Source organism: Phaethon aethereus, assembly GCF_964289735.1.
Source record: "Phaethon aethereus genome assembly, chromosome: 1".
NCBI lineage: Eukaryota > Metazoa > Chordata > Aves > Phaethontiformes > Phaethontidae > Phaethon > Phaethon aethereus.
The window spans coordinates 122,124,247-122,257,811 of record NC_138575.1 but is presented as its reverse complement, the minus strand read 5'-3'; the positions used below and the strand labels follow the sequence as shown (position 1 = coordinate 122,257,811).

The window sequence follows — 133,565 nt, the reverse complement described above, 5'->3', positions numbered from 1 at the left end:
AAAAAAACCCTCTCCTTTGGCCAACCTGAAATTAATTTTTTTCACTTGAGACGTATAAATAAAAAGGCAATTTCCATAAAGATATAGAGAGGCATAAAAACAAATGCCTAAGTTTGTTGTTTGAGAAAGCAAAAATGTTTTCTGAGAGGTGACATGCTTTTACACGCTAACCCATCCTGCAGCAGGAAGCAATCACTGTGCAGAGGTGGGGATGCGGCACAACTCTTCTTGTAGGGGCTGTGTCACTGGCAAGATTCGCTGAAGTCTGTAAATGCAAATTCAAGAACTGTATATTAACCTAAATAACAAATAGATCTGGCTTGTCCCATTTTTTGACTGTCTTCAACATCCAAACAAAGGAGATTGAAATCTTATATTCTAAGTGCTGCACTGTAAATCTTGATGGTTTTGGTGACAAACTTAGTTTGGTCCCTGGAAGGTACACAGTCTCCAGTGTCTCTGTGAGTGTAGTACCATTTTAAGATGCGCAGATCAAACTTCTTTTCTTCAACAAAAAGCCCTGTGTGAAGCAGTACCACACTTGCAGGCTGCAGGAGCCTGAGATTACATAAAGCACGGTGAGAAGCGAGTTTAACTTTAGGGAAGGTACAAGGGAGTGTTTCTTATCGGAACTGAAAGAGCACACTCGACCATTGCCTTTAATCTCTGTTTCTATGTATTTTACGCAAACAGAGGCTTCTCTGTTCTGTTGCTCTTGTCATACATTTTCTTGCTGGTGGAGATCCTGCTCTAGTAGAGGACAGCAGGTTGTGTCCCCAGCATTGACACTGGCTGGACAGGTAGGGTTTTGAACAGTTTGCTTCAAGATTTGGTGGGGGAGAGGTAAAAATACAGCCTTGTGGATGGCACAGAATGGTCAGACCAATTTTTCCCTGATTAAAAAAAAATTGACTCCATTACTGACTTGTTTTCCTGAAGAGCACCTTGCCGGTCTGAGCAACACGAATGTTAAAAGTGCAGTGGGCAGGAGGAAAAAAAATTAATGACCCCCCATCTCCTAATGCTGGAGTGCGTTTACGCAAGGTAAAATGCAGGTGCACGACTGGCAGCCTCGCCTCGGAGCCCGTCCTCACCTCGGGCACCCACGTTAGACCTCCGCTCTGAGGTTGCCAGCACGCATCGATGTGTCCCCAGAGCCAGGGCTGGGCACGGCCACACGGTGAAAACAAGCTTGGCAAAATGCAGCCTTAGAAGATAAGGCCAAAGCAACTGTTTTAATCCTTTAGCAGAGGACTAAATACATGGAAATCCGCATCAGCAGGTGGGATGCTGCCCTGTGAGCCCATTTTTCAAGGACTGTTCCCTGCTGAGCCTGGTGCAGGGCAGATTGGTGGGGCTCCAGTGGCTGGGTGACCGCCTGTGGTTTTCCCAAGAAAGGATTCGCTTAATTCTTGATGAATTAAAGTGGCTCCCAAGGGCAGTAGTGGGAATGAGGCCTTCTCCTCTGACATCTGATCTTAAAATAAATGTGGTCCTCCTGAAGCTTTCAGATGAGAAAGGGAGGGCAGTGAGGGAGTAAAAAATGAGAAGGGAAAAATAAAGAATAAGACTGTCTTGAAGCACCACAGCATAAAGCGCTTGAGGAGGAAATCATTTGCACTTAAACATAAAATTAGTGTTAAATTCTAATTCCTTTCTACATATCTCCCACTTTTTGAAGTATGTTTTGCATAGAGGGTCAAAGGGAAGGGAGTTTTATATCCTTTTTTAACAACTAGTGTGACTGCATTTATCATTTATTTGGGCACCCTTACCCTCAGCAGCATTACCTCTATCAGTAACGAATTTGAAATGCTTATGACAATATTAAGGCCACAGCAGATGGCAGCATACATCAAAATTTTGCCTACATCCTCCATTTCAAAAAAAAAGCGACAACAGACTACTGAAACAGTTCATGCCTCCACCACCAGAAGTCGGTAATGTGAACACAGTTATGGTCCCCACCACACTTTTGGTTATTTGAGGAGAGGTTACTCCAGCAGAGGAGAGGTCTTGCAGGCACCTGGGAGCGTGGTCAGAGCATCCACAAGGCTGCCCAGGTCTCTGGTGGGTGCTGGCTGTGGCTCCCCAAAGCGTGTGGCTGTGCTGTGTGCTAATGCTGCTGGCTTCTCACGGTACGGGGTGCCCTGGAAATCACAGTCTCAGGCTTTCTCATGCTGTGATACATTTAAAAGTGATAGATTTGATATATTTAAAACATTAAAGAATTACAGCAGAATAGCAGTATGATGTCACTGCTGTTTTTAATCCAGAGAGATCCGCTGAGCAGTGTATTATCCACATCTCCAACTACCTGGTTAAACTATTCCCACCTGAGAATGAAACTATAATTAGACAATAGCAGGGAAAAAGAACCTTTTTCCTATAAATCATTTTGCAGAAAGAAAAAAGTTTATGTAGAGATTTAGCAATCTTCCTTTTTACTAGCACTTTTACTAGGACTAGGATGGTATCACAACTTACAGGCCTCACAGCAAAAATATAGCTGCCACATAAAAATATTTCTGTACATCTACCCAGTGCTAGACACTTACAGCAATGTGTAGATAACCCATTAGATAGCTTAATTTTAAGAAAACCTTAAAGGTGGTAGGAAAATGGAAGCTAAGCTTCTCCAGAAACCAATGACTCCATCGCACTGTGGCTGCAGCGAGAGTGAAGGGAAAGATGGTCACCTGTTTAAGGTTTCCTTCACCAGGAATGAGGCACGACTGTGCCAGGCTCTGCATCCCCATGTCCACCCACACCACGATAATCCCTGCTTTTTATAGTGCCTCCTCTGCAATGCCCCTAGCTCCTCTCCACCTCTCAAGACCTCTTCCTTGCCTCACAAGCCCTTTGCTTTCTCTACCCCTCGTACTCCTAAATACCCATCTTCCCTCCCCTAGTGCCGCCGGCTGCCCCTCGCCTCCCCATCCCGTGGCATTTGGCTGGGCAGGAGGCAGGCCAAGCACCGGCCAGCCGGTCAGCCCCGTGGCTGATCTGCTGATGCCAAACCAAAGCCTGGAAGCTCCCTGCCCTTCCTTCAGTGGGAACAGGCATTCAGATCTCTTTCTTCCTCCCAGCTGCAAATTGGCACAAAGCTTGTCAGAAGTTGGTACGACTGTTTCAATAGTTTATCCTCCAGTTTCTCTCTCAAACTTGTTTTAAAATGTCCAACGGGCTGAGGAGCCATTAGGGGACATGGAAGACAGGCAGGGGAAGGCAGAGGTGCAGCCTGCTTGCAAAAAACAGGCAAAGCCCCACAGGTCTCCCCAAGGCATGGGAGAGCTTCAAGCCTTTGTTCCCTCCCAAAGGTAGCAGCCTCTCCCCCTCCTCAACTGCTCACCCCCTGGGGCAAAGCCTCTCCTTCCATCCCCACACAGGGACCACTCGGAGTCCCCTGCTCCAGGGAGCAGGGGCCACACGCAGCCCTCCACAGTGGCCACGGCATCCAGGCACCATGTACTCCTCCTTACCAGGGCAACCACAGCCCTGCTGGCTGTCTCGTCCTTCAGCCTCGGGGAACTGAGCCTTCAGGTCTTTGTCTTCTTGGGTGAAGCAGAGAAAAGAATGAAGCCTCAAAAAGGCAGGTAGGCTTGAAAATAAACATAAGCCAGCAAACCAACAAAACAAAACAAAGCCTTGGAGAAGTTAAAGAGCTTTATGTCTGTGGTTCATTTCCAGCACCCCTCCAGGACCTTGCTCCTCCCCGCATTTCACGGCCACCCTCAGCCCCGGAGCACGCCAAAGGGTGTGTTTGATGGCGGTTGCACTCCACAAGGACAATCAAGCCCAGGTCAGTGGCTACAGAGGCAGAGCACATCTCACTGCCTCAGGTGGCCGTGAGGATCCCTGTGGTGGAGCCCCTGCCTCTGTCAGAGGGACTCAGAGATGTTGCCTTCCCTGCCAGCAGCAAGCAGAGCAAACTGGGAGCATCCCAGTTTACATAGAGTTATAGAATCATTAAGGTAGGAAAAGACCTTTCAGACCATCAAGTCCAACCATCAACCCAACACCACTATGCCCACTAAACCTTGTCCTGAAGTGCCATGTCTACATGTTTTTTGAACACTTCCAGTGATGGTGACTCCACCACCTCCCTGGGCAGCCTGTTCCAACGCTTGACCACTCTCTCCCTAAAGAAATTTTTCCTAATATCCAATCTAAACCTCCCCTGGTGCAACTTGAGGCCATTTCCTCTTGTCCTATCACTAGTTACTTGGGAGAAGAGACCAACACCCTCATCGCCACAACCCCCTCTCAGGTAGTTGTAGAGAGCGATAAGGCCTCCCCTCAGCCTCCTCTTCTCCAGACTAAACAACCCCAATTCCCTCAGCTGCTCCTCATAAGACTTGTGCTCCAGACCCCTCACCAGCTTCGTTGTCCTTCTCTGGACACGCTCAACCACCTCAATGTCCTTCTTGTAGACAGGGGCCCAAAACTGAACACAGGATTCGAGGTGCGGCCTCACCAGTGCCGAGTACAGGGGCACCATCACTTCCCTACTCCTGCTGACCACACTATTGCTGACACAGGCCAAATGCAAGGTCTTTTTCGCTGGCAGCTCTGCCTGCTGTGTGCTGACAGATACACCGCATGTGTGCTACACTGGGATCAGCATTTCCACCTTTCTGAATCTGAGGGTCACAGAGTAATTTTAAACAAAGCTAGGGGCCATCTTGCTCCATGCAGCCAAAATGATTTTTTGTTTACAAGTAGACACGCTTCTTTATTTATGCTAGTTTCCTTTTTCTGTTCACCCACTTGTATGCAGGGAGAGGTGTTCATATTTATAAAGGCATTTTTTCCCTTTTTTTTCTTTTTTTTTGGCAGCTGCTGTGCAGATCACCCTCTGGTCTCTAACAGACCTGCACCAGAGGCTCAGAAATGTTGCTCCAGATGATGAATTACCTGCCCTTCACGTTGCGGTGGGACAGTAAGCGAATGCTGACTACCGACTCCTCCGGGACCCGAAGCTGCTCAGCCCTGCCTGAGGCATAGCTGAGCTGGAGGGGAGAGCGGCGACTGCTGCTGCCGGCAGCCCTCCGAGTGCTGCCATCATCCCTCCATCAGGCACCAGGGGCATCACTGTGAGGCCTGCGTGTCACCAGGGTTATGTCACTCGCTAGAATCGCATCAATCGCACACGCGCCCTTGAAGCGGGAAGGCTGCGGCAGAGCAGAGACAGACCCCGGGCGTCCCAGGGGAAGGCCAGCTCCCACCTAGAGCCAGGGGAGAGCCCCCAGCTCCCACCGCCAGCTTCCCTCTGGGAGCGGCTCCTACACCCCTGCCTGCACCCGAGGGCTGCCTGCATGCAAGGGCTGCCTGCACCTGGCTTGCAGCCGGCAGGCAACAGGGTCACCCCTTTTACCGCAGCGACGTCACCAGCTATGCGATGTTGACTGAGCCTTTATCAGTCCTTACAGATAGTGCCTGCAACTGCAATGAGCCTAATATTTTAAACGCTTTTCTTCAGGCCCTGTTGAAGTTCCTGGGAAGCAATGGAAACCGCAGTCACAGGCGGGAACCTGGCTCCTTTCTGGACTGTTTTGCTGATGCTGTTTTTGCAGCATGAAGGAGAGAAGTGCAGCTCCACTTGACCCATAGTCCCAATTTTCCCCAGTGCTACAGACAACCTATGAATGTTATCCAGCAAGGTGGCAAGAGGGGCTGCATGACTGCTCCCCTGCCATTTACCTGGAGTACGTACCTACCAGACACTGTTAAAAGAAAGGAGGGGTAATAACAAGCCCCTCTGCAAATCCATCTGTGTTTGGCTCTGTGCGTATGTGCCTCACTAAAGAAGAAACTCCATTTCTGGCTTTTTCCCAAGCGCTTGCAGCCCCTATTCATTTTGTCCCTGGACTGAGCATTATTTGAAGGCTCCCCATCACCTGCATAATTTAAGGGGTAAATACAAAATATTGCTGTACACACACGTAAAAGCATTGGCTCGGTGGTTCACTGTGTTGAAAATAACTTATTTAGCAACTGGCAGAACACAGACCCAGGGGTAAACGAGAGCTGGGCCAGCTCCGGCGAGAATGACTGGTTTGACGGGCGAAGCTCCCTGCCACGCAGGCCTGACGCCGGATCGGGTGTCTCTGCCAGCCGTTGCCCAGGAGCAGCCGCCTGCCTGGTTATGGGACACCACAAGTGCTAACAATATGTTAAGTGAGTGACTAAAAAAACAATAAAATGGCCAAAAATCTCTTCCTTGGGCAAATGTAAATCGGAGTATTTGGACAAAGACAACCAACATAAAACAAAAGCCTCAAAAGTGACTTCGGTCTGTGGACTCACGGCCTGCCTAAAGTCTGCAGACGGGGGACGTGCGCAGCTATGAGGACGACATGGCTGCTGCTTCTCGCCGCCTCACTGGCTGTGGGGCTCAGCGTCGCCTCAGAGAGTGGGTTTGTGTATCAGCGTCCAGCAACTGTAAAATCAAGCTTGTAAATCAATCCGGCTTGTAAAATCCAGCCATCTGAAATGAGTCTGTGCTAATTAGGGGTGCTGCTACGTAACGTTTTTCATAGGGAGTTTGCTTCATTATGAAGAAACACTAAACATGAAGGGAATACTATCCTCGTAGTTGTAAAGCTATGTGCAGAAGTAAAGCATAATTCGGTCCGGGGTCGTGAGAGACATGATGGACACAGCAAATTAAGACACTCTCAAGTGTGTTCCTGTCAGGAGGAGGGAGGGGAGAGATCGGGACACCAATAATTTGTGTTTCTCTTAGCCGTGGTAGCGCAGTCACAGTCAGGTTTGCTTTCCCAGCAGCACGGCTCAAAATTAACATTTTTCTGAATCTGATAGGGAATTACTGCAGATTTATTTTCTTTCTTGAGTTGGTGAAAATCAGATTTAATTTTGGATTTAAACCATTCAGCAGCTCACAGGGAGCAGCCCCATTCTGCTAGCAGAGACTCAGGGAGTGAAGCTATGTAGCTGCTCTCAGACTGTGTATAGGTGCCCCTCATTCTGTTATGTATCTGACATCAGGAAAAATAAAGTGGCGTTGGGAACATCCTTAAAGGTTTACATTACAAAGAGTCTAATGAATTTTCATTCTCCAGGTGAAATGAACTACAAAAATAAGCCAATATTCAGAAGTAAAGGAGATTTTCTAAATGTTTAGTTAATTTAGTTTTCATAATATAAGTAAGATTTATTTAAATAAGTTTCTACAGCATTATCCTGTATAAATCCTGGCTGTACAGAGCTCAGAAATGTCCTTTATGCGGGTGCCTTCATCTCCCCTGGCAGAGGAATGCAAGAGCCACAGGGTCAGGCAGAGGGTCTCTCCGGTTGTTGCAGTCCAATGTGAACAGGCAATACTCTACAAAATCCGAAAAAAGGATTCCTGCTGGGGCGGGTTGTGCCCAGGCAGGGTGCGACAGGCGGTCAGGATTCAGACCTCCATCCAGACGGCACAGGTAGCTCCGGCTCGACCTCTGGTCCCTGGGGCACCCTCAGCGAGGCGGTGGCGGCAGCAGAGCGCTTCCGGCGGGTGCGGGGGAGAAGGCCAGGCTTTGCCTGAGAGGGGGATGAAGGCAGGCAGCCCGCTGAGCGAGCCCACTGCCACCGGCGCATGGCCCCGCCTTCGCTTCTCGCGCAGGCTTGTCCCTGACACGTTGCCCACAGTTTCGGTGGCACCGCTCTCACGTTACGGCTAAGTCATACCCCGCTTTGCGTTTACACCTAACCAGCTTTTAACGCCTGGTACTGACACCCTGCCACCACTGCCAGCAGGCTGTTTCCACAGGGAAGCAGTGTCAGCCCCTCGGGGGCTGCTCGGGGTGACGTTCAGAGGCACGTCCGTCTGCACAGCAGCGCTGTGGCCGTACGCACGGGTAGGTGCTAGGGACTAATGTGAAGAGAGAGAAGCTATTAAGCTGGGAAGATTAGCATATTCCGCTGCTGATAGCAGGCCAAGACTACAACTTACTTCACTAAGTAGCCCTTTGCTTAAGGGATTAACCTGGACCTATTGACAGTGGAAGGCAATACACCCCTAAGTTCACAGCTATTTTTGATATTTAACCAAGCAGGTCAAATATCAAATGCAACCTTGGAGTGGCTGCACTGATTAGTTAGGAAAAATATTTATGTATCATTATATTTTTATGTATTTTTATATAAATGTATGTATGCATGTCTGTCTCTGTATGCATATGTTTGCGTGGCATACACACACACACACACATATTGTTTACCTTATGCTTTCCTTTAGGTAGGTAGACTGTAACTAATGTGATGTGCACCCAAAAGCAAGGGAAAACCTCAGGTGGGTTTCTAGGCATAATAGAGTGATCACAATGTTTACAACAGGTGTGTTGCTTTGACCCAACCATCCCAGATGTGCCCTGGTTCTTCAGACCTGTCTCCAGGTGGTGAGCATCCACCAGAAGCACTGCCAGTTCTCCTCAGTTTTTACTGACAGACCTTTCTGCCCGTGACTTTCTCCCAGACCTGCACTGTGCTGAGGGCTCAGCACTGGTGCATCTGCACTTTAAGATCCATGCTGGACCTTGCAGAATGGATCCCGGAGTCAACTAAACGTCATATCACCTGCAGCTCTATTGCTTTCTGGTCGATAGCACAACACCACGGGTTGAAGGAAAGCAGTATATGGTATACAGATACGTGCCTGGCTGCCTGCCGATGGGCACAGCAGTGAAGGAAGGTATGGCCCTGAGGTGAGCGGGTGTCCAAGGAGAGGCTGCTTCTTCTCCTCCCTTCTGCTGACGCTGGATCCCTGCGAGATGCAACCTTCAGGTCCCACCAAGGAGACAGGCTGTGGTGTGGTACAACCTCAGTGCCTGACCTACCAGGGCCTTGGCATGGGAGGAGGCACTTGGGAATACCAGGGAGACAAACACCGCTGTGTGCCGATGGCAGAGATCTCCTCCTCTGAGCGAGCACAGCTGGGGGGCAAGAAGTGCTGGGAACTTGGGGTTATCCACACACGGGACTCAGCCGAAGGGAAACAATTCTGTCTTGAGGCCGTTAAGTACATGAACCAACTAGAAACAACCGATTTCTTTCTCCCTGCAGCAAGCTGGAGTGCTGTGGGGCGGGTGAGGCCCGGGTCTGCTCAGCTGGTGGTGGAGGGAGGGAGGGGAAGGCGGAAAGAGGAGGGTGATTCTTTAGGACCCAGGGTGCCTGGATTTCGGGAACTGTTTAAACAAGCAGCACTGGGTTGCCTCTGCGCAGGAACCGTGACAGGGAAGAGAGGCTGAGGGCTGGATTTGGCACTGATATGGGTGCCCCACAGCAAGCCCCCCAGGTCCTGTGCGATACCAACCAGCACCCAGGAGTGTCACAGACGCCATGGGGTAGTGCAGCTGGCGCCAGGGGAGCAAACAACCAAATCAAGCCCTGATGCAAAGCTCACAGGGACTCTGGCATGCCCAAACCCACAAGCAAGAACCATCAGGATCATTTCCTCGGCGCAACGCACAGCATGGGTTTTTTTCTTAAGGAGACCTTCCCACCGAGGCAGCTGGGACAGAGGGCTCCTGTCAAAAGAGGGGCAAGTGGTTTCCTTTGCAGAGAGGAGCTGAAGTCCCTCCGGGTGGGTGAGGATGGCCAGGGAGAGCTGGGCTGGCAGCACCGCTGGCAGCAGGGCACAGAGGGGCTCAGAGCAGGCAGGGCCTCCATTGCCAGCACCTGCAAGCAGCTAGCAGCCCTTCTGCAGGGGACCACCACCATCATCCCTCCTCTTCCTCCTCCTGCACACCCAGTCTATAAGCCAGAAAAGGGAGTGCAAAGCCCACTCCCAAAGCAGGGTGCAGTACTTTGGATGACCAGTGCTTCCCAGGCTCAAACATGCTCAATTTATAAAGAAAAAATAAAGACCTCTGTCTCTGGTAATTAGTCCCTTCATATTTCCTGTCCCAATATTGCCAAAGAAGAAAAAAGCAGGAGGAAAACAGGGGGTTTGCGATTATCAGCCCTTCCCATGCAACCCTGGAGGCTGGCAGGGCAGGAGTGGCTCTCCGGAGCTGCAGCAGCTCTCCCGGGTCAGGGACGGCCCCAGGTCCAGGGCTGGGACAGGCAGCGAGGGCCCAGCCATGGCTGCTGCAGCTGCTGCCCTCCTCTGGGACTCAGTTAAAGCCGAACTTCTCCTCCTTTACCCATGGACACTTGTGTTTTTGTGGGAAATGGGGGAAAAAAGTCTCAGACAGCACAAGGAGCAAATGGACAGCCCCGGGCGTCGGGGGCCCACGGGCCCGCCGTGCTCTCTCGCAGGCAGCAAGGCGCTGGTGCAGGCAAGGGCATGGGCAGCGGAGCTGTGTGCTGGGCGCAGGGTCACATCTGCCAAACACAAACACTGCGACCCATCTCTCCCCATCTCCTGCAAGGATCTTGCATGGCAGAGGGGGTTTGCTCCCATGGCTTCAACTCTGAATAATTAACCCTACCCTGCGGCCTGCGGAAGAGGACTTCAAAAACAGTTTTGCTAACCTTTTTTTATGGAGGACCAGAGAGGAAAGACATCTAAGCTTAGCTGAATGGGAAGGGTGTGAGGCAAAGGGCCTGCTGAAATACATTTTCCTCCTGCTCCTTTCTTGCAGAGGGGGCTTGCTGCCTATGTCTTCTGGGGCTTGCTGCCTATGTCTTCTGAGCAAACCGAACTGGGCAAGACCTCGGGGAAAAGGCTGACACCCAAAGCCTGGGGCAGAGGGCTGATCCAGCATGGGTGACCTTGCCTCTTCGGGAATGAGCACTGACCCAGTGTGAACGGGGGGTCAAGACACCCCTGCCACCTCCTGGTTTGTGAAGGCAGGCGAAAAGGTGACTCACCCTCTAAGTCTGGGGCTGCTGTCGCGTTTCTCTGGACACTAGTCCAGGGAATGATCTAACCAAAGTTTGTATAAAGCTACACTTAGGAATGGCAAACAAAACATTTACTAAATAATAATTACTCTGAATAGATCTCAACACAAACATCAGGGGCTGTATAGGTGGCAACAAATAATTTGAATTAAATTACTGGCAGAACTTTTTCTTACTACTAATGTAATTTCACTAAGTAAAAGTATTTTTAAGGGGCAAAGGGCCTGAGCCAGGGATCTACCTCCAGTCCAGGCTAGAGGAGAGAATGAGGGGAAAAACCCCAACCTTGAAATCTTCAGGTGAGGGCACCTGGCCAGGGTTCCCAACTTCTGAGGCTGCGTTCTGAATAGTGCCCTTCTCAGTTTCTCTCCTTGCAGGTGGCCCTCCTTGCAAACAATTAAATGCACATTAGGTGAAAGTGGCTGATCCTATTGCCTAATGAGAAGGACACTTGGCAGGAAGGTAAGAGTTCCTGGCTTGTTGTTCAGAAATCATGAGGCCCCTTTCTTATAGGGGCCTCATTCTCCACATTTAGAACTTTCTAAAGTTCTAAATTCTAAACATTTTGTTATCAAGGAGATGAATAAAGAAGTTTTGAACCGCTGCAAAGAAGCCCAACCAGCCCGAGACTAAAACCCAGGCACAATGTTTGTAGAACAGAGTAACAGTGGGTTCCAGCAACCAGAAACTCATCGTTCAGTTTGTATGTAATTAAACCTTGCTGGCCCTCCCATCAGCAACAGGTGCTGCCATTGCAAAGCCCTCAGCTGCAAAGTGCTGTGCACCTCTGCTCTGCACCAGGATCAGGATGCGACACAGCGGGTCTCTAAAGGTGTCTCTCTAAGGGAGACATTTGCCACCAAGGAAGTGTTTTCAGTGGGGCAGGACTGGTGAGAGGGCTGGGCTGTTTTCCATTACCTGCCTGGCAGGAACATGCCTGTCACGACTGGGCAAGAGCCTGTTCCTGCTTTGGGAAAACTGGTTTTGCTTTGAGAGAAAAGCGGTCTTTGAAGTGAGAAACACCATGGACTCAACCTGAAATCTGTTGGGTTTGCATGAAGTTTATCAATGGCAAAGCCTGCCCTCAGCACACATGTTGCTTCACAGATGTTGTTGCCAAAAAAGGCCATCCGGAAGCCTCGATGGCTGTTACAACAGTCACTGAATCCAACCAGCACTTCTTCTCTAGCCTGGATGCAGTTAATGTGCCTTTGCCTATGAACAAGGTGCAGGTGAGAGCCATAATGCAGATACCACAGGTTTTGGAGACCAGCAGGAGAAAGTCGGGGATGGATGGGGATCCCAGCAGCATTGTCTGCACCACCTACAATGGTGTCCTTCAGCCCAGGGTGCAGGTCACCCCCAGCATCCATATCTCATGGTGTAGTCCCAGGGAAGCAGCAGCCCCTGAACTCCCCGAATGCCTTCTATGGAGTTAGAGCCGAGCCGGGATGCGGCATGGGCTGTCGGGAAACAGCTACCTGTTGGGTGACTGCCAGGGCGGCCAAATGTCACTGGAGGTGACAGAGTGTCCAGGATGGTCTGGTGCTGTGTCTCAGTATTTACTGTCGCCATTCGAGAGGGTCTGTGGTGCTACAGGACAGTGATTCCTGGTGGGATGGTTTGGTTAACCAAAGCCACAGATGCAGCTCCTTCCTTTAGAAAAGGTAAAAGCGCACAGGGCATCTCTGATTCTCCCACCAAAACCTCTCCTGGAGCGACATTTGTTGGCGCTGACACCAGCATACCCCAGCGCTCTCCCTTCCTCGGCCTCCCCGCACACCAGCATCCAGCTGTCTGAAACAGCACCCAGCATACTGCCTATTTCCTTTTTCTCCCTCTGTTCTTATTTGTAGTCCCTTCGTCATTAGTTCCCACAGGACTATCAATGGCATATTTGTCTGACACAGGCAGTTTCACTGCTATAAATTCTCCACACCCATTGAATAGAGACTTTTTAATTAGGTTTAAGAATTTTTCCGTTAGTGGAGAGACATTGAGAATTCAGGTATCACTTCTGAACAGCAAAATATGATAGAGAGGAAAGCTGCTGGATTTACTGCAATATTAACCTTTTCCTCCCTGTATTTATGGGCATCAATCAATTGCTGTTTTTCTACTGTGGACAGAAATGTGTTTGACAATTTACTTTATTGTGCTACAAAAGAGAAGTTTAATCCAATGATCCAATGTGAGAGCCCTTCTGGGCTACCGTATAGTCTGTGTGACATATACAGAAAAAGTGAACAATATCCCTTATCATCAAACTTTGACTGCTTTCCTATTTGCACCAAAGCAGCCTAAGTTCTTACTATTAAAGGGTTTTTCTGGCTTTAGCTCTCACTTGGCCTCGCAGACCTGAGATAGGGCCTTATATGAAAGGGGAAAAGATTGAGCTGGTGCCACCTGAAGGCTGTGTTGCCTTCAGCCCTAGACACCAGCCGCCATTGTCACAAGAAGCCAAGCAGTGGCTTCTAGTACACGCCCAGCTGCTGGGTGCTCCAGACTCGGGGAATTCATGAACCAGCTGTGATTTTTTTTTTTTTTTTTTTTAAATCCCAGATGGATTTTTCCTTCCAGGAACTGTTGCAGATGGCTTTTTGTTGAGCTGACAGAGAGCTCCCTTGCTTGCTGTCTGTCCCAGCCCAAAACACTTTCAGATCAGGAAGAACTGTCACGGCGGTGTTTTGCCAGTACAATCCTTGCACGCGTCAAGTTTCCATTTCAATCTACTCATCCTGACAAAATTTTATGTTGAAAAAAAATCCCAGCCAATGCTAATGAGCAATGTACCCAGCTCCTGCTGGGTACATTTGATCTAGTTCTTGCACTTCAGCTATAGTCCAGTGTGTTGCATCATCTTCTGTCGGGTTACACTGGGTAAACAGGACGCAGCGAGGGCAGCCTCAGGTGCCATTTCACCTGCTGCGGCATCCTTCATCCCAGCTGGAGTCGGCCAACATGCTCATCTAGGCCTGAGCTAAAGACCTTTGTGGCTTCTGCAATGCTCTCGTCTGCAGTAACATATTATAAAAAACACAGTAAAGAAAAATGTTCTTATTAAGATTTTATAGTTTCCAGAGGAGGAAAATATATTTTTTTCCTTTTCTGATTTTTGCCAGAACTTTACAGTTCACTTCATAAGCTCATTGTCTTTAAAATCCTTAAAAGGAAGGCTTCGAAGAAATTTTACAGGTAGCCTTCTTTTTTCTTTGGAAATTTCTACTTTTTTTCTTTCTACTTTTTTTCTTTCATTATTTTATTAACTCCTTTGAAGAATTTAACTATAGAGAGAGATGGTTTTCCCCTGAAGTAGCTCTCCCATTAATCCTCATATACTCTTTGCTAACATTAGAGCTTAATTTTTCTCTCTCTATTTTTAACCACATTTAATTGGTGCAGAAGAGACACTTCCTGGCCAGTATTTCCTCCACTCACTGTCATCAATGAAAAGAGCAATAACTGAAATTTGCTAAAAGCAGCAATTGTCTTGACTCCAACCTGCCACTTCTGTAGGTCACTTTTTCTAGCAGCTCAGCCAAGCCAGTCCAGGTCACTTTCTGCCCCCTAATTTTTTTACAGACCCTGCCACAATGTACCTCCCTCTGAGCCTTCTCCAGGCCTCACATTATTTGCAGGCAGCAGTTCAGACAGTATCTTTTTGCCTCCCGCTTTTGAAACGTCTAGGGCAAAACCTGAAATGACCTTTTCCTCCCACATGATGCCTTAGGCTCATTTATTATTTCCTAGGTTTCCTGCTTCTCCAACTTCAAGAATTTCTCATTTGTATTTATCTCTTTACATATTTGTGCCAGAAATAACCTTACAGCCCTTTGCCTGTGTCACCCAGTTTTCGAAGTTTTGATCACCCACTGTTCCCATAGTAGCAGATAAGAATTACAGATTTTTATTTTTCTCTTATGTCCTGAATAATATTCAGTCCTTGTCATGTAAGGTCAAAACCAGAGTTCACGATCTGCTCTAAGATGCTGCAAGAAAACTAAAAGGGGAACACTTACCTTTAGCTTGCAGGATTAATAGCTACTAACCCCTGCCTGCTCCTACTTACATTACCGCTTGCTCTGACATTATTGAATGAATTATGCTAAAATGATACAATATGGGCAATATTTATCAGCTGTTCCATTCCATTCCCCTCAGCATGTCAGTGTTTGGAGCTGCTGACCCATCTTGGTGCCTCCCCATTCCCTGTCCCGGGCGCAGGTGAGAGGTGTTGGCTTGCTCGTACCCCTTGCTGGCTGCACCGCAGGTGATGCAATGTCTCTGCACCTGCGAGCATCCCTCCCTCCCTCCCGCCAGTCACTGTGGGAGGGAACCGACCCAGAAACCCTCCCCACTTCACTAGCGGTGCTGGATTTGGGTCTGTCTTCTGGCCATCACAACCGATCTGCAGGGGTCAGTTTACTTTGGGTTTTGGTGAGTTTCAGAAGCGTCTGTGAAACTCCACCCATCACAGTATTTTCTATTCTCCAAACTGGAACATTTTTACCAGATTCAGTATTAACAACAAAGTATATTATCTTGGTCTTGAGCTCAAAACTTTCACCAGATGATTAAACTCATCAATTCAGGAGAGTTTGAAAAGATGCTCCCAAAAAATGATGAGAATCAAAAGACGTAATAATAAAATCATAGCGTCGGCCACAGTAAGCTAAATCCATCCCTAGCCCAGTTCCCCATGCCATGCATGACCAGTTACAGGTGCTTACAGGAAAACTTCAAGAAGGAGTAGAGAGAATAGAGTCATGCAACATATTCTTCTCATTTACAACCCCTGCCTCATCATTTTATTGAATGCCTTCTAGTTGCTGTATTCTGAGAAATGATGAGTAACATTAGCTAAAGTCCAGCCAGCCACGGGCAGGGATACTTTCACAGAATGCTCTTCCAACCTCTAGTGATTTGCAGCTTAGACATTTCCTAAGACAGATGTATAGTTTGGGGATTTAATACCCCCCAAACAGATCTTCTTTGATGAGTTAATCCAATTGCTTTTCAGACCTGTGTCAAGTTTTAGCATCCACAACATCCTGCAGAAGGGAGCTCCACAGCTGAACTGCATCGTACCCAGGAGCTCGGTGAAGGACAGTCTTCCTTCACATGCTTCAAACCTGCCACTCAGACTTTTATATTTGATGAGGCAATGCGCTCTGCCTCCTGTGACCTGTATGGAGCTCACAGTCTGGAGAGACCTAGTGTACGTGGTCATTCCTGGTGTGGATGCTGTCCCACACCGCCATCCCTGTCACGGGACCTTTTACAGGCTGGAGATTGAGAACACAGCATGAAAAAGTGGACGTGCTGTGGGTTTATAAGATGGCATAACAGTGTGAATCTGTGTGATTCTCTATCCCTTGCCTAATAATTGTTAACCTGACATTTGCTTTTTGCATGGTTGCTAAGCACTGAGCTGGTGTTTTCATAAAACTGTCATCCTCCACATGTCATACTTACATCGCACTCATGCGTACCTGAGTGATCATAATCAGCTCAGGGCCCATCGTTTTATTTGAAAAGGTAGGATTGCTCCTTTCCCAGGTGTGCATCACTTCATATTTATGGACATTAAGCCTCACCTTATTCATTCAATTTTGCACAATCCACCTGATCAATTGGCTTATATCTTTACTATCACAGACATGTTGTGTCATCAACAAATTTTACCCTCTCGCCTCCTCTTCCAGGTGGTTTATGAGTTTGTTAAGCTGCACAGGTGCCAGCATAACCCTCTGCAGGAGCCTCCTCATGACCCCTCCCCACAGTGAAAGCCGTCCGCTGGCTCCTGCTCTCTACTTACTACCCCGTTACTTACCCAGGAGAAAACCTCCCCGTCTGTCCTGTGACAACTTCATTTCTAAGATCCTTACACTCTTCAAAATCTTTCTTCATAGTTCGTTCCTCCCATAAGCCAGAGAGCTTTTCTCAGCATCAACTCAAACTACACATCCTCCTTTTTAACTTGGGGCAATCAGAACATCACAAAGTGATGCAGGTGTGGGAGCAGCAGGGTTTGCGGCGGTATCAAAATTATGTTTGCCGCTTTGTACTCAGTCCCTTTCCTAATAACCACTAAACTTTGCCTTTTTGACACTTTGACAATTCAATTGACACATCCACAGTGACTCAAAGCTATGTGAGTGACAATAGCTAATTTGCAGCCCATCTTTGTGTTTATATAACCAGATTACTCTTCCTCCATGCACTTTACTTTGCCCTTACCCACTCGGCCTTTCATTTACCATTTATCACCCAGTCAGTCCTGTAACATATTTCCGCAACTGTTCAGTTACCTGCGCTTTTGAAAAATCTGAAAAATAATTCTGAATCATCAGCATATTCATCGCCTCATTATTCACCAAGCTTTCCTGATCATTTATGAGTTTGTTGAACAACAAAAATCCTCTTCTCTCCCTTGTGATTGCTGACCTTTGTCTCCTATCTTAAAAGAAGTTATTTGTTTATGTGTTTATGATTTTACTTTCCTGTGGTCAGGTGGGGGTTTTTTTCTGTTTTCTTTATTTGGCTTTGCAAAAAAGTATTTTTTCTTCTAGTTGCTTCCTTTAGTCTGCCATTTAATTATTCTGGATCTATATGTGTGTCTGAGGACATCCTTTTCATATTTTTTGTTTGATGGTAAATATTTACTCAGAGTCTTTCATATTGTGTCTTTAAATAGCACCCTGCTATTTGTGAACATTAAGTTCCATTTAATAAGTCTCCTTGTTTTATATGTTTTAATTTTAGAAGGTAATAGGTGAGGATTTGGGCTTTTTTATTGCTTGGGGCATGGCATGCATCACAACTGCTATCATAGAGACCTTTCAATGGCCACGTCTTGAACCAGATCTTCCACATTTATCAGAGTGTCTTCCCCTCGCTGGGTCATGAAAAACTGATGGGGTCTAGAAAAGAAACTAAATGCATCTTTCCCTGCCTTGCTGGTTACAGCCAGTGTGTCCTTTTCTCCACAGGCTGGTCCCCACCTCATCTCAGGACCAATAGGCATTTTCTGATGCTGCTCTGGTGCTCACAAAGAAAAGGCAAATGCTGGCAATGCAGATATCATGGGCTGCTTGGAGAACTCAGAAGCATTAGGAAAAATAATAGACCTGGATCTGTATTTCTAAATTGGCACTGAGCTTTGCAGTTGTAACCAAAACTTTTGGCAATGTACTGAATGTTGAAATTCAAGCTTTTAGATCTGACTCAGCTCTGAGTTATATACTTGATTAACTTCAGGTAATTATTTTTTTCATTTAACCTTGTGCAAGGGTGTTGGCCACAGAAATGTGACAAAAGCACTCCTCCAGCACTGTCTATGGTTTGTAGAAATGATGTGTTCTTTTACAAAATTCCCCTGAAGGAGTCTGTACACACCAGGTTAAAGTTGGTCTTGACACCTGCATTACTATATCTCAGGTAGGTATGGTTATCAAATCGGTGGATCTCAATGATTACTTTGAACTGTCCATTTCCCAAATCACAGCATAGGGTTTTCTCTGTTTATTTTTTGAACCCAGTGTTATTTGGTAGATAGGCAGATAACATCCTGATTTGAGGTCCTTTGTGTGCTAACTCATCTAGTTAAAATATGTGGGAGGCTAACATCCCTCTCCTTCATTTACACCAGAAATCCAGGATTGGCTCACTGCTCCCAAGCATGGATCAACACGTCTTACAGAACAGGTCGTCAGAGACTGTGTAGTATTTCTGACCCCTACTACTTTCTCCTCTCCTCTCCTCTCCTCTCCTCTCCTCTCCTCTCCTCTCCTCTCCTCTCCTCTCCTCTCCTCTCCTCTCCTCTCCTCTCCTCTCCTCTCCTCTCCTCTCCTCTCCTCTTCTCTCCTCTCCTCTCCTCTCCTCTCCTCTCCTCTCCTCTCGTCTCGTCTCGTCATTGTTTCTCTTTTCTTTTCTTTTCTTTTCTTTTCTTTTCTTTTCTTTTCTTTTCTTTTCTTTTCTTTTCTTTTCTTTTCTTTTCTTTTCTTTTCTTTTCTTTTCTTTTCTTTTCTTTTCTTTTCTTTTCTTTTCTTTTCTTTTCTTTTCTTTTCTTTTCTTTTCTTTTCTTTTCTTTTCTTTTCTTTTCTTTTCTTTTCTTTTCTTTTCTTTTCTTTTCTTTTCTTTTCTTTTCTTTTCTTTTCTTTTCTTTTCTTTTCTTTTCCAGCTCAGTGCTTCTTTCTTTCTGTATTTCTTTCTCCAGACTGGTTCAGATTCTGGTCCCACTGAGGGTGAGTTTAGCAGCTTGGGCAGACAAGTAGTGCAGTGGGACACTGCCTGCTGCAGTAACCTACCTTCAAACTTAGGTGCACGTGAGGGTCACAGAGTTCCTTTCTACCCCCGATTTCCCACGACTCAGTGCCTCCCCTGTTTTCCCTAGTGACACATATCTGCCCCTCTTCTGATGGCCGACATTTTTATGCATCAGATTTCTCCATAGCGTGGCTTGCAAAAGTAAGCCAGGCAGCAACCATGCAACTGCAGCATTGCAAAACCTTTGGCTGGACTCCAGGGGCTTACATATATAAATAAGTGTTTAACTTTTCCCAAAAATCTCACCTCTCCCATATTTCAGCCTGTATTTAACAACATGCCCAATTTCAAGCTTTAGAGTCCCACGTGGTATAGCTAGGTCTGGCTGTGTTTTCCCAGATGTGGTATTTTTAAGCTTCCCTGTGAAGCTTTGCTTGGCCAATTGCTTCTGAAATGGAGGTCACCCTTAAAGAAAAAGGGAAAGCCAGCCCCAGTCCATGCCCAAGAGGGGTGACTCTGCATGGACACCTCCAAGATGCAGCACAGCTCCTGCTTTGTGGGAAACAAAATTTATGAGCATGTTTTACAGCAGACCTATGTCTAAAAATAACATGGCTAGACACCTCCCACACACACTCCAAATATTGACTTTTAAACTTCAAAAACACAGGGATTTCCTATGTGGGCTAGAGAATAACCTCTGCTAGAGAAGCCCAATACAAATCTGAGACCATGATGCTTGTTACAGGCGCTGAGCTGCGAATCTTACTGGGAAGCTCTTCCTGGTATTCTTGCTTTTGTTCAAATGTACACTCCTGCACAATCCCAACAACCTTGCTGGCCCCTTGAAATTCCCATTCCAGGATGTGTTTGGCACAGAAATAAATGAGTACAGGCTCAGAACAGGAAGGAACATTAGGAATTGACTGTAACACATAGTTCAAAGATCCTATTACAAGTTTTTCAGCCTCCAGGTAACTCTCATTTACACCAGCTATTAGGGAGGACTGGAATGATTCCTGCCATTAGCCCAGGGTCCCCGCTGCGTGCAGAAACCTGCAGCTGCAAATCCAGCCCCCAACTTTATTTATCTTTCTTTAATTTCCCCTAGGTTTTAACAGGAGCAGCAAGAAAACTCATCGCTCTACCATGGGACAGCGAGGACAAGTGGCACATGGGAATATGCCTGTTGAAAACTCAAGGGCCCACAGGAGAGTAGCTGGAAGAGACCCACATGCCTAATTCCAGCCACAGCATCTCGTCCAGAGATGCACACGGAGATGAACGTCCCCGCGTCGGAAGCCTGGACCCTGCCTTCAGATGCAGCCTGGGTACCCTGCCGGCTGTGTGGGTACCCTGTGTACGCACACAGACCGTTTGTGTGGGTGCCAGACGAAGCAAACCGCCCATATAGCTCGTCATGGTAGAGCAGCCCCACAACACGGTCCTACGGGCCCTGAAAAATACACCCTCTAAAGGTTGTGGTCATACCGTGGGGGAAAGCAGGCACCTGCCTGTTCCCCACTCCCCCCGCCACGTACATCCAAAAGGGATGGAGGAAGGGAGGTATAGCAGGCCACCAGTGGCCATCGTGAAGCAAGGCAAGCAGTAAGCCTAATGATAAGGGAGGATGCTACTACTCATTGCCTTGGTTTCTAGAAACACTGTCATAAAAACCAGTATTGCAGTGAATGAGTGGCATGTAGTGATGCTCACTTAAGTGGTGTTGTCAGGCTATCCCTGCTCCTGAGTCTCTCCTCCTGCTGAACTCCCCTCGCACAGCTGGAAGGAGCAAAATTGTTGAAGAGTCGCTCCACCTTTGTGTCTGATTTTTTCCTCTTTTATGATGATTTATTTTAGGGACCACTCAAAACTTGGGATTTATTTTGTGGGCCCATATGCAGTGGTCTTGGCCCAGTGACAGATTCCTCATGTCAGCACTCACACTAACGCAGTCACCACAAAAAGAAATTCCCTTTAGGACAAAAAACTCCCTTTAGGATGAGAAAATAAGTTGCACTGTTGGTTGCTGGTTCTTTGTTTTTGAGTGAAAAGAAAAAGTAAAAAATACCCACATCCTTTAAAAGTTCTGCAATATCAGAATGAAAAGTTGCAGCCTGTTACTGACCCGCAGCAAGAAGGTCCGTACCAGCCATGGCGATTTCTTATTTCCTTGTGGGGAAGGAAGTGAGAGCACCACAGTTCAGCCAAAAGCCCTGTGAGACCAGAGGAGGGTGGTGAGGGAGGGCACGGAGGCTGGAGAGGAGGAAGGAGCCTTCCAAGCCCCTTCTGGCCGTGGGCACTCGCAAGAGCCTGGGCACCCTACGCTGAGCTACTGAAAGTCCTAGGTAGGTGCCGGCCCCAGGGAAGGAAACACATTTACAGTGAAATAATTTTCAAGGCATTGCTATATAAACATATTAAAGATCTTAAAGTAATCCACTGGCAGCAAGAAAGAAGCTTATTTCTTTTGGTGTGTTTGTTTTAAGATGCCAATCAAATGCTCTTTCTGCAGCAAAAACTGAGCAGTAGATTTGCCTTTGTGCACGCAGTTGGGATCAGGCCCAAGAGGAGACAGCTGACAGATAAAGGCTTAATTAATGTCCAGTAAGAAGCAGAAGGGGTGAATGTTATCGGTAGTTTCACCTGACGCATGTGGTGGGCTGATAATGTACTGAGAACTGCATGGAGATCTGAAAGCAGCGGGTCCCCGCTCGGGACGGCTGCTTTCCTCTCGTGTGCGGGTAACGTTTCAGTCGGTCTCACCCCCTGCACCGAGAGAAGAAAGCTGATGGAAAAACTACTAATGACTTCGCTGGACCAGGCGTCACCCTGGGCCTTTGGGAGCACTGTCAATGTTGCACGTAAGGAAAAAAAATGGATTTTTAAGTTTTAAGTCTGATGTTTTCTCCCAATGATGGAGGTAAAAGGCGTGGTATGTGCTGCTGAGTGCTGGAACGCAATCCTCCTCTGCCTGCGGCTTGGTGTCTTGTGAAATGGAGGATACACAAAATGTCTGGTTAAAAATCATGACTTTCAGTGAGAAGTGCCATCAATACATTAGATAGGAATGGACATAAATGAAGTCCATAAAGTATTAAACAAGTTAAACAGCAGGCAAATGAGCTCTATTATTTTTTCCCTTGTAGACCAAAATCCCTCCCACGGGGTTCAAAATACTTTTCAACAAATAAATTATCTTCAAAACACAACTGTAGAAGTTAGTTAAAAGTTCTTGCTTTGAACTTTGTCAAGGAAAGAGGCACAAAACAAGCTCATATATAATAACCAAAGGCATGAAGACAGAATTCTGTCAAAGATCAAAAAAAATGCATTGAATCCCCTTTTCTGGTCAGGAACAGGAAGAATTCCCCAGTGGTTTTCCCATGGGAAAAGGGATGCTTCAGAGCACCAAGGGGGGCTGCTGCCAGCCCTACCCACTCTGTGGGTCCCTCCTTTGGGGAGGGTGCAGAGCTGGTCCCACCACCCTGCTGCTTGTCTCCCCCTCCCTGGCAGTGCTCTGCTTGCGTTCAAGCGTTGCGAAGTTGCCATAAGTTAAGAAATGTTACAGTAAATGGTAGAAAAAGGGAGATTAAAGCCTGACTGGGCAGTCCAAGCCACAATAGTTGTTGCCCTGACACAGCCCAAAGGCTACGTTAGAGGTCACCTTTGAAACCAGGAGAAAATCAATCAGGAAATGAACAGGTCAAACCTGGTGCTTCGGAAGTTTGTTTTTGGCAAATCACACGCCTGTGGTGTTGGACGGGTTGCAAATCAATACTCTGCTGTGGGGACCTGGCAAAGGGGGCGGGGGCAGCCCCCACGGTGGCACCCCTGGGGCAGGACCTGCAGGTTGGGTGGGGGGTCTGATCCAGGAGCACGGCCTTCCTCCTTGTGCAGGACAGCAACTCCAAAATATCGTCTGGGGTGCGCGGGTCTGACCCCTGGACAAGCACAGTGCCTGTGGGTCAGGCTGAGGTCATGTATGAACTCTCCCTTCTCTCCTGAGTCTCTTTATGGTGTTGTCCCTCTTGGGTTTTTTTGTTTGTTGTTTTTTTTCTTCCCTGATCTTACCTTCTTTTCCTATTTCAAATTGATGTAAATTGCCTCATGTGTGGAAACAAACTGTGGCCTCATCCGGGCTCAGTATTTCAGAGTCACACCTTCCACTTTTTGTGTTTACGTATTTCTTCAGGTCTGTCGCCGCGGTTCTCAGTTCCCTAGCACGGTTTGCTCTGTGGTCTCCTGAAGCTCGGAGGTGTTATACCTGCAGCCCTCCTGTCTTGCCTCTTTTCAGGGTAAGCATAACCAAAACCGGGCCTTAGCCAGGGAAAAATTCCAGGTAGAGGAGATGATACACTTGGATAGGAAATATATGTATATATTTTTCAGTAGTGGCAAACATTTAAAGCTGCCCAGAGGTCTGAAATATTCTAATGGTAATGAAATCAGCTGGAGCTGCCAGAAGCAGTCAGCAGCATCCAAATAACAGATTATGGGGTCACATAATAGATATGTATCTATAGGTACGTAATAGATATGTGATCAGTAGATCATGGGAGCCTAGAAATTTATCTCAAGGATATCAAAATAGGCATGGCAACATTTCCTAATTAAACAAAAGAAAACTCAACCTCTGGTGTGAACAATGTTATCAGACCTTGCCGGGCAAACACAAGGAGTATATAAAACAAGCTGCTCCAAGGGAAAGCGGCACTTCTCCTCCACCCGCCTTCCAAGAGCAATGGATCCCAAAGTGATCTGTGCGCTCTCTGTCATCCTCATTGCCGCCCTCAGCACCTTGGCAGAGGGAAAGAAATTACCAAGTAAGTACATTCATCTGCTGTTGCCTTCACAGGTATGTATACGGGCCTGACCCTACTGATTGTAACTGCAGCAAGAGCATGTCTCCAGTTTACGTATCAGACGATAAATGTCTTGCTCTGGTACTATTACCAAAGTTGGAGTCTACTGTTTAATTTTTTTCAGAGAAATCTATGGTAAAATAAAGAAGACTGCAGATGAACTCTTGTGTTGGTGAAATAACTAGGAATCTGCTGCAAAGGTTGGGGGACAAGACATGCCCAGGAGCTCGCTAGAACAGGACCAGGATAGAAACAGAAGCTAGCTTTGTCTAAACAGTCTTCTGACATTTATTTTGTGCTACTTTGCCATGTGAATATAGTATCAAAGAAGTCTCTTTGCCTTCTCAGTAAAAAACAAGTCATTTAAGAAGTGGAAAGCAAGTAACTCAATCACAGGCACCTAGGGATATCTCCAGAATTTCTTGGTTGTGGGTGACTGTGCAGTAGACTTAAAATGTTGAAGATATAGCCACAACTATTTGCACGTAATCCTGTGTTTTTATAGTCACCTGATGATAATGCAAAGATTTTGTATCTTAACACCTGTTTGAATATCCACTGGTCTGTCTTGGGAACAGACTTTTTAGCAGGGCCTGTAGCAATACGACAAGGGGTGATGGTTTTAAACTAAAAGAGGGGAGATTTAGACTAGATCTAAGGAAGGCATTTTTGACAATGAGGTTGGTGAAACACGGGCACAGGTTGCCCAGAGAGGTGGTAGCTGCCCCATCCCTGGAAACGTTCAAGGCCAGGTTGGACGGGGCTGTGAGCAACCTGATCTGGTTGAAGATGTCCCTGCTCATTGCAGGGGGGTTGGACTAGATGGCCTTTAAAGGTCCCTTCCAACCCAAACTATTCTATGATTCTATGACCCTTAACTCTTTCTTCGCATGAGACGGGCAAAGCAACAAATGTTTACTGGCATAATGTTTGAAGTTACAGGTTTTTACTGTTTGATGTGGTCTGTTTGAAGTCTAGAGACCCCACTGTGCTGGGCTGGCTGCAAGTGAGACAGCAGATTCTCAAAGGGTGGAGTACAACTTCTACTGAAATTGGTGGGAGTTTAAAAGCAGCTTTTAAACCACATGAGTTCTGGTCCTAGCAAGGAACAGAAAAGGTACACTTGCAAAGACGGGCAGAGTCTAGGGAAAGATCATTGTTCCCAGTGGACATCTGGTACGTGCATCTCTGCTAACGAGTGTGCAAACTGACACACAGAAACTTGCTCCTTCTGTCCTGAACAGCAAGATGTCAGTGTAAAATGGCCCTCAGGGAGCGGAGGAACTGTGGCTACCCAGGAATCTCAGCAGTGGAGTGCAGGAAAGCTGGGTGCTGCTTCAACGATTCAGTCCCTGGCGTTCCCTGGTGCTTTTCTCCTAAGGAAAAGAAAGGTAATATCTCTGCCAGAAACACTGATTTACCTAATGTTTGATTATGCAGAAATGTGTACAACTGGGGAGCAGCTCTGCTTTTCTTCTTAGGCCAATGAAGGGGGCACAAATCTCTATTAGAAGACCACTGGTAGTAAAATGCAAAGTTAAGCCTTGCTTACCCATCAGTCTTTTGTCTCATCCTCTTCACACAATAGATTTCCTCCAGGCTTCTAGTTATGAAATAATCTGTGCTAATTATTTAAAATCATTTCCCTGCCATTTGTGCTCTTGTTCATCAGCAGAGCAAGGGATCCTCTGCTCTTATTGAAATGGGTTTTCTATGTGGCTGAGAACTTTAGCTCTGCATGTCAAAGTCCTGAGTAGATGAGTTCCTCTGTAGTTGTTTGACACCTGTACAAAAGACCACAGGCATCCTGTAACTTCTAGTTTTTTTGCTCTTTACTCCAGCCTGTTTTGATAATTGCTACTTCTTTCCTCTCCTGCCTGTTTTGCAGCATAATTCCACTTGGTGGTTCTTTTTTCTCCACCATTTTTGCTCCCAGTCTTCATTCAATGACATTTCCAAAATATCCTAAGGGAAACCCTTTTCTCCATTAGAGTCTTCCTTCTAAAGCTTCTAAACTTTTGCTTCCATATTTTGCTTTTTTTTTCTCAGAGAGGGTAAGAGCTGCTGGGTGTATATTTTACATAACTGCTGAATGTAAGCTACATTTGCTGGGCTGACTGCGCAACTCCTTAGGAGAACTTCAGGTCAATCTCAGCAGTTGCACAGGTGAAATGAAAGGAAGTGAGGGTGCAACAGGAAAGTTACCCAATAAAAGAACTTGATATGAAAACAACATTGGTCAACAGGACTCAGAATTGTTGGAGGAAAAAAATAATTTTGCTTTTGAACACTGTTTGCATTTCATGAAAATCTTGAAAAACGAATGGCAGCACCTTACAGTGTCATTTTCATAAAATTGTTTTTCTGAGCAGAATTGTTTCAGGAGAGGAAAACTGAACTATTCAGGTTGGGTGGTATAACCTCTTTACCTGTGATTTTACTTTTAATTTCCTGGATGAGCTGTGATTTCCTCCTAAATGACCTACGCCCTGTCCATAACTCAAGTCGGTGTGCAGAAGAGGCTGGGTTTTCCTCTCCCCGCAGTACCCAGGCTGCTCTGGGGTAGCGTTTGGTCAGGTCATAAATATAACCTGGTCTGAGCCTACTGTCTGTGGTACCATTACAGGAGATATATGGCTTTTCACCCCGTTGCTGGACCTGGGAAAGGTAAAGCTGGGTTGCTGGCTGCCATGCATTTCTAGGGGAGATTTTTGCCCCCTCTGGCCCCTGGTGCACAGCAGCAATTCCTCACCCCTTGGTATTTAGCATTGCCTAAAAGGCATGGTAAGGATTTGGGTGAACCTGCTGCCTGAAATTGTTGTCGAGAAAGTCATCATGGCTGTCAATGTCTGCTCACGGACCTCACCTTGGTCATGGTCATGGTCTTGGTTTTATTTTTGAATTATGCTGCCAGGTATTTACCATAAAGTAACATGGCCTCCTTCCTTCCTTCGTCTTTGCTTTACGCAGTTAGGAAAGTATGTCCCAATGATCCTCACACCAGGATAAACTGTGGCTTCCCCAGCATCACGGCTAAGGAGTGTGAGAGGAAGGGGTGCTGCTTCAAGGCACATCCTGTTGGTGTCCCCTGGTGCTTCTACCACCACGTGGTGGAGGAAGGTAACGTCTGGCACGAGACATTGTCCCCCGCGTGCCCATGGGCACACCACGGCTCCTGGCAGGGTCCGTGCTGTGCCCTGGCTTGGCGTGCTCTGCCAGCCCGGCGTGGTGGGAGGCCACGCTCAAGGGAGGGAGCAGGACAGGGTCTCCTCGCCTTGCCAGTGTGGGTGCAGAGCTTCCTCACCCAGGGGGTGAGCGGGGAAGAGGTGACTAAACTGGTCATTGACTCGGTTGATTCCAACCCACCCCACAGTGCATTTTGTGCTGGAAACAATTCATCATAACTCAGCTTTACTGGTCTGAATCACAGTTGGGAAACACATATTCAGCTGGGGGTGGGGGAAGCAATTGTGAAAAAATTGCCTTTTCGATGTCCTGCATCTAGGCAAACACTTCCTAGCACCTTGTGTAAAAAGATTAATGGAAAAAACCTATCCCTTAACCTGCTTCTCCTCTTTCCCTCCCCAGCTTGTTAAAGGAGAAACTTTCATCAAGAACCTTGTGATCTTTCGACCTACTCCAATGGGAAACAACAGCCATAGGTTCCAGCTCAGACTTTATAGTTTGCAACAGCTATGCTTTCTAGGTCATTTTTACCTTGGATTGACTCCTTTCTGATGAAAAGTTACTTGCAGCTTTTGTTCTTTCAGTAGGCTAGTACCATGCAAGTTTTCACTGTAATAAAAGAACTAAGACCCAGTTCGTGAGTTCTCTGCTATCTTTATTTTAAAGCTGTGTATTTCTCTGTTTCCCAGGAAATTTGGCATCTCAGCAACCCACCGATGAGGGAGTATTCACTAACATTTCTGAAAGGAACATGGCACTCAGCTTTTCATGTTAGTTACGCTTCACACTTGCATGGGACTGATTGCATTTGTTAGCTGGTTCGTGGCTTCACAGAGTCCACTTGCTCTTCTGAATACTGGAAATATTCAGTGTTTCCCTTTATATAGCTGCAGCTGTGGGTTTGGGTTATTTTTTCTCCCCTCAAGACATAGGGAAGAGCACCTTTGTTAGCTGACCACCGAGCTGGTCTGACTCTGACACCTCCTGCTCTCTGCCATCACCATGTCCCTGGTGCTGCCAGTCCCTTGGTGCTGCTACCAGCGGGGCGTGGAGTAGCTCAGGTACCCACCTGAGAAACTCCTGCTCTGTGAGTGGGACTGCTCTCTCCTGAATGTCTTTAATGCTTGGCACCACAGCTCAAATGCACACCAGAGCAGAGTAAGAGCACGGTAAAGAGCCTCTAAGAGCACCGCTGGGAACAAAATGGGTAATTGCCTGACAAAATGGGCAAGCCATGCTCAGGGCTTAGCAGGAAAGAACAGTTGTGCAGGGTTGTGCTGCAAGGAGAGAGAAAATGGTGGAGACACACAGAATCATTAAGGTCGGAAAAGGCCTCGAAGATCATTAAGTCCAACCGTCAACCCAACACCACCATGTGCACTAAACCATGTCCCAAAGTGCCACATCTACATGTTTTTTGAACGCTTCCAGTGATGGTGGCTCCACCACTTTGAGATTTCTCCAAGTACATTCTTGTAATGAGTAAGTTTATCCAAGCAGGTAAAAATTAGTCATTCATAAAACTTCGTTATCTCGCAGTTACAATAGGCTTAATAATATGATTTGAATATGGTAGGATATTGGTTGTAATATGAGCAATGGACTGACAAGTCTACCGAAGGTCTTCGAAGATCTTTGCTGAGGAAGGTTTGGCACTGTAGCCCAGGTGAATTTGGAAGGCCTACACACAGTGTAATCATGATAACACTGCACTGCAAAATCTGGTGCAACAACTGGTGCATTCACCAGGTAATGGGGCCTTCATAGGAGTCTCGTCGCGAGAAAGAATGAAAACGCAGCCACACGGAAAAGGGTAACCCTAATTAGTGCTGTGCAAAATCATCTGTGGGGACTGAAATGAGGCTGCCAGAGGCAGTGCTCTTCCAGGGCAGAGCTCTCACTGAGCCACACGCACTCACCAACGCGCTTCTCCTTCTGCAGAGGCACGTGCCGACGCGTGCGACACCGCGTACGGGGGCATGCGGGTATTTCAGAGGGACAGACTCAGGCGGGTAACTGCTTACTGCTCTTGCCTCACCCTCCCAGACCTCTCTGTGGGGCTGTGCCAGCGAGGCAGGCGCAGGTCTGTGCTCCCGCTGACCTTCCCCCGTGACAGCATACTGGGGCTCTATTTGGCTTTGCAAGAACAATTACGAACAGAAAGGTCTTAGTAAGGGGGCTGGTGGTACTGCAGGGTCCTCTGCTGCAAAACCTGATTAGGAAACTCCGCCTGGCAAAGCACAGCAGCTGAAACTCCTGGCAGCTGCTCGAGCCCCTCTCTTGAAACGGTCTGCACGTTGGCATGGAGAAGAACAGCGGTGATGGTGTGGGAATGCCACGCTGACAGCAGTCTAACCCCAAAGGGATGAAGCACGAACTCGCTCACTTGCTGCCCTGGGCATGGAAAGACCGCGGGTAGAGTGTTCCCTGAAAAACCATTAACTGCCGTGTGCTGACCAGCAAATCATTCCCAACAGCATGCTAAGCCAAGGCACTGCAGTTGCTCTGGACATTCGAGGTTACAAATCAGAGTTAGTTGTTCCTTGCACAGAGAATTATGACCTAGGGATTGGTCATCTTCAGTAAGCCCTAAGGGAAGACGGCTATTCTGGGAATTTACATTAAGTAAATGCCTGAAGTCTCCGTATATAGACTGTTATCCACACCCACCCAAAGGCACTTGAAAAAAATGTTTAGAATTCTTAAAACTAGCATTTTTAATGACAAAACAAGCTGGCAAAACCAGAATAAATGGTGCAGCCATTTATTGGTTGCATGCCTCTACCAGTGAGGTCCCAAAGCCAGAAGGCAGGTGAGGGGAAAAGCACACCAAAGAAGGGGGGGGGTACAGGACCTGCAGAGACGTGGCTACAGGAGGTGGGACCTTCCTCTCCTCACCTTCAGGGATGCTCTGCAGGCTCCCCACACCTCAGCCAGTCACCGTAGGCCCTGTTCACAGCCCTCAGAGAGAAAAAGACAGCTCTGGGCTGGAAATCATCTGGCTGGTTCAGAAGTCCCCAGTAGGGTGAACTGACCTGCCCAGAAAGGCCTCTTTCCTGCCCAGCTCCAAGGAGACAAGACTAGACAACTCTAGACAAGACAAGCAGCTGTATCTACCTGCTCTCCTTCCTTGGCTTTTCTCATCGATGCCTCTTGATGTCGGAGAGAGCTGCTCAAGGGACGTGAGAGAGAGAGATGGGGAACACCGCTGCCCTGGCACAGATTCCTGACTTCATGCTAGGTTTCCTAGCTGAGCTGGTGGCAGAAGCCCAAGACAGACACATCACTGCGTGGGAACAGAGGGTTCCTGGCTGCTGGCAATTGATTACCTTTTGGAGCTCGTGGTCTGGCCAGCAGATAGACACAAGTAGATACGTGCAGTTCGTTCATTTATTTTGTGTCAATAGATCAACAAGCTTCACTAGCTAACATGATTGAAATAGCTTCACATTATTGGTCTGTGTAAACTCTGTCCTTTTCTGTCCCTTCGTCATCTTTTTTTTCCATTCTTCTTGCTTGTATGTAGCTCTATCCAGCACCAGGAAGAGAAATTAAAACAGAAACTTTAAAACCATTTTTAGTATTTCATGCTGGTTACTTTACCCAATTAATCTGTGTAATGAAAAGAAATACAAGTGCACCCACAATGCCTCGAGACTGATGGGTGGCCACACCGGGTCATCTCAGTTGTTCATCTAGCCCTCTGTCCTTCAGTGACCAAAAGGGCTGTCCAGGGAAAGGTACAGAATGAGCATACAACGAGGCTTCTCACCTAACAAAATGCAGGAGTCCTCTGTTACAAATGTGAATCAATTTCAGCGAGCAAATATGAGAAGCCCAAATGAAGATTTTGCCCTTTGTATCCCTGCAACTCTGCTTGCACATACACATCACTGTACAGCGAGTGTGAATAGGTAACAAAGTTCTGAATATTTTTCTGGGGGGGGGAAAGCGTAGGTCAGCTAAATGATTTTCGTCAGCAACAGTTCTCGCGTAACAGGAATCAATTCTCTGTGACAGAAAGCATTTGTGCTGATGAGGCTATTACGCAGATAGTGAATGACGTTTAAAACCACGAATGCCTGGTAGTCCTATAAACTGCCTGTAATCATGACAGCTGTGTGCAACCACAACCTGTAATAAGGCTGAATAGAAAATGTTTGACATTGCAGATTGATTGCCTGTGTGGTCCTCCAGCGAGGGAGGATATTTTACTGTTTTTTTTAAAAAAGCAGTTGTACCCAAGGAAAAGGTCTCTGAAATAATTCATTTTGAAGCAATGCAGGAAAGCTGTCTTTGGCTGACATGGAGAATTAACAGGAGAAAACTAGGACAGAAAAGGAGCTCAGAGCAGATGGGTACTAGCAACAAAGAACAAACCTGTAGCAATCAGAAAAAGGGTTATAACTGAAAACACCTCAAAAACTGTGTATTTTAATGTGCCCACTTGCTTCAGGTCATGTTCCCAAATGTCTCTGGAAAGGGTATGCTTCCTGCTAGAGCTAGTATCACACACCTCCTCTGGCAAAGCTCCCGTTAGAAAGGAAGGTTTCAGAGAATGTGCTAAGCCAAAGCAAAAAAGAATACAGGAACCGAAATCTTCCTCTCTTGAGAGCAGCTAAATCACACGGTGCCACCACAAGTCTCTAACGAGCTACTGGTTTTACTAAAGCTTGAAAACTTGACCATGATGCCATTAAACAGCTTGGAAAGCAGAAGGTTTCCAAGAACCAAATCTGTTTCCCTGTGTTAAAATCAGGCAGAACCATGATCCCAAGACCCAGATCCAGTTTCCAGGAGGTTGCCCTCGCTGCCAGGCTGACTCCAAAATGGGGCAGTCACTGCTCTAAAGGTTGCCAGAAACAGAAGTCCTCTTCGGGCAGAATAGTCCATTATTACTATCTAGACTTCTTTTGCCCCCTCTGAACCTTCTTCTAAAGCATTTGAAAGCTGCCAGTGTCAGTACACAGACCAGGGAGCTGCCCAACTACCTAAGACAGCGTGCATGGTCCCTGTCCCAGTACACTCCACCAGCTACACAATGGGAGGATGAGACTACAAATGTGTCCCAGTACTAGAAGACAATGGCCAAACAGATAGACCGTGCTTTAAAAGACGTGTGCTGCAATGCATAATACACTCAAGTGCTAGAACTACCTAGTAGCGCCCGCAGGTGCTGTGGAAGAGGATGCTGTTTCTTTCAAGTGTTTGCAGTCACTTGGTGCTACTCCCCCTGCTCGTGAATGGTCTGTGTGCCTATCGGAGGTGAGCAGGGTAAGAAAGCACAGTACTTTTCTGCTGGAGACTAGTGCATCTATTCATCTAACTATAATAACTTCCTGTGCTTTGCAAGCACCCCTCGCATAGCCATTGCAGTACCCAGAAATTCCCCTCAGAGAAGGTACTGGACAAAGACAGGCTCTTTTTCAGGGTCTTGCTCCCACCTGTCTCCGAGTTAGATCTCTCAGGCTTCCTTCAACGTGCACTTCCATCTCTGAGCGTATCAAAAGGTTTTGGAAAACAGAAGTTTTGAGGGATTTAATACTGAAAACACCACAACTGAAATGAAACTCTGGAAGTCTTGAATCAAAACATTTCACTGCCGCTGAACCAAACACCTTCACTGCTGAACTTGTTGCAGAAACTCTAGGAAATTGCCAGGGTTCAAAGCCCAGGAAGGTTAGTTGGGTCTGACTAAACACAGGAGTGGGCTGATAGTTGTTTGAAAGCAGGTGTCACCAGTTTGCTGATTTTGATCTAGTGGCATTTCCAGGAAACTTCTTCATGAAAGGTAAACCTGGCAAGTAAAACCTGGCCAGGACACATGCTCCTTCCTGCCACGAAGTAGGATTTCCCCTGGCTGTCACCTTTTTCAGACTTGGCATTATGTTCCATCCACGGGATGCTTCACCAAGACTTAGGACATGGGTTTCAACAAACAAGAAGGAGCAAAATCGAAAGCTTTACTGTAGCTTTCTTTTCTCCTCTAACTACTTGGGGGCTACTTTCTGATTTTCACACAGGAGAAAGATAAAAAGCACCTGTAAGACTCTTGATAAAGCCATGAAATCTACTTAATATTTGACTCTACAGATGCAGGTGGGGATGAGCAAGGAGGTCCTAAGAACAGGTGGAGCTTTATTCAACCTGCCCAGCAGAGCAGACAAGCTGGCAGTGGGACAAGAGATTGACTATGTGCTTAGAAAGAAGTGGGGGCGAAGTAGTGCAACTCTGAGGGGCGTTTTCGCAGTCAGAGGCTGACAATGGATCAGCTTCATGTTTTGATAATATTTTCCACCTGTGGAAACTGTTTTGTCAATAGCCAACTATTGACTTCCTTCTCAGCCTTCCTACGGGTGTGTGGGCACAGGCTCAAAACTGGAATGTCAGGTATGCAGTAATGCCATTGAACAAAGTTAACATTGCATTAAAAATTCACAGATGTTGAAAAAATCTTCAAGGCACAGAAAAAAATGAAATAAACCAAATGAGGCTATGAAATTTAAAATAAAATAAAAAAAGAAATTGATGCAGTTAGTGCCAATTTTGTTAATTGAGCCCGTGACAGCTTTTCTGCCCTAAATAGAACTTGCAATATATGCTTCCCTGCCAAGGTTCTCCCAAGGTCAGATGTCAGTGCTAGTGACTGACAGCATGACAGTTGCTCATCGCTCACCTGAGCACAGCACAGATCCTTGTATCCTCCCATGTTGAAAGAGGTGATCATTCTTACCAGAGCAGCTTTATGAATCCATTTGGAGTACACAGTGGATGGTAATTGTATATGAGGTATATTAACTTTTGCAGCATTGCTAATAGAAGTTTATGGTTGGCTTATTTCATAGCATTAACTGTAATATAAAGCATTATTTACGTTGCCATACAGGCCACGAAGGACTCTTTGTTTCCTGATCTATGGACAGTTGGCATGGGGAGGCATCTAGTTTTTGGGACCGTAATTCCTTCAATCTAGTATTATTTGCAGGTCTATAAAACAGAACATAAAGTATGAGCTTTGTTACCATTAGAAAATTGTCTGGCTGCTAGTTTTGAAAATGCAATCCTTAGGGTAATTTACCCTTTAAGCATCACTGCTCATGTTACCTAGGATTGGACACTTAACTGACTCGTAGAAGTTATGGCTGTTATCCTTGAACTCTGGTGACCAATGCAGGTAATTTTGTTGCTGTGGTGGCCAGGAAGGGTGGCACAAGGACAGCAATGTTGTCTAGGCTTGACGTTAAGTTCAATACACAAAGAGACAGCTTAAGAGCATGAAAAGCCACCCAGCCAAACAAAGTATATGGCAAAGTAAGGGATACCTACGCTGAAATCCTTCTGACACAGCTGCTCTTGGGGCCTTGCACAGGTCGAGTTTTCTGCCCAAGAGTTTCCTTGCCAGTGTAATAGGAAGCAGCAGTCCTAATGCCTCTTGGACTGTATTTTGGGAGACTGTTCAGAATGGCAGAAACAGTAAGCATGCAATTTCTTGGACTATGTGGATCTTCAGAGGATACACAAGGGGAAAAATACTGGTTTTTTAAACTAGTTGAAGAGACTTTCCACAATGTACAGCATGACAGAAATGCACAGAAGCCTGCAGAGGAACATAGCATGGGTGTTGTGGCTGAACGAGGGAGAACGGTGTTTTGTAAAATGGGGAATGGACAGGTGTGACTGGCAGAATAAAACATGGTTTCTCTTTGGCTGGGAATCAAGGCGAAGGAAATCTATACACTCCAGAGTGCTGAGCAGAAGGTAAAGACAGTATGATCCCTTACTGCCTCCTGTAATGCAAGAACATGGGGAACCTCTGCTGACACTTGCAGGTAGCATGGTCAAGATGAACAGCAGGTAAGTCTGTGGAAGAAAGATCCATCAAAGGCAAGAAAATACAAAGATATTCTTCCACCGGCTCGGGAAGTCCTCGAATTGTGTAGGGTTTGTCAGGGAAGCACTGTCTGATGCTTGCCCTGCTCTTAACACTCTTCCCTGTCCGGTGCTGTTGTTCACTGTCAGGTACTGGGCAATACAGACTTTTGCCCTGAGCCAATATGACTGCACTTAATGTTTTTAAGAATTTTTACTGCATATTTCTGTAACCTACCTGTACTGGGAGTTACCTGAAACCACCACAAAGTACATCTGAAACAGGCAATTCCATGTCCTTGCTGTCAGGCAATGAAAACACATCACTACCAATGCACATGCCACTTCCCTTTGAGAGAGAACAGGGACAAAGGCATCTGTCTGAAAATAATAACACTTTATTTGATTTTTTTTTTTTGTTACATTATCATAAATGTTCTCTATTCTCAGAAAACAAAGCCCTAGTTTGGAAAATAATGCACATACAAATCTCTTCTTATGGGTATTAAGTATACAGAAATATACAAAGATTTCTCTATTATTGTAATGTATCATTAGAATGCCCCACATCCCACATTTTTACTCAGGTCCACTGTACCAGTAAGCGTAAACTACAAAGGTAACAAGCAGCCTGAAAAAGACATGGTTTACATAATATATGTGTGTGTGTATATATATATCTACAACAGTGCAAATATATCACAGCGTGCAGGCAGCAATAGTCTCTAGAGAAGCATAATAAAATTGATTCATAGTAATGCAAATGCATTACAGAAACAAGAGACAACAATGACATATTAGATATACAGAATATGCACACTTTAGCACGCTGATTTAAAATGATACCTTGCATTGACTCTTGCTTTAAAAACAAAAGAACAAATGTTAAATAATTCAGTAACAGTATCAAGGGCAGTATCTCACAATAAGGTCAACTGACTCAGATAAGGTATTTCACAAATTTTTACTGACACAGGTAAAGGCTTGGCTATACCGCAGGACTTACTTTCTTTTTAGATATATCAATGTAATCTTTTTCTTAAATTTCATTTAACTGCAAGACTTATTTTCTTTTTAGTTATATCAATGTAACCTTTTCCTTAAATTTCATTTACTTTTACTGTAATTTAAGAGCATTTTTTCAGCATTTTTAAAAATTCCTCAACAACTAATTCACATGTGTAAAGGTTCATACAATTATCATTAAGACCAGGAAAGCTATTTTTCGGAAGTAACAGAGAGGAGCTGGCATGATTACCCTAAATGGTCTATTAAAATAAGCTACAAAGGTGCCAGAAAAAAGATGCCACAGATGCCAGTGAAGTAAAAAACCCCATGAACTTTAAAAGTGAAGACTTCCATGTTGCCTTGCAATCTGCTTGGAGAGACATTTTAGATTTTCTTCTTCTTGCAAGAGTGGAGAGAAGCCCACCCATAGATCCAGAACATTAGGTATTTGGTGGCTCAAGTAAGTCTAAAAAGTCATCCCTCCACCCCTAACTACCTCGCACTGTACCCAAGCAGCTCATTCTTACACCCCACGTGGACAGCAACCACAAATATCTAGCAATAAGGACACAAGCAATCGGTAAGCATGGGCTGAGTTGCATGGATGCTCCCAGGAAACAAATGGATCAACAAAACCTTGATGTATCTTGAAGGCATGAACAATGCTGAGAATGCAGGCTGGCAGGCTGAGCCATGGGGATTTCTTGTGCCAAAGGATATGTATTTTGACCGGTCACCCTTTGTTTTACTGTGCTGGCAATGAGTCTCAACAGAAATCTAAATCTCTTAATAGATTCTACAGCTGACAACTGCATAAAGTTATGGTTCATTGTAAGATTTCAAAATAATAAAACATTGAAGCTAGAGTTCACGCTTTGAAGTACTATTACTCCTTCACAAACTCTATGTGAAATGTGTACAGAAACAGAAATACACTAACACACGCACAGAATTAAAAGCAAACTTGTTAAGCCTGCAGGCTCAAGCTGCAACTTTTGGACATGTTAATATGCAAAGTGATATCCATGGTTATAAAAACCACTCAGTGGGATCCATTACAACAATCTCTTTATATATTATGAAAACAGGTATTTAAGAACAGGACAGTAGGAGTTGATCCCTGAAGATGCTACTGCTCCTGTCCATGAAGAGCAGAGCTCATAATTAACTTCCGTGACACTCAGCACTTAATTTATGCACTCACTAGTGTTGTGTGGCAGGATTAACAGGACCTGTGTCACAGTCACAGCAATGATCAGCCTGTCACAAACTGTTAGAGAGGACATGACATGGTGTCATTTTCTGCCTACTTCTAGTTCCCAATGGCTTTTCAAAATGCCTTTGTTATTATCCTACTTTACAAATGGCTTTCCATACATTCCTGAGCAATTGCACCCTATAGGGTTGTTCTCATAGGAAAATGGATACACACGAGAAGATCATTTCCTCAAAGAAAAAAGACCACCACGTGGGGCAGTATCTCTGCAGCTACCACTGAGATCCCCTCTGCAGAAATACAGAACGATTGTCTACCACAGCCAGCCCGCTCTGGGGGAGCCTAAAGCTAGCCACTGCCAAAACCAACCGCGATGTTTCCTAACATCCCTGCTTTTGGCAGGGATCTTTCCTGCCCTGTGTGAATGTTAAAGGGAACAACCACCCTAACAGTCAGAGTTCAGGGCAAAGTCTGGACCATTTCTAATTTACAGTAGGGCTAAGAAACAAGGTTAACTTAAAACACTACATCTACTCCTTAAGTGTGCTGTGGTACCCACAATGCAAGACCAGTTTTAGCAGGTTTCCATTTTAGCAACAATTGCTGGACCTTCCCACTCCAAAGCTCTGAGTTCCAAAGCTTTAAGCTCTGAAGTTTCAACGTACAGGGGCTCGTCTCCTCTAACTTGAGGTGTCCAGAGCAGGCAGGCAAACTATCTAAGGTAGTGATACTACATAACTCAGTGCAAGAGTTATGTACCTCCCTGAGGACAAATCATACTTTTTTGTCACATCACCTAATTTCACATCTTCTGCCAGTGTTCAAAACACATGCCTAGGAGAGACCACAAGGGAGATGCTAAGTTCAGTGTGAGGAATTGCCTTCCGTAGCTGCCTATATCATCCCATTAACTAGTGAGGGATCTTGGGAAACCAGAAGAAACGGGTAAACTATGGGCTCAGTTAAGTCCAGGAAGCTGAATTACACTGCTAACGTTTCAATTTATCCACTTTAGGTCTGAACAGAATAGCTGTTGCAAAAACTGGAACCACACTGGCAAAATGAGGATCCAGTCCTGCTCCAGCTGACCCTGCCCTGAACCACCCTGGAAGCAGGTGTGACTTCAAATGCGGCAAACTGTTACAATAAAACTCACCGTATGGGCCAGAATTCAACTAACTAGGAAAATACCTACCTCAGGGAATCATGGAAGTACCTTGGGTCTATTTGTCCTGGAGATGGCCATTTCTTTCCTTTTATTACAAAGAAAAGTAGATGATTAACTTAGACTGGGCCTCTCATTTTTAGACACTTATGTTTCCATGAGATAAACCATCTTCAAAACCACTATCTAGCTGATGAAAATGAAAACGAATTTAATTTCATTGGCCAAATCATGGTATCCATAGTCCAAAGCAGCATGCATGCCTTTTCCTCTTACTCCACACCGGGATCCTAACAAGCGGGCCAACGCTGTGGCTGGCTGCCTGCACCCTGAGCTCTACCCACGCATTCAGAAGGAAGCTCTGCCTTGCTGCTACTTCTACAGCTGATGTGCTTTTTAAATGTGTTCACACTAACTCACAAAGCTTGGCCCAAAAGAAATACAGGTCAAGAAAAGTGTCCTGTTTGGGAAAGCATTCGAACATGCACTTAAATCCCACTCAGCCCAAGACAACTGATGTGCTTCAAAATCCTCCATGAATGAGGATACACCAGAGTAGAGCCAGTGCCAGCCTGCTAAAGCAGTGCTCAAGCTCCATGAAGAAGACTCCAAGACAGCTTCTGCTGCACTAATATCAAGGAGCATCAGTGCATATCCCATAGGTACCAAATACTCCCCACAGAATTCACTTGACCCCGATGAAGGAGCTGGCAACAAACCCTGTGGCGGCTGGGGGCTCTCCTGCATTATGCAGGACAAACACGCATGATCATCTCTTCCACACAGCCACCAAATGAGACTGGATGTGAAGTTCAGTGGGCAAAGGCAACGTGGAAGAAGGTGCAGCAGGCTGCAGAAAGAGGTACACATGTCATTCACACCCTCCGCACACAGGTTTTCTGAGGAGCTCTATTTGGAAACATCATCACTGGACCTTAAGTCTCTCCCTCTGCCCTTTGTTATCATTCCTGAATATGAACATCACAAAGCAGGAGACGGAAAAAAAATCAAATTCCAGTAAAGTTAACACTGAAAAATAATTAACCGTAAATTCATTCGAATGTAAAGCCATCCTGGATTGGTATTTCTGGTACACAAAGAAAAAAAAATAATAGAAAGTTCATTTTTCCTTACCAAAACTATGCAGATAACAAAAGCAATTATACAAAGCAACAGTAAATATACAGAAAAATATACACTCATCTCCACACTTGATTTTCATTCTCCTTTTCCCTTCAGAAGTATTCTGTGATTCAAAAAAATAATTCAAGATCACTGTAAAGCTGTAATCTCCTACAGACTAACCCAAAGCAAAGAGACTTCTCACTAGTCTCTGAGTCTGTTCAGCCAGCCAACATCTCAGGCCTTCCTGGGCAATTCAGCCCTCACCCAGCAAAGCACTTAAGCCTGGACTTTATTTTAAAGACATTAGTTGTTCCTTTGATTCACATGAGACAATGCAGATATGAGAAGTTATTAAGATACTTAAGCACTTTGTTGGAACAGGGCTTTGAAGGATTCCATTAAAGTTGAAAACATCCATCTAGTGTTGAGTAAATAGGACAGATAGGAGCTCCTCTGTGAGGATCACTGGGGTGGCACAGGTCAGTATGTACACACTCCCACAAACGTTTAATGAAACATTCATTTCTGTTGACAACATATACTTTGACACAAAAGAGTAGATCGAAATGCCAGTCACCCAATACATCCAGTACTTGGACTCAAGTGTTCATTATCTCACACTTACATAACCAGCTCTCCCTATTATGTATAGATATATTCCTCTCCTTTAATGAAAAGAAAAGATATTTTGGGCCCCAAATATTAAGAAGTGAACAGGATTTCAGCACCAGATATTCTTCTGTTACTCCCTTTGATCCATAAAGATGAAATTTTCTCAATTCCATATGTGAGCAGAACCTGTTTTACAAATCTTATTTTGTATGAGAGAGTAATTTTTTAAATTCTTTTTAAAAACTTTCAGGGTTTTTCAGATTAAATGCGAGTTTCCACAAAGAAAAACAACAAAAAAACATTTGAAGCACATGACGTCTTAACTGATGCACACAGCAACTGAAGCAACATGCACAAAACAAGTCAAAATAAAACAAGGTGGCCAACACAACACTGAAGTCTTCCTGCAGTCCCAACAGAAATCATACATTCAGTCTTCAAGTGACCTTTAAAAAGTCTTTAACCTCTTATGCAGCTTTAAGCCAGATTGTGACTGGTTCAAGTGGTAATAATGGTGTTGATTTTAACCAGTATATGGCTATATAAATTGAGTATATGAAGTCTTTAGAATTATGCTGGCCTCACTATTCTTCTGCATGATGCCTCTACAGCTTGGCAATGTGCTTGCTTAACAACAGCACATGCATGCTCAGTCCGTTAACCTGGGAATATGTTTTATACCAGCCTGTTGGCATTTAGTTCCACATAAATGAAAAAAGCCAAGTTGAGTCTATGTTAGAAAAACTTTGCAGTATATAAAAATATAATTGGGATGGTCTTGAAATACTTGTTGCACAGTACTGGCAAAAGACATATCGTTAGTTAATTTTAGAGCCAAGGAGGGAAAGAATGATTATTTCATTTTGTGTAAAATGGAGTTTCAACAGAATTCATTTATTTCTTTACTGGGATACTACAGTCTGAAAGTGTTCCTTCGAATAGTAACTTTCAGCTAAATGCTGCCAGCGGATGGCTGGGGAAAAAGTATATCTAAAAGAAAAAGGAGAGAGAAAAAGTTTTCCAAAGCACACATTTTCCTAGGAACACCCATGGAGGACCAGACTTTTGTCTACCATAATGCTACATAAAGTTACAGTACAGGAGGGACATGTTGCAGACTAAAGAGGTAAAGTAAGAAAGTCTACACACACAGGAATAGGCACAGGTAACATGAGTATCCAAGGAACTCATACTGCTAAATAGGTCTAGATTGGAAAAGACAGCATTGCCATCATGTAAGTTAACAGTGTTGAAATATCAGCAAAGTTACTTCATTTGGTAAATTGCAAGTGATTTTCAATGCGGTATTTGGTAAATGGCATTGGTAAACACAAAACATGAACCCTGAAGTTATTTAATGCCATGGACATCACACTCTTTCATATTCAGCTACGCCTACAGATGGACCAGCAGTGTGCAACAAAAGAGTAACTTGACTAATGTAGTCTTTTGTCTGCTTGCAAACAGCATTTGAACCACCTGTAATAGTCACAAATATTTTGAAAGTCTTGAAATAATCAAGGCATGTTGTGCCAAGGGATTTCAGTTTGTGTTTAAAAACTGTTCAGTTATGAATATTATTTAGAATAGCCAAAATTCTTAATTTTTCATATCTGACAGCCATACAGGCCCATATCTGCTTGTGATTATTCCTCAAGAAGCTGCAGAGCTTTATAAAAGCTCTACTAGCTCCAGGGCATTTTGTTGAAAACTAGCAAGAAAACTATGCAAAGAGGTTGTGTATGGATTTTTTTTTTTCTACAGTAAAGAGTGACCTTGCTTTCACAGGTCAATCTTATTTTCAGAGAAAGTTCAATGTGACTTGACTTAAGAGCCAGAACACAGGTTTAATTCAAGCACTCCGAGTTTAACAGGTACACGCAGTCTATGTCTATATTGGTAAATTAAACAGAGCCTGGGCAAGGGCCAGGAAAACTGGGAAACAATTGTCTTCACTGCTAAATGGCAGAGCTGAAGCCCAGCACAGCCAGAACTTTTCCAGACAGTGTCTGGGCTCTGTTTAGGAGTTAGTACAGTACAGGGACCATTCCTATTAGCCCCAGTTGTCTGAGAACTAACAGAGCTGGCTGTGGTATTATTTAGTTTACCAGTATAGACGTAGCCATGGGGTCTTCAAAAAGGCTGTGAATGGTGACTGCTGGTGGCCAGATGTGCAAGGTCTCTCTTCATCTACTCTGCTGCCATGAGCTGCTGAGCTCCTGAATGGTTTGCTGACATTGAACTGCTTCCAATCTACAAGACTTCAGCATCCTGATAGGAATAATGCATTTACAGAATTTGTAGATCTGCCTCGGACGTCTGTGACACTAAGGTAAACACACAGTAATGGCAGAAGGTAGTGGAATTTGTACAGTCTGCCAGGGTGTCCAACATGGGTATGGGCCCCACAATTTCATTTTGGGTTGAAAATCCAAATCCATGAAAATCAGTGACAAAATTCACATCAACTTGGAACCAGAATTCCCCCTGCCAAGTTTACAAAGGTGAGGTATACAAAACAAATGCATGCTTCTTTTAACCATTTCATTGGTGCTTAGATCAATTAGCTATGAATTCCCATGTTGCTCATGTAGACTTTGGGATGAGAACAAAACTGCTTGGCATAATTAGACCTGCAGTATTACAAGGTCATTTGTGTATTTTGAGGAGAGTTCTACACGTACTGTGTTGCAGATATAACAAACACAGACATCTGAGGCAGTCACAAGTGTTTTATCACAATACCCCAAGCTTTGAGCTGTGGATACCTCTTGCATCCCATGAGGCTTTAACAATCGCTCAGGCTTTAGGGGTAGATTCTGCTTTCACAAATTGAGAAAAAATAAGCCTTGGAGCACTTTGATTTTTTCATTTGCAGGAGGTAGATCAAACAGATAATGAGCAAAGTTAGTATTTTAAATATCACAAATATCGAGGATTTAAAAGACATTGCAAAAGAATGTTTTTCAATCATTCAGCGACAGCTTAAACATGTCTGACTGCCTGTGTTATCTATTGATGCTTCCAAATATGGACCACAGGTTTAGTGCAGACTCAGAATCTGCCTTTTCCTCCTATCATTACCATTTTCAGATATGAGACCAGCTCGACAAGTAAAGCACCAGTATTCTAAATTTAGACAGAAACAAAAATAATGACTTGAATCACTTTAGGTTTGTTTTAAAAAAAGTATCCATATTCAAAAGATCTCTTTACCTTATTAATTAATATGTTTACAGACTTCTGGACAGAAGGCTTAAGTCTGTGGAAAAGAACTGCAAAATAATATATAGAATACCGCAAAGATGGAACTCCAAATTTAAAAAAATGAGAGAATCCAATTTTTTTGCATTCCCCATTTCGCATCTCATTACCTTGTCAACTATAGATGACATTTCACTATTCTGGCTACCAGGACTAGTATTCTGGGGACCTTATCACAAAATTGGTTTTTCATAAGGAGAGTTCCTGCAGCCAGGTTTTTTATTACAGTTATGCTGTCTCGGTATTGATGTTCTGTGGTGTAAAATTCCCTTCTATTTCTTCTTCCTAGTTAAAGCTAGAAAGTGTAATGAAAACATGACCCAACCCAACTGGACTGATTGGCTTAGCACTATATGTCCACTATCCCATTGTGGTTCTCTATGGGCTAGGTCATAACAGCATCTAGCTGGGCACTGGTGACCGGCCTGCCACAGTGAGACAATGTCAAGTGCCCTCTATTGCATGTCTAAAGATCTTCCTACTGCATCGTTTTAGCTATTTTTCCTTTACCTCTCAGCTCGGATTTTGTATCTGAGAACAAAATAGGCAATTAGGCGCAGAGAGAAGAAGAAAATTCCAAGAACAATGAAGTCCAGGTAAAGTTTGGCATTTTCTACATCCAGTTCTCTCAGAATGGCCTCTGATTTTTGAAAATGGCAAGTGTCATCTTTGTCACAATGCAGATCTTCTCGATTCAGTCCATAGATGGAGAGAATAACTCCTTCAAACCCATATCTGGAAAGAAGAAGGATGGATTACACAGAAAAGTCCTGACAATCTGTTTAGAGTACTTCACCAGCAATACAACCCCTAGGAGAACTCAGCTGAAACACTGAGAGGTTCAGTATCGTTCCGACACACGTGTCTGAGGGCAAGTTCTCTCCCTGTTACAATCAAGCAAATGACATGTCACTGGCATTTTACATAAGATTCTTCTTCTTTACATAAGAACAAGGACAGAAGTTTTGCCTTTAACTGCTTCCAGTTAACGTATGATGTAATTTCTCCAAAGAAAAGTGTTAAAACAGAAAGCAGACTAATTTCAGCTCATATTCAGAAATTCCCCTTTTAAAAGTGATGTCATTAATTCAATTTTTTAAAAATAAGCAATGGGGATACTATTATAGTTTGAAGTCAGAAATATATTAGAACTGGCATCAACCTAGAATGTCCCTTCTCTTTCCTTCCATGTGCTATAGTTTCACTAGCAATGCACAGTTCCCACGTCTCCCCTGGCATTGGGTGCACTTAGCATTTGACTTTGTGCAGAGATGTACCATCAGGGATCCCATGCATATGATAGCTCCCTCCAGCTTCAGGAGAACCCACACAGGCTAGACAACGGGTTAAGGCCTCATCTTGAATTCTAGCTACTAATTCAGGGGGTGCAGTCTCTTAATCTTTGATAGGTCTCTGTGTAAGACCTTGCTTGCCAAATGAGAGGATATTTTAGCTTGGGTTTTCTCAGTAATAGTGCAGCTTGGGCAGGGTGGGGAAAAGGGGGATGGAAAAATTCACCTCACCTAATTTCAGCTATAAACATTTAAGTGTCTAGTCTAAAGGCACTAAAGTCTAAAGTCTAAACCTCCGAGCTAGCCTCTGGAGGTTTCCTGATGGCAGTCATCCCACCTTAAGATAGCTGACTCGGACAGCGAGAGTGTCAGACATAGATAGGATATACAGTGCCTATGGTTCTTAAAACACTAGTTTACATTAGAGATGAAAAATCCCATGCCTCTTGTGGCAGTGCTACTGCAAAACTTAAACCCAGGTCTTTATCCAACAAGTCCACCTAGGATACAGCAGTGATTTATACAACACTTTCTTCCAAAATGAGGTGCTGGCATCAATTTCTCAGTTGGGCATACCGTCCCTATTATTTCAGAAATACACTACTGCAATATCCAGGAAGATATTCGTGCTGTGGAATCCCACTGAATTCAAGCGGACTGCCATGGACTTGTGGCTGATAATCCGTACTGAATGCTCCTATTTTATTTCACATCATATACAACATAAAACGCAGTGAGATAATGTGGTATACATTATATGTATGTTTATCTAAAAGAATGTGCTGTGAACATACTCTCTTTGGCACCCAAAATAACCAACCAAACAAGCAAAGGCAAAAAAACAAAACAAACAGCATTTCCAGATGGGAGGTTAATGGCCTCCCTAGCAGTACCTGACATAGGAAATGTAGGACATCCACTGGAGGTATGTTGGGATGGTATCAAAGCTGACAAAAAACCCAGAGAACAGAAGCACCGGGATGGCAGTAACTGGGCCCACAAAAGTGGCCACCTGTGAAAAGAAGGAATAGACAGTCTCTTGTCAGCCAGCCAGAGAAAAAAATTAAAATTAACTTGCTCTTTCATCTGATGTCTTGATCTCCAGTGAGAAAACCAGCCTTTAAAAGAGCAGACTCTCCTTATGGCAAATCCTCTGTTCTGTGCCAAACCCAAACAGGCAGTGCAAACTTACTCTTTAGGCAGTGGGGAGTGATGCCGTTCAAGTCCTTCTTACAATGTACTCCCCAAAATTATCACAGTTCCAAATACTAGGAAATTACTCATTTTTTTAAAATGAGATTTCTGGTGAGGGGGAGGTTAGATGCTGTTAGTAGAGGAAAAGGGTTCCCTCTCCTCTTCCTAAACCCCTCTGCTAGTTGATGACACTACTGTGTTGGGAACTGTCCTTTGAAGGACTTGAACCCATGAAGAAGTTTACAGAGAAAGATGGGCACTGTGATTCCCTTGCTTCTCTGGGTATGGAGACCCCTCTTTCTAAATAATATCCTTTCTCACTCACTCCTCACTGAGAACACACAGACCTCCCTCCTCATTAACCCCACATGAACAGTAGCTTCAACGGGTCCTGAAATGTTCTGAGGAGGATAAGCTGGGTGGCTTTGGTGGGGAAGATAGATCTTGACCCAACTCCAGCCTGTCCTCTCTACATCCTCTCCAGGGCAAAGGGCCATGTAGATATCTCTGGGGAGAGCAGAAGCACAGCGATCACACAACAGGGCTATGCTGGTCTCCACAGGGTGGCACAGCGAGGGAATCAAAGTCTTCTACTGCATAAATCTTGATAGCATCAGTGCATATTAATGTCAGTATCATATGTTATCACAAGCACCACAAAACAGTTCTGCTGTGGAATGGTCACCTCAGTACATCTCCTGCCAGGAAGCAGAATGGAGTTAAACAGCCAGCTTCCAGTGTGACAGTCATGTCAACAGCTGCTTCTCTCCCTCCCTCTGCAGAAGGTTAGTTTCTGGGCAAGCCTTTTCCTACCTTGCCTCCTGCAATCTTTTTGTATGCATATGGAAGAACCGTCTCCTGAGTTACTGATCCTCATGGCCTATCTCCACTTTGTAGATGCATAGAAATGCATCAGTCCTGCAGTTTCTAGGACCTGCTCACCTGGGGATGAATAGCAAGTGACACCCCACTCAAGCAGGGGCAGGCACAGCCCCGCTCAGATGCAGAAGGAACAGAGCCTCACATCCAGTGCGTGTATATGCTGTTTAAGTTGATGCTAGTGGGAAGCATCAAGTAGCTGTATCAGACCAGTACAACTTTTTGCCTGTCATCTCTCAACAAATGTCTTGGGGACACAGCAACAGTCACAGTAAGCACTCAGCGTTAGGAAACAGCAGGGTTCCTGTGAGACCACAAAACATCATCAGTACCTGGAGGGATGTAGAGGCTGCACCTATGAGAAGACCCAGTGACTGAGCCACCAGGGATGTCATGGTTCCCAAGGCTGCAAAGAGGACAAATCGGAGTGCATCAGATGGCTGTGAAGTCATCCAGTACACAATGCTGCAGTAAGCCACAGGAAACATGATCTGCAAGGAAATACACTTGGAGTTAGTCCATTAAAGTCGAACATTCACTGTTACTCTGAATAAGATAAAAACATGGGGAGTTCTAGTTAATCCACAGTGCTCAGCCTTTCCATTACATGACAGGCATGGCTGAAGAGAATTAATACATCTGACACAGACTGTGGCATCTATCTTACTACTTGGGCATTAGAAAACAGATCCCACTCTTACACTCCTTTTCAATTCCCTTCTGCAAAAAAACAAGGATCAGTCATCTGTTTATTAAACAAATATTGGGTCAGGTCTTGGCTTTGGTGAAGTCCTGCTGTTTACTCTTAGGGTGCTTCTGATTTGGACCTGTAGCTTCAGCATACACATATGGACAGTTTCTCCACCATTCAGATGGATAAAATAGCAGTACTAGTCTTTCTGGCAAGTGGACTTGCCATGAACTTAAATGGTTCTTGTTTTATTGAAGAATAGAGGATATACCTGAAAAGGAACATCAGCCATGGTTTTGGCGAGATAGTAGGCTTTCAGGCTGTACCAGTAGTTCAGATGCTCTCTAAGAAACACTCCCATCTCAAGAGGAACTACAGAGAACACAAATTAGTAAGTTGGGTTGTCAGTGTGCAATACTGCTGCACATAATAACACAGTTTATCCATATCTAATCCTGTACTGCTGCAGTCCCACTGGAACTCTGAGGTCTTTGACAGACCAGCAATAGTTTCAATGATTTGTAATGAAATATAAGAGGTCAGCCCTGAGCTGCTCACTGTTTTGACTATGTACCAGTCTACTGAGATGACCTGATGCCCCTGAAAGAGGCTTTTTGAATTAAAAGTGGTGTCAAAACTTAAGGAACCTGGTTATTCCTTTTGGTCCAACAGGGAATCCAAAGTAAGAGCACTCCCAGAGGAAGTATGGAACACTCCATACTGCAGGAGTTGCTTCTGACACCACATGAATACGCTGCTCTAATGCAGGAGTCATGACTTAGAAGTCCTAGGGAAATTACTACATCTTCCCTAAGACCAACCACAAGCTCATGATATAGTTGAGATGCCCTGGCACAAGGGGATATTCCAAGCCAGGACTGTAATTGTGAACTGTCTGGATTCCAGCTTACTGCGATCTCCTTGTCCATTGATGTAACAGTATGACTTGTACTCACATGTAAGGACAGTTGGCATGAGTGCAGCAAACATAAGAAACAACATGGAAAAAAAGAGGAAGCCAGAGTTGCTGAGGACTTTCTTAGCTTCATTGCCAATGCCTAAGTAGAGCAAGCCGATGAGCAGTCCAATGCCAATGTGTGAGGTGATACGCAAGTGTGTCAGGACCTACAAACAAGGAAAGAGCAGTATTTCTGATCAGAAAGTCTGTGCTCAAAAACAATGGCAATATGACTGAAATCAGATATACAGATTGCAGAAAGGAAGTACTTATGTCCAGAAGAACTTACATAAAAATGTTCATTTCCTATTGGCAAACTGGGCTTCAGCTAAGGAAAACTTACTGTTATGAGCTTCCCAGTGTCAGTCAGACACACAGCTATTACAGTACAGAAAATTTCTTCCTGTAAAGACAGGCAGAAACTGCAAATGCTGCAACTTGAAATCTTACTGTTTGACAATGTCATGGAGCCATTGGACCTCATTCACCAGGAGAAGGAGACTTTTCCTTTGACTAAAAGATAAATTTCCCAGAGCAGAAAAGAGGCAGAAAAGGTACTGCAGGCTTGTGTAGACCAAAATAACTTAAATCAGGCGTAAATTAGCCTTCTGTGCCTTCTCTGCAATACAGTATTCACAGAATCACAGAATCATTAAGGTTGGAAAACACCTTTAAGATCATGAAGTCCAACCGTCAACCCAACACCACCATGCCCACTCAACCATGTCCTGAAGTGCCACGTCTACACGTTTTTTGAACTCTTCCAGTGATGGTGACTCCACCACCTCCCTGGGAAGCCTGTTCCAATGTTTGACCACTCTCTCAGTAAATAAATTTTTCCTGATATCTAGTCTAAACCTCCCCTGGTGCAAAGTGAGGACATTTCCTCTCATTCTATCGCTAGTTACTTGGGAGAAGAGACCCAGGACAGGTGCGCATGCAAGGTCTAGTTGAGGAAGCTCATCTCAACTCACACCTGGTAGTGAAGGGACAATCCTATCTAGAGGACATTTCAAAGCATCAATCAGGCAACGTAAATAGTCCTGTCTCTTAAATTCACAAACAACTCAGCTACTTAGAGATAAGAAAAACTTTACTGAGTAAAAAAAAAAAGTCTCATTGCATTTTGTTAATGCAAACTAGGCACCTAAAACATTTAATGAACATACGTGAAAACTGCAGGGTTTGTGATTTTGAAGGGGGTTGTTTATTTTTAAGAAAAAAGGTGAAAGTTCTTTTTTTTTTATTAGGAATTAAGAGTTTCATTACGATACTTACTTCATCTTGATACTAAATGTATGAAAACAGAGATGTTCCCTTTTCAGAGAAGCAAAATTTTTATTTACCAATTTTCTGTTTCAAAGATAAAGACTTTTAGTATTAACCTTACATCACATTGTAATTATTATCTCTGCCACCCTGAATTTTCTGGAAACAATATTTTTTTAGTTTTTTAATTTAATTGTGACATTATATTTAATTGTGACACACCAGTACAACTTCTCACTCACATTTCAGTAGGACAAATAACTGTATAAGGGACCTGTCAGCACAGCTTTAGTTTTTTAGGCCAGATGCTCTGAGTTCCTCTGAAGAAAACTGTTGTTCTCATTCAAGACGGTACAGTTAACAGCAAGAATGAAAGATCAGTCTCTTTCCTTTGAAATTCTGTGATGATCTTTGTGCATGGGCTGTTGGACAGGATCTTTAAGGCATATTACACTACCTCACAACCAACTGAATAGACCGTTTGGCTACAGAAGTTACTATAAAGGCAGTCTTACCGAATCCCTCATGATGGTTAGAAAAGTTCTTTTGAAGAGGATACAAAACTGGGTTAGGCAGCTGGCAGAGAAGCTGTGGCAGCCCTCTGTGGAGGAAGAATCCTGTGGAAACACAAACAAGAATAAACTTCTTTCTTTGCAGTATCTTGTTTAGTTTTCATTCACAAAACCCCACTCCGATCAGCTGAATGTGCCCAGAAACCTCTTCCATTGACTGAGGATTTAAAGTCTCTTCTTCCCCCTCCAGCCTCAAGCCATGCCCACTAGTTGTGATATACAAAATACCTCTTCAGAAGGCCGGTGCCAGAGGAAGGGATTCAACTCATTCTCACCACCAACATCTCTCTTGTAGTCTGTGTCACATATCTTCTCCCGTACTGCCCTTACCAGCCGACAATTCTGGTCTCCATATTCACCAGATGCTACTTCCATAACTACAAAAACCAGAAGGTAAGTTCACACTACTGCTTAGTTACAAGCTTTATTAGATCCCCTTGATTCTGTAGCACTGACAGAAACAGGAGGTTTGTCTAGAACAGGCTCTGAAATGCTACATGTAAATTCATATGTATACACACATAATTTAAATGTATCTTTCTATAAATCTTCAGAGAGTTTTCTTCACCCTGGAAATTAAATGAACCATTTTTGAGGAAAGGCAGTGAATATGGCATAGTCTTGGTAAAAAAAAAGACAAGTCTATTTTTGTGCTCCTTACTGCTTCTTTGGAATTAAGAAACAACAATGAAAAAACCCTCAATACTATTAGGTGTACAATACCACAGTGGTATTGTTCAAGACAGAAAAAACAGAATACTGGAGCCACTTTGAACAGCCACCAAATTAATTACTATGAAACACTCAAGTATGTTTTACCTTTCATTTCCTGGACCTGGACTTCCACCAGCAAGAAATATTCACTAAATTTTACCACTAGAGGGCATTCAAATTACTTAGGAAAAATATGAATAATTTTATTTTTAATTTTGCTACATATATATACACATGCACATAAGTATGTATATACAAAAGTATAAACCACACCATGGTCCCCATTACCCTGGAGGTGCTAATCAAATACAGAATAAATTAAATAAACTATTCAAATTTTCCTTACCAAAATCTGCTGGATTGTGGTAGGTTGGGCAATTTAAACCCAGATCTCTCAAGTAAGGGACTAGATTTAATACCTTCCCACGGTAAATGCATTGACCTTGACTTAAAACATAGAGCTGGAAAACAAGGCAAAGAAAAGAAAAAGAAAAAAAAAAAGTCAAATTTTATTAAAATATTTGAACCTGCTATTTGTACGACAGTAATCCATGAACCTAATGACCTCTTCTTGTCCCGGTGGGAATAAGACCTTGGGAAGATTTGTCACCACTTGGAACTACCTTTGCATGGAATTACAACTAATGGGAAATGAAACGCTTAAGGTTTGAATTCTGCAAACATTCCCTCCAGGACTTAACGCACATTAACACAGAAACAGACTAATTCCAGCCTTAGACACATGCTGAAAACACCCAAGAAACTGTAGAGCTGAGCCATCTAATCTCCATGTATTATGGATATTTTGGGCTGGGAGACAAGGCTGGTGAATGCAGGAATGGAAGGAGAGGTAGAACAGCACAGCAGTGGGAAACAGCTTGATTATTCTTACTTTTAGCTACACTACTGACATTAAATAAACTTCTTTGCCAGACTGGCAATCTGCAAGAGCTTGTTCATCTATAGTGTAGAAGGTTTTCCTTAGCTCTCACAGATCTAATTTCAATCTCCTAACAAGATTAAAGTAAATTTAAATCTCACCTAAACACGCATGGTCCACATCCTGTTGTTAGGTTGGAGAAAAGATCTCCAACTGACTTCATTTCAGTTATTATTATTTCACATGAATACATTCTTCTGAATTTACACCTGTGTAGCTAGGATGAGAACGTGTACTAGCAACGTTGCAGACACTGGCACTCAAGCTCTCTTCTCTTAAATTACTCTAATTTACTTTACTGACAGCCCTGTGCCCAGAAGCAGTGGTGGGTGAAGGCATGAAAATCACAAGTGCGTTAATCATGACTTCACAAACATACTAGCCAGATTCTTTAAAGTCATTACATGTAAATAATAGAAATGGGCAGCGAAGAAGAAAAAAAACATAATAAAAATTATATTTCTTTCTTATTTATTTAATTTCTTTATTTGATTTGGAACCACAGAGTACAATTAGTCACGTTTTTACTTACAGAGTGTAGTCTTGAAAGTATAACCTACCTAAACCGCACATAAAGAGAAAGAGTTTGAGAATACTACCTGATCAAACAACTCAAACAGTTTTGCACTGGGCTGGTGGATCGTGCAGATGATGGACCTGCCACCCTGGGCTAAAGCCTTCATCAGAGAGACAACCTGAAAACATGATGCACTATCCAAGCCGCTGAATAAAAAGAAAGAAGATTGTTATCCATGGGTCCATAGGCACCACTCAAAACTAGCACACGTTATTTGCTACTTTGGTCTCCCACTATTATCCTTTATAAATTTCTCTGTAGCAGTTTAATTTTATCATATGCCAACCTTATGCTTGTATTTCTCCATCAGTCTTTTAATTAAGTTGGAAGCATGCCTGAGAATGAAAAATAGAGTATTCTCAAAGCTGCCTTAAGGGACTTCTACACTTTAGGACTGCAGATTTAAATGCTCCCAGCTTTAATGAATAGATACATATTCATAGCTCTCCCAGCCTCCTTCTAGACTGATCACAAAATTTGATTCTAAATATGCTACATTCATTATTAAAAGTCACACGTTAAAATGCTTATATTCAAGATATCTTTGCTTGAAAAAGAAAACTCATGCCACAATCTGAAAATATTTTCCTCTCTCCCTTCCTGTTTCAGTTTGTGTCTCCCTTAAAAATTATTTATAGTCCCATGGCCCAGCAGTTACAGCAGTGACCTTAGTACCCAAACCAAATGACTAAGTACCAAAATCAAATTATTTCTTGTGGCCTTATTCAGTACTTACAGGCAACACAAAATGAGCCTTTTCCAAGGACTTAGAGGTGAATAACCTTTCTGCAGCACTGTTCTACTACATAAAGCAATATTTGTCTCTCTTTAATTTTGGCCTTTAAGTACCTGGTTGGTTCATCAAAAAACATGACAGGAGGATTGTTCACCAGCTCTAAAGCAATGGCAAGACGCTTTCTCTGGCCTCCAGAAAGACTCCCAGTCCTCGTATTGGCACATGTCAGCAAACCGAGGGCTGTCAGTATTTCCTTTACCTAGAGGAAACACAACAATGCATCATTTACATTTGTTAGCACAAAAGAAAAGCCTCTTTACTGATTTTCATGGAGAATGCAAACTATCTTATGACTTTTGTTTCACCATCCATACACCGAAGCCTTATTCCATCTCATGTAGCATTTATTACATTCAGTGGGGCTTAATAAGCTACCATTTACTATTTTGACCCAAAGTCTACTTGTCTGTCCTACATGACGTCTCAGTAAGGAAGCCTTGCCTGTGAAAATGGAATGGGAATCAGTCCTTCTATAGCACCCCTTGGATATGGCACCAGTATCAAAAGAGCTTTGCAGCATTTGAGGAGTTATTACACAGTGAAATCAAGAAGCTTCTTTCAATAGAACTTCTAGCCTTTATTTACAAGGGACTGGAGAACTGTTTAACAGAAATCAGTGGTTTCTACAGAGCAGTAACCTGCTCTTATTTCATCTGTCCTTCACAGTTTACTCTTTAAAGTGTGGCCATTGATTTTAAGTGTTTTCATTCTCTTCAGATCCAATTCAGTTGTCACATGTACTCTCAAATGTTTGGGATTTCCTCAAGGCACAGCCTCAGGAAGGGCACACCTTGTCCCAGGGTCTTTGGAACAAAAGGAGAATAATCCCGGCTGCTATGATTTTTTCTGTTTCAGTGATTGTAGGTCTGGCCTGGTAGCCCTGTATGAGGAAAATAGCTCTTTGGCATCAGTAAAAATATGGACATAAAAATGAGTGAATCCAAGCTACATTGTTCATGCAATTCAAAAATCTACCACTTAAAAGAGAGATAGAAAGCCTAGATATTTAATACTTCACTCAAGTATAGAAAAAGAAGCCCGCCATATTTTAAAGTAATAGTTGCTTGGATGGATGTTTTCCAGAAAGGGTGGCTAACATGGTCAAATTGTTTAGACGAACCACAGCCTGACCCTTCACTTGTCCTGATTTTGATTTCCAGGATCTACATCTCTCAGTGAGAAGGGGGTGAAAAAAGAACAAACCCCACTAACCCTTGTTCTCAGAGAGAAGAGCCCAACTATCTCCTTCCCTTTATCTCTAGGAAGGGTGTTACAGGACATAGGCAGCACAAGCTAGGTCAACTAGAAAACTGTGGTTCACTGGAGGATTTTTTGCTTGTCCCTGTCTTAAACAAGCATCTGTAATCTCACTAACACAAGTGCATAAATTCATAAAATTTATCTATGCTAAACATTTACCTTACAATTTACAGCAATAAAAGGAACGATCTAGTCCAGCACAGCCCAGTAACACTAACCAGAAAATGACTGCCCATCTAATACGTGTTGAATAAATGCATACAGCACAGGTTTTTCCTCAAAGAGTTGTTTGCAATTACAGTGACAGTGTGAATAAGTGAATTAACTTGCTTGGCCTTATTTACTAAAGTGTAAATGAATTAAGACTTTCGAAGTACAAACAAAATTAACAGCTGTTTCTAAACAAATTTATTTTCCCATTAAAAAAATCTGTGTTTAGATTATTTAAAAAAAAAAAAAGTATTTGAGAGAATAAAAGCAACCTTTAGCTATTAAACATGGTGATTCCTGAAAGTTGCCCTCTCTGGAGCTCTTTCTGATTTTCAGGGATTCTCTGAGATTTTAAGAAATGACAAATGTTCCAATTTGGAAATAACTACAGATCAAAGACAGTCACAAAAATAGCTGCTCTACCCTTGAAGTTGCCATAGTTTTCACATTTCAGGCAAAGGGTATACTTTTCACCAGGTGGGTCAGAAGCAGTTTCACTTTCTGCTTTATAAACCTCTGCTTAAGAATCACATGCCAGCTACTGTTAAAGGCCACTTTTACTAGAATAAGAGACTCCTCTGAAATTGTTAAGTCCAACAAATCAAGTTCAGGCCTCCATCAGATAAAAAAATGAATTAAACTGGCATCTAGGGAAGAGCAGGAAGCCTCTCATGCTCCTGAGACAGCAGGCCACAACTTTCTCATGTCCATACTCCACTCCCACTCCTGTGTCCCCTCATCTCCTCCTTCCTCCTGCACAACATGGCTTCAGTTGAGTCCTGCAAGGTGGCTTCTTCCAGTCACCTGCATGATTTCCTAATTTGCCCCTGAAGTGTGTCCTCTGTGCATGACTTTGGAAGCACAAAATGCACCAAAATGAAAATCTCAGCCTTCTATTTATGAAAAAGAACACTGAAAAATCATGGAAAGCCCAAAACTGGAATTTTACAGGAGTAAAATTTACATGTCCTTAACAAAGGCAGAAGGAACAGCCAGCTTTCTTGGAAGGTAAATCTCAGTATTAGCAATGGGGCCATGTTATCACATGAGCCCCATTAGCCCTCAGCATAACCCCCACATAACAGAGGTCTCCTCCTCGAGGAGGCACTGTATGAGAGATCATACTGTCTCCTTGTTGGTGCTGTCTTCTCGCTGGACTGAAACATAGCTTGAGGCCAGCCAAAACATCTCCAAACACTTTCAGAGCTCCTGTTTCACTTTTCACGGCACTCTCTACAACCTGAACCATGTCTGCTTTCACTAAGTGCTGTGATTTTTGTTTCATGTTTAGCTCCAGACATTACCCTCCCTGGGCATACATAGTTTTGAAGCACGCTGTGCAGCACCAAACTGTTCCTCTCCTAGGCTTCACCATGCTCTGGTAACTCCACAGGAGCACAGACACCTGAGCTCTGATTGTCCTTAGGAATATACAGGCCCAAACATTTTAAGTGCAGAATAAAAGTGTAGAAAGGGCACATTTACAGCCCTTTAAAGGACAACTGAGGTAATCAAATTCAGCTGAGAAAGCAGTCTCATACACCAGCTAACATATCAGAAGTCATTTTGTCTGGTCACACACCTCCAAGGTATTTTCTTTAAAAGGACAGTCCTGTATCAGAACAAATGACGGGGACGAATCATGGCAATCAGATGGGTTAAAGAAGCACACTTCCTTATGTACGTCCAGCTGGGTCATAGGTCTCCATGGGCAAAAACACACTAGGACTTCTCTCCCACTAAGGAAAGTCCTATGTCAGCCACAGGCAGAGAGTAAATTGTGCAACTCATTCACAGTGTTTTAGAAAAGATATATGCATGTTTCAGCCTCGTTTCCTACTTGTCCAAACCTCAGTCACCCAACACTGCTTCAAAATACATTAGTCTGTATCTAAACTGCAACTGCATTAACTTGTCCAGTGCAACAATATGCCCACCAGCATAGCCATAAAATGCTTTCAAATACGAGCACAGAAATTTCTGCAGCAGTTACAAGAACACCTGAGTTTTTCATTCATCATTGGAAAAACTAAGGCCATTGCCAGACATGTCTGATTTATTTCGCCACACATGAGATGCCTGAGCCCTCAGGCATGCATGTAAGAGAATCTAAGGTGCTAAGGTACATTAAAATGAATCCTACAAAACCTGATCTTTTACAATTATCTACTCTCATACTGAAAGCAACTTTCATAGAGACTGTAGTAAACATTCCCTCACAATGATACCTGTCAACTTTGAGGTTATGATTTATTCTATCATTACAAGTCCAGTGCAATTCAATGTTAGATAAAGATGTCTGCTTTAGAGAGCTCACTTCATGGACCTCTTTGGCATCCCCAAAAATTGTCAGTTTGATGGACAGTATACATACCATTTCTCTCCTGCCCTCATCTTTCTCTTGAAGTTTCAGATGAGCAGATACCTGGAATGTAATACAACAGAATTTGGTTTTGAACTGGTCTGAAGCATAACAACCAATTACAGTGGATGTCTCAGGCACAATATCCCAACATACCATTTAAACAAGTTCTTTCAACACAGTCAGGGAGGTTTAAGTTGAACTATAATGTTCAAATCACAAGCATCACATATGCCTGTGCAGTAAGTAACTGAGTATAATCTGACAAGCAATCACTAAAGCATCTCACAAAAAGCGTATTAGAAACAAAGGCCATTCTGCAAGTCAAAAAGCTTCAGAGGAAAATTGGAGAGTCATGTCTTTTGCTACTAACTTCCCAGGCAATGCTAGAATCACAGTTTATTTGTGCTTCATACATATTGTACGGACAACCAAAAAACTCTGCCATTCTCCAGGATGTGAACACATGAGTACAGAAATAAATAATCTTGTGAAAGGTGTCATCTGCTGTCCTAAGTGGCAGCTCCACAAAACATTATGATTAACCCTTATTAGAAGCAATTAAACTGTTAGAGTAATTATTTTTGTCAGAGCCTTGACTGATGAATTTAGACAGCAAGTATCATCTGGGCCCAATTCTACAAAAGTGTTCCTATGGGATTTTGACTACCATGTTCAAGTAAACAAAAGAGAAGAAAAACTTCCTCACAGAGAAGAGCCTTTGCAGAAAATCAGCCACATAAAAACTACAGTCATTTCTTCTGGCCTTAAAATTTGTGAATTGACCCTTGCCTACAGTATGAACAACCTTATTTTGAGAACATCCTCTGAGAAAAACTGTCTCGTTTCTCAAATTAAGCAACAGGCACTTCTAGGCTGATTGGACAAGCTAGCAATTAGTAAACTTCTTGATGCTATGAAAAACAGTAAGAAGAATTTACTTTGACTCTAAGTCGTGGGATTATTCAGTTCCTGTTGTTTTCCTGTGAAGAACTGGAAAAGATTTTATACAATATCTTTATTAAAGAAAAGGCACAAAATAGTACAAGGAGCAGAGAGACCATATGCTCAAGTCAAAACAGCACTTTGCAGTCAGAACATGGAAGATGGGGAGAAAGCGAGAGACAAGGTTACTCATCCACCACCCAAGAAAAGAGATAGTCCCTACAAAGGCTCATTCTGTGCAGAATTTCAGGTTTCATTCTCTAGAAGATCTAAGAAGAAGAGCCTTAGATCTTCTTCCAAATCATAATGCTGGTCACAAATTGAAAACGATAAAGCTAAAGAAGCACAGACAACCCCTAGAAGGATGAACCTGAAATGGAATTCAAAGAATGATCAAAGTCCAAGCACTTTCGTTGAGTAGGATCAAATAGAGGTAATGGCTCGTGGCATTACCAGGAGTAAGAACATGTACACAATACGCAGAGATTTTCCATTTTCCCCTGCCCCAACACATTAGAACAAGAAACAAAGCTCACCATCATAGCTTCTTGGACAGTCAGATGAGGAAGGAGCATATCATCTTGCATGATGTAGCAGGAGACTTTGCGAAAAGAGCGCAGGTCACGAGGCTGCCCATTGATGAGAATTTCTCCTTTCATTCCTGTCTCCCTGAAATAAACCAAGAAAATAACCAGGAGTGAATCTTGCCTTCACTTGTGCTCCCACAGGCCTCAGTATGTGTAAGTCTTACGTAATTATTGTCCACTATGGAATAAAAATTTATTTCATGATCACACTCTCTTTCCTAAGAGGCTTCATGCAATGTTGCTGAAAATTTTACTTGAAGTTACTACAAAATGTGTGCTGTCTTACATGAATGTCTGAAAGAATATCAAGCCATTCAAGTAACTTTTTAGGTTTCTCTATGCTGTTCCTTATGCCCTAATAACAACAACACAGAGACACTTTGTATTTGACTGTACAACAGGGGATTCAGGAAGATGAACCACAGTCACTTCACACGTTGCAGTTTGGTCAAGAAGACATCAACATTGTGAAAGTGGAGACTAAAAAGGGTCATTTTTTTCAAGTGTTTATAAAGTGTGATTTAAAAAATATGACAAACATAAGACACTGAGTCAGATTTGTTACACAGCTAGAAAGAAGAAATTCTTTGGTGTTTTTGGACTTTTAAATTACTCCCTATTTTTGGATCAGACTTGTTAACAGATAAATCCTAAGTGACCAGAACAGAACAAACAGAAAAAATATAAGCAATAAGAATCTAATACAAAATCTGTGAAACAGCTATTTCCTACAAACACTCATGTAAGATTTCTTCTGTTGTTGCTGCCTCCAAGGAGCCATCAGGCTAGGTGATCTTACCTTACTTGGGATTTTCATTGTTACTGACCTGTATCCTGCCAGAATGTTCATGAGTGTTGACTTCCCAGCTCCTGAAGGACCCATAATTGCAACAAGTTCTCCACTGCTAAACTTCCCTGAAATACCTTTTAAAAGGGTCTTATAACCTGAAAGAAGAAAGAAAAGTTCACTGAACCCTTCACAATCACATCTGGGGGGCAATGAAGGTTCATTTCCACTAAACAATGATGACAAATAGGCATTAGCAGGTACCTACTGAAAGGCTGATGCTGATCAGCACACTTCAGTAACTACCAAAAGCCAAATTCTGAGTGGCAGCAGCAGCCTCCTCCCACTACACAAGTAATATGGTGGGATTACAGGATCACACACTCTTGATTCACTCAGAAAAATTTTCAAACAGGGCTAAGAAGCCTTGCTGCCATTTTTAAAGTGTCTTCTCAGAGTATTTTACTAGGATGCTGGTGTCTCCATTAAAATAGCTAATAATCCACAGCTAATGTAACTCCACAGCTTTGAAGCAGACTGCCCTCCAATCACTGCAGCTTCAATGTCAAGACTCTGCCCTCTCACCAAAACAAAAACTTCTTGGAGAGTAATAGCCATGATCTCAACGGCAAAGCCCTATGCTTTTGTTCATTCCCCCCTAAAGAAGTATGACAAGAAACACAGCAAAAGGAGACATACAGAAAAAGACAACCCTGCTTCATTCTCTTACCATAAGGACTCTCTTATCGTAAGAACCGTAAAGGCTTGTCTAGACAGGGAGACTGACCGCAGTAACTCTGTAAAAATAATTCCTAGGGAAATACTTACTTCAGATAAAGAACATGCAGGTTTTCTTCCTCATTTAGATTAATCCACTTCAGAAGACCATGCCACAATAATTACATCCTTAGGCAAAGCTGTTCTAGAATAACCACAACATCAACTTTGAGTATTTCACCTTATTCCTGAGTAAATTACCTTTGTTGATAAACCTTAATTTAAACCTCAAATGCCATGTTACTTAGGTGTAAGCAAACCGGAGTCCAACAAGAACTCCAGATTTGGACTTAGTTGCATCCATGTTGTCCTACATGATTCCCATTTTGACACTTAAGGACTGGGTGGGGAGGGTGGAGAGAGCCCTGACTGGCAGGGATCTCTCTCCCTTTTGTATTTTATTTTATTTGCTTACTTTATTTTAATTACCAGTGCTTTTAGTTAGAACTTGTAATAGTAAAAACCATGCTCAGTAAGGTGTCAAAAAACAATCTCATATATTGAAAATGTTTTCATAATTAAATTAAAACCAAAACAGAAGAGTGGAAGATCCATTTACAGGTAGTGTTGTGGTCTGGCAATCCATTTTGCCGTATTAGTGCATATGCAGGCAGAATTCACATTCCACATGTAAACTACCCCTGTGCTGTAATTATCATCACCATAGGTTGCAGTTGGAATGTTGAAATGCTGTAAAAATCATGTTGTCAGCAAGCTCCTAAAAAATGAATGGTGGATTATCTTCTACCCATTTCTTTCTTCCTAACTCCATAATTTCTTGTTTTCCTTTCATCCCTGCTTAGTATTCTCTTTAAATTTTCATCTTTCCTCTTGTCTCCGTTCACACTCTTTCAATGCCACAGAGAGCAAACTTTTGTACCAAAAACATTAATGCCATGCTGCCATGGTGTCTCCCAAATCCACAGCAAATACTCTTCTCTGAGCATTCCTCAGCCCAGGAGGAAAGCCACAAAAATTCTCTCTAGAAATATTTGATCCTACTGTTTTCACGGCAAATGTCCTAGAAAATGTAACTGACCAAATGTATTCAAATAATAGTTTTCCCGAGTGCCTCTTTTTAAACAGGCCAGTAATTTTTCACTCTAAAGTCTTGTTCTGGACCTGAATGAAACAACTTTTTTGGAAGCTATGCGATATCATGGGTATGAAAACAGCAGTGTATTCACGCTGCCTGTTTATGGCACAAGCCCTAAGAAAAAAAGCAAAGACAGTATCAAAAGGAACAGCTATTTTGAAGAGAGAAGTCCATGGCACCCCAACGAGGTCAACAAGCTTGTCCCTCATGACAATGTCACCATCCAAATCAACATTTGAAGGAAAAGTGCAAGAAAGGATCAGACCTTCCAAACATGACAATATTTACTAAATGTGATCTATAGAGACAAAGTCCTTCATACTATCCCTTAAGTGTAATGAGAACCAGCTACCTCACAAGTCTGTTAAATTTATAAGGGACTCAAACATTAGACTTTACCATTATTTACACACACACCCACCACACACACAAGTTATACACAGCTGGGAGCTCTTTCTCACCCTGCTCAATAGCTGGCCAAGTTGGCCTGTCACTAACTTCCACTGGGATAGGCTTTTTTTCACTGGGTCCCACCATGCGGTGCACAGAGCAAAGTACTCATTGCTGTCTGTCTCTATTCCCTGCCTGCCCTGCAAAGCAGTTCAACATGACAGAACATCACATGGCAACTCCATTACAACAATTTCTATTGTATGGGCTTGTTCGGATGCAGATTTCTGGGGTAAAGGGTTCTTGTCAGAGTTTTGTAATAGTCAGCTCATCATGAGTTTCAAGATCAGGACAGTAAATATTGTAGAAACTTATAGGGGAGCATAAAGAATGTGTACTGCTATGAATACTGAGGGAGGTACAACCTAAAATAAACAGCAACCATCCAAAAATATCTATCAACATACATACTATTACCTAAAACTGAAGCCCTTCCTTTCACTACATATGAGCGTGAGATTTAACATTACATCCATTAATGTAAAACATAATTTTTACATTTAAAATGTAAACAAACATAATTTCACAAATGATAATCAGTTTACCTTTAATTGCAGTATCTTCCCCTTCATTACCTGCACTTGTTTCTACCCCACTGATGGAGATTTCCATTTGAAGTATCCTGCACACAATGTTAAATCAGAGCAGGACACATTTCTGCAACTCATTTGCAAAACTGTGGAGGAACACGAGTTAAGAAGAACTAGAATTATGAATTTTAGACCAGGATCCCAATCACTGGCACTTTAAGTTGCTACAAACTCAAAACCATCTCTTCTTTTGACTGAAAGCACATAAGAAGCCTTTCTATTATAAAGGTTAATTTAGCAAACCCACAAAAAGATTGGACACTGTAGCAGTAGCATGGTGCCCAGTATAATCCTTTATGAGGAATTAAAGTCCGTAAGTAACTACTGTCTTCTCTTCCAGAATATTGAGGCTAATCTTTAACTGAATCAGTTGACCTAAAACTTCTATACTGGGACTGCCGTGGTTTAGCCTCAGCCAGCAACTAAGCACCACACAGCTGCTCGCTTTCACGAGAAACAGATTATTCACTTGGACGAGATTGTATTCTTACAGTACAGGGACTGTTTCACATCCATCTGCTGTATAAAACCAAGGGATCAGGCCCAGCCAGCATGGGTTCATGAAAGGCAGGTCCTGCTTGACCAACCTGATCTCCTTCTATGACCAGGTGACCCGCCTAGTGGATGAGGGAAAGACTGTGGACGTTGTCTACCTGGACTTTAGTAAAGCCTTTGACAGCGTTTCCCACAGCATTCTCCTGGAGAAACTGGCGGCTCGTACCTTAGACAGGTTTACTCTTTGCTGAGTAAAGAACTGGCTGGATAGCCAGCCCAGAGAGTTGTGGTGAATGGTGTTAAATCCTTCTGGTGGCCGGTCACAAGTGATGTTCCCCAGGGCTCAGTTCTGGTGACGGTCTTGTTCATTATCTTCATCGATGGATGAGGGGATCGAGTGCTCCCTCAGTAAGCTTGCAGATGACACCAAGTTGGGTGGGAGTGTTGATCTGCTGGAGGGTAGGAGGGCTCTGCAGAGGGATCTGGACAGGCTGGATCGATGGGCAGAGGCCAACTGTATGAGGTTTAATAAGGCCAAGCGCAGGGTCCTGCACTTTGGCCACAACAACCCCATGCAATGCTACAGGCTTGGGAAGGAGTGGCTGGAGAGCTGCCCGGCGGAAAGGGACCTGGGGGTGCTGGCTGACAGCTGGCTGAACATGAGTCAGCAGTGTGCCCACGTGAAGGCCAACAGCATCCTGGCCTGTATCAGAAATAGTGTGGCCAGCAGGAGTAGGGAAGTGATTGTGCCTCTGTACTTGGCTCTGGTGAGGTTGCACCTTGAATTCTGTGTTCGGTTTTGAGCCTCTGTCTACAAGAAGGACGTTGAGGTGCTGGAGCGTGTCCAGAGAAGGGCAACGAAGCCGGTGAGGGGTCTGGAGAACAAGTCTTATGAGGAGCGGCTGAGGGAACTGGGGTTGTTCAGTCTGGAGAATAGGATGCTGAGGGTAGACCTTATCGCTCTCTACAGCTACCTGAGAAGGGGTTGTGGTGAGGTGGGTGTTGGTCTCTTCTCCCAAGTAACTAGCGATAGAACGAGAGAAAATGGCCTCAAATTGCACCAGGGGATGTTTAGACTAGATATCAGGAAAAATTTCTTTAGTGAGAGAGTGGTCAAGCATTGGAACAGGCTGCCCAGCGAGGTGGTAGAGTCACCATCACTGGAAGTATTCAAAAAATGTGTAGACATGGCACTTCAGGATATTGAGTGAGCATGGTAGTGCTGGGCTGGTGGTTGGACTTGATGATCTAAAGGTCTTTTCCAACCTTAATGATTCTGTGATTCTGTATTAGGAATTCCTGACCACCTTGAATCCCAGTTTACCTGGCCTGCGTTGTCTTCCTTAGGCCACTGGTTCATCATCTGTGCAGCAAGGAGTTTCGGTACCCTAGAATTTAATGGAAGGCTGAACCTCAAAGGAAACTCACCCCAAAATGGATGCATATGATAGGCCATTCAGTTCAAGCACCACAGCAGCTGTCTCCTTTTGGACTAGATTTACATCAAGACCAAGTTTAGTATCATGACTTTCAGTTATTTCTCTTAAAACTGTTTTGATTTCCAAAGGAAAATAGCTTGGATCCTTTCAGTTTTCCAGTGTCCCCTCCTGGAGTTACTGCGACTTAATTGTTACTTCTGAGTAACAAATGAGTATATTGCTGGCAATGAAATACAAATGAATGAAGCATTTTAGTCAAAAACCTAGAGACAGTATTTACCTGAGGAAATCCACTGTAAGGGTAGGAGGTTTAGTTATAAATATATATTAAAAATATATTTAGGGGCTGATGCCCATGGGAATCGAAATGCTAGTTTTCAAGAACTACTCAAAATAAAAATTTGTCAACAGGACATTAATACACCATCATCAACCAGAACAAGCACTCAGCAACTTTCTCAGTCCTACCCACTAAAAATAGAATACAAAAAGAAATCAAAACTGAAACAGAAAATGCAAGTGATGCAAACTTTTTTGGTCTTAATTTCACCTCACAGTACATTCCACAGTTCAATTGCTTCTCCTGAGAAGCAAAATGTGTTTCATTTCCCCATGTAAGAATTTCCCATGGAAAGCAAACTTCAGGCAGTGTGATATTAGACCAGATTTGCAGCCAGAAACACAGGACTGGCCTGAACAGACCCCTATTCAAGAGGCGGATTTCCCTCACTGCCTGGCTGCAGCACAAGGCCCACAGCAGACCCTTGTTTAATGTACTGATCGAGGGTGACCTCTTGTATTGATGAAGATACTAGAGGAGCTCTTGTTGAAGTCACCAAAATTTTGTTAATGGATTCAGCAAAGGAGAAACAAGTTGATGGCTTTATCTGCTTCCTCATGGATTCTGGGGAAATTTGATTTCATCATTCTCACAAGAATTACAAATAATCTGGAAAGAAGCAAGCAAACCCCTCCTCATACTTAGGGTAGGAACACATGTTTCAGAATGTGTCTGAATCAGCACCAAAAAAATCATAACTAAACCTCCTACCCTTACAGTGAATTTCCTCAGGTAAATACTGTCTCTAGGTTTTTGACTAAAATGCTTCATTAATTTGCATTTCATTGCCAGCAATATACTCATTTGTTACTCAGAGAAATGTCACACAGACTCCTAGAAGTTTCTAGGCATTGTAGCCTAATTCTGCATCCATCAATAGGCACCAAGAGCCTGTCTCGGATCCCAGGTGAGCACAGCAGGCTTTCCCTGCATGCTGCAATTAGAGCAGGATTTGCCCTTCCCAATATATCTGAACTGTTTCTCTTTCATCCAAGCTCTTCTGAAGGCAGGAAATAGCTGTCGGTGCCCTGCAAGTACCACTGGCCTGAAATTGCTTGAAGGTTTCTCAGAAAATTCACTATAGCAAATAGGTAACATAGGAAATTTCAACTAAACAGCTCAAGTTTGGCAAAACTGTAAACAACTGAAAACTGAGCCACAAAATAGGCAGCATTTGGCACTTAAATGTCAAAACGAAAGTCATCATAACCTGTTCTTTCCACACTCCCTACCTGCAGCCAGGTAGAAGTGCATGATTTCTTTATTAAAAAGGACTATATTTCTATGTCTTTTTGTGGTGCTTTTTTAGATGGGATGTGATGTACTCCTGCTCAGAAACATCCAGCTGGAAATTCAGAAGACACCTCTGGCAAGTACTGTATTACTAACCTGCCATACTTTAATACCTTCGACAAGCAACATACTTTTTAAATAGCAATTTAAATTTAAATACACAAATTTGTTCATTTACAGTACCATCAGTCAAATTGTTTGTTAAATCATGAGGAGAAACCACAGTAATTTCTTGGCACTGTATACTGACCCGGTTCCATTAAAGAAACTCCACTGCATTTTCTTATGCTGAAGTTTATAGGCTTAATCCTCATCTCATTTCCCCTTCTTTCAATCAGAAGAACTATGCTAAAGTCCAAGGAATTCTCCAACACAAAACACAAATAAGGGAAATGGAATCAAGACACCACATCCACCCCTCTCCCCTTGCGGCAGGAATAGGGAGCCCTCCTATTATGAAAAAAGTGCTCCTAGCAAATCCATGGCTTTGCTGCTGCCCCCCAGATCTACCATATTCACACCTCGACAGGTAAAGACCGTTCCCTGGACTACCTATTGTACAGCAATGCAAGTAAGGGAAAAACAGACTAAATGGGTCACATATCCTATTACATGGAAAGTTAGTGATGTATGGATGAGAGAAAGAGCTTGCAGAAATCCATCCAGACATGGAAAACATCCTCATGATATCTAGCAGACATTTCATTTGTAGACTCTTTAGATTCATATCAGAAAACTGAACAGCTGGGGAATGCTGGCAGAAACTCTACAGAGAAGCACATGATGAGAAACACACACAGACACAGATAACAGCCCAAGACCAGATTTACACTAGAAACGTTTGTAGATGTAGTAAAACATTAGCTAGGAAATATATTACTTTATAATTTTTACACGAGCAAAAAGTCCTCTAACCCAATCTTTCTCAAACTATTACACACTTTTTGCATCTCAATCCTTGTTCTCACCCCTGAGAAGAAGCCACTGTCATAACAAAACATCCACATGTTTACTGGTAGAGACTATGCCAGTCTGCTTCACCTAACAGAGTTTTATCCCTGTAGGACAGGGGTAAGCAAGGAGTGGCAGCACAGAGATTTAGGTGAAGTTCCTGAAGAAAGCTACCCCATATCGCTGTCCCATGGAGTCTTTCTCAGTCTCCTCATGCTTTTACAAGCTGTCCACCGCTGCACGGAGTGAGCACCTTCCTAAACCCCAGAAGTAACTATGCACTTACAGAAGACCAGCAGGTGAGTGCTGCAGAGCATTGAGGGCAGTAACAGTAAATATCTTGCATTTATTGCGCTACTTTCTGGAGCACAGAGTCATGCACATGAAAAGAGGTAAATAACATAAATAACATAACTGTGCATGTAAATGAGTTCCACATGATTTACAGTTCCATTTTACAAATTGGCAGTCACACAGTTTGTGCATGTAAACATGATAGCCGTACATATACCAGGAGATGTGGACTGAGAACAGTCCTGAGGAGAAGGACTTGGGGGTGTTGCTTGATAAGAAGCTCAACATGACCCAGCAATGTGTGCTCGCAGCCTGGAAGGCCAACCGTATCCTGGGCCGCATCCAAAGCAGCATGGCCAGCAGGTCCAGAGAGGTCATTCTGCCCCTTCACTCTGCTCTTGTGAGACCCCACCTGGAGTCCTGTGTCCAGCTCTGGGGCCCCCAACAGAAGAAGGACATGGACCTGTTGAAGTGGGTCCAGAGGATGGCCACGAAGATCATCAGAGGTCTGCAGTACCTCTCCTATGAGAACAGGCTGAGAGAGTTGGGGTTGTTCAGCCTGGAGAAGAGAAGGCTCTGGGGAGACCTTACAACAGCTTTCTAGTACCTATCGGGGGCCTACAAGGAAGCTGGAGAGGGACTTTTACAAGGGCATGCCATGATAGGTCACGGGGTAATGGCTTTAAACTGAAAGAGGATAGATTTAGATTAGATATATAAGAAATTCTTCACTATGAGGGTGGTGAGGCACTGGAACAGGTTGCCCTGAGAAGCTGTGCATGTCCCATCCCTGGAAGCATTCAAGGGCAGGTTGGATGGGCTTTGAGCAACCTGGTCTAGTGGAAGGTGTCCCTGCCCATGGCAGGGACGTTGGAACTAGATGATCTTTAAGGTCCCTGCCAACCCAAACCATTGTATGACTCTATGTCTGGAGTGACTAGCAGATTTTGCAACATGGTGGCCCAGTTTGTGAGTCTGGGGCTCTTTGGAGCATATAGTTTCAGAAGCAGCTTATAGCTATAGAAGATGATGTTGTTACTGAAGTGGGCAGTATCCTTCTGCCCTCTCTCTCCAGCACACCTTCCCATCACTTTCCCTGAAACGGCTTTCAAGTGCACCTACACAACCAGTGAAGACAGCAAGCCCATCCACCTGGAAACCATTCCTGGGAAATTAAGAACAAAGCAGGTTTGTTGTCAGCTGCATGGAGTGCAGGACTGTCAGTGCCAGGACAAGATGAACAGTTCACAAGCAGGGCAGTGAGGTGGGACAGCCCTTTCAGCAGCTGGGGACCTTCCAGCAGTTTGTGCCACCCAGGAATCCATCTCTTGAGATTCCTTTTCTTTTCCATTCTGAAACACAAATAGGGTTTACAATTAAATGAAATTACCCCTTAGGCACATTTCATGCTGAGCCATCCAAACCATTTCATTTCAAACTGGATTGCTTGTCTGCTTTATTTTAGCATAAAACAAAAATTAAATCACTTCCTAATGATAGGATAAAGATACTTGGGGTTCTTCCCCTAAATCAAAGCTAGTTCAAAGCAAGGGTTTCCATAAATTGGCATATCATCAGGGAGGTATTTTCCTTATATTTCTGGTTCTGCCATTAGCCAGCCAGGGCACCGTGTTCCCCACTCACTACATGAGTACAGAATGCTTTCCTCTCAGTGGTATGGGCAGGGTTTGTTAACATTTAAGTAAGAGTTTGCAAATTCTGAGATGAGAGGGATTATCTGTATCAGTCGATAATTATTTAAGTAATTTGAATTTTAAACAAACTCTTGATGGGGATTATTTAAATGGACTTTTCTTTCCCAAGCTCCCCATTGAGTTCAGACAGGCTTAAGTTAAAGTGAATTACAAGTATGGATACTTGGGAAGAAAAAGATGTATCTTTTAACTTCCAGAAAATATGCGGGAGAGAAATAGCTTTCCTGAAAAACATACTGAAAAAAATATATTGCTTTAATAATAGGAACTTTCTTAATTGTATACTGGCCTGAACTGTACCTCTATAAAGCCTAGGTGGACAAAGTCACAGTAGAAATAATAAACACGTTTAAGGTAACTGTCTACCAAATAAAACCTATATGTAAAATCACAGGTCATTGGTTCATGGTTTCCACCATCGTTTGTGTATGACAGGTGAATAAACCATTTATGAATAATTTTTCCACTTTAGCTTTAGAATCCACACATCCATATATTTCTACTCTATTCACATGTCTCTCAGGGACCTAGAACAATAGGATTTTCCATTATCTAAGCTATGAGCCCTGCTTTAGGACAATTAAGGGAATTTGCAATTGTAATGTATTCTTGTACCTTGCCTCAGAGAAACGACCTTCATTATGTAAATGTCTATAAAACAGCATGCCAGGCACCAAAACATCAGGACAGAGAGGGCAGAAAAGCTAAGTGAGTGCCTGATGTAGCCAAATGAAGTTCCTTTGCCTCAAAGTCCTTTCCAACTCAGAAATGAAGAATCCATTCCTCTCAACCTAAAAATATAATGTCTTTCATGCTTTAAAAAAAAAAAAAAAAAAAAGAAAGAAAAAATCCCCCTGGGCAGCACAGCTCGCTCTTTGTGGTAGACTAAACTGCATTTCTTAATATAGCCCACAACCAGGCCTTCTTAAATATATTGCTCTTGATCCACAGATGATTTCTCACCTAGTGATCATGGTATGGATTATTCATAACTCAGATGGAGAGCTTAGCCCATGCTCACAGTGAGTCTTGTAGTGTTCAACCAACCTAAATTTATACATCTAAAAATTTTGACATTATTTCATAGTTTAGGACCCATTTACTAACAACAGAGAGAAAGAGGCACACCTTACAGGTAATTAATTCTACCTACTTTGCATTTCTACTATGGGAAGGTATAAATAACCCTCTGGGAGTGCATCTTTCTTTTCACTATAGTGAGAACTCAAGACAACTAGCTTAGACTAGACACCAAATCTCTAAATGCTGTAAAAAATCTCATCCTTTGCCAAAAAAATCATGGCTGATTTCAGTATCAGCCACAAATAAAAGGGATATCAAGACATTTTCTATGTTTTTTTAAATGTCAATTTGATCATGGTCCCTCATTTTCTTGCACAATTGCAGTAATTAAGCACACAAATCCCACATTCAGAATCTTCAAGTTGGATTGGCACTCCACATATTCAGATGCTTCCTACAAACATAACAAGAAGGCCATCCTGTCCATGCCCTGAGCAACCTGATCTAGTTGAAGATGTCCCTGCTCATTGCAGGGGGGTTGGACTAGATGATCTTAAAAGGTCCCTTCCAACACAAACTATTTTATGATTCTATGACTCTATGTTGAGGATGTACAAGTGTATCAGTTACTTTATCATTAGTACTTAGCACTTACTTCGCACTCTGGTAACTGTTCAATGTTCAGTGACAGTTCAAAACTCTAGAAACTTCTGCTTCAAGCTATCTACTAGCTCAAGAACACAGCACTGTATTGGTAGCACTTCGTTCAAACTTAACCAGAACATTTCAAAGCCTGAAAAATCCAAATACTTTGGAAGATTAGATATTAATCAAACCCTAATGTTTGAGAACAAACTTTAAAGCAGTTTTTGAGTTTTGTTTGTGTGGGTGCCTAGGATTTCACTTCTATCAGCTAACTTCCTTCTGTGGCAAGTCAGTAAAACATACAGTAAACTGGAGCCTAAACAGAGATCATGAGCCCCCAAGCCAAGATTTATGACATGAAATCCCTAGTTATTGTAGGCCATGTTGTATAATAAAAGAGAATGCATTGACAGGAAGATGGCAATCCAGAGGAGAAAATGAGCTTTAGCAGAGGGAGAATCTTAAACTAAACTGTAGATTATAAAGATTCTGTAAAGTCCCTTTAATTTCATTGCTCTCTCAGATCCCTGGACTACATAAAACACTTATGCAAGCCAATGGATCTGACAGTCCACATTGTGCAGTCAAACAAAAAAAGCCCTATGTAAAGATTTCACTCTTTTGAAACTTTGAAGTAAGAGTTGTGTGCACCATGCTCTTTATCATGCAGGCCGCTCACTGCGTTGTTTTAGTATCTGAATGCTGCTTTTCTTCAGAATAACTAATGAGACAACCCCCAAATTTTGAGTTTGAAGGTTTAATCCTCACTCACCTTGTCTGGCTGTATCACATCTCCTGGCCAGGCAATGTTTCTCTATAAACAAGATGGATTTTAATGTATGCAGAACCCATACCACCAAGCAACAGCAGACTGAAGTGCTTGCAGGTAGACAGAGAATCTACAGACTTTCTTGAAACATGCATTCCTCCAACAGTACGGAGCAGCAGAGCAGGAGTCGGTAGCATCATGGGCACACCTCCTTGCTCCTGCAACTATTGATTACACCTCCTCACCATGCTGTGAGATGAATGGGTTTTGTGCTAGCTCCCTTTAAGCCTATGCTCTTTGCAGCTATGACCAGGCAGAGCTGAAGTATGTAAGTAATCTGTCGATGCAACCTGAGCCAGTAACAAGCCCAGGCAGCTACTAAACACCCTTCTTGTTAAAGAAGTATCTCATATTGGTTGACACTAGTACCACTGGAACAACTGCTCTGAGCCTTTCCTTGTATTTGCCTTTTCTGTATAGCTTCCTTTATCCAGTCCTACAGCAAGGTTACAGCCTTCTACTGAGGTTTACAGGATGATTATGATTATAAACGGGTCCTGCCTATTAATTTTAATCTGATATGTACAGAGCAAGATTCAGTTTTTGTCGGTTTCTCTGGTGAATGTTTCTGCCTGATGGAGTTTAAAGCTGTTCATCTTCCATACGCATGCTCATGAAGCCATATGCCTGCAACTGAGGATAGAGAATGACAATTAAATGGGTCAGTGAACGAAAGTAACCTTCAAACGTGAATGCAAATAAATCTGTACTTGCAGCAAGACCCGATGGCTTCAGAAGCAGTATTTACATGTTGAAGCATTTGGGGATCTGGGGCATAGCTTGTACTTCGCCTGCACAGAAAATAGCTACCCTAATTTATCATCAACCCTTAGGAAACATGAAAGGGAAAAAAAAAAAGTATGAATGACGCACAGCTTCATCTTTCTTCTGCATCTAGTGGAAAGGTCTTTTCAAAGCAATATCCATAGCCTAATCCTTGTTTGATAATTGCTTTTTGCTGCTTTTTTTTTAATTGCCTTTGTTTCTGTTACTTAAGCACACTAGAAAGGTCTTTCCTGACAAAAAAGAGCCAACACAATTTGAAATGAAAGGCTGACACATTCCCTTAAATGACAAACTGAAGTCACGAGCCTGATACATACACTTAGAGATGAAAGCTGTTTATGTATGCCAGTCAGGCAGAAAGCAATTTCTCATAATTGCAGTACCTTTATACCTCAAAGTACAAATAGTATTACTCACAGTCTTACAAACAGATAAAACCAGAACCCTTCCCAACATCCCTTCCCTTTCGAAAAAAGTCTTCCAGTAGGAGATATTCCAAAATAGCCCAGCAGCTGCAACGAACCAAACTGCCCCATCTGCCTTCATTTTGAAGTGCAGATCCAGCTGGGTCACTCCACAACAAGGGAAACAGAAACCCTTTCTCCCTCAGAGAAGACTACTTTGGGTCTCCTGTGTTGATGTTCAGAGTCACATTTTTTGCTGTTGCTCTCTCCCTTTCTCCCTTCCCAGCCTCTCCCACCCACATGCACGCACAGAGCAAGAAAGCAGGAAGGGAAAAAAGCAGAAGTAAATCTTTGTCTCTCCCCTCCTACCTACCTGTGTAGGCTAGAGAGGAAGGCCCTGGGGCTTTCTGGAGTTACAGCTGAAGTTCTGTAGCACCTCCTTCTCCCAAGCTGGGACTGATGGCAATGTCTAGTTTGAAGAGCTTGGTGTGTAAAGAAAAGCTTTCCCTAATACTTCTGTGTACATCTTTATCACAAACTCTAGGTTAGACTAGAATGTGATGAAATGTCTCCTGAAAACTGCACAGGGAAAAAACACATACCTTTTCCTACACTATCAGAAACAAGAGTTGTTGTTTAAAACACAGACTTCTGCAATGCTTTACATGCTCACAAGACAACATTTTGTCCCTAGCCCTTACAGACATGGGGAGCCACATTTCTTGGATTTTGAAAAATGTTTTCAGTCCCGGTCACTGCAATTTCAAAGCTGTCACAGTGTTTGACCTTTAAAAAAAAAATCACAGTTCCAAGTCAGCTTCAGTAACTCAAAATATTACACTGACTCCAAACAAAAAGCAGTTTTTCACAGCAGTCTTACTCAACTGCAATAGTGATGACAGTTTGTTGCAGGAATTTTCTCTGAAGAACACCCAACTGCTGAGCATCTCAGCCATCTGACCTTCTGAACGACTCCTGCACATCCTTCTCCTGCCTCTTCCCACCCTCTCAAACCAATTCTGCACTTCCACCTCCTCACATTCCCACTGCTCCCATCCCATTCTTTCCCACAAGCAGGCTGAGGAATGCTTGGTGCCAGGAGGACCCTTTGAAACACAGAGGCAAGTATCAGAGGTGTTTTAAATTAAATGTAAATTTCAAATTCATTCACGTCTTTAATTCTACTGTATACACCCAGGAGCAGAGACACAGATAGAAACGTCAGCAGTTGACCTCCAAAACTGGAAGAGCTCAGTGCATGAGAACAGGAGTCACATTCAGAAGAACCACTGAGGCTGCAGAAGCTCCTGCGGCAGCGGGACATCCCTGTGGCCAGCCATATGGCCAGCATGTGTCCTGGGAAACTTTTCTTCTCAGAAATAGCCATACTGATTCTGCCCATTTCTCCTCAACACTCTCAAGACTTCAATGAAATAGAAACACAGGATAATATATTTACTTTATTCTAGCACTAACCTAGTAACAGTTATAACCTATGATCCTGAATGTAAAAATAAAGGAAAACCTGAAGTGTGTGTGGAAATAAACCCTGGATTACCTCCAGTTCTCGCATTTTACTTAGAACAACTGTGTTTTTCTCTCTCTTCTTGAATATTTACACTAATGAAGTTGCCCAAATTAAAATACTTTTCTTTGTCAGCAAACTAAATATAAAATCCTCTAAACACCACTGAACTAATTATCATCTTCTGTAGCATGTCAGTGCTGAATATGTTACAAACAAAACCCACTGCACAGGGCCTTGCTGCTCCTGGAATGAAAATGAGTTAGAATGAACGCCTTTCAGCAGTCTAATTTCTGCTTTTTTTGCAGTTCAGAACTGGAGAAGTTGGCAGCCTTGCAGGGACATACATCCATTGAACTATCATAAACTACTACATTTCCATCTGTTTTAAAAAGCTCCAGCTGACCTACATTTTATATTACGGATTAGCTGAAGCTTATAGAGTAGCACAAACAAAGCTTGACTCTTGCTGCTAACAATATATCCTAAGCAATTGAATCTTTTATCAATAATACGTCCCATGTAAAGATGAGAGTTTTCAAGAGGAAAACTCTTTGACATTTCATGCACAAAACAGAAATAATCATTTGACAGATGCACTTTAGATTGCAGTGTAAGCATCATCAAATTGATTAACTTTTATTTCACATACTAAAAAAAAATCAAAGGTACACATTAGAATTATTTGAGTTTTAAAAAAAGGCCAGTGAACTTTAATTCACAATTTCAGGACATGCTAAAATAAGGCATCAGAATCATTCAGCATGTTGGAAATCCTGCCTTTTCTAAATTACCTACAAAATGATTAGCAATGCAAGCTGGAAGCAATAACTCATGTCACAAAAACATGATTTCCACCTCAAGTTCCTATTTCGTTCTTATTCTAAGGCAGAATGAAAACTCAATTTTGAGTTTTGGTGGCGGATTTTTTGCTTGGTTGTATTTTTTACAAACCAATAACAAGTCATTCCAGAGGCCAGTGGAATACACTGAGGTAAGGGTGAACCAAGTCTAAATCCCTGAGTCAGATCAAGAACTCCAGCTTGGGTCTCTTACATTTTGAAGTTCCCTGGTCATCAGCTCTATTGGGTTTCTCTCTTCCTAACTACAAAGTCCTTGACCTAACAAATGTCCATGAAAACGTAGTCAGAAAAATACAGTGAAGAAACAACATATTTCTACTCTGATGCACTACCATTTTCCAACAAAAAGAAGATATTGATAATTTCCAGAGGGATTTTCATTATAGGCTTACCAGCAGACCCTCTGTGTTAACATTTATACTTTACCTCTGCATTCATTCATTTCCCACTAACACGTGTAACTTAATTTGACACTTTTTGTTCATTTTTACAATTAGATTATTCAACTGTTCAATGAAAAGGCAAGGGATAAGATATGGACAGACAAGCTGGATGTTGGCTGATGCAACTGCTCTAATGGGACACAAAAAATTTGGCTGTGAAAGCAATTGCTCCCTCCACAAACTAGAAGTCCATCAAAAGAAATTAGCTATGTTAATGGCTTGAAGACTCATGTATATCACTAGTAAGAGAGACTCACATGAAGTGTGTTGGTCTTCTCATATCCTTCTAATCAGATGTCCCTGTAAACCGTATTCCAAAATACATCTGTTTTCCAAAGTCAAGACAACATGCTTCCATTTTTTCCTGACCACCAACTTAACTGACAACGACATTTCAAAAAAAGGTCGGTTGGATACATTACCAGAAATTTAAATTTGACTTGTCTCTTAAGGTTTCTTTATTCTCTTACTGTATGACTTCTATATGACTGGTCTACCCACAGTTAACATACCTCTGGAAGTCATTTATCTATGCTACCTATTAACACAGTACACACAGGAAAGAAAAAGGAGATAAGAGTCCAGGCTGTTTACATAGTTTTCCTCACAAATACTGTAACTTTAAATGAAATAATGAAGAGACACAGAACAATATCCATTTCACCTCAAAACACATACTTTGATCCAAAAAACCACAGCCACCCTCCAGGCACTCTCCAGACTCAGTTCCTGTAAAACAACATGGCACCACTAAAATCAATACAGCAGCACAGGTTTATGCTAGTTCAGTAGCTGATACAAGCTAGAGAATCAAAAGCAGGGATTCATGACAACCTAGACAGACGGCAATATTGTAAAATTCAAAGACTGGAAGGTGGAAACTTTCCACGTAGGAATATTGATGTATCAAGAACTCAAAATCTCAAGATTTGATTTATTTTAACCAGTTGAGAACATCTACAATGTCAAGAGCTGCATGTGAGCTATTCTACTGGGTCTGGCTGGGATGGAGTTAAATTTTCTTCAGAGCAGCCTCTATGGTGCTGTGTTTTGGATTTTTGACTAAAACAATGTTGATAACACACTGTGTTTTGGCTGTTTCTGGGCAGCGCTTGCACAAAGTCAAGGTTTTCTTTTTTTAGAATAGGCTGGGGTGCGCAAGAAGCTGGAAGGGGACATAGCCGGGACAGATGACCAAAGGGATATTCCATACCATACGGCATTGTGCTCAGCAATAAAAGCTGGGGAGAAGGGGGGGGAGGGGTTGAGGCTACAGCATCTGTCTTCCCAAGTGACCCTTCCACACGCCGAGGCCCTGCTTTTCAGGAAGTGGCTGAACATCTGCCTGCGGATGGGCAGCAGTGAATAAACTCATTTCGGTCTGCTTGTGTGCACAGCTTTGCTTCACTTATTAAACTGCCCTGATCTCAACCCCCAAGTTTTCAGCTTTTGCTCTTCTGACTCTCTCTCCTATTCTGGGGGAAGAGGGAGGAGCAGAGGGAGCGGCTGTGTGGGTGCTCAGCAGCTGGCCGGCGCCACCCCACCACAGCTATTCCTCCTAGTAAATGTGGAGAGTCACCGGTTCGGCTCATTTTGGATTAAATGAATAGTAACCTACACTCCACTGACCATCAGTGAAATCTTTTGTCTATAAAGAGAGCCTAGGTTGCTGTCTAACTTGGACACAGCCTCTTACACAGTAGCACACCTACATGGACTCAGATGAATCTGAGTGTCAAGTCTGTCTCTCACTGCTATGAAACACCAAAGGAAAAATGTGGTCTCCTATCTATGAGGTATAACAGTTCATACAATCCATTTTTTAAAAAATATCTAATATACCTAAGTAGAATTTAAAATCTCATTGTGAGATGAGCAGCTTCATTACACAGAGTGATAAAGCAATTGCAGTCTGCTGGGCTACAGACAGTCCTACGGGCAGCGCGTTCAGTGCCGTATGGGAGATGCACAAATTTAAAGTTTTCATGCAATTTTTTCTAGAAGTATGTGACAGAACAAGGGAAAGTAATGACAGCTGTAGCCTGTGTGCAAATGGAAAAATAAGCACATCTCTAATACTGTTAGTTTTCATTTCAGTGCTAGCTAAATGCTTTTGATCATTATATGCAAGTGGTGAACGCAGCGCCTGTGTCTTTTTGTCTTTGTGCCAACAGGTGAGATTACATTATGCTGACAGGGGCTGCAACAGTCCAGCTAATGGCACAAGTACAGAACTTGTACAGAACTGCTCTGTCATCAGATCACAACATTTTCAAAATATTACTATTTTTTTCAAATTTCCGCATATGTATGTGTTAAAACTGAGTCACCACTCCACTTCCAATGAACACCCGAGTGAAATCCAACAAACTGCTTTTAAGCTCTGCTACCTGCCCCCAACAGATGAGTTTCCACTTCTGTATTTGTAATACTTGTAAGAGTTCTTGTGTATTTTACAGTTGATATTACTGTTAGCACAGTAGCCTCCACATGCCCTGGTCAGACTCATGGTCCCATGTTCTTAAACAACTGACAACAAATATTAAGACCAAGATCTTGGAGCAAGAACAGAATCTGATCTATTCTTCTCTCACACACTCTCCATTTATTTGCTGATGATAAATTGTCCCAATACAATGAAAGAGTTTGCTGCAGTTTTCCTACAGGAAGCCAAAGCACTGCTCTAAGGCCCTTATACGTCAGTAAAGCGAAGGTCACACCAGGATTAGTTTCATATAGAGTGGTAAATTAAAAACTTAATCAAACTCACAGTTTGGCTTTGCCCACAAAAATCCCACCATCTGTCATGTTAGAAGAATGCTTGGGGAAACTGCATAAGACATGCTCTTCTAGAGGGATGTTTGCTGAACCTAAACCAGAAAGTCATTTCGGAACTGATGCAGAACCAAAATCAGAGCATCAGGCATGAGTCCCAACGTATCTAAACCCGAAGAATAGGACCTATGAATTGTGTAGCAACAGCCCCAGCTGAAGTATCGGCATATACTTAAATGATCTTGGCCATTTTCTGCAGTAAGGCAGAGCAACTACTGCATGACAAGAGTCCTTGTTCAGGTAAAGGACCTCTCCAGGTAACTGGGAAGAATTCCCCGCTCCCTCCCATTCCCTCTCCATAAAGCTTATCTGAAGCACGGCTCCAATTCCCTGATAAAGGCTACCTGTGCCTTTAACAAAATAGCATGGGTGATTCAAAACCCGCAGACCCTCCCCACAGGGTCTAACCCACTGAATTCCAGCTGAGCTGTTCTGGCTCTGCCCCAGCAGCCCAGGGACAGCAAAGGCAAGGGGCACCCACAGGGATCATCCAAGAGTCAGTGGTTCAGGGGGGCAGAAGCCTCTTTAAAGGCAGTGTGCATAAGGAGAACATGCAATTGCCTCTGGGGAGGTTTAAATCTGTCACTTTTTCCATCTTGCAAAGCTGCAAAGAAAATGGTGTAGGTGGACGGCTGAAGATTGCTCTTCTCAAAGGTTTGCTCCTGAAATGGGTGCCTACGCTCTGACTAAGCCACGGGGCTTTGCTTCTTATCTAATTAGATAATGATACTGCAATACAAAAGGAGAGGTTAATCTTGACTATATCTTCAATCTCCTTTCCTTGTGTACAGTTGTAAACACCCTGGAAGCATTCGGAGCCACTTCTTCCTATGCGCTTTAGTGTCTCTGCACAGAATGGCTACAAGTGGGTATGATTAGGGGAGCTGGAGAAGAGGAGACAGGAGAGACATCTTTTAAAACGCACTGGGCAATTTGCACAAATCCTGAGGTGCATTAGTGCCAGTGTAGCTAGCAAAAAAGAGGACGACAACAACACAGCTCTTGACAGCCCTATTCCAGTTCCCTCCAGCCTTTGAAGAAGAGACCATGGAGCACTCCTGCTCACGCCTCTGAGCTATGTCAAGTCTAAGGGGTACACAGTATGGATCTTCTCGAGGCTGACCACAAGCAGACAATATCCTCATCAGCCCTTTTCCTTGCCCACGTCAGAGGTGCTCAGGGAAGGCAAATGCAGACACACGGGAACGTGGATACCCACCATGTGCACAGAGCTTTTATTTGCCTTTCCTGGTGCCAAGGCACATTTCTAGCCTGCAGGAAAATCAGCCAGAAGAACATCTCCACCATATTCCTGTTCTTTGCACCACTCCCTCAGTGTCTCTTGGAAATCAAAGCACATGTTCCCATTAGTTTACATAAAACCTTAGTATTTTCCTTCTGCACCCCAAGATACACCCTCCTTCCAGTTTTCTGTTACCAGCCAACCAGTATTCAAAGAAACAGAAGTAGCACACATTTAGCAGGTGTATAATCATATCCTCCTTTACAACCAGCAGGAAAGTGAGTTGCAATAACACTCGGCTGATAAAGAAAGAAATTCAGACAACAATGTCGGCAGTTATAAACAGGCAAAATTGCCCAAACACGTGTGAATTGGACCCACCATTGATACACATGAAAGCACCAACCCATTCTTTCTTTCAACTTCTAAGGAAAACAAGAACAAAGCACAAGCAATCTGATTACGAGAGAAATGACTGAGCAGAAAATTACTCAACTTATGTAATGCATTAAGTCCCTATTGAAAAGCATCAGCAAAATGCTGTCTTTTCTTTATATCATTCTTTACACCACTGGCATTCAGGTGGATAAAACAGCTTCCATTTTACAGTCATTTTCCCTGCTATTTTAGCTTGTTATGCTGTTAATTCAGTAGCAACAGACTTGAACCACTTCTAAGCAACCGATATTCTCTTGCTTTTCATTAAAAAAAAAAAACAGGTTGTTACTGCTTTTCTATATATCATCTTGTCACTACAAAGGAGGAGGAATATACAACTCTATAAAATATTATCTTCAAAATATTTGTTATAGCGATACACAGCCAGTTTTTTTACATAAATAAATATACCTGAGTGCATGGGCATATGTGCATATATACACACATATATATCCAAAACCAGAGGTAATATGTACGTGTAGATATACTCACACACTTGTATTTACAGATGCCTAAATATATATTAGATGTATCTACATATAGACATTATATTGATGTATTTATCTATATATATAAAGACAATGTACATACAATATACTCCTAGATTACTAAAAAGAAAATTTAGAGATCTGGGTAAGAAGCAATACATTACTCTGCACTCTGAAAGGGAGGCTCCGGATGCTTTGAGACATGCCTATATTGGATGATGTTGTCTGCTGACACATTTCCACCACTGTATAAACATTGCTTTGCATGCTCTCATTTGTAATGCTGAATATCTGGACAGGAGTTGGAATCCAAGTCAATAGAAGTTTTCTCAGGTTAAAACTGTGGGTGATGGGAAGGAGTGGGAAAAAGATGGCCTTTGCTTTATTACCCTGGTAGTCCAAAGCCTAGTTTGGTCCGAACAGCATACTGGTAACCAGACGTTCAGCATGAACATTTCCCATGAACTGCACTAGCTTCTGTGCTTTTTAGAATGCAGTTTTAGCAGTAAACCATACAAATGAGTGAAACAGCATCTTTTAGGTATTAGGCCATACTCTTCCTTCAGCAAGCTTTATTCAGTTCAGTAAATTTATATCAGGGATGAATTTGGTCCAAAATGGTCTATCAGAAGACAACACTCCTGGCAGGCTGTTGATACCTGTTCCTTGGATAAACTCTATCCATTATGCTATTGTGGTGATTCCACGGTTCATTTGGCCCTGTAATTTTAAAGCAGTATAGTATGAATGTCTGAGATGAGTTGTAGGTTAGCTTTGAAGTTTTATTTATTACTATTGTTTTATTTATTGCAGAATGTGTGTCACTTTTTGTCCCACTTTTTGTCACTTTGCTTGGGGAGTTTATTTTTACTACTTGTCAATAAGAATCAAATGCCGAGTGTTAAAATGCCGCAGCCCTGCCCTGTATGGGAAGGCCTGCTTTCTTTTTATTTTTTTGTTTGGTTTTATAATGTGTACATGGCCTATTTAGAGTATACGGGACTCAGGAAACTGATGCTAATACTTCTGTTTGGAGGCTGAAGAGTAAATGTGTTAGGTGTTATTATGCATATTCTGAATTTTCACCTTTCTTTTGGTGTCCCCAGGTCTCATACTATTACTGGACAAGACACAATCATCATCTATGAACACCTAGTCTTAACAGTAATCCCAGGGTTCATGGACTTGTGACTACTTCAGGCAATGTATTTCTCCTTGAGGTTTACATCGTCTTTCTCCCGGAAAAGAAATCAAATAGTCAACCTTCTTCAGGCATATCTGTCAAGCTCCTCTGACTATTTTTGATATAGCAGCTCACACACATAGTCATAATTCAGCCTTTAAGACAGCAGAACCTGATTTATTATAATCACAAGTGGCAGCAACTCGATTCCCGTTTGCAGTTACTCACAACTTTCCAGAACTTTCACATGTAAGGGTAAAAACCTGCCAGTGTGAGTTCCACTTCAATGATGATTTACATCATGGGCAAACTTTCCATGGGCTTAAACAAGTGACTGGCCAGCCACATTATTTAATTTCTTTGTAAATAGAAAGCTTAGAAAAATCAAATCAGCCAAGGTGGTCTAAAAATGGTCTTTGCTTAATTACACGACAAAAGGCCAGTCACACTGAGCCGAGACAGAGTCGAGGCTCAGAGGCCCAATACTACCAACCTACCCACTGCAAATGGCAGCTCCCTGCATCAGCCACTCTGAAGATGCTCAAAGGAAAAGGACAGGACCACTATTCCTGGAGCAAAGCCTACCAAGATGTGTCAACAGGGAAACTCTCTCACTGGAATGCCGTGCGAGAGGGGGTGATGGCCTGCTGGGGAACAGGACTTGAATTTTCAAAGACTGAGGAGGAACAAGCCTAAGAAAACAGATGGAAAAGGGTATTAAAGGGGCCAGACGCATGTGAACAGGCAGCTGGTCAGTACACCTGTCTGACCGAGCCCTGCCCCTGATCACCGCAGTCCAGCCTAAACAGTCCTACTTCCCAACTATCTACCGTATGAGTGCACTCTCTACTGTGAGCCTGTGTGCATGAATGCTAGCAAATATGACAATGGACTCACTGGTGAATAGCCAGAGCTTGCGTGTTGGCCACTGGAGTAAGAGGTTGCAAACCTGAGAGCTTGTAGGTCCAGGTACCAACAACTGGAGGAGACCAGAGTCTGGGCCAGTGACTGGACTGACTGAGTGTCCAAAACCCACCAGTGGAGAGACCTGCCTTGTCTGTGTGTGCAAGCCAGCACGCAGGAAGGGCAGTGAGCCATCAGTGGTGACCAGGTTTGCACAAATTTCCCTCAGTAAGTTTGCAGATGAGGGGTGCTGGTGAGGGGTCTGGAGCACAAGTCTTATGGGGAGCAGCTGAGGGAACTGGGGTTGTTCAGTCTGGAGAAGAGGAAGCTGAGGGGAGACCTCATCACTCTCTACAACTACCTGAAAGGGGGTTGTGGCGAGGTGGGTGTTGGTCTCTTCTCCCAAGTAACAAGCAATAGGACAAGAGCAAATGGCCTCAAGTTGTGCCAGGGGAGGTTTAGATTGGATATTAGGAAAAATTTCTTTAGTGAGAGAGTGGTCAAGCATTGGAACAGGCTGCCCAGGGAGGTGGTGGAGTCGCCATCTCTGGAAGTGTTCAAAAAACGTGTGGATGTGGCACCTCAGGACATGGTTTAGTGGGCATGGTGGTGTTGGGTTGACGGTTGGACTTGATGATCTTAGAGATCTTTTCCAACCTTAATGATTCTGTGAAGTGTGTTTAGGTGGGTGCCATAAAGGCACTCCTGTCCTCGTGCTGGTCCATATGGCTGGCTGAGTGTATTGCATGCATGGAGATGTGTGTGTGCCTATTGAGAATATGTGCCCTGCTTCATTACTAACTGGACCTGTAAATACAGAACTGAGGCTGCCACATACCAAATGGGCTGGGGCAGGAGGAATCCCCTCAGGTCCTGAAGCCCCACCGGATTTGGCTACTGCAAACTGTCTTCTTGTACAATCACCAAAATTAGAAACTCTTGCAAACGTCTTGTGAAGAATTTGTAGTTCTGATTACAAAATGGTCTGACAACTAGTTTTCAGAAAGGTCTCTGATCCAGCATCTGCATTCTTAATAGTTATTTACTGTCAATTTGCTCTTCTGGGGAAATTTTTCCTTCAGGTAATTCTCTAAGACTGAGGGTCAAAACCAAAACCCAAGAGAGTAACTTTTCATGGCCAGCTGTGCACAGATGCACCCTTCTGCATTTTTCCTTGTCTTTCTGACTCTCACATTTCTCTGGTGGCAGCATATGACCTTCACATCTCCAAGTGGAAAAGGAAGAAGGACTCAGGCCCAGACAGCCACCCACAGGCTTCAGCTTTATGAGCCTCAAATAGTTATTTTAGACAGTCAGGCCTCAATATTCATATTCAATAAGCTGGTGGAAGTTAGTGGCTTTTTGACCCAGAAAAAATAAGTGCAAGTATTTACCTTCAAACCCCTTCCTTTTAATTGTGTACTCATTTACCAATTCTAACCCCGTCATGCTGGTGCTATTACAGTGTTTAATTTGCAAAGCACTTGAGGTAATAACTAGATCATGACTAAAAAAATTATACTAGCCATGTTCTGTTGGTGCAGCCTCATGCACTTGACTGCTTCCACAAGCACAAAACATATGCAACAGGGCAGAATTTAACTCCATTGCTTAACAAGAGTATTAAAGCCTTCAGATTTTTTTTTTCTTCAAATTTCCTGTTAACTAGGTGCATCACTTCATTTGAAATTCCCTTCTTCTCTTGTCTGGCATAAAAGCCAACCCTCTGAAGATCATCAAGAGACAGAGCAGAGGTCTCATTCTCATTTACCCATGAACCTGAACAGTGCATGATCCATCTTCTCTTCTTTCCTGTAGTAGATGTATTGCAATTATAAACAACATTTGTTATTATTCTAAACATGCAAAGCAGGAAGAAATATGATTCTTACACAAAAGATGTACGCTGTACATACTAAATGAGAGGCAGATGGTAAATTATCTTGTAAAGCAAAGGTCTCTGCCATTTATTTTTCCTTGGAACAGATACAGAACAAAAAAACGATCAAGTGTTTAACTCAGTTTGACTATTACGTAATTCCATGTACTTCTTTCTGATAAGAATTTGGATGGTTTCATCCCTATCCCCTCTGAAGAGAATTAAGTCTTTAGAGTGCATCTGTTTCTCCCCCTGAAATCAGCACAGTCTAAATGAACTGTAAATAAGAATACAAGCCTAACAGCGATGAGAAAGTCCAAACGGGAAATGCAGTTATAAAGGTTCCCGCAGTGTGACTCAAGACATATTGCAGCATGCATCTCTAGCCACACCATTTCCTAGACAGAATTATTTTATCCTCATTCCAGAGACACTTACACAGCACTAGTCCTTCCATATTTTATCCTATCACTTACATTCTGTATCAAATATTCATTCCAAACTCTTCTTTTTTAAGAGATGAAGTATCCAAAGGCCAAATTAAACTCAAACATCTGCACTAAAACACATAATTCACAAGGGAGCCATTTTCAAATATCTGAATCATCACCAATGGGATATTTCAACAGGCCTCCTGATAATTATTTCAGGAACAAATAACATATAAGAACATCTACTTGTAGGAAGCTGTTGAGATTCAAATAGTTACTGAAAACAACCAAAATTGCTTGGCCTTTTATGTATGTGCTGTGACCCACATGTTGTTTTGGGGACAAACAAGCTAAAGAATTGCTTGAAAAAGGCAGTAATTCTTCCATACATATTTTACTATACCATAACTTTTTAAAATGTATTTGAAAGTTGGTGAAAAAGTGACTACATTTGGGCAGATCTGGGGACCCTTAGTCTTTCCATTTCCTAATTAACATAGGCTTTGATATCAAGAAGATATCTGCTACAGCTTGGTCCTGGGCTTCATGCGGAGGACTCTGCCAGTCCTAGGCACTAAAGCTGTGCTTGTAAATTGCCTTCATGCTAGAGAAATAAATTTTCCATAAGGTATAGTCTAAGTAAGGGTTGGTGGTTTTGCCATCCTCTGGACCAATGGTGTTAAACAAAAACTGCTGGCTTCTAGGTTCAAAGCCAGCACAGTGAGCAGGCAATCTGAACCAGTAACACCTCAGCTTGTTACTGTCCCAACACTTTTGATAGACGAAAAAAGACAGATCTTGTGCAGAAGTCTCTAATACAAGATCTGGTAATATAAATTGCATGTGATGTCTTTTGTCATCTTACGTGGATGTCATGTTTCAACAAGGTCTTTTATTAAAGTTCTTAAATAAATGAATCTAACAAGAAGGTAGATGGCTGGTTCTCAAATGAATGAGAAAGCAGATAAAGCAACAGGAAACAAAAGAATAGGAGTCAGTGGTCAGTCAGTGAAGAAAACTTACCCCTGAGTCTCAGAGAATCTTTATTGGGCTATGTGCTGTCTGCCTTACCCCTGAATGGTTTGAAAAAGGAGGCAAATAGTGAGATGACAGCATGAACACCAAAAGTCCACTTAGGTTCAGAGAGAAAGTGAATGATTTTACAAAAGAAAAATCCATCGAGAGCTAGTAAACACAAAGGTACTACACCTACTCAGGAAACCTGAGCTGCAAGCTGTGAGAACCCAGGGAAACACTAGTACACACTTGCCTGCACTTGAACTCTTCCCCAAGCATTCAGCTCTACCTGCTGTCAGAGAAGGAACATTGGGCCAGGTGGACCTTCTCTGACTTTGTGCAATGGCAAGCTGATCTAAATTCCCAGCTTATTTTTGCCAAAAACTCAGTCTTACGTTGGACATACGTCCTTACGACCTCAAGAGTGTGCAAGTCACAGAGGTTCTGGGGATAAAGCACGGCCTTTTTGGCTAATGCATTTAGGTTTTGCCTCAGTGACCTTCATCTTGAGACTGAACACCCACCCTTCAGTTTGCAACGCTTTTATTTTAAATCCAAATCAGTTCATCCCTGTATGCTAAACTATCATGTAAATTTTGCTGGGATTCTCCTTGCCGGTTGTTTGGAGTAAGTCTTGAGATGTTAATTTTAATAGTAAGACCAAACACTGTTTTCTAATAGAGGACAAAGGTAGCCATCAGTTTAACGGCTACAGTTGTGAACTATAATGCAGTTGAGTATTCCTTGCAAGGTTCTGACACATTTTTGAGTAGTATCATGTTCCCTGAACTCTTGTCTTCCCAAAGCCAGCCAGTTTACCTACAAGAACAATGCTACAGGGAAGTGTGAAGCAACTAATTTCTTAGAGAACCCAGAGCTGAACTCTGAGATATTAAATTCCCTGAGAACAAAAGACCTGCCTTAGTAAGCAGGTAAGTTTAGACCCTACGGGCTTCCAGAAGGCACTTACCAAAATGGCATGCAAATACACAAATAAAAATGGACTCTAACAGCATTTTTGCTCTTGAGCTAGTTTCTATTCTTGGTTGCTTTTGTGAGTTCTGTTTCCTTTTGCTAAGGTTATGGAGAACCCTGATCAACCACCTGATGGTTGACACCTTCAACTGCAAAATGACTCTTGCTTCATCTTCCTTCAGCCTTCAGATGTATCTTCAGACTATGTACTGCGTTCTACCTTGAAATGTGAAAAAAGTACACCCATATGACAGTGCATGCTGTCTCTACCTCCTCAACACCTCAAGCCAAGACAGGACTGCATATGGGCAGAGGACAGCAAAGCATTTCATCAAATCCCACTCAGTGTACAGAACATTGTAGTGAAAGGGTATCAGGATGAGTTACAGCCAGCCCCCAACACATGCTTACTGCGAGATGGAAACAGTGGAGACCATAGCTCAAACTCCTGACAACTCATCATCACAAGTGCCATCACCACACCCCGGCATATAAATTCTGAAATGTTTTAATTTCTATCTCTCTAACACTTCCTTCCCCAGCCACAAGTTTTCACAACAGCAACTAATAAAATTTATTGTACTAAAACATCAGCTAGAATGACAAACAGTCAGGTCATTCTAGTGTTTAGTTTTAATAAACAATACAGCAAAGAGAAAGAAGAAAAATATGCTCTACTGACACAAAGAGTCAGTAACCAAAACTCACTAAGTCAAACTCAGGCACATTTCCAAAAAAAACTCCAGGTAAAAAAAAAAAAAACCAACCCCCACAAAAAATCCAAACCAAAATCAGAAAAACCAAACCAGCACAACAATAACAATGGGTTCGACATGGAGGAAAATAAGTAATGCTGAAGTAAGGTCACACTCAGCAGGGAAACAGTAGAAGGATGAAAGGGGCTGACCAAGACTTGTCCCCAGTAACCTCTATTTTATACAACACATGCAAAAGGATGCTAGTGTTGAAGGTATGCAAGGAATTAAGCTGGGGGTATTGTTTAGTCTCTGTGAGCAGTTAACAAGGTGCAACCTTGAGGGAAAGAACAAGATAATCACAAAAGGAACACCACTACTGAACCTTGAGTGAACTATCCTAATTAACATATAATTGGCATAATAGAAACCTGCCCCTAGGCGGGAGAAACCCCCTACTCACAAAAGCCCCTTCCTCACTGAGCATGCGCAGTAAAAAAGAACGATACAGTAGAAGGATCAGACAAAGGGGCTGACCAAGACTTGTCCCCAATAACCTCTATTTTATACAACACATGTGAGAAGATGCTAGGAAGAGTTATATATCACTTAATAAAATGCTGTGAACTATTCCAGTAACAGTGACTAGTCAGCATATTTTTACCATCTTGAGACAGCTTAAGTGTTAAAAGAAAAACTGCATGGATCTTATCAAGGTTGAAACATGCATCTAGAAATCCTCTGCTAAAAATGATGTTTCATTTTCATTCATTTCACTAACATGTTAAGTCACTGAGAAAGAATCCACAAAATATTTGCTTAAAGAGCTTTTTACTAGTACCACAGTTCATTTCAACCAGCTTAACTTGTTTATTCCTTCTAACATATGGATCTTAATTTGCATACATCCTGCTCCCCGAGATGAAAACACGTTCTCCGACATAATGGACAAAAACAATACAACCCATCTGTCAGAGAAAGGCGGGGGGGGGGGAGGGACCAAAAAAGAAACCAAAAAACCCCAAACCCTCTCTCGGAAAGTGGGTTTTGTTCTTTACTGTTCTGCATCTTTTCCTCCTGTCCTAGCAACAGCGCCTGGAGCAGCCAACCAGGGCCCAGGCGGCAAGGCGCGAGCATCACCGCCGGGTTACTGCCGTGCGTTGCCCGCCAGTAACCGCGGCGGCAAGACCCAGGGCGAGCGTGGGCACCTCTACTGCACTGCACCTGCTGGGGATGAGGACAGGCTTTTTCTGACTCCTCCAGCGAGGATTAGCAAACAATTTAGGGCAAATCCTCCCCTCCCTGCCCCCCCCCCCTTTTCATTTGGGTCTTTGCATATCTCTGGGGTGGTGAAATCTTTCACATGAAGGCACAGAAAGGATGCAGCAAAAAAAGCCTAACTAAATAAAAAGAAACGGGTCTGCCCAAGTGCACCTACCAGAACTAATTTGTAACAGAGCACCAAAGCACACCAGTGAAACCCAGCCTGTTTAAAGCTCTGCTGACGATTTGACAGTGGGTTAAGTTTCCGTCTTACGCAGGGATCCGTATTAACATAATACCTCCAGACCTCTGGAATGTAAGTATCTAGCTGTTCTGATGACACTACAACAGACTGTGATGGGCACTTTTTGCGTTTCATGAATATCAAACAACCTCTGAAAGACTCCTTATTTCCCCATGGGAAACAAAGGAGCCACCCAGAATAAGCACGGTCCTTCATTCCCCTCCTTCCGCTCCTGCTGTTTAATGTGCTCAGTCTCAAAGCTATGAAGCAACAACCTTGACAGAGAAGACAACCTCTCTGGCTGATTGCTTCCACCGGGTCTGAGCCAGTAGGACAAACCCAAAATAACAGAAATACCTCATTTTCTGCTGAGCACAAATTTCTGTACTGCTACTAAACTGCTCCATAAAAATACCTGGCCGCGTTTTGACCGGCTGGAGCCCGTTCCCTCAGAGGTTACTAAAGACCAAATCCTACCAGAACCTACACTTGAACGCAGCTACAAATGAGTCATTACAGTCCTAAAAATAACAACGGAGAAATTTCCGACTAAAATGTTGCCTAATTAACCATGAATACTGACAAGTATGAGAAAAAAAAAGTAATCCCCGAGTTGTTGTGGAGTTTTGAAAGCCAATTTATAACTGCTTTCCTCCTGGATGCACTGAAGTTATGTAGGAACAATATTTCTTTCCATTTCCATCCTACATTTCTCCATTTTTTTGTTGTAGCAATAGGACAAATGTCCTTTGGCGTGTATACAGAATGTATGTACCTTTTCAAAGTAAAGCTGAATGAATTTGACCAAGACAGAAGGCTCCGAAGTACTTTTTGTTCCCTCTCTGTATTTGGCACTATCCATAATTTTATCCCCAAACCACTCATTCTATTCAGATTACTTTATGGCGCTTTTAACAAAAATGGCAGAAAACGAAGGCACTGACTTTTCTCCAAAATTCTCTTGAGAATAGTTTTCAGGCAGTCCTAGAATTAAAACCTATGCCTCTACAATTTTTCTATAAACTGGTAAAAACAATATATGTTTCTGCACTTTGCATTTCAAACTGCAATTTAAACAGACAGTTCAGAAGCCAAGATAAGATCCACTCTCAGATGTCTTTCTCAACTCTTAGATATACGGCTTTGCAGCAAGACACAGAAATTTTGGCCATGGTTTGTTCTGAAGCTCTGCAGATCTTGCTTTTCCTCATGTAAGAAGCCTATACGGGATCTAACGGTGGACTCCCTTCTTTTTCTTCCCTTACAAGCCAGCTGGCTCCCTCCTCCTAAAAGAAAGGAGATGGCATTCTTGGACTAAGCATCCCTATTATTTCTTTGTGTGCTGAAGTTTCATTTTTCTGGCTTTGCCAGTTCGTCTTCATCTTACAACACACTGTCTCTGCTCCAGCAGTCCTGCAGATCTGTTATGTGAATCTGGAACCTTGCTGACTGCAGAAGGCTCCCGGCACAGGCCTGAACAAAGGCTGGATTCAACAGTCGGGACGCATTTTTGGTTCTGGAAGATCCTTACCCTCACAAGACCTGGATTAAGCTACCTATCAATCTCTTTCCTTCAAAACTGAAAAAATAGTTGATTTTACCCAGTTGACTAATTCCCTAAAAGCTTTATGAGTAAAATGCCAATGTCATCTGAGACCACCTGAAACTTTTACCTCTTCCTCTACCTCTGTAACCTTTTCCAAATTGGTTAATTAAATTACTGAACGGAATGGGTCAGATACAGCTTCTTGGACCAAGGACTCGCTTCCCAAATTCCTTCCCTGTTAATATCACTGACTTCAAGAGGAATTACACCATGAATGAATCAGGTCCAGAGTCTTACCAATCTTTGCTAAGAATTTGATAAAACCTCAGTAAAATGAGTAAAACGGCATTTATCATATAAATCTGAGAATGAAAATGCCCTTCCTTATTTTTAAAGAGAAAATGAGATTTAATAGATAAATTAGGCATTATAAGGCTGAGACACAAATCAACAAAAAATTCTGATTTGAAGTCTACGATGGCTTATTTAGCTTCTTTGCTGTTGACAAGCACGGCAAATTCACATTTCTTTGTGCTTTTAATAAAAAGTAAATGGTGTTACATACCATGAGTTTCATCGTCTGAACAATACAGCTAAGTACAGAACACAATGGCATCATTACTAATTATTCCGTATTTTGTTAATTTAGAGCCTAACCTTAACATTACTTTGCAATGCCATTTTTACTGAAGGGAGTACATTTTTTTGTTGTTCGTCTTTAGTTGAATTCCTCTCCAACATACACAAATTGTCTTTGCAAGGAAACTATACCTCTTCCTTTGTGATCCAGTGCTCATGAAAGGTTTTAACTAATTCATTACAGTCACAGAGAAAGATGTAGAAATAGCAGATTTTTTTTCCAAGCTCCATTTCACAACAGAAACACCATTAATTTAAAAGGCACATTTTCATAACATCATCCCTTATCGCTTATTGCCACGACCAGCACCCAAGAACAATGTAAACTGAGATACATCTCCCATTTCATTATTTTTTTTCAGCTTGTGCATACAAGTTCACTGGGGTTTTTTTGTGTTTACTACACTGGACTTTGTATCTTCAGGAACGTGTTTTCTGTTACTATTCTCATTAAAAGGTGATTTTAAAAATTTTACATCGTGGCAATGACAGATCCCTTTAGCACAGGGAACCCACAAGGAGCGTAGAGCTAAAACATCCACCGGTGTTTCAATGCACAGTATTGCCCTTTTGTTGAGCAGAGACAGATTAAAACCCATTGTGAAGTCCTAGTTTCCCACTGGAGGAGAAACCAGTAAGAAGCATTCAGAATGGCTTTATGTGTAATGTATTCTTCTACAAGCCCACGAGTTTTAAATAGAGATATTCCAAACTGCACGCAAAAAATTCAATTGCCACTAGAACAATTCAAGGAATCTGACAATTTGGTCCTTACCTTCATTTGAGACATTTACACAATTCAGTTCTCTATTTCTCTAATGGAAACTTTTTTCTATAAAACCAATGCATTGGGTCAGTCCCTGGAGTAGGGAACGTGGCTGGGAGGAAAGTTTTTTTATAGAAGGTTTCTATAATCTGCCTAGCAATTCACTGCATCATAGAAGTGTTGCTTGTAAGGGACCTTTGGGGGTCGCCCAGTCCAGCCTTCTGCTCAAAGCAAGACGATCACAAACACAAGATCAGGTCAGCTGTGGCTCTAAGCCAGCCAATTTTCTCCACCCCCCGGCATGGAGAAAGCATACTGTCTCTGCACCAACCTCCTACTGAACAGGTATTTCCTACCGTCCACCACAAGCCACCCAAACTGCAGTATGTGGCCATTGGCTCCTGTATATCAGCTGGCACTACTGACAGGAGTTTGGCTCCAGTGTCTTCGTAACTTCCCTCCAGGTAGTTGTACACCAGAATAAGATTATCCCCAGCTTCCCATTCACTAGACCAAACAAGCCCAGCTTCCTCAGCCTCTCTTCATAGGACCCAGGCCAATTTTTCACCCCCGTGACAGAACTTTTCCAGCTTCCCAATATCTCTGTTGATGCGGAGGGCCCAAAACTGCACACATTTTTCCAGTTGTGCTCTCACCGACGTTGAGATGTATAAGAACTTGCCTCCACCTGGCCAGGTCCTCCCAAGGTAGCTTATTATGCGATTTACCTTACTTGCAGTGAGAGTACACTTTGGCTCACATTCAGCTTGGCATTGACTGTAAACCCCCCAAGATTTTTTTAGATCCTTGGCTAGCAGAAGAGTGCCAAGACCTGCTGGCAGACAGCATGCCTCACAGCCACTCAGAGGCTGTCCTTAGCGGTCTGAGGAAAGACATATGGTGCAAGACCAGGTGAAGAGGAGAGAATATCAACTCCTGCTCACAGCCAGCCAGAAAAGTTTAATCTCCTCTTTCAAATCTAAGTGTAGTGACAGTCATAGCCAGCCGTGCCCTAGAGCTAAATACTGCAACTGGTCCTCTGCAGCAGCAGGACATTTTGTTTAAGCCAAGTCACTCAGACATGTCAGCAAATGTGGACAGAGGCTTTTGGTGTAGAACCCCTCAATCGTTTTTGGCCAATAAGAAAGAGGTCCAGTTAAAAATCTCAAGTTTTTAAATCTTAGATGAGACGCTTTGGCATGGTTCTGCTTCTTAAGGGAAAAAAACCCCCTCATGTCTGAGTTTTCTCTGATAACATAAAAATTTTGCATGTACGAAGTTGCTGCCAAACCAAATTGTTCTCCTATGGACAGTATGGCTACATGCAATTTTAATAAAGATTTAAAAGAAGGCAGGTGTGCACATACAGTTTTGATGTTGAAAAACCCATTAAAGCCTCAAGTTTGCACATCCTTCAACAAATGAGTAACTGTATGCACAGGCTGTCCACATACAGTAGCACTTCCATGGAACATAGATTCAGTGTTTTTCATACCACACATTTTTAGACTATTAAAGCCCTGGTGTTGTGATGACACAATTTCCAGACAGCAGCAATGTACTTTGTGAAACAATTTCAAGTGGAACCTTTAAGCCAGTGGATTTACAGATTCAGAGCAAGTGCAGGTATCAAGTATGGCTCAGGTGAGCGGTGCATTGGCAGGGGCTTATCTCTTAAAAAGAACTAAAGCACACAACCATACCAATTTACGTGACTAAGAGAGAATACCTCGAGGAAAAGAAATTATGTCATTTAGTACAAAAAATTCTCATGAAGATTTCAATATTTTCTCTTGGGCTTACTTCCTTTTGCTAGCAGGAATTTACTGCACGACCTCGTTTTCCTTTCAGAGATGACACACACACAAAAACCAAAAACTCTCTAGGAAACACGTGACTACACAAAGCAGATGAAGGTATAAAAAGAACAAATGCAAACCAGATGAATCAGGACAGAGCCACCTTACACCCCCCTTTCAGACTGGAATAGACCAAAAGCATATGAAGAAGAGAGCTGAATATGCCCTCCTTACTTCCATCAGTAAATCAGCACCAGAAGAATTGTCTCAGAGCCAGCTATAAGGGAAACTGGATTGTGTGAGGAAAGCAGTAACGCTCCACTTCCTTGAGACGCATTCAGTATCTGTATCATTTTGGTGTGTCCTGTGTTGTAGGCTGTGAACTCTTTGCTGTGTATTATTAGCAAAGTAGCTAGCAAGAGCATCCTGGTCCTTGACTAAACCTCAGGATTCAGTCCTAGAAATAGCCAGTGATTTCATCAGTTAAAAGAAACAGTAAGCTTAGAGAGTCCCATCGTAGAACACCAAGAGACATGGATGGGCTCACTCCCATAGCTCACAGCATTTATTTCCAAATACAGCGTTTTAAGAGAATAATTTTTATCCTGGTTTCAAATGCCCCTGAAATTGAGATGCTTGCTGTTATGAAAGAGTACTGAAAAAATAACCATTTCACAGAACAGCCAATCACAAAAGTAGCAAAAGCATCCTCTTTCCTCCCACCTCCATCTTTAAACTACTGCATGCTCTATCCACCCTCAACAATAAATTGTAGACATGCAAGATCACAGGACACGTATCTGGCAGCACCGCAATACTATATTTACTTCAGATATTTTAGAATTGGGAGGCAAAAATGAGCAGTTGTATGAACTACCGCACATACAGTTTCTTGGAGTGCAAGGGGCTGTTACAGCCCACTGCATCAGGCTCTAGGAAAGCTCCCCAGTGCTGGCTGGGGGGCCCTGAGTATATCAAGAAGCCAAGCAAAAATCAACTGTGAAAACACGCTCCCTTTACTCGCCTTGCTTCGCCATCCACAACAGACTCATTACACCTATCATGATCACCCACATGGGCAATACTGTTTGTATGCTAGCCAAAACATTGCTTTTTCCTCACCTTTCTTCCTCCACCATGGCCCTTCTTGGACAGAGTATGACAGTTCTTTAAACTCAATATTCACAGCTGGTCTGCGGGGTAGGTAGGAGAAACGATGAGCTTCTGTCAGAGTATTGTCCACCTTTTTTAAATGTCCGTTCATCAGTCGAACATCTTGGTTATCTGTGCCATTTGAAACCACTTCATCCACTGAAACACACACTGACTTTGGCTCGGCCATGGTACAAGCAGAATTGCTGCCGTTCTAGAGGGAAAAAGTTGGAGAAAGGACAAAGTTCACAGACTTTTGTTTAGGAACACATTTCAAAACTTTCTGCACTAGAAGAATTATTTTAAACAACACCAGAATCCAGCACAGTAATGCCCTCAAAGGTGAAAAAGAATAAACCAATCTTTTGTTTGTTCTGCCAGTGTCTTGACAGAAGAGGTAAAAGAGCTCTTGCACTTGCAGCACACAAAGGGCAGTCCCTTTAGCACCAGTTTCCCCTCAAGGGGTATATACACAGCACATTATTATCTTCAGTAGAGAGTAGCTCTTGCACCAGATTAATACAACATTTATAAGTTCAGTCCTCATTGTATTTGTTTTCTCATGCACTCAAAGGATTTGGTTCTAGTTACTCTGATTCTGGCTTGTATTGGGACAGAGCTGAAGGGGGAAGGGAGCTAGCTGAACTATTATTTGTGCGGACACGTCAAAAGACAACCACTCAGAAAAAGAGCTCTTATTCCTTTGGATCAGAATATACTTCTGTAAATGTGAAATTGCACAAGTTGTATTTCTGCAAATTTTGAAATGTACTATTTCGTGCCTTAGTTGCTCCTGTACTGATGATTCTGGAGACTTTGCAACCTGGAACAGTACAACTTTTTTCCTAGAGCCCTGTTAGGAAAGCACAGCGGTTTCCACCCAAAATCCCTGCACGCTTTCCTTGCTTGACAGTGATCCCTAATGGCAGTCTTATCAGCTATGTAAACATATTAAACCCTGCTCCAGTACTTGCACTGTTGACACTGCTTTATGGTCAATGCTTTATGCTTACAGCCATACCTCTCACTACGCTTTGCTCAGTGTAGCACTCAGTGCAATTCCACTTGGCATTTTTTGGACTGAATCTCTTTCCTCTCTTCTCCTGACCATGACAATGGCCTGCCACCTGCCTTTCTCTTTTTTATTGTGCAAAATCTAAACTTTTTCCATTCCTTTTACCTGCATGGGCACCTTGCACCAGTATCAACAGGATGAGTACAAAGCCAGCAGTAAAACAATGATGAATTCTCTTCAGCTAAACAGAATTTTGAACAGTTCAGAGATTGTTTTTTTGTCATCTGTTGTTTGGAGTATATCATAAGCAGGGCTCAACATATGCACAGCTGTCTATTAGAAAGTTCAGTATTTTTAATGCAGTGTTTTTAATGTATTGGAAAAGACTTCTGCAGCTGGCTTATATGCTAGGCTTTTCATGCTGTCACATCTGCCCTACAACCTACATGTCCCCAAAGGCATCTCTTGGAAAGCGTATGTCCTGCACTACTTTTCAATGCATCACTGTTGATCACACTCAAATAAAGAGCTGTAGGTCATGCTGCCGTCTCCCGCTACTTGTCCTCCAATGCAACTAAGAAGTCACATTGCCTCCTTTCCACTGCACCATTTTCACCCTCTCCATCCTGGTTAGTGGTCTTCCCATTTATGTTGTAAAAGCAGTGCTGTTCAGATCAGTCACTCATCATGAATACTGACAAAAAACATTTAAAAAAAAACAGTCCTACATAACGACTATATAGCTAGTGTCCTCAGGTTCTTCAAGCGCAAACCCCAAGTTCTGGATGTCAAAATCAGCTCTGCTTACCACATTTTCTCAAGAAAGCAATTTTAATCATGCTCTCAACTTACTTAGAGGTCAGGTGTCCAGTAACACTCCCAATTTCTTAAACAGTTGACTGTTATGGCATGTAATTTGAACAGAACAAGAGTAATGTGAAACATCTTAGAACTGAACAATTAAAAGTAGGGGAACTTCCCTCTTCCCTTATAAAATAAAAGGACGTGAGTTAACAATATTCTTTCCCGAAGGTTTTCAAGGCTTACTTTGGCACTCATAAGCTGTTTGGTTCAGAGGAACCACTAAGCACTGTCATACGTCAGAGGGAACACCCAAAAACCCATACTCGGGGAGCAGGTCACCTTGAGTATTCAGGGGATGGTCAGAGCTTCCCCAGTTTAGATCAATTCAAAAAGAAACATCCTTCGGACAAGGTCCTTGTCTCTGCCTACTCCATCACCTGTGAGTACGGACACAGAAACTTTTCTTCCTGGGACAGTAAACAAACCGTTTCCTTCACCCAGCGGACTGGGAAACCTGTTTTCAGCGGACGGCGACAGCGTCCTGCCGGTCCCCGGCCACAGGCCTGCCTCCCCCCGGGGCCGCCTGGGGTAAGCCGAAATGGCTCCCAGCCGCGGCAACACCTGCGCTCGCCAAGCAGCGGGCGACTCCCCGTGGCTACTACAGCCACAGCTTTACCCCAGCCCCTGCGCCTTTGCTCCTGAAACACACCTGAGCTCCCCTGCTACATCCTCTGACGCCAACCAGCCGTTCCCTTCTCCGCTGACAGGCCGTGCACGTCCGACTCCCGTCCGGTTCAACGCCCCCGACACGAAGAGTGTTATGTTCGCACAGACCGCGCTCACGTCCCACTTGGTTTCACGCCGTTTTATTATTTCCCATATAGCTTTACGTCGCCCGTATGGAGCTGGACCGCTTGCCGGCGCCCACCGGGCAGGGCAGCAAAGGCCCGCCCGTTCGGAGCGGCAGGACAGCCCCACAGCCTCTACCTGCTCCCCCCACAGCCGCGTCCCGCTCAACTGCCGCTCGCCCCGGGTGTTACGCAAAGGTTACGGTCCCTCCGCAAATCCGTTTGGAAAACGAGCGGGGCGCAGCGGTGCAGAGAGCATGCTCGGAGCAGCCGCTAATCCCCCGGCCTTAACTACACCCAGAGGTAACCAGCGGTCAAGCCCCGCCATGGGCCGCCGGCGTCTCAGACACCCCGCCCGCCGGTGTGGGGCTGCCCCGCACGCCGCACCTGGCACCCCGCAGCCCCGGACCCACCGACCGGCCCCGGTTTTCCCTCAGGGAGAGCGGGAAGGTGCCCCGCGGAGCCCTGGCTTCGTCTCTTCCCCAGCCCCAGCCCCGTACCTCGCCCGCCCCGGCCGCGCAGCCCCCTCTCGCCGCGGCCTCGCGGAGGGAGGGCAGGACGCGCCTTACCAAAGCGGTGCCCAGGGAGAAAGCCGCCATCAGACATGCCATGTGCCCCCGCTGCCCGCCCGGCTGCTAACGGCAGCTCCCGCTCCGCCGGCGCCGCGCGGCGCCCTCGAGTGCCGCCTCTCCGCCCAGACTGGCTGGGGGAGGCAGGCGGGCAGGGAGGGAGCGGCCTCCGCCGCGCTGGGGCCGCCCCCGCCCCGGCCCGTCGCGGCACCACGGCTCCCGCCCGCCCCCGCGGCCCCCGCCGCGGAGCTCGGGCCAGCAGGCGGGGCGGTGCCGGGGGGTAGGGGCGCCCCAAGGCCGGCGGCGGGGGGGCCGTGGGCAGCAGCGCGTCCCGCCAGTGGCCGTGTCTTTCCCACTGCCGAGACGGGCGGCAGACCCTTCCACGGGGGACTGGAGCCGAAGACCGCTCCCCGGGACCCCTGTGAGGAGGGCTGCCGAGCACTGCCAGCCCACTCGTAACGGGCACAGCTCGTGGCATGAGCTCCCGCAGGGGACGCGGGACAGCGTTCCCTGAGGAAAACCAGGAATCGAAGCACCATTTAATTGCGCCTTGTGCCAACCCGCCCGTGTGAGGAGACGACAGCTCTTCTGGCTCTGGGACTCGCACGCCATTGATCTCTGAGCTGAGCAAGCCGTTGCGGTTCAGAAATGAGGGGAAAGGAAGGTTGTCGCTGAGTTTCCATCTTTGTTCATTTTTTCCTCAAATCAAAGACCTGCATTTCAGCAAGGTCCTGCAGAGACGGGGCCTGAACCACATCCTTGCCCATGAAGTGCAATGGGTGTTGTTCACGTGCTGTTAGGGTTGTGTTGGCACTGCTGACTTGAATGTAGACCCGTGACTAGGTTTTGAGTTAGGTTCATTAGCCATGCTACCTGGCAGAAAGCTCTGCCCAACCAGTTCACCAAGAAGCCAGATACTGTAAGACCCACCAACCATCTCAAGTGCCTGTGGAGTTACATACCTGCTGGGCCTCTATTTGGCATGTGCTGAGGCTCCTCCTCTATTCCTCTGGAAGCAGCAGCAAGAGAGGATAAATTATAGCAGGGGTCTGAGAATTGGATTCAAAGCATCTACCAAGCATTGTATACACGAGTTCATAATCTGTGAAGAATCTCCTAACCAGGGAGGTTGCCATAACGCTTGGTGCTCACATAGCATGTGCAAACAAGGAGGTAATCTTCACAAAGCCCTGGGAAGGTGGGTAAGTTTTTATCCTCGCTGAGCTATGGAGGGGTGCTTACCGCAGGCAGCACAGCACTGCAGGGAAGGAACTGCTGCACAGAACATCTGCGCTGGGTCAGGCAGGGGCCTGTCTCCTGCAGTACCCTCCCTCCTGACGGTGGCCAGGAGATGGATGCTTAGAGAAGAGCACAGGGCTGGCTTGTACCGGATGTCTCCCTGATACTCTCCCAGCCTACAGGTGTTTTTGGCTTAAGGACTTCTTGACATAGTTGTTGCTCCTCAATGTGCTAATAACCCTCAGTAGGTATCTCTTCCATGAGAGAAGACTCCACCTTGGAAACATAGGAACTTTTACCATCCACTACATATTATTGCCAAGGAATAGTGTGGAGACTTACTGAGCTTGACCTTGGATTCTGTCTGTAGATGCTGCAGGAAGTTGTTTGCTTGTAACTCACATACTGAGGAAGAAATGCCCACCTGCTGTGGAATACCAGACCAAACATGGATGGGTCCGTCCAGAAGGCCTCAGTGAAGGCTTGAACTGTGTTTGAGAAGAAATTTGAAATAGTTAACTCCTAATACTAGAAATAAAAGATAAATTATGAAGCATTCTTCCAGTGAGAGTCCAGGGTTTTAATTAACTTGATTTGGAGCATGTGTCTATAGCACCTAAAATTTATTCAAGCTTGTTGCCTTTATTTTCCCTTAGAAATATTGAGAAGGCTGCATTATCTCCCTACAGGACCTGAAAAGAGCTGTGAGATACTGCTGTATATGTTTAAGGCATTTACAGGGTAAAACAAACTGCTTAAAGACATCATGTATTTTAAGGATGAGGTGGAACAAGATACAGAGAGAGCGAGAGATACCCTGATATAAATGAATGTGTGATACAGACCCAGCACGATGCTTACTGTCCTCCGTTTTAACTTCTTAAAGGCTCAGGAAGAAGCAAGGAAAACAACATATAGGCTGTAACGAAACATAAATGTATAGTACAAACTGCTGCACAAACTAAAGTTTTAGCTCCGTCTGTAATCAGCTTACAGTACTAAGGGCTGAACTTGTGCCTTTCATGAACCAGTCCTTCGCAGGAAGGCACGTGCTGCCTGTTGGCAGGCCGGCAGCGCGCAAGGAGTATTGCACCGAGTTTGTGCAAAATTATATGCCCCTGATCAGTGAAGTGATGGCTTCTCTATTAATATTATGGCTGAGGTAGGGGGGGCTCAGCCACATGTTTGCCATAGTGCTTTTAACGGTGTACGTGAAAACTACCCTTCGCTGTATGAAGCAGCACAAGAGGCACGGACTTTAGGCATGGTACGAAGACAAGTGATGGCTCAACCCTGCAGCCTCAAGCACTGCTTCTGTCGCCTTCCACGAGAGTTTTTCCTGAGCAAGAGTACATGGGCAGATACTGAGGACTTTTTTTTTTATGGTGGCCACAGTGTCAGTGTCTAAGGGACCTTCTTGTAAAACACCGAGACATAAAACAGGTTTCTCAGAAACCAAGTTCTATTTGGTATCTATTTTGATACCACACAGGAAAAAAATGATTACATAAGATGAAGCATGCTAAAAATAGCAGCCTCCTGCATTCCTACATTCCCTCATTAACTCTTCCATTAACTTTACAGGTGATCCCCTGGTCCCTGCAGACAAAAAGATCAAGAACACAACTCGGGGGGGGGGGGGGGGGGGAGAGAAGAAAGAGAGAGATGTAAAACTGTGTTAAAAAAAAATCCAGGACAAAAAAAAGGGAAGCTACAAATGAAGGTGAGGACAAACAGGCAGGGACAAAACTCTGACTCCTAAAATAGATGAGGAAATAGTAGTAGCTTCCAGGCTTTACAGCAGCGTAAGCATTACAGACAGTAGATGGGTGCAGCCCACAGGAAAGAAAAAGGACATCACAAGCAGAAATGCACTGGGAAGGGCAAGGCAAAGTGGAAACACACCGACGGCAGGAGAGGGCAGATTTACAGCACAGCCACAGGAGGCATTTTGGCGCAGTACTGGTAGCTCTGGTGTCTCTGTACAGGAAGTATTTTCTGTACAGAAGTGGTATAGCCTGGGGAAATGCAGAGGCCAGCATGGACTTAACTGCTGAGGTACAATGGGTAGGAAAAGTTCAACTGAGAAGTGTGGAAGAGGCAGATGAGAAAAAGGAAGTCTTAACTATATAAAAGGCAAAATATTTTAGGTAGAGTTTTCATTAAAAAAATACCTCAGCTTTAACTATGTGCAACTTGCTGTTAATTTCAGCTGGTGTGGGCAGAGTTTAAGGAATTGTCTGGAAAAGATTTAAGGACCTTTTGAGAAGAATGTCTTTTTTTTTAAAATTTTTATCAAATAAAAACATTTGGGGGTTTGTTTCAGAATTGTGTTTCTGAATCTACCTAAAAAGTCAAAGGAGCTGAGAGCACAAAGAGACATATCCCACTGTGAAATGCTCATGCAATTATTGACCTAAATAAAAACCCAGAAACAACAGTTTATCCTAGACAGACTGTCACTTTGCCATTTGAAAATATAACCTGTTTTGGATGGTTTCTGAAATACGTTTTCTCTCTTCTTATGCCTTACCCCAATTATTTCCGTAGCTGTAGTGAAATGAGAGTAGATTTGAATAGCCTAAAGATGAAGTTGAGAAAAAACTTAGGATCTGATCCTGAGAAAGGCTGAGAGTTTCTGGCAGCTAGTAGTCATGAGTCTGCATTGTGCTTTAAAAAAAAGGGACAGAGGAAAGGAAAGCACAGTGGGGAAAAAAAATCAGTATGTTACTGGAAGAGAATTATTTCAGAGTCATAAAATCATAGAATTGTTTGAGTTGGAAGGGACCTTAAAGATCATCTAGTTCCAACCCCCCTGCCATGGGCTGGGACACCCTCTACTAGACCAGGTCACTCAAAGCCCCATCCAGCCTGGCCTTGAACACTTCCAGGGATGGGGCATGCACAGCTTCTCTGGGCAACCTGTTCCAGTGCCTCACCACCCTCATAGTGAAGAATTTCTTCCTTATATCTAATCTAAATCTATCCTCTTTCAGTTTAAAGCCATTACCCCGTGACCTATCACGGCATGCCCTTGTAAAAGTCCCTCTCCAGCTTCCTTGTAGGCCCCCGTTAGGTACTGCAAAGCTGTTGTAAGGTCTCCCCAGAGCCTTCTCTTCTCCAGGCTGAACAACCCCAACTCTCTCAGCCTGTTCTCATAGGAGAGGTACTGCAGACCTCTGATGATCTTCGTGGCCATCCTCTGGACCCACTTCAACAGGTCCATGTCCTTCTTCTGTTGGGGGCCCCAGAGCTGGACACAGGACTCCAGGTGGGGTCTCACCAGAGCGGAGAAGAGGGGCAGAATCCCCTCCCTCGACATGCTGGCCATGCTGCTTTGGATGCAGCCCAGGATACGGTTGGCCTTCCGGGCTGCGAGCGCACATAGCTGGGTCGTGTTGAGCTTCTCATCAACCAACACCCCCAAGTCCTTCACCTCAGGGCTGCTCTCAATGCATTCTCTGCCCAGCCTGTATTTGTGCTTGGGATTGGTCCATGTGCAGGACCTTGCACTTGACCTTGTTGAACTTCATGAGGTTCGCATGGGCCCACCTCTCAAGCCTGTCAAGGTCTCTCTGGATGGCATCCCTTCTCTCCAGCATGTTGACTGCAGCACACAGCTTGGTGTCGTCAACAAACTTGCTGAGGGTGCACTCAATCCATGTCACCGAGAAAGATGTTAAACGGTGCTGGTCCCAACACCATTGCCTGAGGAACACCACTTGTCACTGGTTTCCATTTGGACATTAAGCCATTGACTGCAACTCTTTGATTGTGACCGTCCATCCAATTCCTTATCCACTGAGTGGTCCATCTGTCAAATCCACGTCTCTCCAATTTAGAGACAAGGATGTTGTGCAGGACAGTGTCAAATGCTTTGCACAAGTCTAGGCAGGTGATATAATTTGCTCTTCCCTTATCCACCAACACTGTAACCCTGTTGTAGAAGGCTACCAAATTTGTCAGGCACAACGTGCCCGTAGTGAAGTCATATTGACTGTCACCAATCAATTTTAACTAAAGAGACATTATTCTCTGTTTAAGTTCCCGTGTATCAGTACTTGAAAGACATTAACATACATACTACTTTCAGGTAATAGATAAACAAACCACCAGTGACATAGCAAACTTTCCTTTAGTACTAGGAAGTTATTAGAAGCTTTGCACCCAGTCTCCCACTAAAAAGACTGTTCCAGTACTTTTTGGCAGTGGGCTGGAAATTTGAAGAAGCACCTTCCTAAAATATAATAAATTCTTGACTTAGATAATTTTTTTTTTCTCTCTTCCTGTTGTTCCCTTTCCCTATTTATTGGAACAACAGTCATAACCCCTCTCAATTTTGTCATATCTTTTTGCACATGACATTAATACTTCCCTATCTATACTGGAAATATTCACATAATGCTATTTGAGAGGAATGTGATCAGTCAGTTTAAACAGATCTTCCTTCAGATCTGTTTATTATTGAAGAATATCATCAGTCATTCCTTTCAGGTTAGGTATACTCTGTATAATGGGTGGGATTCATCTCTAATTTTAGCTGCCTAGAAATTGGTATCTAAGGTAGTCATGCAGACTCTTTTTCAGTCAGTGGAGAGAAATGAGCATCCCCAAAAGAAAATTCAACCTTTCTTTCTCAAATATTTACCTTGATTTGGGATGGATTCTGGATCCATCTTGGTTTCCCTATCAACTGGGGAGGGCTCCAGACACCTAAGCTTGGAATAGCCATGGCCAGCGTTATAGAGACAGGTACCACCTAAGTGTTCTTACACCACTTCTGTCTTCAACTAACATTTCCAGGAAGAACACAAGAGGTTTAACAGCTTTATTTTACATGAGATTTTATCGGTATTTTTACATCTGGATACTCAAATGTCCCTCTTCTGAGATCCAAAGGCAAGAAATTCAAGAGCAAACCACCAATTTCTGACCAGTTTTAGCTGCAATTCATTTCTATGGCTACTCTCTATTGTACTCATGAGAGTCAGTAGGGTGTACAACACTCACTTTGATGCAAGGGCGTTATTTGTCTAAGCATTTTGGCCCAAGCAAACTGAGGGGGATAACACTGGAAAGAAGTAATAGTAGGTGCAATGGATTAGCTCAGCTCTGCAAGAGATAGTGGTCCATTAGTCTGTATCTAAGTAGCCCTCAGTTGCCATAGCCAGCTGATCCCAAGACATGCTAGGAGAGAGGAGGAAAACACATCATCAGTCTTCTGCTCGAACAAATAGAGTTATTTTGTTAGAGATTGAACATAATTTATATGAACTCACTACTTTCAGTTGATGTCATGCTCACAGCAAATTTACTTTCCCTCAGTTATCATGAAGGAGAAGTAACAAATTTTTCTGTCACCGATATATCATGCTGGAAGCAGACAAGGGCTCTAGGGAAAAGGTCCCCAGTACATTGGCTATTTCAGACATATTTCTCCATTCCTACAGTGCAGTCCCCTTCAAAGCATACTGCCCTCATTATAACCAGACATGCAGACACATTGCTCAGACTAATGACTGGAAATCACAGCTAAGAGCAGCTGGATTTTAGGCATCATGTCTCCCTAGAGCGCACCTTTCCAGACTGTAGCCTCAGGGTCTGGGCGCAAGGGAGCAAGTGATAGCACTCGTGCAGCAACAGCCAAGGGGAAAAACTTCAGCAACCCTGCCATGAGCAGATTAGGTGAAGAAAATATTCTTGCAGTCTGATGAAAAGACTGCAGTCTCAGTTCAGAAGGCAGCTTGGAAATTAGACATGGCACCAATCTTATGAAATCCTTTGCCAGCTTAGGCTTCCTGTACAGTGCCAAGGGAGAGAGTTGAGCACATCAGCAGGAAAAGTTAGGCAGAAGGAAATGCCAAAGAAAGACTCGTGCCTGGAGGACTTGGACTTAGTCCCTGAAGGCTGTTTCCAAAGGGGATTCTCAGCCATGCCACCAACTCACATTTTTCTCACAGAAAGCTGCAAACAGCACCTATCCTATTACACCCAATAGCCCTGCCACTGAGCACTCATCCTGGTGCTGAAAAGTAAATTTCAAATTCAGTCTCTGCTGGGTTTCATGATTCCGAGGCAACAAAGCCACCTTTTGGAGTCTCAGTCCCATGGAGAAGTTGCATGTTCTGCTTTAGCTCAGGGGAAGAAAGCTACAAACCCCCTCAAAACTGTATAGTTACCAACAAGGCATTTGAAAAGTTGTCCCACTCGCTCCTTCCAGCAGCCCACATGACACTGACAGGAGAACAAAGCACCAACATACTTGTATCAGCCAGCTACAAGGACTACATGCAGAAAGGGGTGTAGCAGGAGCTGGTAATCTTAGTAGGTGCTTGTTTGCTGGTTACATGTACTTGGTAATGCTTTTGTCCAAAATTACATCTAGAAACAATAAATGAGTGTAATGCACTCTGCAAAATGTGCCTCGTCACCAGGAAACCTCCCAAGGAAGCAGAGCTGTCGTTACCCGTGAGGGAGCCAAACTGCAGGCCCTCAACTACACTCAAATTTGCCATGGTTATCAGAGTGACAAGTCTGTCAGTTTGGAGAGATGAGCTCCTTGGAGTCCCTGGCACAGCTAATAGAGGCTTGAGAGTGGTGCACTTAGAACCCTGCAAATAATTTGGCACTGTCACAAACCTCACAGCTATAGCACTCAGTAGTGCCTGACTTCCTTAGTAAGTCCACAGGCCTGACATGAAAGACTTTCATGATGAGCCTTTCCTAATTCATACATATTTGGACATTGATAGACTGATACATGTCAGACTAAGAGGCCATATCTGCTAGTCACGGGTCCTTTGCTCATGCTCAGTTATCCTGTGTGGGAATTGGTAATGTTCAGCTCTCTTCTGGACAGGTATTCTGGCGTTATTTGAAGGTACCAAATCAAAGAAGGGCAAGGTTACCTTTGTTGGTTTATACCACCAGTTGTCATTGGCTATAAAATAATTTGTAGAGTATTTACGCGTGTACTCCAGTTTTCAACTATTTGTTTACATGTGTAATTAACCAGGTTAAAACGCCTTTTGTAGTTTGGTACTTTTCACTCCCCTGGTCCCAAGAAGGCAGATACTTAGACATAATAATAAAGTTGTTTCCAGTCTTCTTTTTGATAAGCTAAATCCACTGGACCTTTTAGGGCTCTCTATAAGGCAGTTTCTCCTGCCATCTAATCATTTGCGGCTCTTTTTTATACCTTTTCAGCCTCTCTTTAGAGAAGTTGATGCCAAAACTTGATGTAGCATTCCAGCGTTGATCCCACTAATGCCATGTTCAGAGTTAACATTACCTTATTTCTGCCCTGCTTATGCGCTGTTAATCCAAGCATCCCATTAACCCTTTTTGGCCACAGCATAACTGTGGGAGCTCATGCTGATTTGCTTATCCTTCGATTGCCAAATCCTTTTCTGAGTCCATTCCTGCTGGCATACAGCATCCTATTCAGTAGGTATGACCTTCATTCCTTATTCCTAAAAGTGTATCTGTGCAGTCGACGACTTAAATACATTTCCCTTAAGTGGGTCAAGCTTATCAAGAAGTCAAGATCAGTGCATGCAAGAGTTCTAGCCTCTTTGTTTACCATTCTGCACAAGGCACACACCTTGATCAGCAGAAGAGTTATATTTACTTCTGAATCACCGATGCAGATATTTAATCACTTCAGACCTAACTATCTCCAGTGCAATCTTAATCAAAACATGCCCATTAGAAGCTTCCACAGTCACAACTGCCTTGAGGTACGTTAGTTTACTAGTTGCTAAATTATTTATCTTATTTTATGATATTGTACAGTACTGGAAAGATTGTCATAGGATACTAAGCCAAACCTCCCGACAATGTAGCTATATCATGTGTGAGCATGCATATATTTTCATAGATCAGGCTTGTATGTGCTCATAGAAAAGCGCTCACCTGGCTAGGGCAGATTCGGAAAAGGACAGTCTTCCCAGCACATGCCATTATGCATCTTGTTTGATACTATAGTTCATTATCAAAGCCATTCTGTTATTATGCCTTGAGTTGGTGTCACAGACCCCAGCCTAATCCAGCCATTGCTCTGGCCTTTTCTGAATTCTGGTGCAATATTTTTAGGAATCATGAATCATAGACTCTTTGGATTGAAAGGGACCTTTTAAGGTCAAGTAGTCCAATCCCTTGCAATAAGCAGGGACATCTTCAACCAGATCAGGTTGCTCAGAGCCCCATCAGCCTGACCTTGAATGTTGCCAGGGATGGGGCATCTACCACCTCTCTGGGCAACCTGTGCCAGTGTTTCATCACACTCACTGTGAAAAATTTCTTCCTTAGATTTAATTGAAATCTACCCTTTTTCTGTTTAAAACCATTACCCCTTTTCCTATGGCTACAGGCCCTGCTAAAAAGTCTGTCCCCATCTTTCTTGTAAGCCCCCTTTAAGTACTGGAAGGCTGCAATAAGGTCTCCCTGGAGCTTTCTCTTCTCCAGGTTGACTAACCCCAACTGTCTCAGCCTGTCCTCTTAGGAGAGGTGTTCCATCCCTCTGATCATTTCTGTGGCCTGCTCTGGACCCGCTCCAACAGGTCCATGTCTTTCCTGTGCTGAGGGCTCCAGAGCTGGACGCAGGACTCCAGGTGGGGTCTTGCCAGAGCGGAGTAGAGGGGCAGAATCACCTCCCTCGACCTGCTGGACACGCTGCTTTGGATGCAGCCCAGGATTCATTTGGCCTTCTGGACTGCGAGCAACTGCATGTTGCCGGCTCATGTCCAGCTGTTCATCCACCAGTACCCTCAAGTCCTTCTCAGCAGGGCTGCTCTCAAACCCTTTATCCCCCAGCCTGTATTGATACCAAGGGTTGCCCTGACCCAGGTGCAGGACCCTGTTCTTGGCCTTGTTGAACCTCATGAGGTTCACATGGGCCCATTCCTTGAGCTTGTCCAGGTCTCTCTGGGTGGCATCCTGTCCCTCAGGAGTGTTGACCACACCACTTAGCTTAGTGTCATCTGCAAATGTGCTGAAGGTGCACTCGATTCCTCTGTCTATGTCATTGATGAAGATATTAAAGAGTACTGGTCCCAATAGAGACCCCTGATGGACACCATTCGTCACCGATCTCCATCTGGACATTGAGCCATTGAACAGTACCCTCTGGATGTGACCATCCAACTAATTCTTCATCCACCCAACAGTCCACCCATCAAATCTGTACCTCTGCAATTTAGAGAGAAGGACGTTGTGGAGGACCATGTCAAAGGCCTTACAGAATTCCTGATAGATGGCATCTGCAGCTCTTCCCTTGTCTGCTGATGTTGTCACTCCATCATAGGCAGCCACTAGGTTGGTCAGGCAGGACTTACCCTTGGTGAAGCAATGCTGGCTATCTTCAATCACTGCCCTCCATGTGCATTAGCATAGTTTCTAGGAGGATCTGTTCCATGATCTTCCCAGGTGCAGAGTTGAGGCTGACGGGTTGGTAGTCCCCAGGGTCCTCCTTGCTATCCTTTTTAAAAATGGGTGCAATATTTCCCTTTTTCCAGTCTCCAGGAACTTCATCTGACTGCCAGGACTTTTCAAATATCATGGAGAGTGGCTTGGCAACTACATCAGCCAATTCCCTTGGGACTCTGGAATGCATCTCATCAGGTCCCATAGACTTGTGCATGTTCAGATTCCTCAGGTGGTCTCGAACCTGATCTTCTCTTCCAGTGGGAAGGACTTTGCTCCTACAGTCCCTGTCTTGCAGTCCATCCCCTCGAGAGGTGTGGGAAGAGACACTGCCAGTGAAGGGTGAGGCAAAGAAGTCGAGTACCTCAACCTTCTCCTCATCTGTTGTTACCAGTTTGCAAGCCTTGCTCATCACAGGGGGTACGCTTTCTTTGACCTTCCTTTTCTAGCTGACATACCTGTAGAAGCCCTTCTTATTATTCTTTGTGTCCCTTGCCAAGCTCAGCTCCAAATAATGACATTTCCTCATGAATCCAAATTTTATTTGTGATCAAGGTTCTCTGCAGAGATACTCTTAGGAATCACGACTGTAAACTATCCAGGCCAGTAATTTACAAGTTTAGTGCCAGCAAGTGCTATGTAGCATCATCTTCCATCCTAAGGGCCTGAAAAGTACTTCTTTGTCTTTGTTGATTTACTCACACCATGCAGCTCCTTTCCAAATTTTATTGAGTTACTCTGCTGTTTTCTGCAGTGCTATGAGTCATGTCATGTTCATAGCAGGTCTGTCCCATATAGAGAGCAGTACTGGGACTCTTGTTACCTTGCTTGTAAACAGGCAGACTGGCATCAGTGGTCCCTCAGCAACCACTGGCTTCCAGTCCAGTGAGATAGAAAGTACCTAGCTGCTCTATGTTGGGCACAATGCTTTTAAATGTCACCAAACAGGTACTTTTAAAAATTCCAGCGTTGGTTCACTACTGACAGCTGCAGAATACAGCATGTGTCCCATGTTAAAACCTTTCTACTTTTATCTCCACCGAGGTGCATTCTGTGTAGTGCATGGACAGTAAGCATCCCTCTGTTTCCTTTTTCTATTTTGAACCATTCAGATCTGCTTTCCACGTCCCCGGTGCATGCACCACGGACATCTGGAGTTTCCAGATGTAGAGCACCCTTGGTGAGAAGCTCCTTGCAACCATGCATGCACATGCTCATGGTATAACATATGCTCAGTGGCAGCAGGCTGTGTCATTAAGGGCAAGACCACACACCTGGGCATCCCCAACTAACATAGGAATTCCTCAAACTCGGCTCAGAGAACTTTTCCGAGTGGAAGGGGAGAGGCCTGACGGACATGACAACGCAACCCCTCAGTGGGTGGAAATGTCTCAGCGTCATCTTATTCAAGACAGACTTCCAGTTTTGTAGCAGCCTACTAGCTTTTTGTTGTGAGAGGAAGGTGGAGAGTAGGGCTAGGGAAAGAAGGTGCCTTCAGGCAAGTCACAGATGGAAGTTTTCACCGCCCAGCTTCCCACCAGCCTAGCTGGCGCAGTGGGTTGAAGGCTAGCGCCTGCAGCCTCCCCAGCCAGCGCCTGAGCAAGCTGACAGGAAAGCAGGCAGGATCCTGCAGAGCCGTTTGGCAGTTTTCCGGTGTGACGCTTCTGGTCTGAAAAAATGACAACTAGTTGTGTCCTCTGAGTCTGTGTCAGAGGTAATTCCAAAGTTGAATAGCCATTTCACTCTCTTTTAAGTCCCTCAACTCCCCCAGCTCTTTTAAGAGCTGAGTAGTCAACTAAAAAAATAAATAATTCGCTAAATGTGATGCTTGTAACCTTAATGAAAGAATGACTAATTAAAGTCATCATGAAATAATTACAAACTGCATTGTACAATGTAGAGAATGAAAAGGGAGACTGTTCCCAGCTACCCATGGAGAGATAATTTAATGAAAGATAATGAGACAGAGACAATTGCAATACAAGCTGTAGGACAAAGCAGGAAACTCCATTTCCTCATATTTAAGATATCAATCACTTCTGACATTGCACAAGCAGAATAAAATCAGATTACCCTTTACAGTGACCCAGGGGCTTCCTCTGCTAGGATTTTTTTGGCAGTGATAGCCTAGACCATATTTTCCTGTAAGTGAACTGTAAATACACCTTGCACACATTTGCACCATCATATTGCAAAAGGCATTAAGGACAACCCAGCAAATACAGAGTTGTTACAGCGAAGCAGGAGCCAGTTACTAGCATGAGACTGAACAACTCAAGGAAAAGGGAGTTTTCAAGAGTAGCATAAACTGCAAATTCACGCTCTCTTCTGCCTAAGTTTTTCAGCACTTTTTGCTAGAATTGAGGAAATTGTTCACAGAGCAGTGTGACCACACTCATGAGTAACGGGCAAACCACAAGGCTTCGTGCCCATACAAAATACAAAAGCAGAAGAGGAGGGGTTTGTCTGGTTTCCATCACACTCTCAGATGAGGCATCTGCTGCTTCCAGCTTGCTTGTCTGAGGCAGGCAGGTTGCTAGCAGTGAGAATCAGAACAGGCGTCTCCTGTCAGGCTTGCACAGCAGTAACACATCCCCGCTTCCTCACTGCTCTGAGGGCCCCATGCAGTAGGCACAACGAGTTTGCAAGGCTGGGCAGTGATCTGTCATGAAGGAGTGCAGCAGTCATAACTCTCCTTAACAAGTTTTCTTAGCTCTACCAGTATGCACTGACAAGTTAGCGTGAAAGGAATTTTCAGCTTGTCCTTGCTTTAATCCTTTTTTTCTGTCTTTCTCACTCCTCCTACATAATCTGCACACACATGTACCTTTGTTAGGTCCTGGGTTGCCCAGTCTTTGCTGATACACGATCTGGCTGCAGCTCTACATGCAGGCTGCATAGGATGGGAGGCAGTGGCAGTGCAATGGAGACAGTGACACGTGCAATAGCACGCTGGTGGCACTGCACATCTTCTCTAACATATGCAAGTTGGGGTCAAGATGCATCTGACAGGCATGGTGAGAGGCATATGAGATGGAAAGACATGAGGGATGTATGTCCTATCCCACATGTCTTCCTCCAAGGCCAAAGTTCTGTTAGTGAGACCTCCATCCTGGTCATGCTTGAAGCGAAGAGGGGAGGAAAGACAGCGGTCATGAGAGGCACTGTGTTTAGTAGACCCTATGGGCCATTATTGGCAAAATCCTGGAGGAGAGAGAAAAATTCTTGTGCCAGCTCCCTGTTAGGTGCTGCTGCTGCTAAACTCCTCATGCTTGCAAAAATGCTGCTCTTTCTCCATGGCCCAATATAATGCCCTGCCCAGGCCTATAATGCCACAGATCTGCTGACCCACCTCACCAGGTGTTGGCATGATGGGTGAAGCTGATACCTTCTTCCAAGGCATGGAAGTTGGGGAGGGGGGTTTCTTCTGAGCACCTACAGCTGACTTACAATGTAGGTGTCTGCGAGTTAGTGTTGCTCTAGGTTCCTTTCAGAGTCAATGGAGAGAAACAGACATTTCTGTGTGATTTCATCTCATCTGAAGTTGACACCTAAAACAGGGCAGAGGCTAGCCCAAAGCAAGACAAATGGCCTCTTCCCTGTCACAACATCACACAGCAAATAGAGCTGCATCTCTGGGAAGGGACAAAGCCGTGGTTCCTGCAGGGAGGGCTCCCTCCTCCCGGACAGCCCTGCTCGGTGGCAGCCCCCAGTCCCCACCCCTAGCCAAGGGTGATCTGCTCTTCCCGAGTCCAATTCTTCTGGGAAGACAGAAAGGGGAGCTGAGAGATTGCACTGTCCATCCCTTTGGCCCTGTAGGGCTGTTCACTAGCACATGGCTATAGGGTTATAGCATATTACTTGCCCTGTGGGCTGAGCAACACAGCAGTGACAAACCTGAGGCAAGCAGATAGCCTCCTGTTGCCGTATATTACCAATCACGCATTCTTATCTCCTTGTTCCAAGGGTGACTTCAGTGAGTACTGGTCATGGATTTAGACACTGTTCAGCAGAAGCCAAGGAAAAGGACCTTTTCCTTAAGCACTAATTAGGATTTTAAAACTAATGGCACAATATTCAGGCTCTTGTATGTGATACTCAGGAGCAAGCAAACTCACTGATAGCTGGCACTCTGCAGCTGTCCATTTCCTTAGACAAGAGGAATGATTAGACGTGTGAAATGACCTTAGTGATAGTTAAGGAAAATGGCAGTTGGAATATCACATTTTTTAATTAGCTGAGAGCTAATATTTAATTACATTTTTGATTCATAGGGTGTTTTTTACACAGATAATTTGACCATGCTTGGAAAATTATCTTTTTTAATAGTAATTTACTTAAATTGCTGATTCAGTGAATCCAATGTAAAAATTTCCACAAGGAACAGCTGAAAAGATGAGGAGTCCATACACTGCATAAGCCTTCTGAATGTGAGAAGAGAAATCAAATTAAGATTTTGAATGTACTTGATGTACAACTAACCTTTTAGTCAGAAGACTAGGATGTTTATCGTTGCAATGAGACGAATAAAAGTTTAGGCACTACTCTCCATACCAGACCACAGTGACGAGTGCCACAACAGCAGTGACAAAGTCCAACAAACACATCAGTCCCTTGCTTCAGGCTGCAAGTGACTGGTCCTTGCTCCCTGAGTGCCGCACTAGCTTCATGCCTTGCCGACGTGCCACCCTCCGTTCTTGCTTTGCCCTGCACCAACCCAGAACACGCACAAGCCAAGCAGAGGAGGAGCATGTGGAGGAAACAAATCAAAACCTTTTTCTTCGAGTCTTTTCACCGAGTTCAGGGCTATGCTTTAAGCTGGTATTTAGATGCTCAAAGACACAGATAGGATCACCCTGAGATTCCCACAGACACCTTTTTGGACCCTAATTCTCCCATGAGCATGTGTAACTAGAGAGCTGCATGGCTCTTCGTGCCTGTGACAGCACGGCCACAGAGTCTGCTGCCAGGGCACAGCCAAGGTGACCTGCAGGCAGCAGAAGCTCCCGTTGCCTGTCCAGCATCTCTTTGTTCCATGTCACCTCTCCAGAGTGATGAAATTTATCCATTTCCCAACACTTATGCCATCTCACATGCTGGAAAAGAAGACACTTGGATGGCTTTAAGACAGGACTGGAGTGCACTTAAGCATTGCAAAGGCTATTGAAAGCAAAGTGAGTTTCCAGGCTGCCCTGTCCTGCAGACTGAGCCAAAAATTCATGATTATTGAAGATTTCAGTGCAAACAGCTCTTGGAGCAGCTGGTACAGGTACAGGGAGCACCATCTGGTGCCTACTGCTGCACAGTGCAGCATTTTCTTGATCGGATACCTTCATGAATGGTTTTCCGTCCCTGTCTAATCAAGGTATTAGCAAAATTTTTGGAATACTCATTGAGTTAGACTCATCCAGTTTCATCGTTAAATAAAACTCCTTTTTTTATGAAGTTGGAAGTGTAGGAGAGGGAATAATTGCCACTAAAGTAGCTTTGAGGTCCTCCCCCCGCCCCTTTCCTAATTAACCCCGGTTAATTGCTCAACTGTGCACATTTACTGTGGGGTCACACAGCTGCACTGACTCACTGCAACAACTCAAACCAAACTGGAAGAGCACAGAACTGCAGAAAAGTAAGCTGAACTTGTCTTCAGTGACTTGACTGGTCATGTAGGCAATGTCTTGAATCCCTGGCAGGACCAAGTCTTCCTGAAAGCATCCTGAGTTGTTTATAATCCCGCCTAACCTGTGTTAATGTTGCACAGGATCATGGTGAACTTAGAACAGGACATTTACAACACCAGTAACAAAAGCTTATATTTCTCTGAATTAAAACATCTATTATTGCTCCAATTTCTAGCACAATTTCACATACATCTGACCAGGCAAAGATCCTATGTCCGCCAGACAGCAAGAGTAATTAAGAGAGATGTGACCTACAGCACAAAAGAGTTTCGGTTGCACAGGGCAAACTTTTAGCTGGGGCCATGAGACAGCCAAGTGGACGTGAGCTGGCCAAATCCCAGTTTCTCACTGAAAGCTTTCTAACCACAAGTTGAGCACAGCCCTAAATTTCTTAAATGTTTGGAAACTAAGTCCTTAAAAGAACCAGTTAACACTGGAAACATTTGGCAGATGGGCATGTTTATTCAGAAAAAATGTTTAAATCCAGCCCCTTTTCAGCAACAGTGCTGTCTGGCTCTGCTCATAAAGTAGAAACTGGCTTTCCAGCAGGCAGATGCACCAGCTTGATCCAGTTAACAGTAGCTAAACAGGTATGTTCTTGATTTGGGTCCCCAGAATGCAATGTCCTGGGACAACCCAACTCTCAAAGAAGAGTAAAAATGACACAGGTCTGCTTGGATTACCAATAGTTCTATTGCTAGATTATTTCCACACTATTACACTTTAAAGCAGATGTCATCAGATTTTTTATTATAAAGTCAACCATGAGGACTAGCTGCAGTCCCTAGTCAAGCCAGGGAATATCATTTGCAGGTAATGTGGGCCCGAGGGACTGGCTGTCCCATGTCTCTGCAGCTTGTGCATGCTTCCTGGCACTAGCTGCTCAGGTCCTACCCAGACCCAAATCCTGCAGTGCATTTTTCCCGGCCATGCTGAGTGCATGCGTGCACTCCTTAGTCTATAGCTCAGCATAGTCTAAGTATATATTGAAGTCCTACAGCATTTTCTTGCTGTTTGGAAAGAGGTAAGGGGGCACATAAGCTTGGGTAAGGAACATTATTATGCTACTGGCTTAGATCATCTGCAGCTTTGACCCTCCTGTTGCTATTTTGTCTGATTTGAGTGTCTTTAGATCCTTTAATGTCTCACTTCAGTATCTATTCCAGCACGTGGTAGAGCCAGCTCTCTGCAGAGGGAACTTTTGGCCTGGTGGCTTCTCTGTGTTCATCTGCCAGTTCCATCTGTTCCTCTGGCACCTGGCTCATGGGCTGGAGGAGAGCAGGAGAGAGATGACATTCCTGGTGTTTCCCAGGGCTCTCTTGTTCAGTCTGAGATCATATCCTACTGCTTTGCTTCTCCCTTTTAAAGAAGGTGTAGTTCCCACTCTCCATCACGAGTCTATGATGACAAGGGCACTAAGGGAAATTCCTAGCATAGCCCACGTAATCCCAATTGGATAGAAGATGGTGACTGCACAGTCTGCTCTCCCATGGCATGGCTAGATCAAGTCCTGAACTCCCTGTGTCCATGGGAGTGCAGTGCAACAGCTGCGTACGGTCCTGGCTTCATAGCACCATCGTTTTCATTACATCTAATAACTTACTCATGAACCTGGAGCAAAGCTTTTGGTTATTGACAGCAACTGGAATTATAAATAGTGGAAAAGGGAAATTATTTAAAAATCAGCAGAAGACTGGAGCTCCATCTTATCAGTTCCAGGGCCATCGCATGACGTGACAGAGGCCAGAGGCTGGCTGGGGCCTCAATCTCACCAGGAAGTCAGCTGGCAGGTTGCTATCGGTTTTGATAAAAACAGAACACAACATTTCCTTGTCCTTGGCATGAAGGGAATGGTAGCTTACATGACTAGCACTTAGAAGCTAGCTAAAAACTTGAACAGCAGAGACTAATACCACCCATCATAGGATGAGACCCACAAAAGAGAGATTGCCTGTTATCTGAAAGCTGTTGGAGCTGGGATACTGGGTTAGGTGGGTCTTGTCTTCTGAGCCCACATAGCAATTCTTTTCATAGCAAGCTGAAATATTTCTCTAGTTACTTACACTACTGACACTGATGGGAAAAACAGCATGTCATGAGCCCCTTCAGAGACTAGAAGACTAACACTGCCAAGAAAGGGAGCATCCAAATCTTGGAATTGTTCAAAACAGGGTAGAAGTTTAACAGATGTGATGAACCTTATCTGATATTCTCAGTTGAACGCCAGCTCAAAGGCTCAGAGGGCACATCTTGCACAGGTTCACATGTGCAAAACATTATCATTACCTGTCTACATTCCTCCTGTCTCTACAAAAATTGGGTGATATATTAACCTACAGTTGGTGTGAGCTGGTCAGTGTTCTACTTTCAGACTGAAATGTATTTCAAGTTATCCTATAATATATGCTTTCTAACATTTTAAAAATTCCACTTACTGCTTAGTTTATTATCTTCCACATTTATGAACTTAAGCTATTTACCTCCAATTTTTACTGTTTTGTAGAGAATCCCCCTGGCCTGGAAATCCCATCAGTCCCACAGGTGAGTTATCCCAGAACCTTCCTCCCTTCTGCCCCAGTATCTGCAGAATTTCTTCTGTTTGAAAACACTTTTCTCTCCTCCTGTGTGTGTCCTGGTTTCAGCCAGGGTAGAGTTAGTTTTCTTCACAAGAAGCTAGTGTGAGGCTATGATTTGGATTTGGGATGAGAAAATGTTGATAATGTGCTGATGTTTGAGTTGTTGCTAAGCAGTCAAGGACAGTCCATCTTCTTGTTGTGCTGGCCTGCTAACAAGAAGGCTGGGGGTGCACAGGGAGCTGGCAGGGGACACAGCCAGGACAGCTGACCCAGACTGGCCAAAGGGATGTTCCCTACCATATGATGTCATGCTCAGTATATAAAGCTGGGACAAAGAAGGAGGAAGGGGTGGAGGGACGTTCGGAGTTATGGCGTCTGTCTTCCCAAGAAACCATTACGCGTGATGGAGCCCTGCTTCCCTGGAGATGGCTGAACACCTCTCTGCCCATGGGGAGTGGTGAATGAATTCCTTGTTTTGCTTTGCTTGCATGCACGGCTTTTGCTTTACTTATTAAACTGTCTTTATCTCAAACCATGAGTTTCCTCACTTTTATTCTTCCAATTCTCTCCCCTGTCCCACCATGGAGGAGTGAGCGAGCGGCTGCGTGGTGCTTAGTTGCCGGCTGGGGCTAAACCACAACAGTGTGACAGACTACGTAAGTGGTGAGAGATTCCGACCACCGATTTCAAAGTGAAATGATAAAACATATACAGAGGGCTGAGGTGCTTACATCAGGCTTCAGTGAAACATGGGGCAGGAGAGTTCCAGAATGCTTCCTAGATGTGAAAGAACAATAGCACCCAAGGGCCAAGTGTGGTGCTACATCCCAGAAGATGATGGCTCCAGTAACCCTTGTTGGCTTGGTTCCTCTCACAGCCAGGCTGCCTAGCAGGCTCCACAGCTTCCCTACTGCTGATCACATGAGAGATCCCCAACATGGGAGATGCATTTGAAAAGTTTGGGGGCACTGTGTAACTCACAAACTAATGTTTAGCCAGGTATTGTTTAGCTTACACGACTAAGGAGATAAAACTTGTGTGACTGAGCTGACAATCGGTCTACCAGCCCATCTGTCTCTTCAGCTGTTGACCTTCCAAAAAACTTCTGCAAATGTTGGCCAATTGCAACTAAACTTGAAAAGATGCAGATGCCTCCAAAGAGAGGCTCAGACGTCTCAAGTATACTGAGGTCACAGAGGTATGGTGCAAATCAGAGGCTTTTAGTACTGCTTGCACTAAGGAAAAGCTCAACCATTACCCAGCCTATGCTATCTCTTGCACAGCCAAGCAGGTCTCAAGGATAAAAGGGAGGAGGCAAGACTGGAGGCACTATGGGAGAAAAGCTGGCACTGTGGAATGACCATGGACTGGGGGCAGGGGAGGTCATGGAGGTGGGAAGGTGCGTTACTGCAGTGATGAGGTGTAGAGCATGCAGGAAGCCATCCCCTAGGAAAAAAGACTTGTGCAGTTCTGCTGTTCAGACATTGGCGCATCCCTAGCTCTTGAAGCCAGAGCAGCTCAAGTTTTTCAGAGTAATAATGTCAGTCAGTTCCAGGGAAAAAAATGTGGTCTGAAACAGCCAAAGTGCTTTTCCTCAGTCATATAGACCCTGACCCACAAAGATGTAGGGTCTGCTTAAATCCCACTGCTAGCAACAGGAGCCAGCCATATAGATACCATTGAGTATCTTACCATCAGCCATTTATTTCCCTGTCCCACTCGCTGGGCCTGCATCTCTCCGAGTAGGGAATATGCATGAGCCTGCCTGAATGCTGCTTGGAAGTGAGGAAGCAATCCCCTGTGGAAAGGGGAGACCTGGCTATTCCTGCTCTTATTTTTAGAGAGTTCTCAGAGTCTAGACACCACAGCATGATGGTAGGGGGATTTCTGTTGGAGTAGGGGAAAAAATGAGGCTAGATCCATCATATCTAGCTTTTCCTGTTTAATCTAGCTCACAGAGATCATGCCTCTGTGTAATCATACCCAGGACCAAGGTTAGCTCTGTTGTTGATAGTACTGGCCACCCTCCCCTCCTGCAGGTAGAATAGGCTCCAAATTTCATGACAAAATAAGAACAGCAGATGCCTTCAGAATGCAAAATTGTAAAAATAGAGATTTTATTTGTAAAGCATTTTTGAGAAAAATCATTTAAAATATCGCTTTCTTTCAGAGACTTTAAATATATTTTGCATGAACAAGTCCCAGGATTCCATAGTACAAGCCTGCTGTACATGGTCTTTATTTCAATATTATTTGCAAGGACATCAGAAAAGTTCACTAACAATGAGAGTTTGATATTCAAAGTAGACCCCCAAAAAAGAAAGAAAACAGTATTAACATAAGCAAGAGCACTCATTTGTATTTTCAACACATGGCTCACTGGAGAACTTGTGTTTACTGACAGAATACATTGTCAAGTGACTGCTTAGTGAATATAGCACCAGAGCTAGTTATGTTTAAGACACACGTAAAATAACGTTAACAAATATTAATCATACTAACTTTCCATCAGTGAGGTGGTCTGTGACTCCATACTCCAGACCTGAGCAGAAGGACAGCCGAACTGATACTACATGGAAGGAAAGGGAGAGCAAGTCATGCAAGACCCCCTTTTCATAGGTCCCTGCACAAAAAAAATAATATTCCAGACAGGAACATAAATCACCAACACAGCTTTGTGTGCAAAGACACCCTAGGTACTCACACAGCCTTCCCTTCTCAACCAGCACAGCCCATTGGCCTCACAGAGTGATGCTGGTGCTGAGCCAAGGCCAGAGGAGCAAAGCTGGCTGTGGCTTCCGGCATCAAGGTGATGATACAGCCTGAACTAAATCAGCCTTTCTGCAATAAGACCAGCGCATATGATGGCTTCATCCTTCTGCTTAACTAGGGTCCTCAGCAAGGCTCCTCCAGAAGCCATACGGTAGCACAGGAAAGGAGGTATAAAAAAAAAAAATTAACACTGGCTGCACCCAGAGGACAGCAGAGTTGCTTGTGCACCACCACTCCGCTGAGGTCCTTTGTCTGCTGATGTCCCACAACATGCTACTATTCTGGACACCTCCTTACTCTAACGCATGCCAACTAACCGTAATGTAATCCACAAAGACAAAAGGCGTGAACTGTTCAGGGAGCATGAGCCAGGGCCTCAACATCACAGGACATTCAGCGCCTCAACATGAATGCTGAGTGTAGGTATACAGACAAAATACAGATGCAGGGAGAACAGGTTTGAGATGAAATACATAAATCCTAGTGAAAATATGTACAGCAATATACTGCCCTTCATAATTTGTTCAACAACATGTTCCAAGCAGAAAAAATACACCACAGGAGAAACAGACTGTAACTTCACTGGGACTGCAGCTAAGAGCAGTGAAAACAGATAAAGGCCATTTCTCTTCATTGCTCTAAAGCACATGGTCTGATCCGACGTCACAGGATCCTTCAGGTTACTTCTAGCAGATTCTACTTTGGGATTATCAAGAGAAAGGCAAAATGGCACCATGTGACACACCCTTGCCCAACCAACCATTTTTGACAGGGAAAAATAGGCAAGTAAAATACTTCAGCCCAAATTAACTTTTTGTCTCCCTTTCCCCATAGTGTTAAGGCTATACAATTACTGATTTCCTATTAAACCATAGCTGTGTTTAGCATGCTATACATTTGTCACATAAAGGCAGTTGTTTCTTCATAGCCCAAGAATTAAAGAAACTAACCTTGAATTCAGAAGCCTCCAGATCAAAATCCTGTTCCACCAGAGACTCCTACAGCAGGTTCATATAGCCCAGATCTATCCCACTTCTCTTCAGACTCCTAGCCAACCTGCATATGCTAGAACACTAATTGCCATGGACTCATTCAGCAGTCACTGGAGCAAGAGGCATCTTCATACAGCAACAAAAATCTCAGGTGAAGTGAATCACCCTTGGCCAAGTGCAATAAAGCCCAACAGCATGACTCTGGGCTCAGCTGCGTATTCAGGTGACCTGCTATAGGTACTAAGATCAGTCACTCTGCTGTATCATCTAAATATGAGAGAGAGCATTGACACTGTCTCTCTTTATAGGCAATGATGAGGAATCATTGCAATACCTATAGTGGGTGGTCTGAGCAGAAGTTCCTCTGTGGCTCACTCTACTGCATGTACAGTGGGGAAAATTCCCCACTGAATACCTGAGAGCAACGTTAAAAGGATGATTCATTAGAGGTTGTTAGGCACTCAGGAATTTGGTGATGGACATTGGGAAGGAGAGGGTAGCATTATCTTATGTTAATATAAACAATTAACATTAAAGGCAAATATATTAATTTTTCCCCTTACCCAAAATAAGTAAATGAAACTGATGGCTTATATTATAAGTGCTTGTAGACAAAATTTCCCAGGAGTCCTTTGGGTTCAACCAAATATTTACCCGATCTTTTCTTCATATAGATGTAAACCAATGTTAGCAGAAGAATCAGCACTAATGCAACTCCAAGTAAAACTCCAAGGACAATCACTGCCACTTTCCAGGTGGAACTTGTTCCAGCTGATGACTGAGCAGACAGAGCTGGAAATTTAAAACATGTTTTAGAAATGTTAGCTAGAAACAGTAAAGGGTAGGTGTAAGAAAGCTTGGAGCCCTAAGTGACAGCTGCATTTTACTGTTCGTCAGCTTTGAAACTTTTGAATAATATTAAAAATATTTTTGTATGTAGTCAAGATTTTTTAATCAGAAAATTTTATGGACCCCTCTCTCTCTGAAGGCCCTTGTGATCTATTGGTGACATCCGTAATCAGCAGCTCTGAGGATTTCCTCAGTGGAAAGTATCTGGAAGGTTCTGGAACGCCAGTCTGTACACCAACAAAGAGTCACTCCAAGGTGTGAAAAAAGGCCATGAAATGGAGCTGTACATAATTTAACCCTCACAGTCCTCTTTATACTTGCACAAGCAACTTCGTGAAATTAACTGGGACCTGGTCTGCCAGCTGTACTCACAGCTATCCATGTCTTGCTCCACGAGGAAGCCCATTGAAACCAAAGTCTCTAAACTGATAGGCCAAAACCAGAAAGCTTCTTAATTGCCAGATAAAGGCAATGAAAGGCCTGTAGCACATGTAAGCATACCTCATTTCTGTGGTAAAGATGCGTGTAGTAATGGTGGAAGGGCACACAGACTAAATTATAGTGCTAGCCAGCATTTTACTAAGGATATTAACTGGGGCAGAAGGAACATCTATGTTACATGAAAAGCCCACAGCTCGTAGAAGCTCAAAGCAATAAGCACATTACTACTGCCATGAGCATGACAGATACTGTATTTTGGGTGAATATCCTTCTGCACAATTTCTACTTTCGCTATCAGTCTCTCTGTGGCTCTGAAGTACTTTGTGTTGCTAAATCCTCACTGCCTCTGGCCAGGAACAAAGGGGACAAAGGTTTTTGACAGTTGTCCAATGGAAGAGGCAAACCCTTCCATCACATATCTATCCAGAGAGAAGTATGGCAGATGCCACTACAGAAGTCTTCTCACCCTCTTCTCCACTGAAGGCCAGTATTTTAGGATCAATGTGGAGGGTGCAAAGGTGATACACACTGCAACAAGAAGCTCCCCTAGCCCTCCTTCTATGTGAAGAGAACCCACCCTTTGAGTCTGGATCTCGGTATGTGTAGTGGCTCTTTAAAATAGATCCATTATCTACATGATATCTGGAGTATGTGTTCTGCAAATGTTTAAACAGGTTACCTGAAATAGTTGAATCTCATAAAAGAAAGAAGTTAATTTATCAGCTTTTGTGAAGAGCAGGAGATCTGACCCTTTAATCCCCACACCATCACAGAGAAACTGCTTCAACATCACTTACATTGTACAGTTACTTCAGTTTCATCACCAAACTTGCTCTTTAATATTTGACTTAAGTGTGCCTGTATAACATTCACACCAATGGGCTCTTGTTTTTGCAGTAGAGAAACAAAATAAGCAGCCACACTCCCAGGTCTGAATCCAAGCATAATGATATTGAAGTGGTCATCTTTCAGTTGAATGCGCATTTCTCTAACAACCTGTGTAAATTGAAATTTTTATTTTTTCCATGTATCAGTCAACTGAGGCAGAGCAGGAATGCACACATCATACACACATCAGCATACACACATCAGGTTATTAATTTTCTGCACTTATTCTTTCAGGGTAATCGCTTTGGAATAAAAAATTAATTAATAATGACAGTAATTTTTGTCTATACCACTAAAAAAACTTACTGAAGGAGGATTCTGGAACAATGCATGGTCTATGGTTGAAACTATGAAATCAAAGTTTGAAATCCAAAGCAGTAATCTGTTTAACTAGTTATCAAATAATAACGCACTGAAACTAGTTCTCCTCCTCCACAGGCTACAAACCCACAGGGGACCCCGACTGTACAAAATTTGGAATCTACAAAGTGCACCTAACATTTCTAAAGTTATCTTCAGTGTGCCCTAGCTTTTTTAACATGTACAACTAAACTTCCAGCATGGTCATGCACACACTACCAGTGCAGAACTTGACATTAGAGGTTTAGAAGAGATAAAATGGTTTTGTTACCATATTATCAAAATTATGATGTCACAGAATAACTATGCAAAGAGAGACAAGGGTCTGATTTGTCTCTCAATCATTCTGGCATAAATTAAGTGTAATTCCATTACACCAATTGGAATGATTTCAGGTTTACATTGATGTCTCCAAAAGTACAGCTTTGCCCAGTGCTTTCTTGTGGATATAAGGCAAGAACAAGAAGTCCTCCTTTCTAAATAAGACTGGTTGAAATGTTTCTGTCACAAGTAATCTTTACAGAAAATCAGGTGTTTGATTCAACCAAGAAGAAGGTATCTTCTTGCTGTGAATAAATAGGATATTTACGTGAAAAGTCTGAAGGATTATTATTTTCATAGATGATAAAAAACCTTGTTCTGAATCACTGCTCAGTTGTCTACCTCCATCTTTCTCTGTGGGATAAACCCCCACACCAAACTACATCACATTAAGCTCTGGCCAGAGACTCCAAAAATGCATTTCTTTCCTTCATCACAATGAGCGATCTAGATAGGAAACCTGGCCTATGCAGGTGAAAGTGTAAAATTTCAAAACTACAACTACAGTGTGGTAGTACTGTGGAATTTAAAAGAAATAGTTCAATATTCAAATTGCAAAAAAAAAAAATCCAACACAGAAACAGACTACATTTTCCATCATGGTAGGACAGCCTCTCTTTGGTTTTGCCATTTTTAAAAGGAAAGTGTGATAACAGTCACGCTGGCATGTTGCAATGTTAAAGCTTATTAAAAGACAGTAAAGGGATTCCTGTTGCATTCAGTCAGGTTGGAGGAAGCCTTTTAAATTCACTAAAGTAAATTTTCTATCCATGAAATGGAGATGTTAGCAGTCATAAGACAAGGTTATCTCTGAGTTGGCATTGTGAGAACAAATTAATTACTGCTTATGAAATCTGTTGAGATTCTTAGCTAAAAGGTATGATAATCACACTAAAAATAATTTTCTATGTTAGTAATTTAAAAGCTGTCTACCCCAATCTTACAGTAGTTTTACTTTTCCAACAGGCTTATATCAGGATTCCTGAGAGGCATGTAAATTATTCATCCTTTCTTTTAACATCCTGCTAAAGACAGCTGAGTGGCAGACTGCCACTTCTGCATGTCAGCTTTACTAGGCTCACCCACTGTCGCTAAGCTTCCACTTTCTCTCCTCAGTTCCTCCTGGATATGGGCCCCTTGACACTTCCTCCAGTCCTGCAACCGCTACCGTGAAGCTAATTGACAATGATCTGGACTAACAGTACAGACTTGTAAAGGTCCCATATTTCCAAGTATGTGTCGAAATGCTATTTTTGAGTGCTATTCTTTTTCCATCTCCACAGTATCTGTTTAGTAAGGTGGGAGAAAATAAACAGACTGGGATGTTCCTTGTGCTTATAAAAAGAATTTTAAAGTGCCTTTCACTAACTATCTTACATTTGTGGATGAATTAGGGAACATACCCCTCCTCATTGGACAACATACTTTCTGTCCTTCAGTCAAGACAGTTCTTGTGCTGCCTATACTGTTTTACCAAGGAGGGATTATCTTTTTCTCCTGTCACAATCTTGATTTAACAATGAATCTAGGAGACTGATGTTGCTAATCGCAAAACTTTTCTTGGTTCATTCATGATGACAAAGAAAATTGCAGCAACTTACTTCTGTTTTGATACTTTCAGACATTGTTTTGTAGCCTTCACTATCAGAGTTATAAAGCATATGATTAAATATTTGGCTTTTTAACAAAACACTGCAGGCAAATGCTTGGTAGTCTGGAGAAAAAAAAAAAAAGTGCAACAATTAGATGAATCCCAGGTTGTCACTCCACAACTGTGTTTTGGACTTTATCATCTCATGTATTTATAATACTAATTGATAAAAACAGAAACTAATCAAATAATAAGAAAGCGGATCATGTGTGTCTAATGCACATTCTGAACCTTCAGAGTTGAATCTCTTTCTCTTCAAATTTGTCAGCCATCTCAATCCTCACAAGTTGTTAGTCATTCCTATATTATTCAGGGTGCATCCTGCTCCCTAATTCAACAGCCACTCTCCCATTGATCTCAGCAGAATTAAAATCAGTATACTAGGTTTTGCAAAGTACTAAGTATTTTTAAATCCTCCTGAGTAGGTGGATGAGCCCTAGGCCAAAAGAAGTATGCTTCATATAGAAAAGTCCAGACTAAAAATAGAGATGGAAGCTGACACTGAAGTTTGATGAAGGCAGCTTCCTTACCAAAGGAGTGTGAACTTCAGATGCTATGTGAATTGACATAATAAAGCAGATGGCAAAATACTCACGAAAGATACTATATTGTGGAAATAATACCCCATAGTTATGAATGAACAAATTTTAAAATTCTGTAAAACTTACGTGAGCATACAATATATTTTAAGTCAGGACAGGCAGTATTTTGTGGTAAGCAAAACTCAGTTCTGTTGAAACAGGAGGCAGGATCTGTAAAATAAATTAAAAAATCAAGATAATTGCCCCTGTGCATGTGTGATTGTTGCTAGTAAGAAAATTATGAAATAGGTGAAAGCATTTAATCATGGCTGGGGAATCACCTAAGCAGCAGTCCCTTTTGTCCAGTGAGAACTTAGAACTGTAGATTATAAAAATGGAGCATATCAAAAGAGAGGCAGGTAGTGGGTGGATAAGTGGTATTTGAGAACTTTACTGAAACAATGCTGAGAACTAGTTACTTATAAGAATGAAAGATATAGGTTGTGCTGTTACATGCTTGTACAACTCCGGTAAACTAGATAGAGTTTTCAGAAGTAAAAGTCACCTGCAATTTCATTTGAAAATAATATGCATCATGGAGTCTCAAAACCTCAGTATGGTTGTCTGGACTGGCTAATCTGAATTATTTATAATGGGACAAAACAGCAGTAAAGGGTAGTGCTGCAATTTCTATATGGTTAGCTCAGATTACAAAAGGAAACAAAATTTCTCTTTTTTTTTAAAAAAAAACAGGGAAACTGATAAATGAAAGCCAGTGGCCTGAAGTATCGAAAGATTTCAATGGAAATGATGATGAGAATTCCTTGGCTCTGTGGTCCTAAAGCCTAAGATAGAGAGTAAGTCTACAACATAAGGAGCCCCACACTTAACTGCTAGAATAATTGCCCTAGAAGGGGTTTTAGAATAATCAGGCAATCCACTAGGGAACTGAAAAAAGGGTTGCAACAAAGGCAGTTATATTTCAGAGGTCAAGAAATGCTGGAAGAAAGTAATAATTGCCAAAAGTCAAGTTAGATCTTTCAAAGGATATTAGAAGAAATCATGAAAATTTTCTCAGCCACTGAGAAAGTATGATAAAGTGCAATAGTTTTATCAAAAGTGGGTTGTGCCAAAATAACCTAGTAGCTTGCTTTGACAAGCTGACTTTCAGATGTCTTACAATGATAGAAACACAATATTATATGGTGCAAAGTGGTAAATTTTTAGTGGAAAAAGATTTGTCTAAAGGAATTGGCTAATGGGCAGATGGCAATGAGTAGCTTTAAAAGAAAACACCTTGCTTTAGAGGGATATTATGTGCGGTGTTCCTTCAGAATCATTCTGGGTGTAGAACTTTTTCAACATTTCCATTACAGATCTTGCCAGAAAAAGCAGAAATTTGCTCATAAAATGTGTTGATGGCACAAAGTTAGTAGGTGTCATTAACACAGGGGAGAATTGAGATATCTTCGAGAAAGAATTGGATGAAACTAAGGCTGGAGCAGCAGCACTGGGATGATGTTCCCTGAAATTTGTGCATTTAGGGATTAATAATAAACGTCTTCTCTAACCTGGCAGCACAAGCATCGAAGAGAAAAGGACTTCAGTGCCCAAGCTGATCACAGCTGTGACGCAGCTATGAAAAAAAGCATATGTTGTCCTATGAAGCATCGTTCAATACATTTCCAGTAGAGATGGGAATACTAATGATGTGGTAAGCACACAGATACAACCTTGACTGGATGGCTGTGTGTAATCCCAGTTACCCACATTCAAGAAAGGTGACTTCTATTTCAAGAGAAGAGTGATGGGTGCCTCCAAGGCAGAGAAGAGTTCTTCTTAGGAAGGGAAACTAGAACAGAATGGCTTGTCCACTCTAGCAAACAAAGGGTGAGAGCACTGGTTGTAGAAGAGTTTATATAGTTATATCAGGGAGGGAGAGCACAATATGAGAAAAGGAAGAAAGTGGCTTATTTAAGCTAGAGGGCAGTGTTAGCACAAAACCAAATGAACATGGATTTGCCATGGATACTTTTAAGGCTGGCAATTTGATAAACATTTTCAGGACATGAAAGCATTGCAGTTCTGGAACTGCTTTTCATTTGGAATAGTGGAGGGAAAATGCCTAAGGCCTCTCAAGATGGCTTATAAATGAGTTTTTAAGAACCCTCTACAGTTTTTACCTTATAACTACATAGCTGTACTTAATGGACCACTTTTTGGAAACCATGTTAAGAGGCAGGTGTGGATCTCAGGCTCAGCACTGTTCTAAGGCCACTACACAGCTTTTGTGTGGTCAGAGGTGGGCAGAGGAAGACTTTTCAAGAAAAGCAAGTTCCTGTCTGCCTGCAACATTTTTTGCAGAGGTACCCATGACATGATGACTGTCAGTGCACAGATATTTCAATGAAGAAGGTCCCGTTGAATGCCCTGGATGATAAAATCTTGGATCTAGGTTATATGTACAATCCCTAAATGGCTCATAAGGAAGACAATATCACCTGGGAGGCCCTGTACATGATATGAAAAGTTTAGTCAAAAGAATTCGGCTGAGGGAAAGGATGTAAGCATCCAGGAGTATATACTTCCCAAAAGATACTTTCCAGGTGTATCTGAAATTTTGAGGAAAAAAATATAACGTATGTTCTACTTTTTATGCTTTAGTACAGTTAACGTTTAATACAATTAAACAGTCTGTCTTAATATCTACATCCTAGGATGAAATTAATAACATCAATAACAATGATGATTAAGGACTGCCTGCACTCATGAAATCATGTATGACCTAAACTTCACATTACCAGAATATTTTGTGTTAAATTTACAACCAAAATATGCTGACTGACTTTTGTACAGAATTATCTCGTTCAACAATACAGCATGGTCAGAAATTCTACAGAATAAGCACTTACTCTTGCAAACTCCTGTTTAATACAAGTAGTCCTATCCAAGTAAGAGGATGTCAGCTAAATAAAGATGACTTACAGCAATAATAGCCTATGAAATCAAATCCAAATCATATTGTAAAAAGATATTCTGAGAGTATATTCATTAAAAAAAATCACGGGATGATCAAGGAAATACCTGTTCGGACAGTAACTGAAGTCCAGCTATTCTCAGCACAAGGTAATACTGCCACAGATATTGTGTATACATGACCGGGCAGTAAATGTTTAAACACAGTTTTTGTCTCTCTTGTAGTAGTTTTATTTATCTCCCGGTTTCCATCCATGAGGGAGACGGTGTAGAGCCTGCCTCTCCTGCCACCAGTCCAGTTGAATCGTATTGCTTCCTCAGTCACATTCTGAACTTCAATGGACACTGGCACTGCAAAGTGAAAAAGTTTCATACAGCTGAGGGAAATGCTACACATTCAATATTGAAGCAAAAAATACTAATTAAACCCATATAAATTTTTGTGAGTTTTCTTAGGGCTGATCTCAGTCTTTCACATCATTCTCCCACAAGAGCAGAAATGAAGTGTTTGCTCTATAGACGGAAATCATACATTACTGTACTTTATTTGATGGCTCCAAAACACAAATGGGTGACATTCTACTTGCTTCTAGTCTTTCTCACTGCGGGCAAGGCAGCTGCTCTAATGAGTGTTCTGAGGTGGACTGCTATGTGACTCATACTGATATCCTAAAATGCCACCAGGAAACCCTAAATTCAGAGCAGCAGACAGGCATAAGAACATGAAGAAAAACAACTTGTTGCAGTGGTTTAACACTGTAGACAGGCATCTGGTGGGTCCAAGAGGGCTTTACTGTGGTGTAGTAACTGCCTTGATTGATATTTGTATAATTATGTACTTTCAGTGATTCTCTCAGTCTTCCTTTTCCAAAATTATATCCAGAGATTTTACTTCACAGCCGATACGACTGATTAACAAGAATATTGTATCTGAATTTAATAACTCATCTTGGATAATTTTTATTCTAGTATTCAATATCAAGTATTTACTTACTGCATGCAAATGTGGTAGTGAAAATGGAATTAGATGTAGATCCTGTAAATCTAGCTGTAGCAATTTTTGGAGGGACTGTAGTCATCTGTTCTGTAAAATAGCAATTTATAGGCAGTGAGTAGAATTTCTTTTAAAGTTTCACCAAGTTCATGCTATTTATTTTCATAAGCCACTTTCAAAAAACAAGCCCAGAAAATATGCTTCCATTGTTTGCCTAAAGAGTTAACTATGGTACCCATTCTCATATAAAATCCAATCCATCCAAGGCCAGTGTAAGTAATTATAATGAACTATTACCTGAGGGAGGGTCAGGGGAGGGAAAATACCTCACATGCAAGTTTTTAAAGCACTTTTTTTTTTTTTTAATTATATAAAGCAGTTACGTGAAGGTAGATTCTGCTTCTGCTGACAAACTCTGCCTGGAACTTGGGGACTGTTATCCGTGAATCCTTTGTTGCATTGACAGGAATAACTGGCTCCTTCAGCAGTGCAGGTAGCATGTTTGGAACAGTCATTTAATCCTGGCTGACAGCTATTCCTTGCTACAGTGAAGTTAAACAAAACAGAAAAAGAATAAGGCTGTAAGTCAGCATTGGATAAAGAGCTAAACAGAATACTATTTTCAATTGCCTTTCCCCACCTAAATCCCATTTCACTGGGTGTTACCATCAGTGAAATATACCCTAATGCTTGAATTCACAGTGATAAACTAATTCATACCTTCTATAACAGTCTTTTTAAGATCAGCTTTCAATACTGTACTCATGTTAAGGGCCTCTATAAAAGCATCTGAAATCTCTGTTTTTGTTATATTTTCTCCTACATCCAACACAATGTTGAAGAACACAATCACACTGCCATTCTTGATGCTGTTAATTACAATACGCATTTTTTCTCCCTTTATTAATTCTAGGATCTTCTGTGGCAGATGTTTTTCTATCTGCAAGATAAAAGGTTTACGTTATTAACTATTTTCTCCTTTAACATAAAGAGTTGTTAGAGCAATATGCTGGCCATAATTCATTTAGAAGCATCTCTCATATTAGGGGAATATGTATAATTCCCAGACAGAGTTTCGTGTAAACCAGGGCCTCAGAGGACCAGAATATAAATGTGAAGTAAGGCTTTAATAAGTACTGCTTTGTTTCTAACCATCACACAATCTTTCCTACCCACATTTAAGATTATTCATACCCAGATCCTTGTTATTATTTACATTAGGAAGAGCTCAACAGAAAATAAATTTCTAAGCAAAATACCTCTTTAATGAACTTAGTTTCAAAGTCCTTAAATGCTGTACTTGATTTGTTCTGATATTCGGATATGAAAGCTTTATTGGTGATCCTAGTAGTTCCATTGAAGACCTCAGCAGCTGTGGAGATATTAAAGACAGAATAACCAGCCAAAGTATAGGTACTGTTTAAAAATGGTTCCTCAGCTAACTACCTCTAAGAGTAAGAGCAGACCAGAGGTGAATGCAGACAGGTTAACTCCCTGCACCACAGCTGGCCACAATATATCTCGTAAATACTCTGTACCATGCACTGACCACTATATTCTTCACCTTTTACTTGATGTGTCTCTGAAGGAAGAGGACAAACTGTTACATGATGTGAAGGGGAAAGATCACCATACCCTTGGGTTATGTGCCTTACAGCTTTGAACGCCAGCCCCTGTAAGAGGCCTGCCCTTGACCTGCAGTGCATTGACTCTGCTCCTTCCAACATGTCACTTCATGTACCAGGCACAGTTGCTCCCAGAATCACACATGCTGTCCCATGGGAGGACAGCACAAGCCTCCAGGTAAGAGATTATAGAATAGTATAATAATATATAGGAGATAATAATATTTCACCAGTGAACTTAACTACACTGGTATATCCTACTATAAGCATTTGCTGTACTGCAGCTGCTGCTTCTACTGAAGAAGAAGCTGGGATTTGCAAAGGGAGCAAGCAGTAGGAAGTGCAGGACTCTCGGCTTTCCTAGGCTAAGTGGCTACAGGAGGACTGTGACTTTAAACCTTCTGGCTGCTATGTGACAGGCTTGATAAGTAAAGTGTACGGACCTGGGAGAGACTGGCATGTTGAACCACTGTGGTTCTAATTCAGTAAAGGTTTAAATTTGGCAGGAGGACAAGGGAGGCTTTGGATCTTAACCCCATGAAAAATTTGCAGGCTGGCTTTAAGTGTATGAAAGTTTGGCCTCCCTTTGCCTATTCAGTTCAGTACATAGCTTATTCATGTCCAGGTAGGTACTTAATGAAAAAGGGCTTTCATCTTCAGGTCATGTGTGTGTTAGTTTGCTAATGGAAAAAAGAAAAGGTTCCTGTGGAAATACCTGTCCGAATTGTCAAGGAGGTACTGGCATTCCTAGAGCAAGTTGAAACATCCACCGATATTTGGTATTCATGATCAGAAAGCAAGTTTTTAAATGCAGTACTTGTTTCATTTAGGCTTTTTTCCATCTTTCTAGAACCTCCCCACAGACGCACTCTGTAAGGACTGTCTCTTGTGCCACCTTCAGGTTTCCAGCTGAACTGTATCATTGTACTGGTCACCTCCTCCAGCTGTATGGAGAAAGTGATAGGAACTAAAAAGCAAAAAAGAAATTCCTGTGAGACACATAGTGAGTGACATGAGTCCTGTGGCTCACATTCCTGTAAGTCTGTGTGTCTTTAAGGAATAATGTGTTCATGCAAAACTGATTGCCTAAGGAAAAACTGAAGTCACGGCAATCTTTTTATAAAGGTGTAAAAGACCAAATTATACCTCATCATGTGTGTGCTTATCTCCGAGAGAGTTCCCAGAGAGAACTATGACACCACATAAGGGTAGGATGAAAACCTTATATTTGTATTCAAACAAGAAGAATACTATTAATCTCTAAAAATGGAAATCATATCCCAAAGCTTTTTCTTTTTCATGTAGAATAGAAAAAGGTTGCATATTCATTTTTTCCATTTTTGCTTTACTATTTATCCATTAAAAAATGATGAATGATTCATTACCCCTTTTTCTTTGAAGTAAGCAGACATCCCCATGGCAAAAACTGAAGATACATTAAAAGAGAATTACTATTGAAACAAAAAAGAAGTGAATTAGCACAAATATATTGAATGGAATCGTCCCAGGAAAGGAAGTGCCTCTAACATTTCACATAAGGGAATTATGAAATTCAAACAGATACCAACAATAAAAGTTCACACGAACAGAACTTTAAACATGCAATCTAAGTACACAGCGTTTTAAGTCTGTGGAGAAAAACCTGCAGAAAAACAACATGTGCCATATCAAATAGAACACCGAAATGGAGCTGAATTTTTTGAGAAATGTATGTGATTCATATACCTAGATAAAATTGTCACTTAAAACACATACCGTAAACACTTCAAAATCAAAAAGAAAAAAGCAAGGAAAAGAAAAAATTCCACTCAATTCTTCTGACAATTCCAAAAATTAAACTCATAATCACGTATTAAAATACTCACAGCAGGTTCGAGTAAAGGAAGGATTAAAAGACGCTGATGTGCTAAATGGCATCACGGATTGGGTTACCAGCGACGTTACAGGCAGCAAGAGGGATGTCTTGGCATTGGGCTCAGCTGTCGTGCCGCTCCCCAGGTTCATGGTGGGACTTCTGCCTCCACTGGAAGACGTCGTGGCATGGCGAGTCACAGAGGCTGTGGTGGCGGCAGGCAAGGCGCTCCCCGTGGAAGATGAAGCGGCCCTG

At 43.2% G+C, this 133,565-nt stretch overlaps 1 protein-coding gene across 1 annotated transcript; it reads right to left on the bottom strand.

The window, feature by feature from the left end:
• Positions 1-43,935: 43,935 nt before the first annotated feature.
• ABCG1 (ATP binding cassette subfamily G member 1) lies at positions 43,936-98,302 on the bottom strand (the record flags this gene model as incomplete). Its single annotated transcript, XM_082015535.1, has 15 exons — positions 98,153-98,302; positions 94,887-95,130; positions 59,503-59,620; positions 58,625-58,757; positions 57,156-57,206; positions 53,365-53,510; positions 52,538-52,661; positions 51,345-51,459; positions 50,513-50,661; positions 50,228-50,329; positions 48,442-48,610; positions 47,757-47,857; positions 47,127-47,285; positions 45,615-45,733; positions 43,936-44,164 (listed from the first exon to the last, which is right to left on the bottom strand). Exons 1-15 carry the CDS (start codon positions 98,192-98,194, stop codon positions 43,936-43,938), a joined length of 2,001 nt encoding a protein of 666 aa, XP_081871661.1. The 5' UTR covers positions 98,195-98,302.
• Positions 98,303-133,565: the final 35,263 nt, after the last annotated feature.